This window comes from Scomber scombrus, chromosome 11 (genome assembly GCF_963691925.1).
Source record: "Scomber scombrus chromosome 11, fScoSco1.1, whole genome shotgun sequence".
Taxonomy (NCBI): Eukaryota; Metazoa; Chordata; class Actinopteri; order Scombriformes; family Scombridae; genus Scomber; species Scomber scombrus.
In genome coordinates this window covers 981000-1125178 of record NC_084980.1, presented here as the reverse complement: position 1 = coordinate 1125178, position 144179 = coordinate 981000, and the positions used below count along the sequence as shown (strand labels likewise).

The 144179-nt window shown below is 39.3% G+C and overlaps 2 protein-coding genes across 2 annotated transcripts; both read right to left on the bottom strand.

Moving 5' to 3' along the window:
- Positions 1–23296: 23296 nt before the first annotated feature.
- Positions 23297–24287, bottom strand: ptf1a (pancreas associated transcription factor 1a). Its single transcript, XM_062429531.1, has 2 exons — positions 23666–24287; positions 23297–23499 (listed from the first exon to the last, which is right to left on the bottom strand). Exons 1-2 carry the CDS (start codon positions 24285–24287, stop codon positions 23297–23299), a joined length of 825 nt encoding a protein of 274 aa, XP_062285515.1.
- Positions 24288–43517: 19230 nt separating this feature from the next.
- On the bottom strand, positions 43518–115929 carry LOC133990717 (disks large-associated protein 1-like). The gene is made up of 14 exons (XM_062429117.1): positions 114532–115929; positions 92858–93072; positions 83738–83933; positions 76390–76681; positions 62530–62654; positions 61696–61821; positions 61308–61466; positions 60887–60969; positions 54824–54869; positions 52899–53150; positions 51262–51394; positions 49755–49846; positions 47495–47647; positions 43518–43742 (listed from the first exon to the last, which is right to left on the bottom strand). The coding sequence occupies exons 1-14, from the start codon at positions 115927–115929 to the stop codon at positions 43518–43520; spliced, it is 3495 nt and encodes a 1164-aa protein (XP_062285101.1).
- Positions 115930–144179: the final 28250 nt, after the last annotated feature.

Here is a 144179-nt window from a genome sequence, read left to right as displayed (position 1 = left end):
ATTAAACAACATTTAACAGAGAATCAGAAATACACATAATGATTATTAACATTTTCATGAACATAAACAAGGTTCATGTTTCCACTACTATTTTACAGATGCCAGTTACAAGGACAAAGAACTTTAAAAATGCAATATGTGCACTCACATTGTTTACTGCAATGAACCACCTAAGTGGTTGGAGAGGTTTCTTGGTAACTCCTGTTTAATTTGAGCATGGAGAGAATTTCAATCAACTGTGGTCATACATGTCTGTGTTGTGTCCATAAGTAGAGCTTAAGTGTTCTATAGATGGACCGGCAGTTATTTCTATTTTAAAGAACCTGTTCATGCAAAATACAACAAGATTTTCTTTTTCCACTTACCCTTACATTATTCTGTCCATCCAGATTGTTTTTTGTGTGATTTGACAATGTTTCCACCTTATCTTCCTTAATCTCAATACAATGAGACTGGTACAATTGTGACAGCTTGAGCACAAATCCCCAAAAGTCCCCTATCCAGCTTCACCTGTCAAGGGAGACAGACCTGAAACCTTGCCAAGTCACACATTTTTGGGTTAACTGTTCCTTTAAGTTCTTGCTCTTCAGGGTACCTGCAGGTCTTTAAAAAGTCTTAAAATGTCATAAATAGAATTTTACAAATATTATGCCTTAAAAGTCATTAAATGATATGACATTACAAGGTCTTAATTGCAACATAAACATTTTACCTAATTTAATATATTCATCTTCTTCCTTTAAAAAAAATAAATCAGTCAAGTTCTTCTATATCAAAGTCATCATTTATATTGTCAAAAGTCTACAAGCACTGAACCTAATACTTGCCTTTATACTCACCTGCTACCCACCTGCACCCGTTGGAAAAAAAATAGATTCACCAAACTCCCTTACTTACCTGTTGTACTTTAATAAACTCTTCCTAGAGATTTAACCCAAGCCACAAATATGGTAGGTGACATCTAAAGACCTTTGCAACCTTGATTCACTGCCACACTGTCATAGCTTACACTTGAGTAGAACATGTGGCTTCCCTACAATGGGAAGTCAACATGTCTGCTGGGAAAAGCTGGTGGTTTCACAAGAGTGCTTCAGCCTTGCATCATGTGGTATTTTTCTAAATTTTAACTTCCACAGACCACTTGTATTCTTTCTTTCCAATATTGTAGCTGTAGAAGCAACTTAGTGGTTAGTATTTTTGGCAATTTACTGGTGAGAGGCCTAGTATCATATGAAAGGATAAAAACAGTGCATACACACTAGAGTCTGAGATGGTTTTGAAGCCAATCTAGGATCAATGACAAATTTATTTTATTTTCCTGTTTTGAGATTTCCATGAAGGTTACAGAGCAATTCGGTCTATTTTGGACACCAATGACTATGATCATTATTATTATATTGGTAAAATGCACTACAATATAAACTAACATTTTTTAGATTATACAATTATTTTTTTGATGATAGAAAATAGCCACTAGATTTTAAATGATAGGATATTGTTCTAATAGATTCTTTCTTCAGGAGTCAGATATGATTATCTGAACTCAGAATGTATTCAGAATCATTTTTCCTAGACACAGCATTATTCTGTGTTCATCTAAACATCACCTACATTGATGATGACATCACAGGGTTGGGGAAGCCGCAGTATCCACTTTTTTTTTCCCAGTAGCAACAATGTGGTCCTATGTGGCACATAGCTTCCTAGATGTTTGGTGAGGGACTGACCTTTTTCTTTACATTTGGATCACAGATAGCACCTCTTAGGTTTACTAACAGTACAGTAAATGCAGGGAGTCCTATTTTTCACCAATTTTTCAGTTACCTAAAGTAAAACTCTGTGGCAGCTGTAGCCTGTAACTGAGCAGGGAGATGATGTTGTTTGCAACCTTTGTCAGTGACAAACACCTACACATTTACTGTCTTGTCTCAGTGCACAAAGCAAATCAGGGACTGGATGAGCAGGAGGTCTGGCTCACTTTCTTCATGCACTTTCACTGTGCTCTTTCTTTTCTGTCCTCTCACACTAAGAAAGAGAACTGAGGGTTTCACTCTGACAGGCTCGTCTCAGCCAGACCAAAACACACAGCAACAGAAACAGAACGCCCACACCACTGCCAACCATGGCTAATGTGACAGCCCAGGCTTCTATTCATTCACTCTCTAACACACACACACACACACACACACACACACACACACACACACACACACACACACACACACACACACACACACACACACACACACACACACACACACACACACACACACACACACACACACACACTTCTATGCATACATAAGCATACACAAATGGTGTCACAGTCACCCTTACACACACACAAACACACACACACACACACACACGCACACACACACACACACACACACACACACACACACACACACACACACACACACACACACACACACACACACACACAGTGGACACCCCAGTGGCACTCAAAGTCTTTTTAACACATGCTTTCACTCCAGATGATAATGTGACATGAAGGTGATGGGAACCCTCCCACAACATGGCCTTTCACTGGGATGATTTTCATTGTTGACTGGATATTTGGACACAAGTTAGCCTACAATACAAATGAACTAGCTGTAACTATATTCAGTTACAACCAACCACTCCATTCACATGAAGAGGGTTAAATCATGAGGAAGTCATTGAAAGTTTTATCTACACAGAAACAGATTTTTTCTTTTTTTATCACTACATATAGAGATATATACAGACAGTATCCCTCCCTCCCTCTACAGCAGGGAGGGAGCTTCAGGGAAATTTAAGCCACATGCCCCCTGTGCATTACTTAGTCCGAAACTGTTTCTATTGCACTTTGTCAAATGTTGCTTTTATGGATACATCAACTTTTCCACCTCATCTAACCATTTGCGCTCACATTTTTTATGTGCCAATTGAAAAAGCACACAACTAAGTTAGGAATAAATTGTCTATATATTTTATATTGTATTGTAAAATGTAAAATATGTTTATCATTTCAGGATTTATTTCTTTATTTTTTATTTTTATTTTTCTCTTGTAGAGCAGTAGGATTGAGTGACAGGGTATCTACAGTACATTTACTGTTGGTAACAGCTTTATCAATGACTGATGAAGAGTTGGGCCAGTTTGCTTTGCCCCCAGCAGTTGCAAATGAACCTGCAATTCAGAGCTTCATCCACTGCTAGCCTGTGCTTGTACAATGTTCTACACAGTGTAAAACAACTCAGTGCACCACTGTGAATTCTCAAGCTATAAGACATGGGTATAAAAACCAGATAAAACTCTGCTGTACTGCAGAAGGTCAGATTTGCCTGAGACTGAAAAAGAAAAAAGAAAAGAAGACAAAAACAATGCTTGTACAAAATAGCATGGCTGTCTCTGAAAGCTCCAAATCATGTCTGTGTGACAGTGCACTGGTCGCCCTGGCAGACTGCTTCAGTACTAATGGTCATTACAGCTCTATCAATGTGACTGCAGGCATATTGAAGTTGAGTAAATCAGATGTTCCGGGGTCGACCTCTGCTGCCCTGACCTTCACCTGCTTCTCTGACCACATGCTTTAAATCTGCCTCTGCACCCATTCACTATGCTGGTCGAAAGTCCAAAAGAAAGGCCAGCATGCCCATTCACAATGCAGGACCATGGGCCATGAGAAAGGACAGCGCTCTTTGAAGGGGCTGGAGCTAATGGCACAGCAAGCACTAAAATCACAAATACTGACATTCACTGAGTGCAGCCTGAGAATGTGAGAAAAACACACAATGGATTTAAAGAAACACATAGCAACACCTCCTTAATTAGAATGTAGACTTAACATGTTGTGACTGATGCCTTCCCTCAGTCAGATGTGATCTATTGATTTGTAGTCAACAGGGATCATTATCCTTGTTTATACTGGTTTTTGAGTAAATGCGGAAAAACATGAAAAACATCCCACCTAATAACAATAATCTAACAGGGTCTGCTGATGTCTGCATGTAAATCACAAAACAACAGAAATAATGAACACAGTTTACAACGCAGTGACTATGGGTTCATCTGAAGAGCTGCAAGATGATATTAGCAAAATGATATAAATGTGTTATTCTATTGTTTGCTTTTTTGTGAAATGCAGAATGATGAAGAGTCAGAAAAGGTTGGGAAATATAAGTTTCATTTCTACAGCAATAGTTTTTTTTATCATACTGATGTAGACATAAACTAGCTCAGATAGCTTTGCCCACCAGCAGACTAGATCATTGTCACTTCAGCAGTGCATTAGGAGATGAATGACACACCAGCATCCAGGACTGAGTGTTTCTACTTGGAACTGATTCTTCAACCAGTGCAGCACACCTCAAACCCTGGCTGAATGTTGCAGACATGCATAGATCACAACTGGTTCACATTTGGTCTTCTGATGTCAGAACATTGCTTTCAGACTAAAACCAGCAGTGCCTGAAAAAATACAGTCCTCCCATTTATTTGAATAGGGGCAACACAGTGGTGGGAGGGGGCATAAGGGCATAACAACACAACACAGTGGTGGGAGGGGGCATAAGGGCATAACAACAGTGTCATCCAGCCAGGCGCCACATTGGCCAATCACATACATGCAAGTGCACATTCCTGGTGGATGATTGATATTAAATGCATTAATCTGTACCTCCAACTCCACTTCCTGGATCGTATTTCATCATCTCACCAGAACCTCAACAACAACACATCCCCACCACTGTAGACCCATCCACTGTAGTGTCGCACTGCCAGTTTAGGTCTTAGTGTGCCAATACTCAGCTGCAGTTGACCCAACTTGGCTGACTTTCCCAGCCAAGTCAGACAGTCTGTGTATGAGTCAGTGATTGTGAAGTATATTGAAAACAGCTGAGGTCAATCAGCTGAAACAAATGCAACTTCAGCTCTCTGCCTGAACGTAAACCTGAACGCTCCATAACTTTAAGTATGTGACATGAAAGACACATCTCAGACACAGATGCTCGTCCAAAAATATGTTATTTTCTCTCTCTGTTCATTCTTCCCCATTAGAGATCTGTGGTTGCAGGACACTGCTGGATCCAAGCTGTTTCTCTGAGGCTTTAATTTGTCTTTTCGGACACAAGGAGACAAATGCACTCACTGCACATGCACATACACACACAGACACACATCAAGGTGTCTTCTACACTTAGCAGGATTTTGGTACAACCACCATTTATTTAAACAGTCAAATCACAAATAAACCCATGTTTAAGCTCACTGCTTCTGGTCTCCAGCCATGCAGAAAACTTTGCTTTTCTATGCTGAAGTTTTTATATATCTGCTACAACCAAGATGCAATTTAGATAAGTGGAAACTCAGTTGAGGTGCTCACACTTTCCTTTGGAACAATTCATTTGTTGCTGAAAATGTGACATGTTGGTCTCAGGTCACTTTTATGTAACAGACTGCACAACAGTCAGACTACAGTGGACCACCTATAGTCACATAACTGTAACACTTCAAGCACAATGCCAGTCTGAAACCATCTTTGTTTGCCTCATTAAGAACCCTGATAAATGTGTCCAGTACTAAATATGTCCACTACTATCACTTCATGGCATGTAAGCAAAAATAAATCAAATGTGAGTGGGGCATTGTACACAGGCAGCAGAATTATCTGGTAAATGATGAAATGAATCTGAAAATTCATTACAAGTCCTTCAGGTTCACAAGTCATTATTTAAGTTTCCAGTGGTGCAAAAACCATTAGTGAGAAAATTGTAATTTGACTGATCCCTCTGTAAACCAACCAAATGTAAAGCATTGTGGCTCTTTCTGTGAAGTTCCTGTCATTTCTATGAAAAGCCATAAGGAACATTAACATAAAAGCTGCTTATGTCTGAATGACTAAAGGCCATTACTAATACAGCTACATGAAGACAGCAATGTTAAGCAAACATGTATTCTATGTCTGAAAATGGCTTTTGACCTGTGCTTTTCCTGCTATAACTGAAACAAACCAGTTTATACTGAGAGTCCAAACACATTTAAAGACAAAAGTGTTTCATTGTTCCAAGCAGCCACACTCAAACACACGGCGTCATGAAGAGGGATGAGATGCAGTGAATCGTTTAAATGGCAAAGATAATGAGAGCTTGAGAGAGGAGTCCAAAACCTGCTTTCACACAGCCCGGCCAATCATTGCAGTTGCACATCGCAACATTAAAGTGGACAAACTTGATGGATTTTCTGTTCTGACAGTAACAAACATTTTCTGATGCAACTGCACCCCGTTACCCAATTCTGTTGTCAGAAAAGGGGTTCTCAGAAACTGTTAGATGAGCATCTTGCTTGAAGCATATTGAATGGAATATCACATCATCTGTGTTTTATGAAAGTCAAAAAAGTCTACACAGTGAAAAACTTCATCAATAGAGATGCCTGTTGATGTTGAATGGTGTACATTTATCCAATCCAGACTCAGAGCAGATTATATTTGTGTTAATAAATCAGGCAGATGTATTTTGTAGAACCTGGGTTTAAGAATCAAATATTTAATTTGAAGGATTTTAAAAGATCAATACTGACACTGCAAATCCCTTTCCAAAGCTAGTCTAATTGTCAAAGCGTCAGCATAAAATCAACCTCATCTTTTATTTGTCTAACCTGCCTATCAGCGTAGGCACCTCACAGTGTTTTCCTTGTGATTGTGATGAAGTGAGAGAAGAGCAAACATCACGGCTGGATTTCCTCCTGAAGCTCCTGATGAGGAAGCTGAGACTCACTCTGACCTGGCCAGCTGAGTTAAGACTGCAATAATCTGCAGGCCTGATATTGACTTTGTGATAATTGGTCTGTGGGTTTAATGAGCTTAACCGTCATGACTAGCACAGATAAGTCTTAGGGGAGGGGAGTGTTTAAGCACCCCACCCCCCCCCCCCCTCCCTCTGTCAATATGGAAGCTCACACACCACAGACAGAGTTATCAGATGCACAGAAGCCAGTCTATTCATCCGAGCAGATTATGACGTTGTTGGTGAAAAGCGTCTTCAAAATGTCAACAAGGGTATGTTATTAAGTATGTGCTATCAAGCTATAAGAAAAGCAATTCAATCAATATGCTTTATAAGGCAGCACAGATGTGAAAACAATATCATTTTTTCCCTTACATTTTCATTGGTAAGAAATTACTGAGCAACATATTAAAATTATGCAGATGATGAAGTTATTATTTTGAAATGATGAAAAACGGTTCATTTCAATGAACTAATAATAGTTAAGGAACAAGGAATACACCTGAACATGGAATTATAATTCAGAAACAGACCATTTTTCCATTCTGAGACTCTTCCGCTGACAGCTGCTTTACTTAACCATTACATACTGTTCAGGTCAACTTTTAACTGTTTTGATATGTGACAGCTGTAAAAACACCCCAAATGTCTTTTACACTGAAATTGACTTTTCCTAAAGTGGCCCAAAATGCACAAAAATGAAAATATTTTAAAATCTTATGCTTTTGTAAAGGTGCTAAACATTTTGACCTGTCATATTTGAGCAGTATCTATTGCCATGTGTTTTAGTGAAATGAATAGTTCATAGTTTTAACAAGATAGTAGTTATGAGGATTTCTTTTTATGATGTAGCAGTGAAGACTGATGGCTCTAATGGTTATACAATAAACCCCACACTTCATTTTACCTTTACATAAAATACATTTACATCATTATTGCTATGTTATATTTTCATGTCTTAGGTTAAATAGGACATGATATTGTGTGATAGATGTTTAGTGATGTAAAAGCTATAAAATACACTCTCTCTGCTCTCTGAAACATGAATCAAGGTTTAATCACATTTATTGATCAGTCAGATCAACTATTGATGCTTTCTAAAAACAGCTGTGCTTCAACAATTAGGTCAGGACACTTTTTATGAGGAGATTCTTAGACTGGGTCAAAACTGACCTGGAACATACTGTGAGGGATATGAACAGTATGTGAGGATTAAAAAGTCTTATTGTTGTCCAGTTCAGTCTTGTTTCAGTGTTGTTTCCTTTTCTCCCTCACTTTGAATGTTATGTCTTATGATAAAGTCATATTCTTTTATTCTCTTTCAAACTTGCAAACACATTATGAAAAGTGTTTGCTTACAATGAATTGATGTGGTCCTGTGTTAATCATCAAAGAGCACCTCCCTACTCATCCACACACACTGAAAGAACTATCAATAGCTCAGCATATGTCCAACCATCTATCACTGTGTCCATGCAGCCTGTGAACACAACTGTGCATCTGTGTGCTCTGTCCACTGTGTGTTCAGTCCTGCAGTCAAGTAGAAGTCAACAGGTCTGACAGCGAGCGTGCTGGAGGGCACCCTTGAAAAAAGCTACCGGCCTTCAGGCACTCACACACTGAAAGATAGAATGTGACCCCATGGGCCGGCCGGCCGCCCACAACTTACCCCTCCCCCCCCTCCCCCTCCCTCCTTCACACCACCACCACCAGTTTGGGGTATCCTCATACTGCCCCAGTCCACACAATCACACGCTCATCCACCATGACCCCACAATGAGGTCCCAGGCCACCTCCAGCCAGGCCCCAACCTTTTCTTCCTCCTTCCTCAGCCTCCCTCTCTGACCCCCACCCCTCTCCTCAGCATAGACCAGGAGAGTTGGAGCTCATAGATCACTGCTGACACATCAGTAATTGAGCTGGGATAGATAAGGGCCCGTGGTCCAGGCCCTGAGGTCCTGACACCACTGAAAAGCCAAGAACAAACACTGTGTCACCACACAAGACCTGTGTGGCTGCGTCTGGTCTCCCTGTTACTCTGCTGCTCAGTCACTCTTACAACCCTGACAGGGATTGAACCAAGGTCATCTCCTCAGTGGTGCTTATTCCCCTGAGACAGTATATCTGCTTGTAGTCAACGCAAAATTACAACAACAATGAATGATTTACATTTAGATACATCTGTTGTGATGTCATTGTTTCTGACACCAGTGAAACCCTGTATTGTTCCTTTTTGATGTTTATATGTAACTCTGAGACTCTGGTTTTTTGATGAAATAAATATGTATAAGTCACATTATAGTTGTTTGATTATTGTTGCTTTTAGTCAACAAAAAGTAGACACACAAAGACTTTTGAAATGCTGTTTTGTTGTGCATTTGTCATTTTCATGTCTTCAAGCTTTGATGTATATAATAACCAGTGGGGGGGGGGAGTATTTATATTATTGCTACTTTATACATTATGCTATTGTACAAGCTCTACCTCAAACAGCTACCACAGCAACTTACACATACATGCATTTGTAATGATAATCCAATATGACGTATAATAGTATAATACTTACATGAGGCATTTGACTGCATTATGACTGTTATTACTTTTCAGTAATAACAGTACTTCACTACCATTTTGCATTTGTGTACATAGATTTTTCTTTTTATTATTTTTCTTTTTTCTTCATTTTATATATACTTTCTTTTTTCTGCACCTATATGTATACCGTAAAAGTATTTACTGGCACATCATGTGACTGTCAGGTGACCATGGCCTTTTGTGTATTTAAGATGGTGATGTTCTAGTGGATTTTTAGTCTGAAGAAGAGCATTGTACTTGAAATGTCCCGCTGGTGATATCCTACTAAATACCTACACTGGGAGCTGCAATAAGAGGACTTTTTCCTTGGTTCTTATTTGTTGTTTGGTCCAGCAGCTTCTGGATGTGCGTGTAATTTGAGGACATTTTGCTAATAGTACTTTTGCATTGACATGTAAGCTAAAAGTGACTAACCATTAAAACATAAAGAAACATAAGCTTAATGACATCTAGAGGAAGATTTATACATTCATCCTGTAACATTGCTGTAATCATAATCATGTTACGTTAACTTAGCTTTTCATAGATGTCATGCTGTTGTGGTTTGTCCGAGCTGTTTCATTAGCTGCAGCTGTACTTTTAACATGTTATCACCACTGTTTGAACATGTTTTCCCATCAGTGTTTAAGCTTCAGAAGCCACTGAGCCTAAAAGAGAATCGGGGGTTTAAAAAAAAAAAAAGAACACGTTGTTAGCAGGACATACAAGCGTGATAAATTTCCGTTCGTCTTTTGTCAGTGAATACGTCTGGGCCCATATGCTGGACTACAAAGCTACGTGAAAGCAGCGTTTAAAAAGCCAGGCCTACCACATTAAAGCCTATAACAATCTCTGTTCATGGTAAGTTATCACTCTCAATTAATCACCCCCCACAATGGGATTTCTGATGTGTTCAAGCCCCTTGAAAGCTGCAGGTCAGGCTGAGGGCAGACTGATTCTCAGTTCCCTATTCTCTATCCCCTCGCTCCCCTTTCACTTTATCACATCTCTCAGCCGCTGCCAACTGAAGTGCCTTTACATTTTTCTTATTTCTGACGCTCTCTGAAAGAATGAGAGAGTCAAGCATCACACAGTCCAAAACAAACACAGAGAGATAGATGTAGGTGTGAAGATGTGGGGCTTTATGTGAAGCAAGGGCCTCTGTAGTCTGACTGACTGACTGACTGACTGACTGGCTGGCTGGCTGAGAGCCTTTCTGCCTGATTAAAAACCCTCCCTGGTCATTCCTCTGGGGCTGTGTTAGCCTATGAATGGTATTGTATTGTTAGGGCTCTCCCCATTTCTGCACTGCTGAATGGGTTTAACCACTGGTTTAGATTCAGTTACACGGTTTTGGTTGAAAGTGTCCCCCTCCCACCGCTTTGGACTCCATGGTTCCCTTGGCTGACCTGTTTAGAAGCTGCGGTGGAAATGTCATGTCGCCCCTCCCATGGGCTGGACCCGACATTTACTTTGATAGGTAACAAAAAATGACTTGGGATGGGATTAAACCAATGGCTCTTTTTTACCACAATGAATTGGCGATTTATGGTGGAACGTAACAGTGTGGTGATGGAGGACTTTGAAGTGGAGGATGTGGTGATTCACTTCTTTACAAATATGGGACAAGCGTTACACTGCATTATGGAAGGTTAAATATTCAAGAAAGCTTTTTGTGGTAAAAAATAAACAAATAAATGTTGGAACATTTTAGACATTTTATTAAGAATATATACACTATATATATATATATATATCTTCTCAAAACTTCATTAATCAATCACAATTAACATTTAAATAGGAATAAACAGAGGTTTGTGTCTGAAAACAATACTTTAAAAAGTCATTAGTTTAAGAAGTCATGTTATAAATATCAGTTATGTTATAAAACAAGAGAAAAAATCTTCCAGAGCTTGTTTAAAGCCATTTCAAGAAATAAAAGCCTGCAGCTTTAAATAAGACAGATGAAGTACGTTACTGAAATAGAATTAGAATGAAAAGTTAACCTTGATTTTACAAATGACTACAGTTTGATTTGCGTAAGAAAATTAGAGGACATGAATATTAGGGATTTTTGCAGTGTAAGTTAAACCACAATATGCAGCATTTAGAGTTGCACACTATATACATATTATATCAACAAAGAAAACTACATTTAAATCTGCAAACAAGACATACAAAAAAGTGTTGTTATCTATAACATGGTAATGCACAAATGGCTATGAACCATTCTGAAATAACCAGGAGCTTTTATTCAAGAAGTTTGTTCATATGATTCATTCACAGGGAAAATGAAACAGTACGTTTGTCAGGAGTACAGCACAATGCAGTTTCAGAAATTCATTGCATTAAATGTTTTCAGCGTAACTAGAAGGGGGAAATATTGTTAATTAACCAGAAAGGAAGAGCATTTTAAACTAAATCATTTTGGCCTCAGTGGTAGCCTTGGTCAGGCATAAACTTGACAGCACACACTTACAATACAAGCTGATGCTGAGTTCTCCATCAAACTGCACAAAGATGAATCTGATGATGAATCTGATGATGATGATGATGATGATGATGATGATGATGATGATGATGATGATGATGATGATGATGATGATGATGATGATGATGATGATGATGATGATGGTGGTGGTGGTGGTGGTAGTGGTGGTGGTGGTGGTGATGATGAGTTGCCTGGAGTGCTTTCTTCCCCACTACATGACACAAAATAGATGAAGGTCTATTCATCATGAGGATTTCTGTGCCTAATCATGATCATGTTGTTGAACTGGCTGATCCACCTGTTTAACACTATGGTCCACAGAAGATTCCCATGAAAAATGTCATATTCTTGTTGTAATTCTGATCTTTTGTCTATAAAATAAATGTATAAATGCCCAGCATCCTGACAAAATATATATTTATATTATTAATTCTATTATTTACTATATATTTATATTTATCATCCTAATATAAAAGTTCTTGTCCTGTCACAGTCTAAGAGTTTATGTAACGTTAAGTGTTAGTTGATTATTAATACATTATTTAATTAATTCAATTCTTTGCTATCAACTTGCACAATGCAAAATAAAGACATTGCAGACAAAGACATTTCTCAGTAAAATCTAAATACTATGTACAATAAATAATAAATACAAATAAATAAAAAGGACATTTAAAAAAATTAAACAAAGTATTTACACAGTGCAGCTATAAACATGACTGTGACAGTGCAAAGTAGAACAACATAGTCGCCAGTGTCAGGTTGAAAGTGACAATTCATATAAATATTAAAAAGATAAAAATGATAGAATGATAGAATGATAGAATGATAGAATGATAGAATGATGGCCACAGCACTGATAACAGAAAAAAAGATGTGGTGCTGCTCCCTCTTCACATATTACTCTCAATGTGGAAAATGAATGACTTGTTGCAGTAGTATTCAGGCAATGAGTCTCCTGTTGCATGTCCTTCTAATGAGACCTGCAGCATCCTCCTCTCACACACATGCACCACAGTCTAGTTCCATTCCCAGGACACAACCAGCCTTCTTCATCAGCTGCCTTCACCCTGCTGCACCAGCACACTGACACATCAAAAATGACAGTGGCCAAACAGAGTGGTAGAACATGTACAGCATGGTCCTGCAGATGTTGGAGGACCTGACCCTCCTCAGTAGGAATAGTCCATTCTGACCTGAATGGATCTGTATTCAGTATGTTTCAAGACTCATATATTCAGCTTTTTCCTTCACTATCTGTTTATTCCCTGACAGTGATGAGTCAGCTGCAACAAGTGAGTGCACTAAATGTTTAAAACTGTCTTTCCTTGCCACTGTTGCAGTGTTTGACAGCTAGAGTGAAGACCAACCTTTTGTGGTACACAAAACACAGAGGAATGCCAACAGAGCTCTTTAAAGGAATTGTCTCTGTCAGAGCAGCCCACAGACACACAATGGAGGGCCGGAAGGAGGGGGAGATGTGGACCTTTCTTCACATTTCGCCCAGTTTAAAACAGGAGAAGCTGAAACAAAACGATGAACTCCCTCACTTCTTTAACTGGATGTAGCTTCCATGTGATGGTATTTAAAAGTCTTAGTCCCCTGCTGTGTGGGAGGACATTTATGGAACAAATAGTCAAGACACACAACTTGGTTTATTGTATAGCTCCTTAAAGAACTTAAGACTTCTAAACTTCAAAGAAATAAACACCAGTGTTTCCTAAAAGAACAGAGAGTCAAGTGTACATACTCACTAACAGGGTCCATTTCCATCAGTCCTCCAGTATGTTGCAATAGGACAAGCCTATAATCAATTAGCTGCTCTCTCTTCATGTGGCTGTCAATTAGCCTGGCCAGTGATTGGGATATGACTGCTTTATTAGCTGAGCTGACTGCCCTCCTCCTCTACTCACTATGTTACTCACAACTAGTAACTTAATAACAACACTTTTACTTGACGTTTATTAGACTGGTGACCTGCTCCAACTCTCACTACAACATGATGGAGCCTCAATAAAACCAGAATTGATTTGACTCTTGACTTGTAATGTAGGCCTATAGTAACACTGAAGCCTTTAATGCTATTTTGTCATCACTCAAAACTGTTAGAACAGCTGCAGGATAGCTGATGGCGCTGATGTTAATCCAGGCTGTGTTCTCATGTTAGCAAAGGAAGATACACTATAACATGAGCTTACATTTATACCAAGTGTGAAGTGAATAATTAATCAGAACGAATACCTTGAATTCTATTTAATATGTATATGGCAGTATAATATCAAATCACTGGAATACTCACTGAAGTTGTTGTAGAGAATTAAACAAGCAGAATGAAAGAGGTTTACAAGGCTGAACTTGAAAGCACCAAACGAGTGTTTATTGCAAGTCTGTTTCAATTTGTTGAATCTGTTTTATTTGTTTGTTTGTTTTGTTTTCTGCCTCCAGGCATCTGTTGGTTTATAATCATTTTAGTAGAGCTTTTCTTATAAAAGTTTCTGCTCAGTCATTTTTAATATAAGGAACCAACTGAAAAATAATCCAATCAATGGAGGGAATAACAGAAAAACAGAAACATGAAGTGTATAAATGTGAGGATTGAACAGATCCATCTTGATGAAAACTGATAAAATATCATATGTCTTTAAGTGTGAAGTCAATCACAGCTGGACTGGCTGCAGATCCATCCCGTTGCTGTTAAGTTCTCTCACTTAACACAATGATAAATCTAAATTACAGCATGCTTTGGAAGCAGTTGAGCAGTGTTGTGTGAAAGAGCAAAAACAGTGCTGTGGTCCTTAAACTCAACACAAATACAATAAAACAATTGGATTGAATTGTCTCAGTCAAAAACACTAATGTAAAAAATATGAGTAAAAGTCAAAAGTAACTTGACATGTCTCTAACTGATTTGGATAGCAGTGTACTATATATAGGGATATGTAAAGCAGTGGGTAAATAATAAAAAAAGTGATAATAATAAACTATAGTTCTACAAAAGGCTTTGTGTGGCCTTCAGGCTGCTCTCAGACATCAGCGAGTCTCCATGGAAACTGACTTTAGGTATATTTTACTGCCTGTTGAAGCAGCTCAGGAGGGTTTCCTACTTCACGTCTGCCTCTCCTTTCACAGCCATACTCTATTGGTCTGTAAGAACAACACATATAGTGTCGGCCCCAAGGCTCGCTGTAAAAGTGATAAAAGGAAAGTGGAAAGTGGATAAATAGCTGTGGCTGGTTGTGGAGGGCTTCCTGCCGAGTTTGACCGCTCTTGGGTTAATCACAGTCCTTCTGAGGCTGGAAGTCTTCCCAGTCTGGCCACCAGCCACTGTAAGCTCTGGCTACCAGCACACTGACTGAGAACTCAGCTGCAGGGAGAGGAAGAAGGAAGTGTCTGAATGTCCATCCTAACATTATGCAAACACCAGTGATCACCTCTCTGCAGATATGGGGAGTATATTTTTGGTTTGTATGTTAGAGTTTGAGCTGTCTTCTTTGGATTAAATGAAGTTGGCATTGGCACTCTTACTGGAGTTAATCTACCTTTAATAGTTTACATGAGTTTATCTTTAAAGCATCCTGAGGTATGTGTGTTGAAGCCTTCCAGCATGCACCAGCACAACAGACTCATGTTCTCTGCTCCTATGTTACATTGTATCCTACAATGTTCCCACTGTTTCCACACTTTCATTCTTGTTATACATTTAGTTTCCAGTGGATGAAGTTAGACTGGGTGAAGTTTGGCTGGTCTATTAATCTGAAGGTTTAGCCCATCCTCCAGTCCTCCAGTTCACATGTGCCAGTGTCATTGATTAAGACACTGATGCCCAATTAGTTTTTAATGAGCAGACAGGTGCTGGTAATACAAGACAGAAATATAGTGTACATGTTAAACACTCATTTCAGGCAAAAAAAAAGTTACCTCAACTCAGCTGAGATGGCATTGACTAAAAAAGGATTCAGTGAATTAAATCAATGAATATCAATTAGTTTTTCCATCATTGTTTTATTTCAACGTACTTTTGTTTATTAAAATTAATTTACATCATTTTAATATTGTAATTGTTTCCAAACGTCACACTACTTTAAACATGTTTTTTCTTCAGTTATGGCTTTTACAAGACAACGAGCTGAAGCTGTTCATTCTGAATGAAAAACATCCACAACATGCATTTCTTATAAGTCGTTGAAATGTTTGGATCGTTGTCTCGATCTTTTTGAGCTACGCACTTTTTTTAGTTTGTTTAGCAGTCTCCCCAATTTGCCAGTAAAAAATAAGCTGCCATTTCACCACCATAAACTCAGTATTTTCTGCATGTGGGCTTTTGTTTTTGATTGATTTGACGTCCGCATAATGCTGACTTTCTCCATCCCATCGGCTGACTGAAACGGCCTTTTTGTGCCACTTGACTCCCTCACACACACACAGCTGCATTTGTCTTGCAAATCCATCCCCGCTGCGCTGCGTTCAGGCGAGGAAAAGAGAGCAGTCGGACGTCAGTGAAGTTCAAGCCAGCGAACAAGCGGAGAGGCTGTTCCATAGCAGCCGCTTTTGTCGATATCAAAACGGAGAGCTGGTGAAAAATGATGCATGCTTTTACACCTCTGAATCCTGGCAACTGTCAGAGGACGGGATGGGGGAGGAGATTGGAGGGTATAAAAACTATTTAAAAAAAACGTTCCCTTCCCTGGAGGCTGAAGTCAGTGTTAGGGGAGAACAAAAGAGCCCCGGTCTAAACGGGTTGAGTGTCCTCTAGCGCACGACGGGGATCAGCAACGCAGAATGTAGGAGATGGATGGAGACGCACACGTACAAACGGCCGTGACAGAAATTAGCATATTAGTAATTTATCACTTTTTTTGTTGAGTTATTCAGGAATTTTTTAAAGAGTTAAAAAAGAAAATCGATCATTTGTCAACGCGTGCGGGTTGAGCCTTTAGGTAGAAGTTTCTTACAAAACATTTAGCATTAATCACTGCAAGCCTGAGATCACCTCTGTTTCCCTGAAAAAAGTACAGTTTGAGTGAAAAAAGTGGTCATCCTTCTTATTTATAATATTTATTTATTATATGCTTTTTGTCTTGTGCCTTTAAATCCGATCTGAAATCAGCCCAGTCTGCTTCATTTCCATATCTTTTCAAAGGAGCTTCTCGTGAATAGACTGTAATATTTCATGATGGGGCACGCAAAAGCTGTGCACAATGCCTCTCATATCCACCCTGCTTTCAGTCGCAACAAAGATCATAGCAAGACGTCTTTACGGCTAATTCAGTCAAAGGCGCATCTCTAGTCCTCCGGCGTGGAGGTCAGCCCGCCGTGTTCCGTCCACCAGGGGGGTTTTCAGAGGCCAGAGGCGGCCAGCTGGCTCCATCACACTGACACCACACACATACGTTTATATCCCACTGCATTATTTCTAAGGCCAGAATGTAACAATGAGGATTTATGCTCCAACTTTTGTTTAGAGAGTACACGACTTCCCAAAACGCATAAACCAGTCCCTGTCGAATATGACCAAAGACAAACGTAGGAACACGTCTACTTACAAATGAATGTAATACATATAAAAAATATTTTGGCTGTAATCAGCTGAAGGGGGCGCAGAACAGATCCAATTGGTTGGAACAGCACGTAACATGTCTCTGGTGCTTCCAAAGGTGAGAAAGATGCAGCCAAGTGTACGTGCACTGTCCAGCGCGCACCAGACGCACCATTACGCAATGAGGCGAAAGAGGAAACAAGCACTCAGCTTTTTACGCATGAAGTCACTTGATCAGAAATCAAAATGATTAGAGAGAAGGTTATTTTTACAAAATGTTCTTGGTTAGAAAATGCTATTTAACAAACTCCTTTCTCGAATATCGCCCTTAGTCACTGTGATTCTATTGAATCTCATTTCACACTTTCCAAGTACACATTTATTTGGACAAAACATATCAAAGCATGAAGGGAGTGCAAAAGTGGCATTTCTCAGGCAACTGAGTTTATTATATTCTAATCTTTAAAGAGAATTTAAAAGGACTCCATGCGCACTCACTCCAGTACCAGTCTGTCCATGCGTTGCCATGGATATTCATGCGCAACAGAACTGTCCATTAGAACAAATCCACGGTAATGCATTTCTCTCAGTGTTCAAACATTTAAAATCATTTTCCTAAATTGTACGACAGTGCCTTCCACAAAAAAATGATTGATCCACGAGTTCTTCTGTCTTGTCACCCTGATTCTCTCAATTGGGAAAGCCGCTCGTGCGCCCTGGAGCCACTTGTTGCCGGCGCATAAAGTTGGAGCCATTGAGAAGTTAAATATCCCGGAAAGAACACAAGTTAGTATCTCAAGGGCTTCACGGGGACAAAAGACCAGCGCCTTAGCACCATATGCTTAATGGCTACAGCCGTCCAGCCATTATTTAAGGCAAAAAGTGGTCCTTTAAAAGTTGGAAAGGCTCCTTTATTTGAGTTAGATGAAGCACTTGCGCACAAAACCAGAAGCGCGCATTGCCATTGACTCGCCCCCTTTCTCTTTCTTTCAGGGGTCTGAAGCGGCCACCGTCATCGCCCGTTTCACTCCAGCATAAGCTTTTCATCACCCGGCTTTGTTCTTTGTGAAAGTAATGCTGCGAATCAAAGAGATGACAATATTTTCCATCAGCTTGGAGACCCTGGACAAGAGCCCTCGAGCTTTGGCAAAAATCAGGGCCGGTTATTCATCCTGTCACTCCGCACCTGTGGTCCCGCATTCAAAGTATACAAACCTGTCCCTATTAACATTAATTATTCACAAACAACACAAAGGCTGAAATAGAGCAGGTTGAAGTCTGTTTATGGCTCCTAAATGTTTTATTCCTCTGAAGATGTGCCCAAAGCTTTTTTCTCTCTCCCTAGCTCGCAGAGTGCCTGTCTGTCTTTCAGCCTTGAGTAGCCCTATAGTTTGGATTTTACAATCGCAGCATCTGCTTAATCTTGCGGATCAAAATATGACACAAAACACAGCTAAAAGAGGATTTGTTAAATCCCAGTAATGAGTGATCAACGCGGGAGACAATGCTACAAGATGGGGAGAGCCGTATGGTTCCGGGGGCACCCGGGACAGTTTGCTCTCTTGTCGAGAAAGCGCCAGGTGATGGCAAGAAAAACGCCGTTCCGTGGAGGAGAACACACCAAATCCTCCTCCTTTCTTTTCTTGAAAAAATAGCACACATAAATTTAATTGGTTTATCAAGAAGAGACGAAAAGACCTCCCTGTTAATTGGCTGATGGCGCACAAAACAAACGCTGGGCCATGTTTAGTCTGGCTGGCCTGCGCTGCGCTTTCAGCCTGGTGTCACATCATTGAAAATGTGTTTTATTATTGCAAAACGTCATGCTTTACAGTTGCCATATTGTGTCCAGGACAAAGACTGATGGAACATTAAAGACGTGGAAAACGGTGCCAACCCGTCTCGAAGACATTGCAAGGGCCTCTCTCTTTGCTTGCTTTTAGGCAGCTGCTGTCCAGGGACTCAGGCGCAAAGACATGAAAAGAGACAAAGTTTGAACTACCAGGTGCATCCCGGAGAGCACGGCAGAAACCGATCTGTTCCAGCGGGACAAGGGAGCCCTCATAAAGATGTAATTTAGATTTGGAAGGTCGCGTGTGAAAGTCCTCTACCTCCCCTCTCTGCTACACATCTCCTCCTGCCTCCTCCTCCTCTGTCAGTGCGAGCCCAGCATACACCTGTTGGTTACTAGCTGTTTAACGCACCCAGAGAACACAGCAGATCCCCTGACTGAGCTGAGAGTCTGTGCTGAACGGCCTCACAGCTGGCACTTTGATGCCATTCGGGAGAGGAGTAAAACCTAGGAGTCAGAGGTATTAATAATGATTCCGGATGATGTATTTCCGCAGCGAGATAATCTGCAAATCAAGCCGATTTGTGAATCTTGTTAGGCGTCTCTCCCAGTGCGCTAACATACCGGCTTAAAGAGGATTAAACAGCATTAGAGGCGAAAGCCTCGAACTTTCCTCTGATAGAGGATTTATTTCGCTTAAGTTTCACACATTGACTGATGCGCTGATATTCACCGCAGTAGTATTAGACCTAATGGCCATTTGCCTTTATTACATATTTATTCATTTTTCAGCCATGGATGCAAACCGCAACATTTTATTCACAGCCGGCGGTGCGTAAAAGTGTCAGTCACTGCATCTTCCTGCTATTAAAACATCAAATTACCTTCAACAATATGACTGCATCACCTCAGAGCTCTGCCATGAAAAATTAAAAAGTAACAATTGTCTGCGTCAAAGAAGCTAAATGACTTCAAGATGTGTTCACTGGAACCCAGAGTTCATCAACAGTGAGCCGGAGGGACATTTGGGGATTAGGGGAGATTATTGACTAGACAAGTCTTTTCCTATGTAGAATGGTTGCTGGTTTGAAAAGAGGCGTGTTTATTATTTATATAATTATTATTGAATATTACAGTATAACATCATAGTCCTTGGAACCTCTTCAACCTTTCATATTACATGAAGGTGAAATGTATGTTAAGGGTTCATTCATTTAATTTATGATATATTTAAGTAGCCTTTCAGATCTTTAAGGAATAAAATGATATAAGGTAACAATTGTACTTTTCTATCTATAGAAAGGTCTATATGTTAGAGCACTGGGGATTAGTGGTGAATGAAGTTCGTTAATGCCTTGGTTAATAAACATTATTAAAAAGCACTGATAAATGTTACATATACATTTATGTTAGTGTATTTTCATATGTATGATATTTATCAGTGCATCAGGAGCTTATAACGCACAGACCAACAACAGATACATATCAGATCAATGTTTTCTGAAATATAGAAAGTTGCATAGAATGGGAATACTGCAGAACTCGGATGAATTCAAATGACTTGCATTATCTGTAAACTGTCTTATTACAATATAATAAGTATTCAACCTACAATGATGCACAACACAGTAGTGCATTAAATCCTGAGCAGGTGTATTTTGATGAACTGTGTAACATATCTGAAAGTCACCTCTAAGGAACCATTGTTTCGTAGAATGGTGATTTTAGGAATTCGGTATACACTTTAAGAACCTTAGATTTGACTTTTGTGGCGGAAATAAATCTTTGATGTTATATTTCTGAAATTTCAAATTAGCACATTTCTTTTAGAATCCCGATTTTATTAAGGAAATCGACCTTTGTCCTCTTTTTCTCTACATTAGAAATTGAATCGCGGAAATAAGATATTTTAGGATTAAGATTTAGTCTTACTACCCAGCGCTGTCCTGTACAGCTGTCTGTCTCTAGCTAACTGTAGGTATGAAAGCTCTGAGCGGCCTCTGAGCTCAGCGCCGAGCCTTTCTCAACCAAATTACAGCTTGGCATGACCCTTTAATGTCCAGGCCTGCTGAGAAATAAAGGAAATAAAACCTGTCAGGCAGTAAAATGGTCGTGTCCTTTAAAGCTTTGCCAAGCCCGCAGCCGGGGTGACAAGATAGCCTGGAGTATTTCAGCCTGGCTCTTCCGCTTGGCTGCGACCGCACCAAAGGATGTTAGAGACGCTCTGAGCTGCGCACACTAAAAACCATCAACAGGCACAAAAGCGTTAAGGTGAAGAAACTACAATGCTACCACTGTTTTAACCCCAGCCCTGCTGCCTCACAATCAGAGTGGAACCGGCCCTCCTGCCAAAGAGATGAAGTTGCCCAGCATTGAGTCTCTAACATTTGACTTTCTAATGGCTGTAATGGGATTACATGCTCCTGTCGCGCTCGTAATGAGAAGCGGACGGATTCAGAGAAGACTGCAGAGTCTGCTGAAGAGAGCGTCCTGCAAATAACTGAAGTTAAAAAAGCACAATCATTTTGTTTAAGAAGAAAACTAAATACTTCATTATATCTCAAATTTAAAAAATAAAAATAAATGATGATATGATGTTATTAATCCTGATAGCACTTATGATATATAAAAACGCTAACCCACCTGTTATGCTGGAGCTTTTTAAAATCCAAACTGTCAGCATCCTAACACCCTGCAGCAGAGCTTTAAATGCAGCCTTGCAGCAGTGTGTTCGCTGCTTTTGGACCCACATGGTTCACATAAGCTATGCGGCTGTGTGTTGCAGTAGTGTGGGGGCGGCCGCAGAGGAGGCCGTGGGGACACATGTTGGTGGGATGCCGCTACCACGGGAAAATCTGTCCGTGGAGCACCTGGCAGCACAGAGCCGCATTCAACAGCCTCCCACCATACTGCTGCACGCCCGCGTGCGCTTCAAACACCTTCAGCTGTTGTGGGTATACAGTGTCATGTCATTAGCATCTCATTTGCATATTCATGTCACACAATATTGTGCTGTATTAGTTTGAGTTATTTACCGTCTTACTCTTAGTCATTGAGACTTTTGGTTAACAGTGTTTCCATTGAACAGAGCTCATTAGGCCCATGTGTTTATATTCATTCAGAACAGGTCATTCAAGTGTTCACTGTAATATGTTAATATAACATTATGCCTCATAAATCTACCACCAGGAACAAAGAATCTTATAGACATTCATTATTTTAAGGACACATTTTCACTCAAACAAAATACAACATGTTTAGGCCTGACGTTCTAATGATGAGACTAAAGGACTAGTGACAAAAAAGGGCCAGTGATAAACTGAATCCTAACAAGCGTTGAGCACGTCTTTGTAATCAGAGACAAACAGAATGTTTCATATTGTGTTGTAGTTTCAGTAGAAGACTTGGCTTTCAAATATGTGTTTCTAAGTCAAAGCAAAAACAAAAATCATTAGTTAGTTTGACTAAAGGTTCAAGGTGCACTTTAACTTTAACTTTCAGTCACATATTGTGGCCTTCATCAGTGAATGGACCTTGCTCAGGACTATTGACATTTTTCACTTGTTGGAAAGTTTGCACCGAGTGGGATATGTGCTAAGATTTTTTCTCCAACTATTTCCAAGATGAATGATGAACCTTCAAGCTTAATCTCTGCTGTTAGAATAACACACTAACACTGTACTGGACTAACATGTTGATGTTGAACATCTTATTTCATATTTCATCAGAAAACAACATTAACAATAACATTTAAAAAAGGAAGAAACACATTTTTCTTTATCATTATGTGCTTTTATTTGTAGGTTGAATAGAAATATAAATCAGCAGTAAAAAAATATATTTTCCTCTCATTCATTGCAATTAAATTAAAACATATATTATCACTTGTCAACAAAATTAAATACATGATTGCCAGTTGCCTGAATTACAAAAATAAAATTATCAACATGATAAAAAAAATATTTACAACAACTAATACAATATCAGAAACTGTACAGTCAGCTCACATGGTGCTCACATTTTTACAATGCGCCTTCAACAGCACATTAACAAACATTCACTTAATGTAGTTCTTCACATTTAGAATGTGCGTTTTACAGAAACGGTGAGGAGGACTCAGGTAGTTCTGTTTAGGCCACCAGGCCGAACGGAGGCTCGTTCTCTATGTCTGTGAGGCCCGCTTTGTTGTGCAGTTTACGGGGGTCCTCCGGTGTCCAGACCTTGGCCGTGCGGATGATGTTCTGCTCCCGGAGCTGCTTTTCATCCGACCAGGACAAAGAGTGACCGGCCAGAGGAGGCAGGCCGTAGTCTGGGTCGCTGGGGGAAGGAGACCCTATGAGGAGAAGACGGACAAGAACAACATTAATATCAAGTTCCTTTTTCACCAGACTAGAAAACAAGGCTTATAACGCTAAGCTAATAACTGTAAATTAGTATGCATCATTTTCATCATGCCTTAAAACGCTGTATTTAGAGGAATGATCTTTAAATGAACCTACTTGTTCCTCTGTGGCAGATAATGACTTTCTTGGGCTGCGCGTGCGTCTCGTTACTGGAGTTCCTGATAGGCAGGTCCGACTGCACGAGCTCGGCGAGGAAGTTGATGTAGCCGATGGCCAGCCGCAGAGTGTCCACCTTAGACAGTCTCTTCTCGTAGGGCAGGGTGGGGATGTGGGTGCGCAGACCCTCGAACGCATCATTGATGGACTGCATCCTTCTCCTCTCCCTGACGTTGGCAGCCTGCCTCAGCTGCTGCATCTCCATCTCAGACCTCATCCTCCTCCTCCGTTTCAGCAACGGCCCGCCGTGAAGGCTACCCATCTGAGGGGACATGTCCGGGGTGCTGTCTGCGCAGCTGTACGAGAAAGTGGAGGACGAGGAGGAGAAGGACAGGTTGCCGATGTCGTAGTCACCATCGTGAGGCACAGCTCTGCTGCTGCCGTCTTTGCTGTAATAGTCTTGGAAATGACTGGTGAGGAAATCGACATCATCATCCAAAAAGTCATCCGTGTCCAAGTGTCCGTCTCTAGAAGAGTGGTCAGTGAAAAACTCGTCATCGTCGAAGTAAGGAGGGGAGGAGAAAGAGTCCAGTCCAGAGAAAGGGTCCAGCACACTGTCCATCTTCGTGTGGCTGCTTGTGTCTCCTGTTGTTGCAGTAACAATGACACGTTGTTCCTTCTTTTATTGAGTCGTTGCTCTGTGGTCACTGCTCACGGTCAACAGTTAGTTTTAGTAGAAGATCCGGCACGCGAGGTTTCTTTATAGCGACATCCATAGTCGCGTGCCGTTTGCCAGGAGCGCCAACCAATCACAGCTCGGTCCGCGAAGCGCTCCTCGAGATAATCCCCCAGAACGCCCCGCCTCGTCCTCCAGGCCGGCCTGAACATCTCAACTATGTCCTGACACCGCTGTCCCCCTGTACCACAGTGCACTGCAAAGCCCTCATTTATATTTCATTATTTAACATTGTGTCATTTCTTTGAAATGATCAGATTAGATCATATTCATTACACCGTTATTTGAATGAGACACATTTCACTAAATATTGACACAATGACAGCATAATCACATATGGGCCTGCTTGCAGAAAACTGGCTTTTCCCAAAAATGTTGTTGCGAATGATCGTGGATTTTAGATCAGTCAACGTGACCTCACAGTTTTCTACAATTAAATACTTGCATGGGTTAAGGCGTGTTGTAGACTCTAGTTTATTATTAAAACATACAATAGACTAATTATATACCTTATTATACTTGTAAACTCCCCCGTTTCTCCTCATAATTGCAGGACACTATGCAGCAAGAAGCTTCATACGTGTGTTTTGTACTGCTATTCAAACATTATATGCGATTCAAAGAGGCTAAGGCTAATCTAATGGTATAATATAATGCATCATCTGTTATGTATGTTATATTGCCCTACAACCTTCAAATGAACTTCGGCTGAAGGTGTTCAAAGTGACACAGTGGTCAGAATAAGAGAATAAATTAAATTCTGATTAAAGAAACAGATGCTGTCAGCATAATCAACGTGTGAATGTAAACCCTGAAGTCAATCAACATCTAATTCTATGTATTTCTAATATTAAAGTCAAATGTAATTTATTATGTTGTCACGACTCTTACACAAAAAAACAAACAAAAGGAAATAAGATCGTGTTTAAAAGCAAAATATAAACTGAGTGGAACGACATAAAATAATTGCAATAAGACATTACAAACATTTTACAAAATTTTAATTAATGACACTTTAAAAAAACTATCTATCACATGTAATTAATAATTCATTACGTCCTTTTCCTTTCAAAAGAATAATAAAGGCTGTCGATCATTGGTTGTGTATCTTATGGTAAAATGGAAACTGAAGGTGGATAAACCTGTGAACATGTAGCTGTGAGTGGCTGGTCCTCTTCAGCCTGCTCATGTGTGTAAGAGCACTCAACTCGCTCATTTATTTAGCCTTAAGTGGGCAGCGCTGCCATAAATACATGCACCAGTAGAGTGGTCGATGCGCCACTTGTGCCAGCCAGTGCGGTTTTGATTGGGAGAACTGGTTGACAAATAAAAGCACAGTGGTGGCCCCGGGGCGCGCGCCTCTCTGACACCTCACGCGACAAATTAACGCTCGCCGGTATACCGAAAGGAGACTACCCACGGATCTGGGGTCTGTAAGTACCCATCTATTCAGTCCATTCAGTGGAAGGGCTCACTTTGTTCTGCACAGAAAATGGACCTTTGATGCAGGCTGTGTGTGCGCGCGCACCACGTGTGGATATTGGTGGTGAGACAGAAAGCTGCAACACGGGCCGTGGCCGTGGGAAGAAGGCCACTTGCGCTCCCTTCGCCAGTCAATGCAACATGTCGTGTTATAAATGAGGCTTGTGCTGCTGTCTACATAATGAAGCTGTAGCTTGAGTCCACATGCACAATACACTCACATCCCGGTACCAACCAGGTGCTCTACACAACAACACGCACTGACAGATTGCTGCAGGACTGCTCTTTAAACCCTCAACAGAAAATCCATCTCCCATCGGCATGTGGTCACAATAAAGTGTTCTGTGAATTATTTACACATAGCTCTGATCAGATCACAAAAATGAAAACGAATGTAACATTTTTCCGCTGATGTGCAAAAACGTTAATAATTTCTGTGAGATTGCAGAAACATAAACACTTGAATATATAAAATCTCTGAGTGGACTTCCCATGGTAATTTATATTTGTCTACTTCCAGAAAATGTCTTCCTAAATCGTGTATAAAAATGTCAATAGGACTTTAGGTTCTATAATTTCCTGCTGGTTCATACTTACATCATATTGTGTGCAATAATTAGCCGTTTTCTAAGAGAAACACATTTTCGTCTTAGACAATGAACATGACATTGTCCCCCTGTTTGGAATATACATATTAATTAATATTTTCATGTAATGCTTTTCATGGTTTCACTTAAATGGTCCACAGACTGGTTTGTTTATTTTGTTGTTGTGAAATGAACTACAAATTCATTCCATGTCAAACAGGCGTCATTGACATTCAGACACGATTTCTGTAGAATGATTTCATTTGCTCATCAGTTCATCAGCAGACTTCAGTCATTTCATCTGCGCTCTGCTGCCGTGCAATCCACAATAACATTACAAGGGTTTGGGAAAATATTATTTTACACTTCATAAATGCACAGTTATTATTTATGAAAATGATAACTGGCGATTTGAAATTGAAGTTGCTAGTTTCCACAGGCATGAGTTTTGAATCTTTTTCGGTCAGATCTTCTTGAATGTATATGTGATGACATATTGTTATGCAACAGTTGCAAATATCTTCTTGTGTCTCGATGAATGAAACACAACCTGAACAAAGTCTTTTCTCATTTTTATGTTACAGCAGAATTGTGTTTGGAACTTTGCTCATTTGTGATTCAAGCTCACAAGGCGGCTATAATGAAATCCCATGAATGAGATGTAGGAGTTATTAAGGTGTTAAAACGTAGCATTTGCTGTGGTCAGTTTTGTTTTTGTCTTTATGTGTGTGTGTGTGTGTGTGTGTGTGCGTGTGTGTGTGTGTGTGTGTAAAACAGACATGTTAGTTAAGTGTGCCCCCCCCCTTCTCTTTCCTAAAAAGCAGATAATAATTTGAACCGTGCAGGTTTTTAACGCGCCGTGACCGCGCGCTCCACGTCGTCTCATTGATGAACGTGCTGCCATTCTGAACAGGCCGACCTACGGGAGCAGAGCAAGTGTTTCGGTTCCCATGCAGCCCCTCGGTCTGCAGCGTGCAGCAGGCTGGAGATCAGCCACACCGGTCACGGTGCACGCTAGGGTTGGGGCAGGTGGGGGGTACACACACACACACACACACACACACACACACACACACACACACACAAACACACACACACACACACACACACACACACACACACTAAGGACACACTGAACACGCTGTTGCATGAACCACAAAACAGCCTGTATAAATGAATAACATCAATATAAAGGAGAAGTGACTTAACGTCCTGCCACCATGAATAAATAAAATTGATCATATTTCCTACTTGTCAGTTAACTTAAACTCTGAAATTAAAGCGATACTAATATCTAAAATTATAAAAGTATAGGCTAAGGCATCTTTATTGTGAGGCAGTCTACTGTTCACCCCCATTCAAAGCAAAAATAAAAAGGTTATACATCACTTGTTGATAGTTCCCATTTAGTTCTACTAACAATCATTAGCCATTGTTGATAGTTCCTATTTAGTTATGTATACATTTTATAAATTATAAAAAATATTTGTATATAATGGCTACTAAAACGTTTTGCTAAAAAATGTATAAAAACAATATGACTTTATTTATTACTCTCATCTTTATGGGGTTCTTTCATTCCTGACTTTTCATTATTTTTTGATAATTCAGATGGAAAGATTATTAGTCAACTCTTTAATGTTTTAATTTACAGGTCTGAAATTCCTCATTATTCTCTGTATTTTCCAGGGAATACATGTTATGTGGTATTACATTTAAACAAACGTTAAGTTTAAACCCAAGTTAATATCCACTCATTATTTATTATTGTATATTTGTTTGATGCACCAGTAATTCTTAGAACAAAAATAATTGATTTTAAATGTACCAACTGAGCAACTATAATACTATAACAGAGCATATTTATTGTCAGGAAGCTTTTTGGGAAATTATCAAGAAATTATGGACCTCAACAATAGTATTGCAGATCCTTGGCAAAACATTTAAAAAAATGTAAAAAAGGAAAAAAATAAGATTATTTGTTTTTAATCTACACTACAGTTTCTCTCATTAGTTTAGAATCAGTTAAAAAGCATATACATCCTCCACATATGAGTATCATTTCAAATGTAAGGTGAGACATATCTAATGATCTAATGCTTTGAAATGAGATGTAGTGTTGACTTTTAGTTTCTTCAGTGGTGCTGCTGTAGTACCTTTGAGCATGTTGTCCTGTAGGAACTGGAAAAGGGAATCCAGAAAGTGAACTATAGGAGACAAACGTGTGGAATCAGAGTTGGAGCTAATCCTCCCGCACAGTGATTCAGTGGTAATCCTTGTAATCTGTGGCTACAGGGGATTATCCATCTGGATGACTAAAACAAATTAAAGGGATTTACTCAACAGTAATTTAACAACTTAATTAGATGCATCTTTCAGCCTCCTCTGTAACTTTTGTTTGTTGGCCATTTGAAGGTAAGTGCCCAGTGGATTATTTGCCTAGAAGTTTTGGAGAATTAAAAAAAAAAAAAAAAAAAAAAAAATCAATCACATTTGTTGCAAATATGGAGAGGATTGGGTGTTAGGAACCCTGATTCCAAGTTTATAGGTGTTTAACTGACTTCTATCCCTTTCGTGTAAATATTATATTTTACGTGTCAGTTTCAGTATTATTGACACATTTCACATGTAAACATATATGTGCTCATATATGCTTATATATTCTAGGAAAACACAACAGAAATGAAATGAAAATAAAAGGGTGGCGTATTCTCCCTCAGAATTGGATAGAGTAGAGCATGTGTGGAGGAACAGTTTGTCCATTCATAGTTTAATCTTTGGAATTTTTAAATTCCTTGCAGCATTTGGTTAATGGGTAGTTATTGAGTTGGGTTGTGGGAGAATTTGAACTCAGTATTTCTAGAATTGTGATATCAGATCTGAATGTAGGGGGTATTTGTTCAGGTTCCTATTAGTAGTCAGAAAATAATGTCAGCATGTATTGTTAAGTCAGGTTCATTTCTGATTGTTTCATGGTGCCTACATTCTAATGCACAAATAAACCCATCCTCATCTCTCAGGAAGGTGCCACACTGTCAGATTTTGTGTGAATGCAGAGCTTCATCCTGTCCACTATGGCCTCTCTGCTCTGTGTGTCCTGTGCCCCGCTGAGCAGAGGAGAGAGACAGAGACAGAGACAGAGACAGAGACAGAGACAGAGACAGAGACAGACACAGAGACAGAGACAGAGACAGAGACAGAGACAGAGACAGAGACACAGAGACAGAGACAGAGACAGAGACAGAGACAGAGACAGAGACAGAGACAGAGACACAGAGACAGAGACAGAGACAGAGAGACAGAGACAGAGACAGAGACAGAGACACAGAGACAGAGACAGAGACAGAGACACAGAGACAGAGACAGAGACAGAGACAGAGACAGAGACAGAGAAAGAGACAGAGACAGAGACAGAGACAGAGACAGAGACAGAGACAGAGACAGAGACAGAGACAACCATGTAACCTGGTAACCTGACACCTGTGCACTGTTATTGGCTGGGGGCTACACACACACAGCCCAAAGATTGTTGCAGGCATCCTGAATACAGAAAAATAATCAAATTCAGGCCGAGGTTTTCTCTAGTAGTACCAGTGTATTTATCTGCAGGTCTCTGCATAAATACACAGTTCTAGTGGGTTATAAGTAATGATTGAGAAGGATTAATGTTGCACGAGTCCATACACGGTTTTCTAGGTAAATCCTGCACAATATACCTTTAACCATACCACAACTGTTATAAGCATATCATAGAAAGAAAGAAAGAAAGAAAGAAAGTCATTTTAAAAACATTATCATTAAACATGATCATAGGTTAAACCAGGTTTAAGCGATTGTCTACTTAGAGAATGAGTTAGAGAAGTATTTTTCCGAAATGATCATATTAAGATGGTTACGGTTAAGGAAACATCAACTTCATAGTAAAAGGAAACTGATATTGACTGTTGTTGGAAGACTGGACATGAAGCCCAGTCTCCAGTGTCATTGTTCATCCATTCACTACCCAGACTTCCACAGCCTTAGAATCTGCTGTACCATAGAAGTGTCAGGCTACTTCCTGCTTTGTCTGTCTGTCCCCTGTATGTTGCTGTGTCCTCAGCAGCCTAATGACTGAGATAACAGAGGGCTGCCTCCACTTGAAATGATAACTGATGGACTTTGACTGGAAAAGCTGGAAATGCAGAATAACCAGGAAACAATCTGTCTGAATCAGCCACTATCATCATTTTCACTACCTGTTAACTGACTATACATGCACACTTATAAGCCACCACTCTGTCTCCCTGTTTCCCTGTCCCACACACTCAAACACACACACACACACACACACACACACACACACACACACACACACACACACACACACACACACACACACACACACACACACACACACACACACACACACACATCTCAAATCTGATGAAAGCAGGTCACAGGGTGTTAGAGCATGAGCTGCTGTGCTACCACGGGGGAGGCCTGGGAATCCCGCCACATGCAGACAGGACGCGGACAGACAGACGTCAGGAGGGCAATCGCGCTGCAGAATGACAGACAAATTAAAGATAATGAGACAGCATTCTCACCATTAGTGTTTCTTACTGACTGCATTAAACCTGTTGCACATCACGCATCATGAAGTATGCACACATTTAGTTTATCCCAGATTATGTCATTGGAGGAAAAGATCAACAGTGGATGTACATGTAGATGGCACAAACCACACATACAAACACGCACACACACACACACACACACACACACACACACACACACACACACACACACACACACACACACACACACACACACATACACACACACACACACACAAACCACACACACAAACATGCACACACATGCACACAGACACACATACACACACACACACACACACACACACAAACACACACACACAAACCACACACACAAACATGCACACACAGCACACATGCACAAAAAGATAAGACAAAAAATAATAAATCTATAAAATCTCAAGTTTTTAAGTATTGTGCACTTTCCAAATGGAATAGTAATATTTGCCTTTAGACTGTCATACTTCATAACATGTATAACATGTAGTAGTGCAACTTAAGTTTTTCTAATAGTGACTAGTTTTCTGGTCTGTCTCACAAGAAATGTGCATTTAATTAAACAGTTATTTTCCATAGTGCACAGTAGGTATGTAAAGATGTCAACCTGTATATAACATGTAGCCTTAGCTTAACACAAAGTCTCATAACTAGCTTTTTCTCACGAGCCTTCAAGTGCATCTAAAAGCCTTCATTGGCAAATGTTCATTTCTCAAGCCAGATAGTGGCACAGTTTGTAAAACTGCTAAAAGTCAAGATTGAACCTTCACTTAATCAGTCTAAATAATACAACCATTATCTTCATTATCTATCAAAACTGAACTAAAACAGTAAAACAAGTGGAAACATTATTGTTGTCTGTTCTTTGTTCTGAATGTATGTTTTGGGTTTTTTTTTTGAAATGTTGAAAATAACTGTTTTCACATCAACAAGTTGTCTCTTGGAGTTCTGTTTCAGCATATGTAATCCATAAATAAATAATATCATATCATATAAAAAGGAGCATTTGACTTCTGGGCCAGTTAGTGGTTCAGTGCCTTGCTCATGGACATTTTGATAGTAGCTGCTGGAAGAAGAGGGTCCTCATTCACCACCCAGATAGTCACAGGCCCTGCCTGTTTAACCTCTACACAAACACCACCCTCATGAGGAGAGCTAAACACCCCTCCCATTTCCTTTCCCCTACAATATGACGAGCATAAACACCACACTACTGAACTCTACATGATAATCCTCCAAAGTCCTTGAGGCTTCTAGCCGAGTGGGGGGGGGGTGGTTGGACTCGGCCAGTGTGTGTGTGTGTGTGTGTAGGGGGTGGGGGTGGGAGGCTGGAGGGGGTAATTGACTCATCTACTGCTGGCTCTAATTGATTTGGGCGTTAATCTGGTGGCTCCAGACTAAGAGCCAGGCTAATATGTGAGGAGACTGGAGAGAGTCCAGCTCTGCCCGGGGGCTGTTGACGGCTGCAGGGAGGATTGGAGAAGATTAACAGAGATTTCGGAGCGTCTTGTAGAAACACCAGAGCTGAACTGTCTGTCTGCTTGGCTGTTGAGACAACAAGACAGGGTCAGGGTCTGAGGAAAGTTCTGCATGCAAATGTGAAAACAATTTCATTAAAGACAGTGTTCTACTAAGTGTTTTGTGAAAGCTGTGAGCCTCAACAACTTCCAGGGTCCTTGAAGGGGTCACAGGTGTCAATATGGAGATCCTTCACTAGATCCTATAACAGTCTTTTACAGGGTTCTAGGTGTCTCTGGCTTCTGGGTTCTAGAGGTCCATGTTTAGGTTCTAGGTCACATAATGTACTTTCACGTGATTGTAGCATCTTTCAAATGATATGTTATGGTATGAGATTCAGTTTGTAGAAAAATGAGCCAATCACAGTGAAATGTTTCTTAAAGTCCATTCATATCAGACATACACACACTGCTTCCTGCTGAAGGAGGAGGAAATGTTCCATGGTCCTGTCACAGATTATTTTAAAGATAGTGTCAGAAAGACTCTTTGGAATGAAATGTGACCAAATATATGTGTATTGATTTTAGATGTCATCAGCCCAGTCCTGTCAACATTAAAATGAATGGTCAGAATGTAGAAATTGTGGACAAGTACTTGATAATTGATATTAAGATGATCTTTAATTGTAACTGCAATTTACTGAGATTTTTGTTTTCTTTTTCTGTGTCTTTTGGTGATCTTCACTCTAAAACTGAAACATGCATTAACAAAGGTGATTCAGGTCTGTAGCAGCATCACAGGTCCTCAACAGAAAATTCTGATTTGTATAACAAACAGAAACCATCCTGTCTGACAGCATCTACCACCTGCACCTACAGTCTCACACCTTCACTTCAAAGTTCTACTTGACTTAAACAGTGTTTTTTTAATGTTCATTTTTTTATCCTAAATCTCTCATATTACTTTCAGAATGAATGTAACCTGTCTGTGAGTGGGTTCATGTTCATGACATTTGATCAGTAGTATAATAGACAAGAATTGGACAGCACCGAGTTCCAAGTCCAAATTTAGCTGTGTCAGTAGTCATATTACAGGACCCAAAACAATAACACAAAAGTAAATATTAATACAGATGCCAACATGTCATCACAGCAGCACTGTGACAGAAATAATAAGTGAATACTTTGACATGAAATTGGGAGTTGAAAAGTGTCTTTCTACTGATATGAGAGGCAGTAATGTGACAGTCACACAGATATTAGAGGTGAGAATAAGAAAATATCAGAGTGTACAACACCACAGCACGAAGTACCCCCCACTCCCACTAATGTATTGTATATTTATTGTTCATTGTATATAGTATTTGGTGATTGTTTTATTGTATATAGAATTGTATTTTATTTTTGATCACTTTTAAAGAATACTGAATACAGTTGAATACAATTTCGAATTTCCCCTAAGGGGATCAGTAAACCTACCCTACCCTTCCCTTTATGACTTGTACAACAGTTGAAAATTACTGAATGCCACTAATACTCTTAAATCCATTATCTTCACCAGTTGAGAAGCATGTGTTTGTAGTGATGCTTCTTGGATGTCATTGACTGAAGCAAACACCACAGTGATGACCCCTGTTGACCAAAGATAGATTCCTGCCTCAGTCTAAGCCCACTGTGATAAGATCAGTACTGAAACAGAAACAAATAAATGATTCAGATGTGTCACGTATGATCATCATTAAATGTGTTTGTGGCAACACAGTGTGTGAAAAGGCAATTAATGCAGTAGCATTCTACTTCTGTTAGTTATAAGTCCTAAAGAACAAGGACAAGCAACACATTTAAAGAGTCTAGAAGAGAAGCCAACTCCACAAGTTTGTTTTGTTTTTGTTTGTTTAACATTGAAGAGGCCATTCTATTGATGATTATGTTTCTAACAAGTCTAAGTGCTCATTTAAAACCCTGTGTATTTAAAGTATGCTCAAGATGTTGCATTAGAAACAGTATCTCAGGGTGTTTGATAGCTGAAGTTTGTACCTTCAATGCTCTTTATTTAGATTCATATAGAAAGTCAGTATGTATCTGTGAGCATAACCCTCCAAAACAATAGACTTAGTTTCCTGACTCTAAGCATACCAGTTACTATTACTGGAGTCAGGTGAATAACTCCCCACAATAACAGCACAACAAGGTTTTTGTATAGTGAATTTAAATCATCCTACCAAAAAGAAAATGACTATCAAATCACATCTTCTACTTTTCAGTGTGTTCAGGGGACAAGTTATACTTAAAGTTGAATGTCTGTGTTTGAAGTAGAGATTATATCAGCTCTGTGAGATGTGAGTTCTGTTGAGTGAAATGAAAGAACTTCAAGTAGCCAGGATAGAAATTAATAAAAGAAAAGCCAGACAGCAAACTCATCCAATAGGTGGCTGTGTAAGGCCAGCTTAAGGATAAATAGTTTGTCATAATGTGGCAAATTGTGACTTGATCTAGATTACTACATTACTCCAAATAGATGAACATTGATTTTAAACTTTAAGACAAATATAGCTGTATAATATAATATGAGCTTTAAAAGATAATTACACGTATGTTTTCCAAGTCTTAAAATGTTATTTAGTCATTACTTCATTTTACACGAGACAGCAAGTAGTGGTTTAAAGGTATGAGGCCCTCTTAAGGTGAAACATAAAAACATAATAAATGGCTGCACATACCAGACAAAAATGTGTATTCATATACATGTATATACTGTACTGTACCACTGTATACACTGAAAGTAACTTAATACATTATCCATGCTATTTTCACTATTGTATGCATAGCTTACAGTGACAGCTTGACTGGTATACAGACATAGGCTGTATATGATATAGCTAGGCTATATGTTTATGTGTGCTTATGTTTAGCCTAGCTGTCTTCTGTCTAAGACTTTTGCACAGTACTGTATATCTGCCGACTATAAGCAAAGTGATGAGGGACTTTGAGTGTGTGAGCTGAAAAAGATGATGTGGAAATGTCCCATTTTTAACTGAACTTGACAGATTTTCCTGCTATTAACAGATAATGGGGGCCGAAGACACACAGTCCTCTCTGACACATCTTAGGCCACCATTAGATTTGTTGTTTTAGCAATGCTATAATGACCATATATCATTATTTCTCTGTCTCTTCATTAAAATACAACCAAAAAATACAGGAAATGTGTATGTTTATTAAAAAACAGAAAAGAAACCAGTTTCTAGGTTAAAGTGTGTAAATATTCAGACCTCCCCTTACACTAATAGCAGGAACCTGGCTCTCTAAACCTAAATGGAATAGAACCTCAATTAATAATAATATTTAATAATTAATGTTAACTTTTGTGACAGCGTAAAGAAGTCATGACAATCTTATGTCTCTGTCTTTGACTGTCTCTTTCAGACACAGATACAACCCCCCACACACATCCATACATACACACTCTCCTACACAGTCAGTGTAATGGAGTGCTAAACGTTGGTTCTTTTATAGTCAGTGTGCTACCGCCATCTAGTGGTCAAACAGATGAACACACTCAGTTGCAGGCCTAATCTGTTGCTTAATGAAAAGGACTTCCTTATTCTAGTTATTGGTTTACAATCGAAGCATTACAGTCAAATATTGGCCTGATAGACTGACTGGTATCACACTTTTTAGGTTTAAATAATTCTCACAGTAATTCTTTCAGCTATGTTCATTTCAAAAGAGTCTGCAATATGTCCTCTTGACACAAGACATAAATTAAGTCAGTTTCTCACTATTGAATTTTAAATATAGATCTTCTTTCCCAAATAATTTTCACTGTGCTGCTGTTACGCTGCTTTCACTACATGACCCACGTGGACAAAATGTTATTATTAAAGATTCATGAACGTCATTTGAAGCTTAGAATGTTCAAAGGTATGTTCCAGAGAGGTTGCTGAGATGTTTAGTTCTGGACCAAATGTTGGATAAACAGACTGACTTACAGAGACTGCCATCTTTAGAAAGAAAACAACAACAACAACAACAACAACAACAACAACAACAGCAACAACAACAACTTCTTTGTTGGGTTGGGTTAGGGTTTATGAGGCCAGTGAAAAAGCATGTGTCCACCTAGTATCTCTAACAAAGATTTTTTTTTTTATCAAATTTTGGGCAACTTGATTGTGTTGTGGAGTTGTATTCTTTTTGTCTAATTTCATGTTATAACACTTACTATGATTGTATGATTATTTTAAATGTTGCCCCAATGTTCCTTATATCATAATAATAACTCACTCAAAGTGATTTTACATCTTCCAATTGGTGGACGACCGCTCTTCCTACTGAGCCACAGCCAACCCCTTCTATAAAACACTTTATGTCTATAGTAAATATCTACTCCACCATGTAAAGCATTAGATATGATTCATGTGATATAAAGAGATCAGCCATGAAGAAGAGTTGATAGGTTATTTTATTATGGGTTCTTTAATAGTTATAGACATATAATCATCTCTTTGCAATACAACATAAGATCAGAAGAGCATGACAGACCACTTCAACAAAATCTCATAGTTAAAAAAAAAAAATCAATAAATAAGAGCATAAATAAATCAAATACATGTTTTCAACTTAGATATAGATTCATAAGTACTAATATTGTGTCTGCATGCATCATAAAACACCCTCAACCATTTTCTGTACAAACACAAGGGATCGGTCGCAGGTACGAGTGGAGGGTTAATGTACAGAATGAGTCTATGTGGCTACTAGACCGTATTAAAGAAAGGCCCGACATAGAAAACAAGGAACTCAGGAAGCACTTTATAGAGACCTCACACACATACACTCTCTCTCTCTCTCACACACACACACTGCATCTTCTGCATGGTTTTATATACATATGGAATGCACACAGGCTCTCGCACGCACACAAACACACACACACACACACACACACACACACACACACACACACACACACAGACACAGACCACCATGTCTGGGAGACCCTGATTTTATAGACTACATTTCCCATTACTTCCTGAGGATAGAAAAGCACTCAGGGCAGTTTGGGTTTCAGCAGCAACCATCCGAGATCATCTTCTGTGGAAGTTCACTTTTAAAACATAAAATATCACATCAAATTGCAACCAAATTGAAGTTTTATGTTACATTTGTGTGTTTGTCATGTATGAGTATATTTAAATAAGAAAAAACTATTGAAAAATAATTTTCAAGCTGACATAATAATAATAATAATAATAATAATAATAATAATAATAATAATAATAATAATAATAATAATAATAATAATAATAATAATAATAATAATAATAATAATAATTGGACTTGTCACTTTTGTTTTCAAATTAAAAATGAAACTTAAAATACAATTTCATTAAATTTCAATAAATTCAGATTCAGTTTTAGCTTGATATGTGAGGATACAACTGTAGTTTATCAGATACAGACTTCTGATACTCCTATAATAAAAAATACTGGTAGAGGTGCAGGATAGTTTTAGCTTATATTAAAATGTCACAAATTATTATATTTGCAAGAAAAAGCAAAACACTTTGTTCTTGAAATGAACCTACTATTTAATCTCTTTTTCCACTGCATTGCTCTGCTTGTTTTTTGCATGTATTTTCCTTGATTAATAATTTTATATTATTTAAAAAAGGTAGACCATTTCACATTTCATTTCATTATAACCAAGTTAACCTTTGGGATACATTGACATATATTTGTAAATCTCCATTTAAATATAGGCAGTAATGAGGCATTTTCAATTTCATTTCATTTCATTTCATTTCGATTTGATTTGATTTGATTTGATTTGATTTGATTTGATTTGATTTGATTTGATTTGATTTCAGCATCAGCAGCCCTGATCTTCCACAGTTTAGGATCTACCACCTTTTTGTTTTTATGTTCACATTTGACACCAGAAGTTCCACTGCTGAAGTTCAGCTATTCATTTTGCATTTCCAACTAGGAAGCAAGTGGTTCTATTCTAATGTACTAAAAAGTCATTAAGGTTTTCATTTTTTCAGCTTCCAGAGCTTACAATAGAACACAGCACATCTCCTCTTTCATCCGGTTCACACTCCCTTCATGTTGTTCCTGCTTGACTGCACCTCCCAAACACACACACACAGTAAGCTTGCTACTGGAACAGTAAAGAGTAAAAGTAAGTGGTAAAAAAAACAGCAACATATTCATTCAGCATTTGTATGGCCCTGTCCTTTGATAAGAAGGGTATTTCACATTAAATATGGCTCACCGTCATCGTCATTTTAACACAGAGGTAATCAGATCCAGTACAAAGTTACAACCCCTTGCCTAACACATGCACGCACGCGCACACACACACACACACACACACACACACACACACACACACACACACACACACACACACACACACACACACACACACACACACACACACAAACTTTACAAAAGAAAAATACATACAGAATACTTCCATCAATAACACATCATCATACTCATAGATGAGTGACTAGTATCCTGTGAATTCCACTTTTGATTTCCAGATTTCCGCTCTGGAAAAATGAATGGCAGTTACTGTTTATAAGAAGTCATCATGATAAATGTTGGCATAAGTAGTAGTATAAATGGCATTATTACAGATAAACAACATGGAGTGCCCATTAGAAAATCATCTCAGCTCTAAAGATGTTTCCTTTGTCACTGTTGAAACCAGGTCCTGGTCCAGCTGTGGCGCCTGAAAGCCAGATGGACTGGGAATTTCTCCTTATGACACTTTATAAAAAGTTCCTCAAAGTATCACAGTAAGAGACAGCAGCTTCTTATCCATACTAACTGGGTGTTGGTTCACCTCTGAGACCAAATTCAGTCATGCTCATGGTGTGTTCAGTGTAGGAGATGGTCTCCACAAACAAAAGTCATGTATCCAAACTTAATAAATAAGCTCGGTGTGATTTTTAAGTGTTTTGTTTTGTTTTTTATTCTTTTGCACCAAAGGAGCACTCCAGAGTTTTACTATTTCACTTTATAATTGAAGTAGCAGATATCCTGACTTTATCAGTCATGTTTTTCATAATGAAACTCAATTTGACTGATTCATCTCATTGGACTCTCTGTGCCTTGTAAATACCAACATACAGTACAACAGTAATTCCACAATTCCAATTCGTTCCTCAGACTTTCTGTTACCACTTCAGTACCCCTTATAACATTTACATGACATCATCAGGCTCGTTTTCTCAGTCTTCCCTCAGAGCCATTATACAAGGGTTTTCATGGGCTGAGTAATACTTATGACTATAAGCTGATTCTATAACATCAGTGGAGTGCCCCTTTAATGTGACAGTATGAAATGAGAATAAGGCAGAGGATGTTCATTTTTTACACAAGATGCAGAATCAGTCAAATGTTTTAAACTCTGTTATTTTCTTTTCAGTGTTTTGTCACCAAATGAAAACACTGTATGATTAGATATTTGATTTCCAGTGAGGAGAGGCTAAGGTGGCCAAAGCAGACACATCCTGTAAAGAGCTAAGATAACAACTCAGTAAAATACCTTCAATAATTGTAGCATAAAACACTTCCCACTGAGCTTTTCCATATTTAAAAGACTTTCAGGTAATATATAGAAATTGTATGTGTGTGTATTGCTTGTGCACGCAGATGTATTTAAATCAACAAAATTCCCCCAGTAATTTTACTTTGATAAGCTTAGCATATTTCTCCTTCTGAAAAATCAAACAATCAACTAACCTTTAAATTTTGTGAGCACATATTACACATCAGGATTTTACATTGTGTTCTTGTTTCAGAATCTTGTTGAAGAAAATCACAACCAGCCATATTTTCATTTCAGCTATAGACAGTATGATGGAAAAGACAATTAAACAGTGCAGAGACTTTTGGACTAATGTAGTTTTTCCCACATACGCAGAGCCATACAAACACATGGACGCATTAAACTAAATCTTTAAATACCATGAATTTGTTGATACATAAACTGTTCACATTATATATGGTGAATTATAGCAGGCCTTTCACATCCTCTATCCATATGATATCGTACGAAAAGTTGTGCACTACGAATAGATAATGAGAACAGGTTGATTATAGCGTGCGCTTTTCTTAGAGCAGGCACAGCTTTCAAGTTAAACGTTGAATTCTATATAACTAAAGGGAAAAAGTTGCTGACTTTGCTAGAATTTAACAACCACATATTTTCAAGTTCCAAACATTAACACGCCACATTTTTTAGAATTCAGCTAATAGTTCACATTCAAATAGAATGCAGAGGCAAAGAAGGGCTCTGCGTAAGTGGGAAATGTAGAAATTTCTCTTGACAATTAGTGAAATCTAAATGAGTACAAAGAAACTAGCAATGGTTAATTATCAACATATAAGTCATATAGGTGTTATGTCAATTCAGCAAAGCTATCTAACCAAGAGCCAAGTCACAAAAGCATTTATGGCAGCAAGATTTCCCATTCAATTCAAAATGGGGGTAGCTGTCTTTTTAGCTCATCATAGGTCTATGGCATTTTTCATTGGTGACATTGACAGCACACCTGTACTATTATCTTTAATGACGATGACATATGAAGGAATGTCAACCTGCTAACATTTGATGTAACCAGGCTCTCAGTCAGTAGACTTCCTCTTAACAACATCTGGAGCTGAATATTGTATTCGAAACTCCTCGAAACCTCCTGATGCTTAGCTATCATAATAATGTAGAAACGGTTATATATAGTAGATAATAATACCAGCACACCTCATACATATTGACTGTGAGATTTTGAAACTGGTCAAAGATACAGTATAGATTAAAATGGTCTCATTGGCTGAAAAAAGCAATGAATGAAGGCTTATATGTTGTCTTATTGGGACAATCTGTAGTCTGAAGCATTTACTTCTAACAATGAACTATTTGTTATTTGACTTTTGAAGGTCCAGGACCACTGGAGGCCCGTGGACCACCGTTTGACAGCCACTGAGTTAGTACTAATGACAGATTTATAGCCCTTGGTGTCCTAAATAGTTTCATGGCTGTCTAGAAAAGGAGAATTGTAGCTGACTTTTGTTCATCTTTAAACATCACAAAGAAGATCATATTTGTGTTACTTCCAGTTTCAAATTAGATTTTTAAAAGTGTTTAAATCTTTGCATGGCTTGTTTTAACATCTGGCTTTCTAATGCAGACATTAGAGAGAAGGGAAAATATTTAAACATCTTAAAAATCAGAAAGATCAATTTAATTTCTTAATTGCAAAACTAGAGTAGCTACTTAAGAGAAACCACAAGATGAATACTACACTGCATACTCCATTCAGTCTATTTTTCTTCAGTTTCATCTGAACACTATCTCCACTGAATATTGCTTAAGAGTAAACGTACCCTGTAAAAGCCAAATCACCTTGAAGTCCTAAGAGTAGGGGACATGGAGATTAAACTAAAGTGGTAGGAAACATATGAACTGTGCAAAGGGGGTGATTACACACACACCAACATCAATTCACTCCCTCACATTATTAACCCCCCCTCCCCCAACACTATCCTCTGACAGTATCAGCTCTTTATTACTCAGTTAATGGCTTTCTATGTTACAAAAGCAGGGTTAAAAGAAAATTATTTTTCTTTACAACTTAATTTCTATTTTTGTAGTTTTGATCATCACAAGCTGAATTGCTAAAATACAGACAGGGCAACCACACGAGACATGGTTTTGAAACAAATCCCCCGTTTTGAGTCTGAATAAATGATTTAGAAAACTTGGTTAAAACCAGTCTGATGGCTCTTGTTTGTGATGCCCTGCGGAGTCCCTGTGATATATTCATACAGTTGACTTTAAATGGTCAATAAGAGATGAGAATGAAAACACAACTAAGTTTGTAAAAAAAAGAATTTTCCTTTAAAAATATTTCCCTGTTTTTATGAGGGTTCACCATACAGGAAGAAAATACCAATTGACCGTTACATGAAGTTCCTAAGTTCCATAAAGAACTAATGTAGTGTGGAGACAGAGAGGAAGATGAAAGAGAAACAGTGATCATGGCATTCTCTTCACCAGTGAGAGAGAGGGAGAGAGAGAGAGAGAGAGAGAGAGAGAGAGAGAGAGAGAGAGAGAGAGAGAGAGAGAGAGAGAGAGAGAGAGAGAGAGAGAGAGAGAGAGAGAGAGAGAGAGAGACTGTTTTTATATAACAGTCTGCAGTGTTCATATCTGTGGGTACTGGTGTGTGTTTGTGAATGTGGACAGTGGACAGTGTGCATGTGACATCACAGGGTTATGAATATATGTGGGTACAAAGTCCCACAGATATCCAACACCTTCAACATGTAACTAAGGCCAAACTAAGTCCTTTGTGATCTGTCCAAACATTTAAGACTGCAGTCAGCATCCCACCCTCTGTTTCTTTCAACCCTTTGGTGTTCAGTCTGGCCACATCATCATGTTTCACCAAAGTGGTAAGAATGTATCCTCAAGGGACCTTCAACATATCTGGTACATTTCACAGCAATACATCCACATCTGCTAGCATGGCACTGTTGGATGCAGCAGACCCTCAGAGCTCTCAGGAAAATGGGCCTTTAGGGTGCCTGAAGCAAAATCATTAGTTTTACTTCAGCTTAATTTAGAAGGTGTTTTCTTTTTTCTCTTTTTGACACCTGAGGCACACATGCTACAGAGACCCAGTGAAACATAACTGCTGTAGCTTCATGAAAAGTGACAGCTGAGGTCTCAAAGTTGTAATGTAAAGGCAACATTACACGTATGCTGCATGAGTCTGAGTCATGGGTGTACACTGTAAAGTCTGGTTTTATTCTTAGAGGTTTGGACAGATCTTACAGGTCATGTTCTGCTGCCTGCACATTTCTGTAGGATCTTGTGGGTCTTGGAATTCAATGCTAGGTGTGGACAACCATGCACTTTTGTGTATGATGTTGGTTTATGTATACTGCATGGCGACCCTGTGTATGTCCCTGTTAATATCCTCATAGCCTTGTCTGAGCCTCGGGGATGTAGATCTCGATGCTGTCGGCGCTCTCTGTAGCTGAGTTTTGTCGTACAGATGCAGCCCTCTTGGCGGCCATCAGGCGTTTCCTGGCCTCCTGCCGCTGCTTCTCTGAACTCTCCAGTGAGCGGTCTCTAGCCAGAGGGGGGTGGTGGTGAGGGCCCTTGGATGGCTTTTTTGGCACTGGAGGTGGGAGCCGCCTCTCCTGGTGGGAGAGGACGGTGGGAGAGGGGGAGGGGACATTTCAGGAAGAAGACAAACATGTATTTGTGTGTGTGTGTGTGTGTGTGTGTGTGTGTGTGTGTGTGTGTGTGTGTGTGTGTGTGTGTGTGTGTGTGTGTGTGTGTGTGTGTGTGTGAGTGTGTGTGTGTAACCTCCACCATTAATGCTGTAGAGTTTTTCTTTATGTGTAATACATACAGAAAAGGTATAATTCTTAATAACATAATTGCTCCTAATTCCTTCTTCTTTTGGTGATTTATAGTTTTATTTCATGCAAGTCTTTCTCATGTAGTCCTTGTGAAACTGCTGTGTAAACAGTGTGCTCCATACTTTAAAATGTATTTGTGGTGAAGGAATATTATCCACACTCTCTCCTGTCCATCAATCTTGACACTACAACACATAAAACAAAAAGCCACACATGGAAAAGCGACTGCAGGCAGAAGAAGGAAGGAAGGGCAGAAGGAAGCATGGACAGATGAATGGAAAAGACAGACATGATGGATCTACGGAGGCCCAGAGTGGTCAAGGCCTTGTGGTGTTGTTGGCATTGCAGTTATGCTGACTGATGCGTGGCTGTTTGCAAGCGCCTTCACTGTTAACACAAAGAAGCACAAGAAAGAAAAAAAGAAAACAATGAGAGCAAATGAGGAAATCATCACAGTCAACATTCAAAATGATGCAAAGCCACAACAGATACTGCTGAGAGGGAGCAACCGACCAGGCTCAAGAGATCTGACAAAGATTTACACATACAGAAAGGTCTGGATCCATTTCATATAGATACTGTGCAGAGGAAGACCACATCAGAAAACTGAGTGGCACACTAACCACCACAGCCAGTGACAGCTAAGATTTAAAACAATGTTTTCCATGCTCCTGTTAAAAGCTATAGTGACTGAAATCATTCCAATTGAAGATTTCAGGTCAACTGTATATAGTACCTAGGCATAGCCACAGTCATATATGTGCAGTTTGAATCTAAATGTAATTTGCCCAGCATACCAGTTTATATGCCATGCAAACCATCACTATGCCCTGTTCATTTTGCAACATTGACTATGTTTACAGGCAAGAAATATTCTGGTTTTCTCTTATTCTGAAAAAGACAGTATTCTTACTAAGCTGTTTGCATGTCAGATGGAAATGAATAATCCATTAATATTGCAGTTGTCAGGGTTTCCCTCTGCTGCAGTGGGAACAGGAATCACAAGAATCTCTGCAGGCAGTGAAGTAAACCAGCCAGATGAAAAACATTAGTGAGCTGCTGCCTGATATTTCTAAGTGATATTGATATGACTGATATTCTACATTTATAGTTATAGGCACATCCAGTACTGAGGTTGTCCCATGATGTTTACTATACTGCTGAGTGTCAGGATAATCCCCTTCGTCCCCAGCTCTCCACTCTTCTCTCATTCCTCTCCTCTGTATGACTTCCTGTTTCAGTATATGTCATTTGACCTGTGCAGGGGTGTGTTACACAACCAGCCCGTCATGCATCTCTACCCCAGACTTGCAAACTGTTGGCTAGTTGATTTGTTTACAACCGTATGTCACAAACTGCAGAAAAACCCCCAGTTGAGACTTATGTTCCAAATGTTCTGTATAAATGTCCAAAGAATCCTAAAACCTGAATAATATCAGCATGTCTCACATATCTTAATAAGGAATATCCAAATAGAATATGCTGTTTACATGATTGTGATTTAATTGTTGGGGTCTGCACCTGGAATTTTACAAGAAATACATTAAATACAATATAGAATATCACCAGACTTATCCGTTAGGGGTGGCACTGTCACTATCATTCGGAATGACCATTTTCATCACTCTGAGTCTGAGCATCGTCACCCGCATTCCAAACAACCAAGGAGAAGACTTATCATCCTACAGTCTCAAGTGTGACAGCGCTTAAATTATGAAGGGGCTTCAAGGTGCAAGGGATGACTTGAAGTTGACATGATGTGACCTTGTGGTGTGCTCTCTTAGGTCCCGAGCAAATGGTAACGACACTGGAGAAACAGTGGTGGTCAATCATAAAGCTACTGCAATCAGAGCGCTTCCATGACAGCAGTAGTGACTAAACATGGCATCTGTGGAGGATTGTGTACTGATGTTCTTGCTGCATGGAAGACATTTAAAAAGAAAGAAAGAAAACACAGAAGATGCAATGTGTGACCTTTGAAATGTGCACAGAGGCAGGATGGAGACTTCCTGTCTGAATGAAGAGGTGAAAAGGTTCATCTAGAGCTTCATCAAACTGCTTAGCATGATTGTTTTGAGCAGAAGTGAACCCAAATGAAAGGGGGTCAAGCTTTTTCTGTTCATGTTTTGAAGCAAATCTAGATGCAACACTAGGACTGTAGCTCTAGCTTGCATTGTGTGAAGAATGTTCAGGTGACAAACTCCAGAACGCAGCAGCATGATCAATCTTGCATAGCTTGAAGTGTGAACCTTTGCATACTTGCATGGAGCATGTTTGGGGCCTTAAAGAACAGTTTTTACATGACTTCATGAGTCAGAAGAATGCAATGCTGTAACAGTAGCTCAATAAAGGACAACCAGGGGAATTGCCTTTACTTTGTAATCTTAGTGAATCTGAAACCAGAGCATCCAAAAACGACCAGATTCCTCTAATTGTATGCTAAAGACTGCATATTCAATTTCAAATCTCCAATTTCATTTACATCGATTCTAATGCATGCATGACCATCTTTGAAATATTCAAACAACTGTACTGGACCCAGATTTACATCACCACGCAGACTGACATCCTCACAACCAGAGGCCTCAATTAGTACTGAGTCCATATGAAAAATGTAGTCCTGCACATATAATGAAGTGCCCACTTTAAGCCTGTCAGTGTGTTGCTTCAAATATATGAATTCAGCAGTGATCATGACATCAACAATGATATGACACTAAAAATGATAATTAACTCATTTCTGCACAAAGCATGACAAAAAAGGTTTGAAGTCTGGCAAGACCAGCTGAACATTCAGAGGTATGTAGGTCTCCAGACAGCTGTGTTACAGTTTGAAAATCATAGTTTTACAAACAATAACAAAAAAAAAACAACTCAAGGTCCACTTACTAATTTAAGATAGTGGTAGTTCTGGCTTAAAGCACAACAATAAACCAACTTTTAAATGTCAGTATAACCCGGGTGCAGAGCTTCATTAGCTACAGGTTAAATCCAAGATCATTTTTTCCACAAATTGTCTCTAGTCATAAAGTAACAAATACATCTGGTTCCACAAGATGACTGACAACATGATGCTTTTGTGCAGAGCTTATGATTTTCTACATTCATGAGGGATATTTCACATGTTGTTATGGTCACAGGAATTACACTTTGTTTTCTACATTCTATTCATAGGGAACTTTATATAAGTAATTATCTGATAATTAGTGCTGACTCATTTTAGTTTAAGTTCTCTGAAGGTCACAGTTGTGGTACAATTTTGTGATTTCTGTGGGGGTTGGGGGAAAGACAAGACTGTTACAATACTTCCAACAATAACTTCAAACTACAGGTTCAGATATCTCATCTGACATATTATGTCAGATGAACAGTGAAATATCCCTTAGTACCATAGATAAAAGTCCTTTGTTGCAAATGGGACATTCATGTCATTCATCATGCCACAAAGCTAAAAAGCAAAAGAAGTAGCACAATGTTAAACAACAGCAGCTAGCCTGGTGGCATAACAGAAGCTTATATGTGCATACCTTTCTCTCAGGGGGGTCCAGGGGTCTCCAGTTGTTGGCTCTGATCTGGTGAAGCTCATCAAACTTGAGGCTTATATTCTCAATTGAAAGCTGAAGCATATCCCAAAAACCAGCCAGATCTGAGGCCGCAGGACGAGGGTGGGCGTTGGGGTTCTATGACAGGTGGAGATGGTTGGCGACAGATTTTTATTAAAGATGAAAGAGAAGAAATAGGGAAATAACAAAAGATTTAAACATTTGGTCATGGTCAAATGTCTTTGCTGACCAGCTCAAAATGCTTCACAATCATGATTCAAATATCTACGATAAAAGATATGAGTCTTCTGATATCAGATGGATTCAGAAATTTAGTTTTGATTTTGAAGGGTTTGGTTAATATTCTTGGGCAACAGTTTTTATTATTTTCAGTGAAAGGAAATCACATAAAGTCCTGCCAAAATGTTTAAAATATGTAACAAATTACAGAATTAAATCAGTTACTTCTTGAGTTATAAGACAGTCCGAGAGGACCATTACATGCAGTTTGAGCTGTGTTCAGGCATTACTAACCATTATTGATCTAAACCATGCTTTAGCACCATTTATCATGTTATTCTGATCATTTATTACATTCACTTGGTCAAAATATGTGCTATGCATATAGTAGCGTATTCAGAATTAGAAATACCGCCTTGCAGTTGTTTGCCTCTGCCAACCAGTCAAGTAGCAATTTACAGACAATGTCTGTCCAGATGCATATAATATTCCACTTTGAAGGAATTGAATAAAAGTTATTAAGTGTATTTTCTTGTAGATGTTCACATGCTTGATTCTGATAAAACACAAAGATGTTGCCATGACAGTAGATGATGCTTCAGATATGGATGTTGCTGCAAAGAAGCTACAAATGTCAAATAGTGGATGTTTCACAAACATCTTCAACTGGCAGCAAAGAAGATTTTTTACAATCACCAAGATTAGTGTCACTGATTCAGTCTGTGACCAAATGTGAAATATGGTCACAATCTCCTCTTCTGTTCTCCAGTTATGGTGAATCATTGAATAAGGCCCAGAGAAGGGCTCTGCAGAACACTAGAATGTCATAGTGGTGTGACCTTTGACCTTTTGGATAGAAAATGTCTTCACTTCATCATTTTATCCTACTAGACATTTGTGTGAATCTATGAACATTCTTAAGTTATGGCCATGTTTTCACAATGACCTTGTTCTATGATCAGTAAACTCTAATCACTTCTTCCTTGAGTCCAAGTGGACATTTGTGCCAGACATAATGAAATCCCCTCCAGGCTTTCCTGAGATATCATGTTAACGACATTGGGACAGACGTGAGGTCAAAGTGACCTTGACCAGTTCATCCTTAAGTCCAAGTGGATGTTTGAGTCAATTTTGAATAAATTCCCTCAAGGCTGAGATATTGTATTTACAAGAACAGACAACTGGACAACCCGAAAAAATAATGCCTCTGGTCTCAGCTGTCCCCAGCACAGAGGCATAGACACTGTTCATTGATTTGGTTATGCTCCTCACAGTGAACGATTTAAAACATTTAAGAAATATAGAGGGTCACAATGCTATTATTATATTTGTTCTATTTAATATATTGTTTTAAATATTAACTACACTATATTACTGGCTTTCTACCATGTGAGTGCTAAAGCATGGTTTTATTCAGGGTTAATATTCTCTTTCTGAAAAAAACAATGTGTTGTCTCTCAGATGTCGTGTATTCCTAACAAACACCATCATTCTGCACACTATAGAATTTATTACCAAGCATCATGGAAAACCCATCTCTCTCCCTTGCTGGTTGGGTGGAAATATGTATAACCTGGCAGCTAGATCAAATTATGACATCTAAGTTAGTGAGAGAAGGACGGTGGCTGCTACACCTTCTGATTTAAGTTAATAAAATGATTTTGGTGAGGCATTAATAATAGTGGTGATACAAAGGTGCATTTAGTATGGCATTTGTAGAACAAACAAGCTAAACACTAACTTAACAGAAACTTATGTAGCTACAAATCCATTAAGAAAGGAAAGAAGACACATAAAGCTGAGGAGAAAGGAACTAAATAAAATTGATATCTTGAAAAGTGCATAAAGGATATCAGGAGTCATTAGAGTACAGGCATATGTCTGGAAATCAAATTCTAGAGCATGCAGAATGTGAAATATGTAACCAGTCTTTAAAATGAAGAAGTTAGTGCCATGTTCTAAATGTGTTCAGTGTGAAGTGTGAATAAAGTGTTTTCATACTCACCAGGTTCTCCTCACACAATTCCCTGAATTGTTGAAACTTTTGGGACATCAGAAGCTGAGCACTGCCTACCGCACTCCTCATCTTCCCAAGAACTACAAACACAGACACATAGGTTAGAAAGAGACAGAGGACATATACCATACTAGCTTTTATAGGAGCCCAGGAACATTTTGCTGTACTCAGATCATTTATTTGTATAATTTAGGCTTTAATTCCTGTCCCATAAAATGTCCCTGCTCCTGAAGTTGAGTTTTCTGATGGTTGAGATCATATGGGTGAACTTGTAGTAGAAGAAGAAGCCACTGTCTGGCAACAAAGGTCAAGGCAGCATCATTTCATTTCAAAACTAACCTTTCCTCTTTAATATCTTATAAGCTGTTAATAATATATTTTGCTTAATGGTTCATGTTAGTGTTCCCAACTTGGGATAGGTGGTCCCTATCAACAAGAGTTCAAGTTTATATCATATAATCACTAACATATCTCTGATCTTTCTCTTATTGGAAAACATATTGAGAAAGTTCTGATTCAACTCAACAACATTTTAAATGAAAATGACCTTTTGGACAGATTTCATAGCACTGAGACAGCACTGATTAAGGTTCTTAATAACATTTGTTGAACACTAGCTCAGTTTAAAAACTGCTGCTTGACCTCATTGCAGCATTTGATGCTGTTGGCCATGAAATCTTTATTGACAGTGCCTTGACATAACTTTTGTTGTGATTTGGCGCTATATAAATAAAGATTGATTGATTGATTGACAGATTGGAAAAGTTTGTGGGATTATCTGGTGCAGTTCTCAGTTGAGTTCAGATCATATCTTGAGGGCAAGATGTTGCCATTGGTGATCAAAATCACCAAGACATGTGGAGTCCCCCATGGTTCAATTCTGTCTATGCTCCCTGCTGGCCAAATCATACAAGACAATATTACTTATCACTGTTACGCAGACAAGTGACAGTGGTCCTATAGAGTCATTTTATCAATGCTTAGAGCAAGTAAATAGCTGGATGTAATTACATTTCCTTCGATTAAATAAAGACAAGACAGAAACCATTGTATTTGGCAACAAAGAGGAAAAAATGAAAGTTATTGCTCAGCTTGGTTTCAGGTTTATAAAGACAAGGACCAAGTTAGAAATATTGGTGTTTTAATTGGCTCAGGTCAAAGTTTCACCAGCCACATTAAAATGATTACTAAATCAGCCTTTTATCATCTCAAGCAAACAGCGATAATTATATGTCTCATGTCAAAACAAGATTTAGAGAAAGTCATCCATGTTTCCATGTTTTTTTGGACTTTTCTCTTAATATTAGCTTTGTTCCTGTGAAATACTGTATAGTTTAAAAGTGTTTAAACCTCACAGACATACACCCTAAGACAATATATACTAATATAACTACTACTATAAGATATCAAGTTTGAATGTGAATAAAATTACACTTTTCCTACATAGTAATATATAAAAGTGAAAATTAAACCACAACCATACTTAAAGACATACTGTCTTCAGGCAGGTCATTCTCCCGCTGGTCCATCTCCATCTGTCGACACCAGCCCTCCATGCGGTCTGTCTCAGCCTGCAGCAGTTTCAGAAACCAGCGTCCATCTCTCTGACACACTGACCTCTGCACCACCTGCCATTCAAACAAAGTAATTCATATGGTATTCTGTACATTAACTTCCCCTAATGTACCAAATCCAACAATGTGGAAACAAGACTATGATTCTATAGCCATGCTAGGCTCTGTGAGGCTACTTGTGCACAGCGGTGCTTCAAGGTTAATGCTAACATCAGCATACTAACATGCTCACAGTGACAATGCCAACATGCTGATGTTTAGCTGGTGTAAGGTCACCATCTTAATTAAGCATGTTAGCATGCTAACATTTACTACTTTGTTGTAAACACAAAGTAGAGCTGGGGGTGATGGATGTGTCCACAATTTCACACACTTTCTCATTCAAGGGAATGGGAAGATGTGTCCAAACTTTCGACTGCTACTGTACATGAAATGTAACAGCCCTCAAACGTTCATGGAATCCAATGTATGGAGTGGTTGGATTAACAAGAGAGTGCACAGCAACATGTGTGTTTGGGCTAAAACTCTGTGGTGCTTAATTGAGCAATATTTGGTCACTTTGCAGCAGAAAGAGAACATAATTAACACAGATACATGTAATGGAATATATGGAGATAATAATTAACTTTAGCCTCTATTTACCTCTACAGAAGAGGGAACCAGACCTTTATCTGAGACAAGCAATTATGAGAGACAGACAGGGGCGGAGTGGGGCACTAAAAGCCACCGGGAGAATTCTGACCGGCCGAGCCCACCACGTTTCTCCCACTCTCACTTTCTCTGTCTGTCTGATGTATCTTTAGGGTGATGCCATTAGACGTGGGGCCGCTCATTATATCCCCCTACATTTCCGAAAATAGACTTGACCTGCAATCCCAGGAGTCTTTGCTCCATTCTACGTTAATTCAAGAACAAGCAAAGAAATGAAACTGCAGTTTGGTTTTTTTTATTATTTATGACCATGAAAGCTTTGTAACGCTGCAGATTGATGGGAGAGATCAGAGTGTGCAGGGTAACCATGAATGAGATACAGAGAGTAAGCAAGTGGTATAAATGTTGGTTGGACGTTTCCTTTATTAAATAGTATAGCCTTGGAGATTTTCCAAAGGGTAGAGCCTTGAAGTAGAATAATGATGTATAACGCATAGGGCCGGCTTACACACGTCTCGCGGCCGCTCACATTAAATGTGGGCTGGTCCACCTGACCTTGGTGGCCGACCGGCCGACCGGGAAAACTCCCGATGGTCCCGACGGCCACTCCGCCACTGGAGACAGACCTCTATTTCTGATTCCAATTCCTCCTCTTTCCTGTTTGCTGCGTGTTGTAAAACGTTTCCCATATGTTTTATGATAAAAAACTAGCAGTTCTTCCTCAAAAACCTTTATAGTGAAAGATCTAGTGTTTAGGTTAAATAACAATGGATTAATATCAGGAAAATGAATTATTGAGTGAGAGCAATCATTCTGGCATGACTGCAGTTGTTATCTTGTCTTATCTCTGTACACCACAGATTTAGCTCCCACATACCTCCAGAATAGCCGAGCTGTTGAAGTTAACATCAAGTGAGTCATCAGTGACGCTGTCTATCCAAGGGTCTGGAGGGGGGAGGATGGAAGGGTCAAAGCCCACATCCTCATATTCATCAGAGGCACAGGCGTGGTAGTGGTTCCCTGAGCCCTGGATGCTGACAGTGGAGGTAGCGGCATCGCGGGAGTATTGTCGAGAGAGGGCACCAGATGACAGGACTTCAATGTCAGTGTCTGGAGAGTTCAGAGGAGTGTCCAGCATGTCCGGTATGTCCAGATCTGCCTGGATGGGACAATTAAAACATTTTAATCAGTGACTGAATGAATGGATGGTTTTTGAGCGGTGATGATGAATTAAGGTGATCTGGCCACTAATGTTATTCACAGGTTCCTTTCCAAATTATCGTATTCTACTAAGTGTAATCGGATCAAGGAAAGTTAGATTGTATTGTCTTGGTTCTCTGGTCCATGTAACAATGGAATGAATACCCAGGTATTCCAAGTGGACTCTGATCAAGTTTCTGGGTGTGAATATACTTAGTGTGACAAAGTATATTCTGACCAAGAAGACCCAAGGTGCATCTCACAGCTCTGTTCCCGGATTCATTTCCACTGTTGCACTGATGATACTCAGCTGTATTTTGCCTGACTGCTGTGGAAAATCGGATGTCACTTAACTTCCTGCTTCTAAGTTCTGAAAAGACGCAGATGCTGGTAATTGGCCCAGCAACATGGATATCTATTCTATCAAGTAACAATAACTCCCAATGACTGCATGACTTTTCAATGTTTAAAAGCCAATAATCTTGGTGCTAGCTTTGACATATTATAGAAATCCCCAATAAATTTTTTTCCCTAATCTACTTTCCTTTGACTTCCTTTTGAATCAAGTCTTCTTTTTCTGTATTTATGTATATCAGGTTTGGGCAGGTTTATCACCGGTCCATTTTGAATCAATATTGTAAATTTTGGACCTCTACTGACCGCAACCCCAAAAAAACAGTCTAATAGCTTTTCCAGGAAACTGTGTCTCTGGGTTCAGTGGAGAGATAAATGCTATTTAAATGAATTTTATAAGAAAATCGTTCATGAGGGAAACATGAAATGTCTGTTTAGAAAACAAAAATTCATCTCTGAGCATGTCAAGGACTTTCATTTACCCATCAAACACCTTCATCCAACCAAAACATAAATAATATGAAATGACCTGCACAATGGTTAAGAATATTTATAGAAAGAGATATATAGAGAGAAAGTTCACAGTCCTGTCAAGGCTGCAAAACCCCAATATAAAATATTAAAGAATGTTAAGAAATGTTATGTAATGCAATGTAACAACAAATTGAAAGAGAAATGCACAATATGCACCAAAAACTAACCACATGTTCCTTCTCCTGAATTAAAAATCAGTTTTAAGGTTTTGAGATATTTCGTTCACAGTGGACAGACAGACAGATTTGAGCTGAGTATTCTCTTCATATTAGATTATGTATTCTTCTTCCTCATTCGGTTATTACAGCTAGAGAACATTTCTTTAGTTGGGATTAGAGAATAAGAAGGCCCACTTTTTTAAAGGATCATTATTATTTTATTATAATAATAATACTTGTTATTGTTTATTTTTCATCCTGGTAATTATTTGAAGGAATGATTTGAAGTTTATTCTATTTGAATGTATGTGTACTTGTATATATCTGTATAAATGTGTGTATATAAGAGTAGGTATGGGTGTACATATGTGTATTTATTGTATTTATATTAGTACTTATATGGTTAATTGGGAGTATTTTTGGGAATACTTATTTCTAAATTATGTGGATACACTCAACTCTTTAAAAAAAAAAATCTTTATTGCTTATCTATTATGGGGGGATGTTATATGTTGTGTTTGTTTTCAATTTTAAAAATCAATAAACAAAACACTGAAAAAGAAAATGAGAAGTAGTGAAAGCTTACCTGTACAGCTGCTGTCACACTGTTGGAGCGCTGGAACCGACGATACCTGACCACCAGAGGGAGACAAACCATAAATATGACACATCAAGATATCTCTATCTCTGCTCCCAAGCAACACTTCTCATCAGTGATTATGGTGATAACAACTGATTACCACAACACTGATATTATCACTTGCACAAGATTGTTTCATACAATTTCCACTGTGAAAAAATTATACTTATACTGCTCAGTGAAAAAAATAAACAGTTTCCTGTACAACTGAGCCAAACTCTGTTGAAGATAGTGAAAATGTGATTGAAATTGCCACGAAAAAGCTAGTAGGTGGACCAAGGTGGAGTTTAGATTATTTTGTCAATTTACTGTAGGATGCATTTCATATAATCAAGCCGTAGAATCAACCCATGATGGAGTTAGTCCCTTTAACTCCTTAGGCCTCTTCATACAGGAACAAATACTGTGTGTGTGTGTGTGTGTGTGTGTGTGTGTGTGTGTGTGTGTGTGTGTGTGTGTGTGTGTGTGTGTGTGTGTGTGTGTGTGTGTGTGTGTGTGTGTGTGTGTGTGTGTGTGTGTGTGTGTGTGTGTGTGTGTGTGCGTGCAGCAGCATCTCACCAGCAGTTCACACGTCTCTTCTCCCTGCTCTGTTATCTTTATGGGTTTATTACTTTTTACCAGAGCATCATCTCTGAACCATTAAAATTCACTTGTGAAAGCATATCAATTATTATATTTAAAGACATAAAATTATTTTAATGATACATTTCATTTGTTTCCTTCTGTCACTACACACTGCAAAGATAAAGAGAAAGAAGAATAGACTGTTAAACTCCCCTCGATCTCCTCCTACACTGTGATCTAATGCGTTTTAATGAAGCCAAATTCACAGTTTTTCTGATTAACATTTTTCATTTGTCTCAAAATGAAATCAGAATGAAAATTTGACATGACTGATAAATACTATATAACAATATAAACATGATATAATTGCATATTATATGTAAAATCATAACTTTTTTTTAAACGAAAGAAACTAGAATACAGTCTAATAAGAGCAGCTCGGCTATACTGACAATTTGAATGAGTTGAAGCAATAAAAAGGTCATATTAAGCCTCATCATCTGTTCTCAAATCTAAATACAAGCTGGGTATTCATATTGTAAAACACAAAGAATGTCTAATGGATATTATCAGTGACTTTGCTGTAGACAGACACTCTGCTGTGTTTCCAGTAACATTTTCAGTAGACATTGAAACTGCAACAGAGCTGTCAGTGAGCTGGAGCACAGCTGAACCCTGTGTTCATCTGTCAGTCAGATAGACAACACTGTATAAACTCTCTATTCCTCTGGCCATATACAAATAAAGGAAATTACCTTTACCTTAATCTTAATCGTCCTTGTTTCAATCTGTTGCTAAGTTTTGTCTTTTGTGAAGCATTGTGTGACACGCTCAGGGTTATGACTTTGTATCAATAACCCTGTCTACAGTGCTCATGCAGCAATATCTCTCATATTCCCAATTATTAATCTACAACTTCAAGTAAAGTAAAATACTAAATACATTGCTGTTTCTGTATGATTGTATGCTCTTCTGTGCTTAAATGAATGTGGACATGGGTTTAAAATAAGATGTACCAATTTTGTTCAAATCACTTCCTTTGGTCATGAGTCATATTATATTGTTATATATCATATCCGCTGTATCGTATTCCTGCAGGTTTGTCACATCTCAAGTGTTCACTGGTGGTGATTCACAAGTTTAGTGTCTATTCTTCAGCAGACACCTTTCTAATATTGTTAGTTATTTACAACAGTACAACTTTTTTTTTTTTTTTTTTTTTTAAAGTAGACTGAAAACATATTTTCAAGACATTTTCTTATATGATTGGTGTGGTAACAGATACTTTGTAGCTGTGCTTTACAGGTTTTAAAAGACTGCACACACCATGTAGTCCAAGACACCATGTGCTTGAGCTGCTGCCCTCTGGCAGGAGATTCAGGGCTTTAAAATCACACACAAACAGACTGAGAGACAGTTTTTTAACAGGGCAATAATAATACTAAATGCAAACATCTGACATGACTCATCTCTATTGCACTTTTATGCTCTGCTACTTTTGTATTTATTTTAATTTATATATGATTGATTGAACTTGTGCTTGTTTGCACCGGAGGGGACAGTAGTCCAATTTCGTTGTACTATTGTACTTGGTATAATTGTGCAATGACAATAAAGACTTATCTCTCTCTATCTCCATTTTGAAAAGGTATTTCCTGAATAGTGTATATTAGCAGAAGGAAAAGCTTCACAGACAATAGTGACAGAAACTAACAAGAAAATGTAGTTATGTAAGCTGAAGCCAACAGAAAATGACTGATGATGAATAATATTATTTTTGTCATTTTCAATAAATATAGTCAATATGTATATATATATATATTCACAAATTAATTTTACATGTCACAGACATGAGCTACTTTGGCAAAAATAGACTGGGAGTGTAAAAAGTGTAAGAACCATGCATCACACTTGACTGAGAGGCTCCACTCCAGCCCATCCTCCCAAGAAGAACAACAGCAAAACAAACTATAGTTATGTTTACACCATCTAGCAGCTGTAATTAGGTCATTATTAGTAATTATGACTCAGGGAAGTAATGCAGGTCAGATGACGTCAGGATAGGTAACTTGATGAAATGATTTTGCCTAATTAGGAGGAGGCGGGCCACGGGTTGGATGGATTGCTAGTTGGATGGAAAAAGTGGACTATGCTGCAGGAGACTATTGTTTGCCTCAACCTTTTAATTGTGAGTGTCATGTCATTCATGTCAGGAGAGAGTTACAGTAGTCCAGACGGGATGTGATCAGGGTGTTTACCAGGATAGCGGTGCAGGTTGGTGAAAGTGAGGGACGGAGACGGTTGATGTTACGTAGATGGAAGTATGCAGTCCGAGTAATGTTATTGATGTGGGTTTCGAAAGATAATGTGCTGTCCAGGATAACACCCAGGCTCTTTACCTGAGGGGATGTAGGAACAGTGGAATTTTCGATGGACATGGAGAAAGTGTTGAGTGTTGCTAAGGTTGATCTGGTACCAATGAGGAGAACCTCAGTTTTTTTGCCGTTGAGTTTAAGAAAGTTGAGTGAGAGCCATGAATTAATTTCCAGTAAGCAATCCGATAGGGCGATGGGTGGCAGACTGGAAGAAGGCTTAGTGGAAAGATAGAGTTGGGTATCATCTGCGTAACAGTGGAATTGAATGTCAAATTTCCTGAGAATATGACCAAGAGGCAGAAGATAAATAATGAACAGGAGGGGGCCAAGGACAGAGCCCTGGGGAACACCACTAGAGACTGGGGAGGGGCCGGATCTCAGGTTCTTGAATTGAACAAACTGTGTGCAGCCAGAGAGATATGATCAGAACCAAGCCAGAGGGATGTCAGTGATTCCAATGGAGGATAACCTTTCCAGCAGGATTTCATGAGAAACAGTGTCGAAAGCTGCGATCAGGTCGAGGAGAACCAGAATGGAGAGAAGTCCAGAGTCAGATGCCATCAGGAGGTCATTGGTGATTTTCACTAGTGCTGTCTCGGTGCTGTGAAGGGGACGGAAGCCAGACTGAAATTGTTCATAGAGATTATTGTCAGACAGGTGGGTGTGGAGCTGGGCTGCAACAGTTCTTTCTAGTATTTTGGAGAGAAATGGCAGGTTTGAGATGGGTCGGAAGTTGTTCAAATCATTCGGATCAGTGCCAGGTTTCTTTAGTGTTGGTGTTATTGCAGCAGTCTTTAGTGATGATGGGACAACACCAGAAGTCAGTGAGGAATGAATGATGTCAGTTATTAACGCGGACAGGGCAAGTAGGCAGATTTTTACCAGGTGGGTAGGTAGGGGGTCTAACTGGCAGGTTGATGGCTTGGATTTATGAATGAGACCAGTTATTTCAGAGACAGTTGGCAGTATGAAGCTGGTGAGCAGAGAGCTGAAGGACGATGTAGGCCAAGAGTGCGGAGAGGATGCAGAGTTATTTGAAGCAGTCAGTGTCTGGTGGATGGATGAATGAATGATTTTACGTATTTTGTGTTATGAAAAGGATAAGAAGATTTATCTACAGAATCATGGTTTCAGAAATGATGGCAGAGTTTTAGGTAAATATTACTATATATGTTTGTACTTTTTATAATAATCTGTTTCATTACATTCCTAAAATGATTTGTAGAGAATCTTGAACTGAGAGGGATCTGAAGGCAAAATTGCACTGAGACTAGACGTCAGTGAAACAGTTATTAGACTTTCTAGCAGAGGATAACCTTGACAGATGAGTGTGTGGGTGTTTGTTTGTGACCAGAGAAAGAAATAATTACACGACAGCAGGAAGTGACTCAGCTAGACTCCAGCTCTGCTTAAATCAAAGTCTGAAGGAGAACACCGCATGTAAAATGACTTCAATGACAACTGACTAATAAGTTACAATTACAAAACAAATGCTAAAAAAGCTTATAAATGTGCTATGCAATGACATTTCATAGAATTGGGAACAGAACAAAATATGTTAAATTTAACTGTTAAATTTAACGTGATTAACAGCACTGATTTGACTAATCATAAGGCTTACAGTTTCACAGTTGAAGTTAGAGTGAATCATTAAGATTGCTCAAAACTGAATTGTGTTACTGATCGTCTGTTCAGGCAGCATTTACTGCTAATCTCAGGCTGTGTACAAATCCTGTTTCTTCCCCTTTACCTGGAAGACTCAAACTCAACCATTCTTACCCTAAACACTTTATGTATGACTGGTGGAGCTTGTGGTGCTTGTGCACTGCCTGCAACACCTACACCTACTGTAGCTCTCCTTTGACTAAATGTTTGTGTGTTCATGGAATGTTAAAGCTGTCAGTTGACTCATGGTGGCAGAGAGGGTCAGCCAGTCATCACAGGGGCTGGTGTTTTGTTCCCCAGCTCCTCCTATCCACATGTTGTGAATAAAAGTGTCTTTAAATGAATGTAATGTAGGGTCTTGAAGATTTCAGTTAAATATTATCAGTAATTATAAAACGTCTCTGTGTATGATGTAGGATTTTGATGTGAGAATTGATAGCTAGTGAGTGCTACAAAGTATACATTTCATCGTTTTTGCAAAATACACATTATCTCTCATTAGGTATGTGGAGTACACATAGGGCCTGATTTACTAAAGGTTTGCGTGTGTAGAAACGTGTGCAAACTTGACATCACCCGCAAAAAATGTGCAAGCTGATCTACTAACACAGCGCACTGAGGTTTGAATCTTTCAACTGTGCAAGATAATACACTCTGTCCATTTAGTACGTTTGTCATAATGAATATGTAATATGAGACGTTTTAACCCCAGTGTGTAAAATACAGGGAGGAGAAAATGTAAATATGTTATTTAGCACGCGCATTGTGATTCACCAAACCTGAAGGTATTATTTCTGATGCTAACTGTGTCTATAAATAATACCTTTGAAGGACAGGTATTAACCAGCTGTTACTGTAGAGAGGAGGAGACGGAGGCACAATGACAGAATACACACAGGACAGAGTTTTTACACCTGTGTTAATATCTTTGAGTGGAATATTTGTGGTTTTAATAACAGCATTGACTTCATCACTAATACTCTCCCATATGTGGGTTTTTCTGGTAATATGTGTTTTTGTTATAACTCAATATATTAGTTAACCTCTTCCACTAGAACCTGATCACATTTCATTTTGTTCTTGCAGCTTTCTGCTCGTTCAAACTCTCCATAAAGACACAAAACCCTCATTTAAATACTGCTGTCTGCACCTGTTGCACCTGTTTTCATTTACACAGTTATTCTAGTAGATCACCCGCAAAACGCACGCAAACGGCACGCACAATCTATTGCACCGTGCACGCAATTTAGTACCCACTATTTGGGATCTTAGTAAATCAGGCCCTTTATGTCTATATTCATGGACAAATGTGCTTCCCTTGATTCTGAAGCCATATGTGCACCTGTATACCAGATGGTAATTTATATACTGATTGAATAAAGAATAGATCATGTGAGTGCCTTACCCTCTGTCATCCTCCACTTGCACCCCTACAGAAGTGAACTTAGATGGGTCCTCTGGATCCGGAACCTCTTCTGGTCCATCCACCTGCAGGACAACCCCAAATGCAACACACACAGGGGTTATCATGACAAGTCAAACAGATCAAAACATAACATTTGATATTTAACTATTTTGAAAGCTAGTATTATAAATGTCAAGAATAAATCTTCAAGTGCCAATCTTTTTGTATACCAAGGTGTTGGAATAACTTTCATTATTCAAACATTGCAGGTACATATGGTAAGAAGAACTACACCAATTATTACTCTTTTCATTAAATTCTGCAGAGATCCAAGTGATTCTTGACTTTAGAGTGTATTAGCAATCTGGAAATAAAAATGATACAAATATACAGTATCGACCTAGTGTAGCCTGATAAATACCTGGATGCCTATGGAGAGACATTTGCCCTTCCTGAGTGCTTCTTTCCTGTATTCGTCCCGGTGGTCATCAACAACCAGACCCCTGCTCAGGATTGAGGGGATGGGGACACTGACTGTCATGGTGCTGTTACTGACATGCTGACTGGCTGGTCCATGGACCTGCAGAGGAAATAGTGCAGCAAACAGGTAATGTATAGTGTAGTGGAATGCACAGTCTGTGTGAATGTGTGTATGTATTAGTGAACATAGTATTTGGCAAAACACAAATGGTTGCATTCCATCTTTGCATAATGATTGATAAATTACATATAAAACATTGACATTTTTGGATGAAATCACAAACTTACAAAACACTGAATGTTTACTGCACAAATTCAAATGGACTAACCTGTGCATTGGCAGCCTCTATGGCTGCTGTCAACGCCTTCATGCTGTCTATGCTTTCTGTTGAGTTACTGAGCCCTGATTGGATGGTCATGTCACCTCTGGGTCCCTCCTCTTCCATGTATGCATCCTGATTGGTTTCAGGAAAAAAAAAATGCTGTAACAACTGGTGTTAATATGAGCATTAATATCTCAAAGTGTCATTGATAAGTAATCAAATGATGTAAAGACAATTGATAACTTTTTTCAGTAGCTGATATGACCATGTTGTTGTGTTGACATGCATCATAGCTGGGATAAAACAAACACAGTTGAGATGATATAAGAAGTAGAAGGAAGGTCATTTTGTGTGCAAATTGTATTTATTCATTCATTCATTCATCCATGTATTAATTTGTTTTGTCTGTTAGTATCTGCTTCGCTGTCATCTTTTAGCATTTGCCTCCCCACCTATCACAACATGCTCACAGTGTAAATAAAGTAAATAAAACAGTTGGGACGTGAAAGTTCAATACCAGTGGAAAACGTGTTAATTTATTCACAAAAAGAAAATGGACTTGAGCATTTAACTATGCTTCAGGTTGCAGTTACACATGTATAACATAAGGGCAATGGAGCAATTACATGGCCTTTGTAGACAGCTGTATTGATTAAGTGGTGTTCTTCATATTTGTCCAAACAATGTGGAATAAGAAGGCTAACTCCACAACCACTATACTGCATGTGCTGTGAGTGAACAAGCCATCAGTGTAGTTTAACCCTGACCCATAAATTATTCTCCACATTGATCTTATGTTCTGTAACTGCATGAGGAGCATCTTCTTTCTCTGTGCAGTACCTGTGCAGACTCTGTACTGCTCTGTGCTGTGATGGAGATGTAGGGCTTTGAGGCTGTTGAGCAGGTGGAGGTTCTGGGCGGCACTGGTGGAGGAGTTTTCTTATATGTGGTGATACAAGATGAAACTATAAAAAGGACAAAGAGGGAGGGACAATAAGAAGGACAGAACATATGATTTATTCTAGACACTGATAGTGGAGACACTGCACACAGCTGCTCCAGACACAGCCCTAATGTTAACTGCTGCTATAACCACAAGATTTAGTTTTTAATAGCACGTGTGTTGATACACAAGATCAACATTTTTAAAGAGTTTAATTTTACAAGATACATGTAACAAACTGCAAGAACTGCAGTGTTAGTTGGAGCCATGTATGATGAACACTTGGATCTGACTCCAGCCACAGTGGAGTCTTTGTTTCTTGGTTTATTCTCAAAGTTTCCGGGTTTAGAGTTACACTCTGTGTCAGTCAGACATTGTTTGAATTAGAAAGAGAAATTTACTCTGACTTGTATTTCTTTTCTTTTCATTTGTCTCTATATTATTTAATAAAAGAGGGAAGGATCATATCAAATAGGATACATAGCTGTCTAGCAACACAATAGTGAGCTTGATTAAAACTCCATCAGTATTGTTTTACTCTGTTATAAACAGAAGTTCTTCATTGATTGTATCAGAAGGCCAACCAAATGAATCATCACAGTGTGCTTTACTCAACTCATATTCATCGTATTGGTCATATTCCAGACCACAAGTCCATACGCAAGAGGTACAAATAACAGAATGTTAAAGTCACACAGATACATGTCATACCTAAAACATGGTGAAAAAAACAGATACACACAGACACAATAAAAACATCACAGCTTTTAGTTTGAATCATTCTCAGAATGCACAAATAATCCAAATGATGACTGTGTTCAGCAGATTGGAAATTAAGCTGAATTTATCTTCTCTATGTATATAAAGAAATGGGAATTCAGAATACAGTATATACATAACATGGGATACTAGAAGTTACATTATTCAAATCTAATGCCAGAGAACCATTGCTGGTGATAATACACAAACACAATGTATTTCAGCCCTCACCAAAAAATTAGATTTAGATTTAATTGAATTCAATGCTTGAGTTGAATTTACTGCTAATTTGTGTAAAGACAGTTTTTACTGACTCTCAAAATATGCATTTTGGCTCAACAATACAGGTGGAAGGGATCTGTCAAATAATAAATATGATCAGGATAACATGCTGACATCCCTCCTTCACACTTTCTTTTTTTCTGCAAAGCTGAAAGTCTGAAATTGATACATGCATGGAATTCAGTTTACTATAATTGATTTTCAATCTCTGTAACATAGCGGAGGAGATTATGGAGGAATGAAAAGTTACATTTATGATAATTACTCTCACTCAGTTGAAATGAAATCCATTTTGTGAAGTGGATAAGTGAAAGCCTTGTTGGATTACTGCTGCTTAGAAACTGAAGCAAACCACCAGAGTCCTCTGCAGACCCAGGGGTGGAGCTACTTCTGTCACTACATGTGCATCGCATGTGCACCACATACAGTACAACACATCCGCTTTCACATTCAGTCCATGTTGGCCTGGAAAAGAGCAATTTCTTCTTATCCATATCATTGTTTAACAATGTGTAGCCATGCTTCTTATTTAGCCAGTGGCTCCAGAAAATCCAAATATAGACGTGAAATGACATTTATTTATGCTTGTGTGTTTATAAATAAAATGCAGCCTGAGGGGGGAATAAACCAGCTTGTTCGTTATGCAGCTAGCTGCTGATATATCTAAATATCAATGCCCTGCTGGGAGGAAAACAGCTAGCAAAACAATAAATGGCCACATATAGCAACACAACACTGTCTCTATCTCTATTTCTCGTGCACATACATGCACACACACACACACACACACACACACACACACACACACACACACACACACACACACACACACACACACACACACACACTACTGAAAAGAACCAAGACATGTCATCACTCCAGCTATTTCACTAAATTCACTATACATAATAAACACCAATACCTGTCCAATATTCTAAATACTGTTGCTCAAATACTTTGTTGACTTTTCCCCCATGGGTTAATTGAGCTGATGATTTATTAGAAGTATGTACTGGGACTATTCTTTCTTTTATTAAAATCTTTATTTAAACAGGGTAACCTATTGAGGTTTAAAGTGTCTTTTGCAAGTGACACATGGAGTGACTGTGCAAAGCTTCTTGGAGATTACAGAATGTGCTCTAACTGCCTCTCTGACGCTTATTCTTAATTAATTAGTCAACATGCACCTTTTGTATTACAGATAAATGGTTACAGGATGGGCAAAGCAGCCTGTTGGAAATGATAAATGTGGAATTGTTGATATATTTGTGCTTTTAATAAAGATGTCAGCAGATAGAGGTTTGTAGTAACATGAGAAAACAAGGAGTAGAGGAATAAATATAAAGTTAATAGTGATAACTCGGTGTGTGTGTGTGTGTGTGTGTGTGTGTGTGTGTGTGTGTGTGTGGGGTGAAATCCTCTACTGTTACAGAAAAATTAAAGTAATCATTGCCTACATCAGTCTTCAGCCTCCCCCTGATCCTTAGAGTAAGAAGCAAACTGCGTTGGCTGTGAAAGTGCCTCAAGGCTAAACATGGTATATGAGGATGATCCTCATATAAGGACTTTTTTTTTTTACAGCCCCCCCCCCTCACTCAATCCCTTGTCTCTGTTGAATCAGTCCTGAACCAGTCACCTCTCCTTGTCTTCCTCTCCAGACAGAGCTGGCTTGTCACAATTCGAGTGTCAGCAGAATATTTAGGTTGTTTTTAGACAGGGTCAGGGTAGCTCATCATTCAGTTTCTGATGTATCAGCACAATGCCAATGGTTCACTGGGGCTTATTTTGAAAGATGGGTCTTTAGCCCCTTGGCTGTGGAAGTCAGTCTCTGACTGACTTGTGATGTGCTGAGACGTTGGTTGGCTGAGGCAATAACCAGGAATGTATGTTAACCTTTTTAGGCGGTGGCACTATTTCTAAGGAGGTTCCAGGTTGAATAGCATGAAAAAAGATATTGAGATAAGAAACAAAAAAAAAACAACAAAACAGATTCATGTTAAAGAATATTTTTCAGCTTACTACAACTCTGTCCCATTCAATTCAAAATGGGGGTAGCTGTCTTTTTAGCTCATCTATTTTTCATAGTATTGATCATCATTTCTATCATTTTTATCAGTTATTTTAACATTTGTTCACCAAAGTAACAGCTGAGATCTGTTAATTAGATGTGTGAACACAACTACAATGTGAAGCAGGAAGTGGGTCTATAAACTATAATGTAATTGTTCTATAACTGTTGTAAACATATCTGTTTATAGTTAACATTTTAACATCATGAACACATGCTAAGCTATTTACAGCCTCACATGTTACCAGACCAACATGCAAAGTGATACACAGGAGATCCCTGTGCAGTTAGCAATGATGGCTGTCAGCATGTCCAAATGTATGTAGTTTTGTGTGAGTCCCTGTTTCCCTGAACCTCTATGACAGAGCTGCTCAATGCTAACTTACGTCTTAGAACTACTGTTGACACATTTATGGGAAATAAAACAGAATTTCCTTTTAAGCTTGAATACTTCAAATTCCCTTCTTCTGTTTAGCCTTTAGCAGTCTGTGAGAAAACTTTTGCCTGAAGTCACCAAGTTGATCCTCTATGTCAAGCTAGACAAAAACATTTATGAGTCTCACATTCAGGAGCATGACCTTGTGCAGTGGACATCTGTAACAGCTTTACTTCCTGCCCTTCACCTGCTCACATACATTTATCTCCATCTTGGCCAAGTGCCTCCAGCTCTACAGGCCTGCATGCACCAGAATCAATGTCAGGTCAATGTCAGCTCCTTTGCTTGGCTGCATTTTATACAGTGCCTTTCCAGTCTTCCGATGATGGTAGAGGGTGCCATGCGAAGTGCCAACCTGCTCATCAGGAGCTACTCTTCACACGCTCATATACCAATGTGTGCTTATACCCCAAGTGACTGACTACCCTATGACTATGATTAGTTTCCTCTTGATGAGCAGGTTGGCACCCTGCGTGGTAACCCCTGAATTTTAATCGCAGTGCAGCAAATATGATGAGGTGCTCCAATCAGAAGACCAAACATCTAGAAAATGAATGGTCCATATAAGTTTGAGTCACAGTATAGTGAGAAGGAAACTATGCTGAGGCGAATAGAGTGAAACTGGAAAAGGTAAAGAGGAGGGAACACTGTTGCTATATCATCAGATTAACCATAATCCTGGACTCTGTAAAGAACAGTCTGTATTAGAGACGTGTTAAGTCACTGCTGATGAAAACCCAACATTTCTTGCTACTGTTACCTCATATTAAAAGCTTTCCACTGACAAATTTATACTTAAGTTGAAAACATTAAAACTCTTTTTCTTTTTTTTCTTTTTTTAAATCTCACCATATATTTGTTGTTAACAAACTATAGTTTTGGCAAGTCGGTTAAGACATCTACTTTGGCATGAAACAAGTCATTTTTCTAACAATTGTTTACAGACAGATTATTTCACTCATAAATTACTATATCACAATTCCAGTGGGTCAGAAGTTTACCTACACTAAGTTAACTGTGCCTTTAAACTGCTTTGAAAATTCCAGACAAAATGCCATCATGTCTTGGCATCATATAAGTCAACTGAGGATGTATTTTGAGGCCTCAATGCAGTGGCTCTATGGGGAAATTTGAAAAAATCAGACAATACCTTAGAAAATAAATTATGGTTCATTCTTGGGAACAATTTCCAAATACTTGAGGGTACCACGTTTATCTGTACGAACGATATTACGAAAGTATAATCATCATGGAACCACACAGCCATTATAGAGAGAACAACAGCAAAGGATATTGTGAAGATGCTGGAGGAAACAGGTAGAAAACGCATCTATATGCACAGTAAAACAAATTCCATATTAATGTAACCTGAAAGGCCACTGCTATAAAACTGCCATTAAGAAAGCCAGACTACAGTTTGCAACTGCATATGGGGACATAGATCTTACTTTCTGTAGAAATTGTAGAACAAAAATTGAACTGTTTGGGTCTGATTTACTAAAGGTCTGCGTGTGTAGAAACATGTGAAAACTTGACATCATCCACAATAAGCTGATCTACTAACGCAGCGCAATGAGGTTTGCATCTTTCAACTGTGCAAGATAGTACGCGCTGTCCATTTAGTACGTTTGTCATAATGAATAATATGTAATATGAGACGTTTCAACCCCAGTGTGTAAAATACAGAGAGGAGAAAATGTAAATATGTTATATAGCACACGCATTGTGATTTACCAAACCTGAAGGTATTATTTCTGACGCTAACTGTGTCTATAAATAATACCTTTGAAGGACAGGTATTAACCAGCTGTTACTGTAGAGAGGAGGAGACGGAGACACAATGACAGACAGGACAGGTTTTTTCCACCCGTGTTAATATTTTACTAACAGCATTGACTTTGTCACAAATACTCTCCCATATGTTGGGTTTTCTGGTAATATTTTTTTTGCTAAAACTCAATATGGTTGTTAACCTCTTCCACTAAAACCACTAATTCCATGGGATCAAATTTCATTTTGTTCTTGCAGCTTTCTGCTCGTCCAAACTCTCCATTAAGACACAAAACCCTCATTTAAATCATTGCCGTCTGCACCTGTTGCACCTGTTTTCATTTACACAGTTATTCTTAGTAGATCACCCACAAAACGCACGCTGACTAAACGTGCAATCTGTTGCACTGCACACGCAATTTAGTATTCTTTATTCGGTATCTTAGTAAATCAGGCCCTTTGACCATAATGACTATTGTGACGTTTAGAGGTAAAAGAGGGGGGCTTGCAAGCCGAAGAGCACCATCCCCACTGTGAAGCACAACAGCATCATGTGGTGGGGGTGCTTTGCTGCAGGAGGGACTGGTGCATGTCACAAAATAGACAGTATCATCAGGAATATGTGGATATATTGAAGCAACAGCTCAAGATATCAGCCAGGAACTTGAAGCTTGGTCACAAAGGGGTCATCCAAATGGACTTAGATTCATGCATACTTCCAAAGTTGTGGCAAAATGGCTTAAGGTCAACAAAGTCAAGGTATTGGTGTTGCCATCACCCTGACCTCAATCCAACAGAACATTTGTGAAACTTAAAGAAAAAAAGCCTGAGCAATGAGGCCTACAAACCTGACTCAGTTACACCAGTATGTCAGGAGGAATGGACCAGAATTCCAGCACCTTATTGTGGCAGTCTTGTGAAAGGGGACCTTAAAACGTTAGTTAAACTATTTAAAGGCAGTGTTATCAAATGCTAACTAAGTGTATGTACACTTCTGACCCACTGGGAATGTGATGACAGAAATAAAAGCTGAAATAAATAATTATTTTTACCATTATTCTGACATTTCACATTCTAAAATCAAATAAAGTAGTGATCCTAACAGACCTGAGACAGGAAAATACTAGGATTTAAATGTCAGGAATTGTGAAAAGCTGAGTTTCAATGTACTTGGCTTATGTGTATTTAATCTTCCGACTTCACCTGTAAATAGACACTCTACACAGTATGCACTGTATGAGAGACAGCCTTTTGATGAAAAGCTTTTTAGAACGTATTACATGAAAGTTAATCTCTCACACTTTTCCCTTTATGTGAATATGAAGACAGTTATACAGCTGCTGTCAAATCCTCAGCAGCTGAATGAAAATCACAGAGATGGCTGGTGGGAAAGTTGGATCTGTGAGGAAGCACAATGAGAGAAGGTGATTAACTGGGCTTACACAACTCATCAGCCTGCCGCTTTTTAACTCAGCCTGACCTCATTTAAGTTACATTTTACTGTCGCAAAATCTGATTCTGTCTTTCTTACTCACTAAGTCATATTGGTCTTCTGTTTTGCTATCTTATTTCTCTGTAGTGAACTCACCTTTGTTCTTTCCCTCTTATTAACCACAGGTCATTATGCTTCAGCTTTCACACTGCTTTGTTGCATCATCTATAAACCACAGCAGGAAGCTGACACTAAAATGCATGATGGAACAGGCTCTACTGATTCAGCTCTAATGGACTGCTCTGTGATCACCTAAGTCGAATCATTTAAAATGACAACAAAAATAAACTGTGTGGGATTATTTGTTTATAGGATGTGTCCATACAAAAGAGAAATGTACATACAGTGCAGACATGCACAGAAGGCCAAATATGGTAACTTCCCTTTGAAAGTCCTAGTAGCCTTAATGCAGAGGTACCTGTTGTGGACAACAGAAGCAAAGAACTAAGACAAAGAAGAAAAAAGATACTGTTAATACCCAGGAACAGAATCAGTTCATGTGTTTTCCTACAATGTTGTTGGTGTTACTTTATGTTATATCATGTTCTACATCGTTTCCACTGTTTACACAATTCATTTCTTGTCATAAAATGAAGGGTTAAGGGTTAGGACTAACTACTGATGTGGTGTACAAAATGTGTAAATATCCTCCCTCCTAGCTCCTTGGTCAGACGTGACAGGACAATGCTCATGTGGTATTTGGCAACCATTGCATGAGGAGGAGGGTTGAAGGGTTCAAAATATGACAGCCAGGAAGGAGACTTGTTCTTTCACAGTCTGCTTCACTGATGAATTTCACTCATGAATTTTTCAATGCATCACTGATGAATTGAAAGTTTTTAGTCTTTAATGACCATCATGAGTGCTGGTGACGCTCGCCCCCACTTCTCTCTGTGAATCAACTGTCAATTTCATCATCTAAAATGACTAGAAAGTGGATTCTGCTGCATATTTGATAAAGTCTCATGTGCACAAACACTGAATGACAGGATGTTAAGTTGCTATACTCAAAGTACTCGTATTCTGTATGTAAAGCTGGATATCCATGTATTCAACAGTTGGCATTCGTGAAAATAGTAGAGAGGAAGTGGACTTTGTAAATGTATGGAGAAATACTCCCTCTCATGGAGGGTACCTCAAAGGACAGCTATGAAGACAATGGACCCCCCAAACCCAATCTACTAGCCCAGATCCTTCATGTTATCTGTTTTAAATTACATGTAGCATTTCACATTGCAGTAGATGACCCTGTCTGTTTTTATACAATATATCGCTAAAACAATAAAAACAACGTTATTTTTTCACCTTCTCTGCTGCAAGGAGAAACTAGTTCATATAGACTGACCTGACATGAGAAGATTGATCTCCTCAGTCTCTTTCAGGGTGTGTCCTAGTTTATTCAACTGTTCAGACTTGTGCAATGTTGAAAGTCATATAGGAGTGTTACTAATATTAAGTAAGACTGCAGTCGTAACTTTTACATGAATGTAACCAGGGTGATTATTCAGACGTGAGACCAACATGTTAAATTGCTATCAGGTAAACATACAGAGGTTCATGGTTTTGTAGCAGGCTAAATGCAGCTTGGTCAGTTTCCACTGGGTAACATCAATGACATGTTCAAACAACTACAAAAGTGTCAAAGTAATAAAATATTATCTGCATCTATAAATATTCTGTACAAGGAGACAACATGTTTTCTCTTGTCTTTTCTGGCCTTTTGGGTCAGAACTCATGTTTGATCTTGTATACCATGCTGCAAATGAGTCAACAATTAAAAATGTCAAATGAAGCCGTTAAGGTCCTGTGGTGATAATTGAGTTGTACAATAGGCCTGAGTGAATAGTTCAGTTCAGTAGACATTGGAGCACCATTTATCAACACAATCTGCAGTCATCTGGAAACAGAGCTGAGCATCTACTGTACTGTATGACTGCAGAAGAATGTGCAAGTGTTCATGAGTGAATAATGCATACATATGTGGGCTTTTGTGTGTGTGTGTGTGTGTGTGTGTGTGTGTGTGTGTGTGTGTGTGTGCATGCATGCGTGCGTGCGTGCGTGTGTGCGTGCGTGTGTGTGTGTGTGTGTGTGTGTGTCCGTCCGTGTGTGTCCATGTTTGCTCTTGGTTAATATAAGAATCCCCAGAGGAGCAGCAAATGTAGGTCATCTCTAGTTGAGCACTTTGAAAATAAAAGACAATCCTAATACCAAACAGTCGACACTAAGTCCCTTGTGGCATCCACTCTGGCGTGTTCTCATCTGAATACCACAGATGAAGACGGCCTTTCTTTTTTAGTTTTTACAAGATTATCTTTCTGGTTCATTGTTACTGTGCACAGCAGAGTGCAGATATGCACTAAACTGCAACCCGGAGCATTTTCTAATGCTTTATGTGTGCAATTGCATGATGTTCAATTGGACTGCAAACTCTGTCAAACCTTTCAGACACACTTTTAAATCAGCATGATGTTTACACTCTCATGTTATGGCATGATGCAATTCAGAGATTTAAAGAGGTAAGCAGAAAGCTGTGTCATTTAAAATCTAAAACGATTTTCATGAAATATCTGCCTGACTCAGGCAAGCTAAAGAAGAACAGTCTGACTGGCTCACCACCCAAAGGGATCACTCCAGTAAGCACAGTTATCTGCTTGTGTAATCTACGAAAACTGCAGTCCAGATTAAAATAAAGGCAGAATAATGAGATTTGAACTGCTCCCTGTTAAATCAATGGCCTACATTGTTTCAAGAGGAATCCTGGTTGTCCATTTCAAGCTACATGGTAAAAAAGTATAAAGGTCTCATTTGAACGCACACACACACACACACACACACACACACACACACACACACACACACACACACACACACACACACACACACACACACACACACACACACACATCACAGCAAACCTACAGACATTATGTGTGAAATAATTGTTTGCTGTAAACGCTACCACCGACTGCAGGGTCACCTACAAATGTTTTTGATAGCTGTCAATGTCAATTTGTCCAGTGTTTTTGTAGTCTCACATGTGAACGCCTGTGAAACAGCAGCCAGAATACTATTGTTATGTTGTGGCTGTGTCCCCCGAAGATGTGTTTCCTTTCATTTTCTCTTCCCAGTGTTCCCAGTGCTCCCCTTCCCAATCTCTCTCTGGCCCAATCCCAAACCAGCCTCTACACTTCACCATCAAGTGTCATTCCAAATTAAGTTACACTCCCTGCTGTGGAGGACACTTCTTATGAAGGTGGAGGCTATTAATGGATAGCCACATTATGGGATGCCCTTGCCACTCTACCACAACAAGGAAACAGTCGTCACCATAGAAACAGATTTATCTTATACTCTTTCACAGGTTATAAGAAAAAAGGGTAGCTGCTTGCAGAAGACGAAAGCTTGTACAAAGTGTCGCAGCATTTCTGTGTTTGATGTAAAGTACTTGACAAAGTAGAAAGACAGAACTCTTACAATTGTATGTCGCATAAACATTTCATATTAGGATGATCCTAAGACTGCACCGATGTAGACTCGCTATTTAAGGGTTTCTCCGAACCTCTAAGTTACACCTACATGCTACACTGCCCCTCACTCTCTACTACTCAACATCATTACCATCACTCACCCCTGCTGTCACCGGACCATTCCCTGCCATCAGTCCTTCATCCAGATCCTCCTCCACAATTAAAACTCTTTTCTTACCACACCAACCTGTCCTTGTCCTGTGTTTGTGTATCTCATGTGTAACAACAGTACAGGATACCAGCATTCTCCTTTAAGAGGCAAACAAAGAGTGATTTCCCACCAGCTGATGGTTTTACCTGTTTGTACTATTTACACTAGATGTAAAAAAAATAAATGAAAATCCACTAGAAGTACTGTATCTCATGAGACTCCACAGAGGGACATCTTGAAATGGAAACTGGTGGCAAGTTAATTGTCAGCGTTCCTGAGAGAACTGGGGAGCTGATATTTTTCATCCTCACAGATCTGAACACTATTCCAAAACTCAAAACCAATGGCAACAGCCCATCAATTATCATACAAGCAAAGGACCAGAGGAAAATCTGAAAAACAATGAGAAATGATTAAACATGAGTTACAGCAGAGACAACAATTATGAACTGATATTGTCCCTGATTCAGAACTTCCACACTACACATCACAGGTCTGTGACCTTACTGGTATTTAATCGCCATTCAATTCCACATTGCCTTAATCATCAAAATATGGAAGCCTATCATGACTCATGGTTTGCTTCTGTTTTGTGTGTGTACTGAAGCCTGCCTAACTAACTTGCAATTTTTTTTATCTCAGGATCAAAAGTTAATTAATTTGTATCTCAAAAAAACAGGCTTTGTTATCTTGAGACAATACCAGTTAGAATAGAATAGAATAGAATAGAATAGAATAGAATAGAATAGAATCGATACTTTATTGCCATTGCACTGATAAAACAATATAATAACGAAACTTAGTTCAGGAGCATTCCATATAGCAGCATCTTAATTGTCTTAAATTAATAAATAATGTCTAAAAATAAATGTGTCATAATAAAAAATTATGAGTATTTCTTCACAAGAAAACACAAGTAATTTCCCCTTATCACTTATAATGATCATCAGAGATCAGAGGGGTATTCCAACATGCTGGATAAAGGATAAGCCTTGCTGATTTCAGGTATACTATTACTTTCAACTGTTCAACTAACTTTCAACGTTCAACTGTGTAATATTCTTTTTTAACTTTAAAATCCATGCAATTACAATATCAAATTTTTATTGACTATATTTTTTACTACTATTGTTTTTATTGCCTATGTACTCACTTATTATTTAATGATCTTTATTCTTTTTATTGACGCTCTTTCTATTTTTGCTCTCCACTTGCTGCTACAATACTGTACATTTCTAGCCTGGCTAACACCAGTCCGCATCACAATCTCATGAGATTGAGGTAGGGTCAGGGGAGGAGCCGTTCATTTCCTCGTATTTAAGGCAGGATCAACGAATGTCGATCAAATGCTTCTGTACGCTACAAACTTACAGCCAATTATATCAACGATAGACGATGATGTATTCAGAGCCTGTAGGGAGCAGGGTGAACACTTCCTGTTTATGAAGGAAATCATGTAGCGCAGGTTTTTGTTCTATTTTCAAAGTGAACTTGCCTTCCAATTTTTTTAGCACACAATCTACTGCTGCTTCGAACGGTTGCTGCACCTCCATGGCCGCCATGCTGGATGTAAACAGAGTCGCTCTACGGTCGTCATCGTCTTGAGCCCGCCTCCCCGTTCTGTGATTGGTTCCCTATCTCAGGCGAAAATTTCGTCTTGGTGGCCATGCTAACTTTCTGAGTGAAGTAGAATCTCGCTCGAATGAGAGCATGGGTATACCCAGGCTTCCCCACCGTGGGACTAATAAACGTATGCTGCAGACAAAGCCTGCTCTGTGGCAGGCTAACTGTCTAGCTTAATTTGGCTGTGTTCCAAAGAATATCCAACAGATGGAAACAGACTCCAAAAAGACGGTTCTGCCAAGTGTCTTTTCACGCTTGCATCATTCTTGTCATGTCCGTGTTCAGAAATATTAGACAGAAGAACTGTGAAGGACCTTTACAAAAAATACCTGTTTCAGTTAATCCCCATTTTTTTCATGGTCACTTTTGTTTTAGAGTGAACCCTTTTATGTGTTTATTTAAAGTGTGTCAACATTCTTTTTTAGTTATTTATTTATTCACTCACTCACTCATTTTGTTCAAGGTGTGAAGACAAAAAGAATACTAAGGTCCAAACCATGACCTTCTGTTGGGTTTGACCAAACAAATCTCGCCTAGGGCACCAAAATGGCTAGAGCTGGCCCTGCTCACAGTAACCCATCAGCTTCTGGCTGGTTGCATGCACAATGAAATCATGATGGGAAGCAGAAAGTAATTTTCTCTCATTTTTTCACTTTCCCCAGCCAGGTTTATTCCTTCAGTCCAGAGAACTGAACAACCAACAAAAAAGATACTTCCGATTCAAATACATTTGTTTGAAAGTTGTGCTAAATGTCACAAAAAATGAAAATGTGTGGCCATGTACACAAATCTAAAGACTAAATATCACAGCTATTTAACAAACTGCTAAAAAGAAACTGTATCTATGGAGTCCCAATTTAGTCATAATTCAGTTATGAAATAGAATTGCAATTGGTTCATGCACAAGTTAAGCGTTGTATAAATTCTGCCACCAGGTGGTGCTGTAGAATCATTAAGAAACTAACTAGTTTATTTAGCAGCTGAGGAAATATACCGGTGGACTATGTATATTGGCATAGTAAAGTAGTTTGTCACAGTGGAGTTGCCATATGTAGCTGTGTGCTGGTTGTTCACCGAAAGTTAACACAGGCATTCTGGGAAAATAGTGATATCAGAGCCAAAGGCAGAAGGACCGGCCAATCACTGTGCAGGTTCAACCCACTGTCTCTGATTGGCAGACAGAGTCATTCTGCTGAAACACACCATTATGAAATAAAAAGGCCATTAAGAAAAACGCCATTTGGAAATAAACTATGTTATTGTAAAAATGTGCAAGATTAAATTATGATCAAATTATATTCATAAAAAAGGAAAATATTGCATAATAATCGAGAATATTTCATAATAACGTAAAACATTTCATAATAATAGACTGAATTTTAAAAAACTGTTTTATTTTTTCACAATATCATATTTCATAATTGAAATATGACTGAATTGAGACTCCATATTATATATACAGATATTTATTCTTATCATATCTTTGTCACTTGTCTGTATGTGCACTCTTTCTAGTGGATGCATACTTTCAAAATTCTTCCTATACAGAGCATTGTGACATCTGGGTCTGCAGCCGGACTACACTGTGGTAAGGAAAAAGAAAAAAATCACATCCAGAGTTCACATCTATCCCTAACCTTATATCCTACCTGTGCTGCTCTGGATGGTCCTGACGGTGGTGGCAGATGTGCGTGGTGGGGAGGACGGTAGCAGGAGCAGCGGTCTCCCTCCTTCTCCTTCTTCCTCCCCCTCGCAGCCCTGGTCAATCGCCCTCACATAGCTGTGACTCCTCATTCTGAAGCATCCTGGCATGGGCAGAGTGTCCATGGTGTCCATGGTATCCATGCTGTCCATGGCAGCCTCCATGGCCTGGGATTGCATCTCACTGTAGACCTGCTCACATACCTGCTCAATCTGTCCGTTCACCTCCACCTCACTCAGCTGGATGAGAGGAGGGCAGGGCACCAGAGCAGGAGCAGAGGGAGAGGAGGGGAGGGACAGAGGGAACAATGAGGAGGGTTGACATTGGGGAAAACACAAATTATTTTACAAAACATCACACAGTTCTGCTAGAGGTACTTTCGGCATGCAGGTGAAATGAAAAAAACAACACTTATGAGGGGCTTTTTTAATGACAACTGCTTGACTCCTTGGTGGGACATCTACTCGCACTTTTTGACCACAGGAACATTTTATGTAACTAAAAGTGTAATATCGGGAAGTATCGGTATTGGTTTTTATAACAGAGACCATTTTATCCCCTATGCTCTCACAGACTTGACGTGATGATGGTGAACCCAGACATCCCAACTCCCCAGGAAGTTTCGGGAGTCTCCCGCATATTGATAGCGTCTCTATGACGCTCGCAAATGAGACATAATCTCGCGGAATCCAAGAGCGCGCACTAGAGAGTGACTCACTGCGCGCTTGTGTGTGTGTGTGTGTGTTTGTGTGATTATAAATGCAGCGCGTGTGAGAGCAAAGCGTCCTTATAACTCTGTGTTGTCGCTGATTAGACCGATCTCACCCCCGCCCCGCACAGACACCTAGTGTAAGCCCCCCCCCCCCTACCCTCGGAATGGACCTCCCTGAAATTACTTTCTGCAGCTTGGGATGTCTGTGAACCCATCACAGTATATACGACTGAAGTCTGCAAGGGACATTTTAATTTAGCTATACTGTCACAAGGGAAGGGGTTGGGACTTCCTACCCAGGGGGCAGGGTTTGGTGTTGTCACAGGGGCAGCTACTGTACCGTACCTCCACAGGTGTTAGGACCACGTTGCCACAGTGCGCCACATCAGGCCAGGTAGGCATCTAAAACAATACCTGACCTTAAAGCAAAAGCTCACTTACTTATCTCTTACTATCACTTCAACTTACAGAAGAGGTACCCTATTGTGGGATTTGAACCTTTGCCTCCCAGTCCCCAGAAAACAGTCTTAAACTCTATTATAGAACTACTGCTTCAGTCACCTTGCAAACTGACCACTGGCATGTATGTCTGTGGGAAGACATTAATTGCACGTATTGTTCTATAACCATCAACCAACGTTCTATTGCATTTCTAATTCAGTGTTGTTGCTACTGTGTATGCCTGTCAAATCAGTTTTCTTTTAATTCTGTGTTAAGTAAATACATTCTCATTAACACATAACGTAGCAGGCCAACTGTAACATCTTATTTGCACCATACCTGTATCCTATCTGTAGGCTTTTATCTTGCTATCATTTTTTCCAAATCATTGGAATTAATTCTCACATTGACTTTAACCAAAACAAATTGTGATTGAATAGATCTCAAACGCAAGAGTCACTTGCCTGTTGTTCAAGTGAGGAAGATTGAGTGTATAGTAAATTTCCTTATAGGGTGGAATAGGGAGGAACCATACACAGCTGCTGCAGTGGTGTTAAGTAACATTTATTTGAATAATGGTGCCAATATATAGTATGAGGCAAATCATCACAAATATGAACTAAATACTTTTATACAGCTTTTTATAGTAAAAGTAAGTGTTGTGCTGTTTCTCCTACATAAGTGACATTACGTTAGTAGAAAAATATGCTAAGAGGAATAAATGGTCACAGGAGTTTTTAATGATCTCCAAAATTCTTTATATGTGTAGAACAGTCCCCCACTTTATCATCTGCAGTTAGTACAAAATGCAGCTGCTCGTTTTCTAACTGGTAAGAGAAACTTTTATTGCTTATTTTTACATTTTAAATGGGCTGGCACCACCTTATCTAGCAGAATTCCTGCATATTCATACTCCAGTTAGAGCACTGAGGTTGACCAACCAGATGCTCTTGGATGTTCCAAGATCCAGGCACAAAAATGTAGGCAATCGAGCCTTTGCAATGGCTGCATCAAATCTATACTGCAATTCATCTATTGTTATAATGTTTACAGTTTTCTTTTATTCATATTTGTCATTTATTTTTAGATTCATTCATTCATTTGGGTATTTTTAAGCCTTTTCAGCACTTTGGTCAACTGTGGTTGTTTTAAATGTGCTATCAAAATAAAGTTTGACTAGACTCAACAAGGTACTGCAGTTTTATAATTTCTGTTAAATTAAGCAAATATAGAATATAATCAGCCTTATCCTTCCAGGAACAAATTTGTATGGATGGAGTTTGTTGAAAACATGACTCTTTTCCTAAGTAGAGTTTTAGTGTTGGTAATGCACTGTGTACAGCTCTCTGTTCAGATTGTATTTTACATTATTTTCAAACTAGGATTGAGGCACTGTTTTTTAACCTCAGTTATACTGTCTTCTATTATTTAATTCTTTATAATCCCTGGTGGTGTACAGATGTCCTGGTGGGTGGGTATAGTGTCGCTTTCACTAACTACTACAGTTTTAAATAGTGTATATTCATCCATTGGAAGGGATGGGAAGGGAATGTTGTTCCTCAAATGCATTCAAGACAGAGCTTCTCCTCCAGCTTGCTGCCATTTCATCAGTACTACATGAAAAAACGTCCGAATTCAGTTGCCTGACAAAACATTTTCTCTACAGTCAGGTGTTGCATTTTCAGCTTCTTTATCCATATATAGCAAGGATCATACAGAATATACCATCTGGTTCAGTACATTTCTTCTGTTCTTCACAGCACTGTAAACACATCAGTTTAGCTATGACATGAGCGCCATGGCATGTGTTCAACTCAAATGCGAAATAATGTAAAGTGCGCTGTATACAAAGAAGAAATAAAATCATGACAGTCACATAGAAAATCACATCACAGAAAAAAGGACATATGACTTACAATACAAGTGCACACCAAAATAAAATAAACTGTAAACCATATATTATGGGACCATATCATATCAAGACCATATCAAGAACAAATGAGATAATACAACTTGATATATATATATATATATATATATATATATAAATAATATTGCAGATGAGAACATACAACCTAATAACCCTGATTGTTCTCATCATCTTAAAACAAATTCTATCACCATACAATTAATTTCCAAGGAACCACCTTTTGATTTTTACAATCTTTGCTACAGGTTTTTTCAATATGTCTGCGATCATGTCTTCTGATGGGCAGTAGTAGTTTACCCTCACTGAGTACTTCATGAATGAAGTGGTATTTTACATTAATGTGTTTGGACCTGTCTGTTCACTGGATTCTTAGTGCAATGGTACCCTCATTTACTCCATGAACAACTTTTCCATGCCAACAGTTGGGTTAGATAAAGGCTTTCCTGAGTAGTGGTTGCTTTAGATTGATGTATTCAGCCTCAAAGGTCCACATCAGACTGCCCATAATCTCATGATACTCTTTCAAGTTGACAACCTCATTTTTCGTCACCCTCCTCATTTGTGACACATTCCAATTTTTACTCACATGGTGGATCTGGGTTTGCAATCTGACATTCCAAACCTTTCAAGCACTTTAGGAGATACCTTTTCTGATTTATTTAGATTTTCTTTCCCTTTTGTTCAAACTGTATGCCCAAGAAGTACAATATTTTCCACAGATCGTTCATGTTGAACTTGGATTTCATGGTTTCTTTGAATCTGTTGAGTACATCATTATTGTCGGTGTCAATGATTAGATCGTCCATTCAGATTATTACAAGGATTGTATCATTTGGGGGACTCTCAATACTTGTGTTGGTTGCGTCATTATCATTAAAGTCTGGTAGATAATCCTCCAAGTATTTTTGAGCTCTTTTTTCTTTTCTTGGGTAGCGGTGGTTTTGGCTGTGCATAGGTTTTGTATCTGTACTGTTTTCATTCTCATCTACGACTACATTTTCCGTAGTCTCTTCATGTTGTGATACATCTGTATCATCTATGTTTGCATTTTTTGCTCTTTGTTCCCACATAGGACCTGATTGTCTGTACTATCCTCACTCTGTGGTACATCAGAACTATTCTCACTACTAGGCCTTTGTATCCCTGGATTTCTGAATCACATTAATCAGTTTGTGTGTGTTGTTTTTAATGAATTTTACCAGTCTATGTTTCCACAGTTTTTCTGTACGACCAGGTATGCTGGGCTGTTCTTACTGTACCCCACAAACATTCCTTTCTCACATCTGCAGTCCGGTTTCTTATGATCATGACTGTATGTGTAACAATCTGATCCAAACACCCACATTTTTGAGAAAACTGGCTTCCTTCCTGTTAATATGAAGTAGGGGTAATTTTTAATCCTGTCACTGTTACAAATATGAGCAGCATTTTGAACAGCGCAAGGCCACAATCCTTTTTGGTAATCCCATCTCTAATAATAGACACCTTCCCATTTGAAAAAGGGTCCTCCACTGTCTCTCATCTGTACCATTTTGATGGGGAGAGTATGCCGTCTTGTGCCTATATCCCTAAAAAGTGACTGAAAAGCATCACCTGTGTATTCTGTGCAGTTATCTGATGCGCTACATTTGACACTCCCATACTGTGTGCTGTCTGCAAGAAACTTTTCGGTTGCTAATGTTGTTTCACTCTTGTTTATAAGGAGAAACAGACACTGTCCCTGAAAAATCATCTGTGAATGAAATGGCATACTTATAACCATCTAGACTGGTTGGCTTAACGGGACCTGCCAGTACAGTATATACCAGCTCCAGGGGCTCAGTAGCTTTTACATCAGTTTCCTGTTTCTGCTGTTGGTGAATTTCCCCTATGTGCAGATACTACAGTCTATCTTGGTCTATGTTCATGCCCTGTACCACATCTGGTCATTTTGATACATCATCTACATTATAATGTCCCAAAATCTCATGCTATTTTTTACATCACAAGTTAGACTCACTTTGTCACCGGACACCAGACATCGTATCAGTAACACATCAACACATTATTGGTGGTTATTTTCTGATTTCAAGTGGTACAGGCTGTCACGATCCTCTATGTGGAAGACGTTCAATTTTTGTTTATGAGCTCATTCTGTCCTGCTTTGAAGATCACTTTGGCCCCATCCGCCTGGTTGCTTTTACAGAGGATATGCTCTGAGGATACATTGGTATGAAAAAGGCCTTCCTCAGTGTGACGGTGACACATCTTCCTTCTGAGTCCTGCAAAGACACCTCTGAGTCACCACGTTTCAATGCCACACTGTTCCTCCTACTTCTGTCAGCTAGCAGCTCCATGTAGTGTGTCTTTGGGTCAAAAGACTCACCAAATCTTGGTTTCCACGTCCGTATAGCAGATCACTGATGATATGTCCACTTTCATCACATTGTGCGATTCTGGTTTACTGTTGAACTTTTCTGTCTCTTCATAGCTTTGTAGTTTAGTTTAACTGAGTAAACTTTAATTCCTCACTTCTCTATGTCATATTTATGGAAAAATGTTTGTGCAATTCCAGAAGCCCTTTAGAATCGTAATTATCACCCCATCACCAATTACCTCTTTGGCATTTCTTAAGGAAGCTACTGCCTTTTCAGCTTGGATAATATGGTCTGTAATAGTTTCGTTAGGCTCCTTCTTTAGGGAAGTTAGTTGTGTATACAGGGCAATAATTCTGGGCTTACCCTGACTGGCTCAGTGATGCCGTATTTGTAGAACTTTGCTATCATCATCTGCTGCTTTTCTCATCACCAACGAGAGACTTTTTGTCATTTAGAAACTGAATTAGCTCCGCGTAGCATTCTGCATTCATTTCAGGGTATAACCGGCTAGTATTTTGTCCTTTAGGCCTATCATAGGTGGCACAGAAACTACACTTACCTGAGTTTGTAGTTGTTTTCATCTCCATTGAAAACTAACTTTTGCCATCTTTCTCCTGTCCTGCACCTGGGCCCATAACCTGTTGTGTTTTCAGCTTCATTATCCATAATGAGGAAGGATCACACAGAATATACCATCTGGTTCATTGCATTTATTCTGTTCTTCACAGCACTATAAACAGTAGCCCTGGCATGAGCACTTACTGCTCTGCTGAACTCTCACGTAAGAAGTGCAGTAACATAAAGTGTGCTATATACAAAAAATAAAAGCACGACAGTCACATAGGAAATAACGTCACAGACAACAGGATGTATGACTTACAAGTGCACACCAAATTAAAATAAACTGTAAACCATATAACATGGGAGCACATGAAGAACAAATGATAATACAACTTAATATCAAAATACGTAATATCACAGATGAGAATACATCATTTAACATCAAGGAACAGAACGTCTTTCAGATTACATGAATTACTGCAACATGATTGGCTGTACCCTGCTTTGCACACTGAACACTGCTTTGTACTAGGCTATTTTATGTAGGTGTATTAAATTCCCCTTCCCAGAGGTGGGTATATGTTCTATACATGTGTGCACACACCACTATATCTCTGGGGGGGGGGGGGGGACAGAGCCTCCCTGATAGGTTTAGGTTTTAGAAGTTAACCCTCTGAAGCAGCTTCTATCAGTCCTTCAGACCTATAAATCTCAATTTGAAAAAAATGGATGCCACAGTACAAACCATTATTTTCATTAGGGAAAGCATCTACCTATCCATGGCAACTGTACAAATACAGCTTTGCTGCTGATGGGGACCATGAGATATGGTCAAAAGGTCCAAAACAAACGCAGTCAACAAAAGAAGACATTGACTGCCATGATTTTAAAGGCAATAAAACAAACCACTGGACTGTGTTTAGGCCCAATGAGAAACAGTATGTGTTAATGCCAAGTTTTGCAAAGTATGGTGAAAATGTCTTATATAGTGTAAATATAACTGATGGCACAGATTTTAGTAAAGTCGGTGAAAAACAATGAACCTGTCCTTTAAGACAGGAAAAGAGAAAGAAATCTCCAAGATGAACAATGAGACTAAAACTGCCACATATATGGGCATGAAGTGAAAGAGAAAATTTGTTAAGACCACTACCCACAAATTCCAGTTCAAAGTAGAGTGCATGAAAATGATTTCAAACACTTTAACATCTGTTGAAACCTGTGCCTTAATGTATCTAAGATGAAATGACTGGGTAGGGCATACTGTATTCAGGCAGCATTGTTGGCAACCAACCTGACTGATGGTGCTCATGGCCCTCATGTAGCTTTCATTGCGTGAGCGGTATTGGGGTGAGGACAGCAGCGATTTGGGGTCGAGGAGGGTTTTGGGGTCCAGGGTGTCCAGGCTTCTATTGATTGAAACCTCACTCACCGCACGCAGGTAACTGTGGCTCCTGATCTGCAGCTTTGGGGAGTGCTCCGTTGAAATCCTGTCAAGAGGAATGAAAGGGATGTAGAGTTATAAACAAGGTCCTCTTTGAGATCACAATCACAGTTTTTTCTTTCTTTCTTTCTACAAAATCCAAAAGTGCCAAGCAAACATATGGTTTAGATGTGGCCGTGTTAAAAATGACAAAATAAGGAGACCATAAATCTATAAAAACTACACATATTCAAATATAAAGCGCCTCAAACCTTTTTAAAATCAAATGTTTTGCCCCAAATATGAAGTAATCTGATCTGATATACAGATGGCACTAATGCTAACACGGCTAGCCACTGTAATTTAATGTTGATAATAGCAATGTCTGTGATCACTTTGTCTTGTTTCTCACTATCACACCACACAACGTTTGTATTTCTATGTACACTACTGACCCCAGTCATTTTATAAATGACCATGATCAGGCATAAGCAAAGCAATATACAAGTAAAAAAGTGTGTGGGATTTAATCACTGATTGTGTGTCTGTGCAGCATATGATAAATAATAATGTTTGTATCCATATGTTTAGAACTCTTCCACACACATTTTGATAAGAAGGACACTTGATTCTGCTGTACAAGGGGTCAGTTATTTTGTGGTCATTTTTCAATAAGATTATGCATGTAGTTTCTGTCATTGCAGTCTCTCTAAGCATCAACAACTTGATATGGTACAAAAAAGATTAGATTAGATTAGATTAGATACAATTAGATTAGATTACATTAGATTAACAAAAAGGGAAAAAAAAGAAAAAGAAACAGTGATCAAGTATAGAACATTTCAAATTAAAATAGTGCTGTATAATCAGTAGAGCATGTGTAAAAATGATAAAATGGCCAGGTACACTTCAGGCGGGTCATAATGATGTCATCAAGATTTGGGAAAAACCAGGGCAAGTTTCATCATGCATTTTGTCCCCATGTGCTCCCTGATGTTTTGAATCTGTGTTCTGTTTTTTTTTCTTTCTTTTTTTCTAGTGTGCTGTGTGCAGGGTGTTTAATGAAAGAATAAAAACCAAACCATAATATTATTGGGACTCCATGCCATTTTTTTCTTTTTAAAGTGAATTTCTGAATAATGTATGAATGCAAAACGTTTAACACCTTCAGAAAGTGAATTCCATAAATACAATAAAGGTTAATAAAACTGTAAATAACCTCTACATTTCCAACCAATAAACTGCCTCAATGTCAAACCATAACCAAAAAGCAACAGGCTACAATTTTACATTAAATAGGCAATAAACAAACATACCAAATTAAAACTAAAATTGTATCCCAGCCAATATCCCACAAAAGTGATATTGTTATATTTCAACATCCTGAACTGTTCTTATTATAATCAGTATACTCAATATAAATATGATTGTTTTAATTATTTCTGTTCTCCTTAGTGTCCCTCTCCATCCTGTTTGTGTTGTTCAAAATCTCCCAAACCCACAAGATAGCACACACTGTCAAACTGTATTACTGATAAGCTGTAACTCACCAGCTACCCGATGAGATAACCTCCATCATACATGATTCTCAGGTCTGTCAGTCTCACTTTCTCTAGTCACATCTTCACACATGTAGTTAGTCTATAATTGTCTGTTCAGTTTAATTTAGTCTCTATAAGTTGTCTATTATCAGCACCTCCTCCAAACAGTAATTAACAGCAATCACTGACAAACCCTGTCTTCCTGTTCTTGTTTGTGAAGCACTTTGTAACAGGTGGTTTGAAAAGTGCTTTATAAATAAAGTTTATTATGATGAGTAAAGGGACAAATGACACAATTGAGTCCACTTTGTCACATAAATCAATGGGGATACATGCCTAGTATTTATATGTATTTAATATGGTATATAATGTATAGTACAAAAAGAATAATGGACAGAGTAACTTCATCATCACTGTCACTTTGTGCATAAAATCCCTATACATGTTTAATTGCTATAGTGCAACTTTCAGCTGAAATGATCATTGTTTACTATGTAAGAAGACAAATGAACAAAACAGGACCAAACTGAATTAGGGGTATTTTAATGATCTTTAGTCTGATGGGCGTGTCCAGATCCACTTTGCCATTTTAATGGCGGAAAAATGGTCGATGCTCCGGGAACAGGGTTCAAAGAGGTTGTACTTAAGTCTCTTAATTAATCATGGGTGTGTTTTGGGCGTAACATGCAGTAAACCAATCAGTGTCATCTCCCTTTAAATCCAGAGGTGCGGTTACACTTTGGTGGATTGATATTGCAATGTGTTTCAAGAATAAAAAATGATTTACTTTTGCTGAAAAGAAAGTTGTCTGAGCTGCTAACCCGACATTTAATTCATAAAGAGGCTGCACATCTATCAACATATCAGTCCTGCTGAAGGAGAAACTTTTCATACAGTATAACCAGCTGTGGATAACAGACACTGTAAGATTCAGTACAGATGTTTTAACCACAGATGTTCAGATGCTTTTCTTGTTGATAAAATCACTAAGTGGCAGCAGAGCAGCTTTCCTCCATAAAAAGACATAGTTCTGAAAACCATTTTCCACAAAAACACCAACAACTTGCTTTTTGCTGAATATTTTCTCCTCCCTCCCATCAGGTCACTGTGCATGCATCTGCACCACAACACCATTTCCTTTCCTTTTAAAAGAGTTTAAAAAACAACAACTTTAAAACCAACTATGATAAATCCAGACACAAAGTAAAAACTAAGTCTAAAATATGGCCACCAGAGCCAAACACATGTTGAGTGATATTAGAAGATTCCATCATGTTTAAAACTTCAGTAGCAAAGCCATCAGATATATCATCAGTGTTGATGTTAAATTCACCAGCAATTAAACAGGGTATTGCTGGATTTTGGAGAATAATAGATAACACTGAAGAAGACAAGGTCTGTGCAAGGTCTGAGTTTTAAGGACAAGGGCCTCAAAGCTAAAGAGATAATTGGAAGGTAACAGGCTACATTATAAAATACTTTTTAAATACAATATCTCGGACATCACACCATCACACCGGCCACAAGTCGGGAGCAAGAGAAGACAAAGAAACAGACTGGAGATGTAGATCTTGAGGATCCTAAACCCTAAACTATCCACACAGGTTAAGTGGTAACCCCACAGTTTCCAAAAAGCATCAGAAATGCCTGAAACTTTTCTGGCAGCTCAACGCACGTCAAAAGCCTTTTCCTAGTCCCATACGCCACACAATAGGCAAGCAGGGGGTAATGGGCTGAAATGAGACAGAAAGAAACCCAGCAGCTCCAATAACAGTCAAAAGTAAAGAGCTCAGGGAGGAAGGGTCTTGGGGCTGTGCTGCATTGACATCTGGTCATCACCAGACGCATACATCAGCTGCAAGCTTTTCCTGAGACAAGTAGGTATACTCTATTGTTGAGAGGGAAGCCTTAGCATTGAAGTGGGCTTTAAAATATCTTGTGTACCTGTTCATTCTCTAGCCATTTCATTACCATACGTTTTGATTCATTATGTTATGTTAACCATGAATTCCACCTGAAATACACATTAGTATCACGGGTCTGTTTGTGTTATATTGAGTTGAGATTTCCATCGTCCGTGAACTTAGATAAACACAGTAATGACAGACTTTGTTGTTATTTCAGTTACTTTTATCACTATTTTCATTATACAGCCTTACTAAGTTACTGAGTTGAGAAAATGTTTTTTGTCTATGACTGTCTTAGCAATTGCAGGAAATTGCTGTGTGGGAGGGGGCTGCCTGCAATTCCCGGCCTGTAGGCGATGCTATCTAGGGTGCTTCTATATCTGAGGGGAAGCTGCTGACATTATTAATATGTATTTCACTTGTGTTTTGTGAATGGCTAAGAATAGTGCATTAGGTGATGCATTTATTCACAGTGGGACATTTAGGCTCCTGTAAGAGATTATGTGTGTTTGTTATTAGCTGGGTTTGAGATATTTAGGGTGCCCACCTCTGTAGTGAGGATGGTGAGGAGCCTTCAGAATTCAGCATACTGAGAGTTTTGTCAGGATGTATTCATTTCTCTTGGGGGTGCCAATAGTTTTTTCCCTGTTTTCTTGTTTAGCATGTTTCCTAGTAGCGCCTGTCAATAAATGTCCACCTATGGGACCTTCAACGAAGTGTCATGTTTAAGGCAATACAGTGAGAAATTTGCATTGATTTGCATTAACACATCAAAATTTTAATCAAGCCAGTCATAAATAAGAATGATTGTCTGGGTTTTAAAATGGTATACATAGCTTTGGTAAACATTTCAATAATAGAAAATGTAAATGTTTAATTATGTGTTCCAGTTTCTGAACAACAAAGCATATAGGACTTCATAATTCCCACTAGTCTGCAGTGTAGACTTGTAGAAATGATTATTACATGTCAATCTGCTTACACAGGTTGGTCCACATAAACCGTCACTGCCTGAATGTCCATAGTAGAACAGCACCACTTGTACCTTTAGGCTAATAAAGGCTTAGAAAGACATTTTGTTGAGTAAAATAAGGACTGCGTCAGACAACAGTCCATCTTTATCCATGCTGATTTTAAAACAATGAAAGCAAGTAAATACACGGTCAGATATAAAGAGAGGATGTGTGCATGAGAGATATTCAGAGGGCACGACAGGAGAAGAGTCGGCCCGAATCCCTCGACTCCACTCTGTAATTACTCTACTATTTAGAGAGCTGTGAAAGCTTAATTAGACAAAGGTGATATTTCTGGCTTCCTGCTGTAAATCAGACTGAAGATCAACTAGATGTGAATTACACCTCTCTCGGGGATACATGCACCAAGCAGCCTCATCAGGGCTACAAGATTTTATGTTTATGTTAAATTTATTGGGGCTGTTTACTGCAACTGATCATGTAGGCGCACAACTGTCCATCTATATCCATTAACATTCATGTACTATTAATGCATTCAATAAGCTAAACTTCTTCCCCAGAGTTGTCTGTGCTTTCTCATCTCACAGGTAATCTGGGCCTGTAGACGTCCGGATGACAGATTCCAGTCCCGGACCTTCTAGCTTCAGTGTTGATTTTCTATGTGCTTCTCTCTCTCTCCTATTCTTCCTCTCTCTCCTCTCTACCCCAACCGGTCGAGGCAGATGTTCTCCCACTTTGAGCCTGGTTCTGAGGTTTCTTTCTGTTAAAAGGGAGTTTTTTCTTGCCATTGTCACTAAGTGCTGCTCATGTGGGAATGTTGGGTCTCTTTAAAATTAAAACCTGAAGAGTTCGGTTTAGAACCTGCTCTATGTGTAAAGTGCCTTGAGATGAATTTGTGATTTGGCGCTATATAAATAAAGATTGATTGATTGATTGATTGATTGAACTGCATATGAAAGTAACAAAAATAAGACAAATGTTATAAAACATATTTCAGCCAATGAAAATGTATTGTTTTAAAATGTGACTAAATTAAAAACTACACTAAATGTCAGTTTTGGCATGTGAGTTACCAGCTGACTGAATGAGGCATCATATAAGAACAGTATGGCAAAAACACAACAATTGGACTTGACATTTTTGCACAAATCAAGTGTATTTGTGTTTTTATAGAATAACCCTCAAATTCTGCTACAACCCTTCCTTCTAGCATATTGGCAGCAGGGGTTTGTGTCAGGGGCAAATGACTGTATGCAGGGGCTGTGGGGACCTGAGCAACGCATCCATGAAACATGGATAGCGATGTGCATTCTTGCAGTATTGGTAGTCACAGCTACTCTTTGTGTCTCCACTGGAGGAAGTCCAGCGGTTCTTTGATAGTCACAGGATGCGACCCAGTGGTGCGGCACATATCGTCAAGTGTGTGCCCAGTGCACTTTTGGTATTTTGTAGCCAGTTCACTAGTACTTTGATACAATGTGCAATCAGAGAGAATACATTATCATATAGGCTGCGTGTTAGAAGCTGTGAAAATCACATTCATTACTTTCATCCACTTGAAACATAGACAGGCTCTCTCCGTCATGATGCACTGCACAGTTTGAATCCTGTGGAGAGGAATGTATCGTTGTCCGGGACGTAAAAGGTTTCAAATATGAATACAACAGCTCAGATTTATTGTCAACAGCAGATTGTGTCTGACTGTTGTGGATGACATACGTTGGTAAAAATCCCTCATTAACCTTTCCGTCTAGTGGACATGAATGCCATAATCAGCGTAAAACAAAGTGGAAAGATGAGTAAAACACAGAAAAAGCAGTTAGTGGTTTTATAGGGAGGTTTATATAGATGTGCCTTAAACAAATAAAGTGACAAAGTATTACAGAACATGAGATGTGAGTTATGAGTTTGGATCTGCTCTGAGCAGGTAGTAGCGGACCGTACAAGGCACACTCATTCTTGCCATCAAGTCTGCTGTGTGATCAAATGATCAACTGATTCACCACACCCTCAACTAGTCTTCTCCTTCCACTGTGGTGGTTATCAACATACCAAACCAGCCAATTTGGAGGATATACCAGTTCGCCTGTGCAACGCTGCACTTCGAGAGGATTAGAATGATTGTGTGGGCACCTGTGTTGTAGCTGGGCTAGCACCTCTTCTATGAGAGCCTTTCACAGTGGGAAGTGTCAGTACATAGCTGTAGCCATGCTGCTTACTGTTTGTCAGCCATGAATATTTCATCAATTATGGAAACATACCTCTTGGCTACTATGCCACAGTTACTGAGGGGGACTTAATGTCTCTGAGCAGACACATTCTAGATTTCAGCAAAAAAAACAGCAACATACTAATCTGTATTTTTGGAAAAACCCTGCGTATTAAAACAATATACTAACAAGAATCTATATCATTATGTATATATTAACACATTATTGTGGACTGGTTCATTTTTAAAGAAACGTGTCCTTAGAGTAGTGGGATGAGAAAAAAAAAGAACTTAGTTAATTTTCCAGATTTAAGTATATGAAGTCAGGAAAGATATACTAAAACATTTCTTCAGTGACTCTCTTCAGTGAAGACAGAGACAGTGGAGAGATTCCTTAGTTGGTAGAAGAGCTGGAGGAGCAGCTGAGGTTACATTAACAGATGATGACATGCAGTCAGAAGAGATGGAGGAACATGAGGCGCATTAGTGCGAGAATAAGTGGTGTCATAGGCCATATACACTGAAATCAATCAACCTTTACACCAATATGAGCAGCAACTGAGGTACTTGACCCGATGGCAGACATGACCAACTGTACTGTATTGAGGTCTTCTGTGACATCACTGTCTAAAAACGAGCAGCATATTGGAAGACGCTGAATAGCTGTAAACAGCAACAGTTTCATTATTTTACCTTTTTACGTCAGTCGGTTTTTAAAAGGGGCTGATTTTACCGTCTGACCACCTGTCTCCCACACAGAGGTAACATGAAGGAGGTGACACTCATAATGTCCCTGCTCATGTCTAAAAATAGTAGCACACATCCATGTACAACTTCAAACCAACTCTTGGGACAGCTGGATATGATGTTTGTGAGCTAGAGAACAAGGTTCAGACTTCAGAGTTCATGTTCATCCCACACAATGACACTCTTATCTGTTTCTTTAATAACTAATGAGACTACAGGAGACACCACATTCTGCAGCAGGCTTCATATGAACAACACAAGATTTCAGTGACAAAGACAAGACTCAAATGCAGCATGATCGCATTTGAATGTAAAATAAACCTTACTGATTCTATTTAATCAACATGTGAACAAAAGTTAAAATACTAACTTTTTCATCAGTCGCCTTCATGTCCTGACTTATTATATTGGTGTATTATAGTTTCTTTAATAAACCAAATGTCATACCCCAAACAATGTTTACAGTTAACTTTTATAAATACAAAAGTAATCATTTATAACATGATTACAGCAAAGCCTTGACAAATCTGTGGATTTCAGTTTAAACCACACCAGTGTCCTTCTCTTCTGAAGCTTTCACAGGGATTTCATTACAGATGTTCCAGCCTTTCCTCACAAGATAAACAACAATATAGGTCTAAAATTCGGCTTGCAAAAACTACCTAAAGTTATGTTTATGCCTTCTGGTAGACGCAGTAATTATGACCCAAGGAAGTGACACACTTCAGAAGACATCAATATAGGTGACTTCCCTATTAGGAGGAGCCAGTGTTCGCTTCCTATTTATAACTGTGACTTTTATGTTTCCAACCATGAGTTGGGACATTTTTTTTACAAACTGTAACAACGTGTTTACTGTTGCTATTATTACTGGCAGGCTGAGTAACTTTAAGGAAGTACTTTGTTTCACATGATCATTTTAACCCAAACCTGATCTTTCTCTAACTATAACCAAGTGGTTTATGTGCCTAAACATAAGCAGACCTCAACCACAGTGTTGTCACATCATCAAAACATCATTATTTTTAACAGTGATTTGTAACAGTTTTGTAAAGCGGTATTTTACACTCCTGTGGTTGGTTAATTATGAGGATGCGTTGAGATATTCATACTTCTACTGTATTTCTGCAGATTTTAAAATATGTCTATGTATGTATGTCTCACATTACACTAGCTACCTCACTAGTACCTCAGTTCATGCTAGCATGACCAATAGTAGATAACAGAACCCTAACAGGCCTTGAATTGGCCATAAAATTAAATGCAAATTGAGGGGTGAATCTGATCAAATTATAGAATACTCAAACATCATAGGAATGCCCATGTCTGCTCTATGTGTAAAGTGCCTTGAGATAACTTTTGATGTGATTTGGCACTATTTAAATAAAGATTGATTGATTTATGTCTATCATTAACATATCCACATTTAAATCAACCAACAAAGGGAATATTTAACATACAATTTTCATGAAATTTAACATTGACTGAATCATGATGTTTCAGCCTCATCTATACATGGGGGAAGGGCAAGATAAACTGTTAGAGAGACGAATGGATTCCAGTCTAAGATTCATGATGAACACAAAAAGTAAGAGGAGACAATGGATTCTTACTGTAGAGTGGTCATCTCAGTCAGTGATGGCTGGGTGGCTTTCAGGTAGCTGGCCCGACGTGCCTGGATCTTGGGGGAGGGTTTGGGACTCCCATCAGAGTCTCCACTGTCGTCCTCAGCCATGGCTTTGACATAGCTGCCGCTCCTCATCCTCCGACAAGGGATGTCATCCTCCTTCCCCAGGGGAGAAAAACCACTCCACTCATCCTGAGGTACCTGGTGATCGGGCGGAGACGACAGGGAAACGCAGTCAGGGGGATCCATTCCACTGCTGCCTTAGTCCCAGCCACCAAACTGGCTAACTAAACTGTCCTGCTGGTACATAGAACCTTTAACTACTGAACTCACATACAGTACAACCATAAACACACAGGGCAAGATGTAGCACCCAAATACACAGACTGTACTAAACTAATGACTGATATTGTTCTTAATCCATCACCCTCTCTCACGCACATGCATACATACACAGCTCCCACACTGCTGTGCTACTGTCTAATTAGCATAGAACAGTATGTGTGAGTCTGCCTGGGCAGGTCTGAAATTTCTCTCTGGCTAATTCATACATCTGCTTTCCAGAAGTCAGCTCAGTTCACAAATGCAGGAACTGTGGTCATACATGAACACCAGAGAGTATGTGTGTGCATCCATGTGTGTGTTTACAAGTGTGTGTGATCTGCTTGTTAATAGAGAAAAGGCTAGTTAATACACCACACCAAGAAAATGTGATGTTTTTTTCTGACAAAGAATGCACTGAGAAAAAAAAGTCCAATAACAAAGAAAAAGCGATGCTGAGAGTAGATCAATATTTACAAAGTTTACATGAAATAAAATGTATGTTGTATATTTCTGTATGAACATGCTGTTCTGCACTACTTGAAGGGGAAAAAATCTGTTTATTAAAAACAAAAACAAAGACGAGACAGACAAATCTCATCAGTCATTTCTGCAGAACTAGAAGAAATAGTCCAGAGTAACATGAGAAGATTAAGACACATTTCTGAAGTAAAGCCTCCATTGTACTGGGGTGGCTAATCAACGTTCACATATGGTTATCTAAAAACTTCAGTGCATGGCAATGAAACTATCTTCATGGCTAGATAGCACCAGAGAGAATGTATGACTCTTAAAATAATAAGCCAAATGAGCTTTATGACAACAATGTTTCATATGGGGATCTCAGGTGGTTCATAAGTATTTAAAAGGTCTCTAATATGCAAGAGCCAGGTTCATGTTGCCAATAGATTTACAGGCTTTAATGAGCTAGGCTGAAATGGTGTGGGGGAAAAAAAGAAGAAAAAAAAGAAACTGATTACATCAGTGATTAAATACAGGATAATGTACCACATTGGCTAGTAACTACACTGACTATTTCTCACATTTCTCCCCTCTTAAAGGGGACAATAGATAGATAATAACAATACAGAGAACACAATAAAAACAATCTGCAATAAAACTGGAATAACTCAAAAGCCTGTTGTTACTGTTGCAACTATCTAATAATACAATGCAAGTGAATGAACATTACATTACAGTAATAAAAGCACATCTCTCATGTCACTAAATGTTACCATATGCAGTACTTTGGAAGTCCCCATGAGATTATTATAGGTATGTAGAGGAGTTTAAATGATACAATTCTGAAATAACAGTCTGATTTTGAAATAACAATGTTTTCTCCTAACACACCGAGTGAACAAGCAGCTATATAAAAAAAAATGTTAAGATGAGCTTTCTTTGTTTTGTTTCATACTTCCAAAATAATTGATGATAATGATATCCAAATAACAAAGAGTTGCCTATAATTCGACTGGTTGCACCTTCTTCATGTAGGCCTACTTTGTCATAACCCTCTCTCACAGTGGATATGTTGACTCATCATAGGAGCAGAAGCACAGCTGGAACTAATAACTGTAATGAGGATGCGCTCCATTAAGCTGTGCCAGTAAGCTAGGACAGAGAGCCAGGAGGCACAACATCAGAACCCTGGAACTGGCACACCTGAATGGAATACAGCCATTATCTTTATTATTTATTATTATTTGGTACACCTGTGTGCATGAGAGAAAGGTGTATAACCCATACCACTTTCCAAAGACATATATATATATATTCATCTGTAACAAATGTCATACTTAAGACTTCATACTTAATCTACTGTTTTGAGCAAGTCAATTGTATAAACTTTATTATACGATCAGCTGATTGTGGCCCCAGGCTAAAGTGTTAATTGCAGCAGCCAATCTTTGACATCTTTCTACAGACGATCGAGCAATGCTGCCTTCTAGACCTCCCAGAAATCTGTGATGCTGTCTTGTACCCCTGAAACCTGTGAGGATGTAAATGCATTTTTTGGAATATATGAACGGGGTATGTCCAAGCTAAAATGGAAATATCTAAATTTGTATTATGAGAAAACTAAACCAAACCCTGATCAGATTGGCATAGAGACATGTGATCTGTTTTGACCATTGAACTTAAAACATCACTGACAATAACAGTAGCTGTGATGAAGCTCCATGATATTAGTACATGTACCTGTAGGCAGTTTAAAAAAGCACACAGATGACAAATGTCACCTTGTGTGTCAGAGCACACTTTCTTGCAGTTTTAAATGAAGTCACATTATAGTCTATGGTTGGTGTATGTACAACACGCCACACCTCATTACGTTTAATTAGCCACACCTTTTTTTTGGTTAGTGTCAATGCCAGCTGGAGCAATGTCAGCACTTTGTGTCAAAGTGTTAAGTGCCTTCATACTGGAAGCTGGAGAGTGAGAATTTGACAGACAATAACAGAGACAGACAGCAGGAGAATTGCACCGCTTCTCTGACTAATTATATATGAATCACCGAGGGAAAGAGGCTGAACAGATCTGCTGGGCTAAATGTGTGCATATGTGTGTGTGCGTGTGTATGTGTGTGTGACGTCAAAGAGACACAAATGAGCAGTTTGGCTATAAAAAGAGAATGCGGGGAAAGGACCAGCTGCAGTAGCATCAGCAGCGCCTCTCACCCACGCACAAGCCTCACTTCCACTGCAGCTCCTGCACTTATTCTACTTTAATGGCTGAGGAACAGTGGATTACTGGTTTCCACAGCTGACACGGTCATTAGTGCTGTTTGATGGAGATTTTATATCCAAGCTTTAAGTCTGTTAATGTTTTCACAAATACATAATTGTGCATGTGACATTCTGTCACTTACACATACACTTACATGTATGCAGTAAATCCAAAGCATCTAAAGTATATTTTATATTTGAACCTGTCTCCTTGGCAACGTTGGCTGCAGCAGCTTTAGAAATAACAGGTAACAGTACGGCCGGCAGCCATTCTGCTGAGATGCTGCAGATGATGATTTTCAGATTGAACTTCTGCCAAAGGGAATGTGGACAGCTTTAATGCAGCTCTTGACACGACTAAAACAGCAGATCTGATGCTTCTTGAAGTTAATGTTTGCTGCAGTCAGAGAAGATTACACTGTTTGAAAGGTTTGCTTTTTTTTGCTTTTTCCCCCTCAGTCCTCTTTTTTACACTGGGTTTTTGAATTTTGTTGTGTTTTTACTCATCTTTGTGCTTTGTAAAAAAAAAAAGCACGCAAAGTACTCTTGCTATCTACCTCATATTCTCCTGAATGTACGTAAGGGCTGTTTACTAAAATGAAATGAACTGTTGTTCAAACAACAGTCCCTACAAGATAGTCATGTGTAATGATGACAATTACATATACCATGGTTAGAAGGTACAATGTGTTTATTACTATTAATACTGTTGATGTGCTGTTTGTGAAAGACAATGCAAGACCATCCAAATCTAAAACAAAATCTGTGTGCTCTCACTTTCCATCAAACTTCTGACATGATTGCAGTATTTTCAAATAAATGTCCATATCACAGTTAATACATGAGTCACACCACTGCGTGTTTAGACTGACAGAAGACAGACAGAGACAAAGAGAGACAGACAGAGACAGAGACAAAGAGAGAGAGAGAGAGAGAGAGAGAGAGAGAGAGAGAGAGAGAGAGACACACACACACACACAGAGACAGAGACAGAAACAGAGAGAGAGAGAACAGAAAGTGAGAAGAGAGCAGAAAGTGGCTGTGAAACAACAATTCTGAGCTATAAAATGATCTCTGTGTATTGCCCACTCAGGTCTACTGGATCTTGAAATAAACAGCATTTCCAGTGATCCATCCTATCAGCTCGGATCAGAAATTACATACTGATACACTGTAGAGCATTGCACCAAATATATGCTTTATAATTACATGTTGTGTGAAGAGAATACCAATACACTAATGAGGGTTTTTTCAGTTACTTACTACTGATGACTCATAATGATGACTGCTACACTCACTGTTGAGGTTTTTCACCTTCAACAATAACTTCACACTGACTTCAAAACTTCAAAAATTGAAAAATGAGAGCAACAGAGTGGTGAGTGCTACGTGACTTGGTGAACCGATTAGTGCAGTAAAAATGTACATAATAATCAACTGAATGACATTCACAGACAAGAATCCCTGACTACACACACGCACGCACAAACACAAACACACACACACACACACACACCTTCAAACACAATGATATCTCACCTATAGTGGAGCAGATCAAATCAAAATTTGAGTGGAATTGTGCAAATTATGATACAAATTTGGTATATTTGTTCTCCAGAGGCTTCTGATCTAATCTATGTAATCTAAATCTATCTGTTGAAAAACCAAGATGGCAGCCATTTTTCAAGATGGCTGGCAAATTAGCCTCCAAAATTGCCTTTTTTTATATTAATGTGTGTATTTTTTCGATTTGATTAATCTCGGTGTCCATTCCTATGTTTTCAAGTCTGTTGAGTTGGATTTTGTGATTTTATATAGGGTAGCGCCCAACAAATTAATTTTGTAAAAAATGTATGCATTTTATGCGAGGATTTTTTTGCCCAATAAATAAATACATTCAACTCAAGATGTCCATCCAATGTTTAAATAAAAACTTAAATTAGGCTACATAGAAACAAATTTAGCAAACAATTATTCAAATTAGTTATTTTTTTAAGCATTTCATGAAGTAATTCTTGATATATTTCTAGACTAATGTTGGCCTTTCAGGGCTATAATAAAGACATCAGTGCAGCAGCCCGATCCCATGACAGTCAGCAGAGAAGGAATCATTTTAAAGCCACAGACAAACAGGTTACAGCTCTGGAAAGCATAATTTAGTTTTAGTGGTCTCCACATGTTGCTGGGATGAATAATTTCTGAGTAGACCAAGGAGATGGACTATTTTTATATCAACCAATCTGCGGATCACGTGCGTGCCACACCGTTGCAGCTCTAACTAGTAGCTAACTAGTAGTAATGCATTGCTGGTAAGTTAATAAACAATGACCCAATAATTTTCCCTTAACTCTAATATAACTTTGTCCCTGACAATCCTCATGTCATTCATGCTTACCGCATCTGTTTGCCATCTTAGCAAGGTAGTTAACAGTAACTTATATAAAGAATATTGGCAGATATATTGAAGTAAAAAAACAAGTTCTCTTCTTTCTAACATTCGTATCAGCATCGGCCGCAAAAATTTATCAGGCTATATTTTTATAGGCTATATTTTCTCAGTTCCAGGGTCGTAACAGGATCAAACTTTGAAATTAAATGTCAGACCAGCCATGGATGTTAGCTCTACTAATAAATCAGTGTTGCATATGTCAACAAGATAAAAAGGAAGATCTAAAGTCTCCCCAGACCAATCCGGTCCAAAAAGGAGATGATGGGTATGTGACCATGGCAAAGAATGTTCCATGGTTTCAGTCACTTCATCAACTACCAATCAATATAGACCCTGCAAGACTTGACGAAGGTGGAGGGATAGAGGAAACCTTGAGACGAAACAAGGCACACTATCATGAGACGTGCAGACTCCTGCACACAAATTTACAAAGAGCTGAAAAAAGAGCTGAAAAAAGATCAACCCCAGCAGCTACTAGCAATGAGGGCGGTAGAAGCAATATCCCAAGAAAGGCCCAATAGAAGAAAACAAATTGAGTGTCTTCTATGTGAGACTCAAGGAGGTGAGCTAATAGAGGCAATGACAATGAAAGTGAATATGAGAATAAATGAATGTGCAAGAACACTCAATAATGGGAAACTACTGGCCAAACTGAGTGACGGAGATGTCATAGCACAAGAACTGAAGTATCATCCTGCCTGCTTGGTGGCTCTGTATAACAAAGAGTGACACTACCTAAGGGTTCAAGAGCAAGAGAGAGCACAGGAGGACTGGAAGGAAGCATATCCAATTGCCTTCTCTGAACTGGTCACTCAGATCAGTGAAATAAAAGCTGCCAGTGATGGCACAGATCCACCCATTTTCAGGCTTGCTGATCTGACCACGCTTTACAAGCAGAGACTGGAGCAGATGGGTGTTGAATCACCTCAGGTTCATGCTACTCGACTAAAGGACCAGCTGCTTTGTCACATCCCTGAGCTGCAAGCTCATCACCAGGGACGGGATGTCTTGCTGGCTTTTGAGAAAGATGTGGACTCAATGCTTGCACAAACATCCAAGTATGGTGAAGCAATCCATCTGGCGAAAGCTGCTGGGATGATTAGACGAGACATGCTTAATCATAAGTCACATTTCAGCAGCAGTTTTAACAATGCAGACCTAGAACAGGCTGTACCACCATCACTTATGCAATTTGTATGCATGATCAAACATGGTACAGACATCAATTCCCAACTCCAACATGGACCATCTAAGTCAGACCTTGTTATATCGCAGCTCTTGCAGTTCAACTGCTCTGCCGAGTACAAAGAAGGAACAGAAGTCCACAGGCATTCCAAGGACCGTGAGACACCTTTTGCTGTCTGTGTTGGCATGTCCGTGGTTGCCAAAACCAGAAAGAGGCAACTCATTGATATGCTCCATGGGAATGGGCTCAGCATATCATATGACGGAGTCCTTGAAATCTCAGCTCAGCTGGGAGAAGCAGTTGTAGCCCAGTACGTGGAAGATGGACTCGTCTGTCCACCAGTCTTGAGAAAGCAGTTGTTCACTACTGCAGCTGTAGACAACATTGACCATAATCCGTCTGCAACCACAGCTCAAACATCCTTCCATGGTACAAGTTTGTCCATTTTTCAACATCCAAGCCCTGAAAATGCTGGTGAAGAACGTGCAGTACTCAAACTGAATTCAGACATGAAGATGAAAACAGTCCCAGAGCTTCCAGAAGCTTACACAAATGTCCGCCCAGCTTACATTACAAAGAATCCCTCCTCCAGTAGTATGCCATTCCTTCACAGCATCTCACTCAATGCAGTCACACTTGAAGGACGAATATTGCTTGTTGGAAGAGGTGTTCCTCACTGAGGATGTGGCAGATGCAGTCTGCATCACATGGTCATCCCACCATGCAACACAGAAGAGGAACAAGCCATTTGATGTGAGCATTTCAGCACTAATGCCCCTGATGCGAGACCAGGCTCACTCTGTTGCAACCATCAAGCATGTCCTGAAGAAGATTTGTGATACAGTGGCTTTTCTGAACCCAGGGCAGACCCCTGTTGTTGCTGCTGACCAACCTTTGTATGCTGTAGCAAAGCAAATCCAGTGGACGTGGCCTGAATATGGAGAGGACAAATGTTTGATCATGTTTGGTGGCCTCCATATAGAAATGGCTCCACAGTTTCAGTTCTGGAGTCTGGTGCTGGACATGGAGCTCACCATTTTCACCCTGATCCGCTCATTCAGAGAAGGAGACTTCAACTTGTATCGTGAAGCACTCTCAGAACTGGCCCGTTACTTCTTTGCAAACAACAATGTCAATTAAAACTGCAAGCAGTGTCGAAGGGCCCTCGCACCCCACCGGTTTCCCCCCAACTGTAACACCGTACATGCACGTCGGTGCGTGCGGCAGTCGCAGGGCTGTCAATACTGGCATGTAGATGTCTTTGCTCCTGTGCCTTTAAGTGAACATTGTGTGATGGGGTTAATGTCTCCACTAGATGGCAAACTAAGACCACAAATGAGTCTGGGTGACTTCTAAGCACAAAGGAATGTGGGTGAAGGGTCAAAAAAGCATCAAGATTGAGCATTTTGCCTGGATGGCCGACTTCCTGTTGGACTTAGGCTATGGGTCCAAGAGTCTTTTTTGTGCGTCTTTACACGATACATGTGTTTCCTGAATTTGGTTTGTCTACGTCAATCTGAGTGGAGGGGCTTGATTTTTAAAATTTTCTAGGGGGCGCTATTAATCAATTTTTGCGTCGGCCATTTCCCCGCTCCTTAAAATATCAAAGTTTTCTCCGGATCGGACATGATTGCAAGTTTTGGTGAGTTTTGGGGCATGTTTAGGCTGTCAAAAAGGCGTACAACTATAATAATAATAAAAATTATCCAGATTGAACATTTTAGCCTGGATGGCCGACTTCCTGTTGGACTTAGGGTATGGGTCCAAGAGGCTTTTTTGTGCGTCTGGACATAATACATAGGCCTTGTCGATTTCATTTTTCTATGTCAATGTGGAAGGCGGGGCTTAAACTTTGAAATCTTCCAGGGGGCGCTGTGGAGTCATCTTCTCACTTAAAAATCCCAAACTTTGTCAGTAGTCAATATGTGTGACTGTTGACGTATGTGTACAATTTGGTGAGTGTAGGAGTTTGGAAAAATGTACAAAATGGATAAAGGCATTAGGGGGCGCTATTGAGCTGTTGTGCCACGCCCAGAGGCAGTTATGGTCTCAAATTAAAGTGCGCCTGAGTGTGAACCTATGTGGGCAATTTGGTGATTCTGTGAAGATGGGAAAGTCCTCTAAACGCAGAGGGAAAAACGGAAAATTGACGCAGGAAATGCAAAATAACTCACTTCCTGTTAGAGCGAAAAATTTGAAAAAAATTATTTGAGGGTTTACCCATGAGTGCTATGAGACCTATAAATTTCACGAAGATCAGACAAAGTTTGTGGTCACATGACCTGCTGTTAGGGGGCGCTATGGAGACCCCTTGCCACATCCACCCCCAATGATGTTGAAATTGAAACGGCGTCACCAGGTGTGACATTTTACGCAGTGCATGTATAAACATCCGACAATGTATGGAGGAGTTATAAGGAGTTGTTTGTTTATACAAACAAACGACTGCCACGCCCACCTGGTATAACGTAGGAAAAATCTGTCGTCAAGTTTACATAATCAAGGTCTGAGGATGATATAGTTCCAATCTGAAGTCTGTGGAGTCAAAACTGCAGGAGGAGTTCGTTAAAGTACGAGGCCTGGAAATGGGGAAAATGGCGGAAAAAATGCACCTGTGATCCAAGATGGCCGACTTCCTGTTGGACTTAGGGTATGGGTCCAAGAGGCTTTTGTGTGCGTCTGGTCATGATATATATGAATCCTAAATTTCGTTCATGTACGTGCATGTAGAAGGCGGGGCTTCATTTTTTAATGTTCTAGGGGGCGCTGTAGAGTCATTTTGCCACTTAAAAGGTTGCGGTTATACCAAAAAATAATATTTGTGAGTCTTGATGAGTGTGTCCAATTTGGTGAGTTTTAGAGCTTGTCAGTACATGCTAAGTGGGAAAAGGCATTAGGGGGCGCTACTGAGCTGTTGGGGCAAAATATTGGGCAAATGTGGTATCAGATGAAAGAGCTCATGATTTGAAACCTACGTGGCAGGTTTCATGATTCTGTGAACATCATAAAGTCCTCAAAGCGTTGTTCGAAAAATGAAAATCGGTGCACGCCACGCCGCGTGGGCGACTTCCTGTTTGGTAAAAAAATTCCACAAAATTAATTTCCCAATGATCCGATGAGAGCTGTAACATATTTAAATTTCATGCCGATCCGAGAGGATTTGTGGTCACATGACCCGACGTTAGGGGGCGCTAGCGAGTCCCCTTACCACGCTTGCGTCCAATCACATTAAATTAAATAAATTTTCACCAACTGCGACGTGTGTGCAGAATTTCATGAGTTTTCATTTATGTTCAAGCCGCCAAAAATGCGATTCATTACACGGCATAAGAACGTGAATAATAATGAATTATAATAATAAGAATCCTGGCAAAAGCAATAGGTCCCTCACTGACTTGTCAGTGCTCGGGCCCTAATTATGCACGATGGATCCCAGTTCACCTCCGAGACATGATGTGCCTTGAGCAACAACATCCAGAATTGACCAGGGAGTTTCACAAGGGAAACTTTGTTGTTCACAAGTCGAGAAGAAAATTCTCAGGCCTGGCAATTGACCAAGCCCATGAGCAAAATAATTCAGTCATCAAAGGGGATGGAGGAGCCATTGGGTTGACAGAAGACCCGGTAGCACTTCGTAGGTGGATGGTAGCCAGACCCGAAGTGAGTCGTCTAGTTGCTGGATACGAGGCTATGTCAGGTATGAAAGATGCAAACAATGACAGGAGACATCATGAGCAAACACTCAGTGCCCAGAGATCTTTCTTTGAGAAGGTGAAAGCTCTCTATGAAGTGTTGCAGGAAATGGGCAACCCATTCCAAGAAGAGTCAGCTGAACAACTAGTGTTAGACACAAAGAATGTTGCAGACCCAGCTCTTGCCGAAATGGTTGGTACACATCACCAGCCGGGCAAAGATCAGTTCCAGTCATTCATGAAGGGGCTAGAGAATAAAGATGAATGTTCATTCTGTCATCCAATCAAGAAGAATACAGTTTCTTTCTTTAAACAAGTCTTAAAGCAACCTGGGGGCAGTTCTAAGGAGAAAGTGCTGAAAGATGACTGTTAGTTGTTCTCACGACTCTTCATCTCATGCCAGAACTGGCAGTGTGACTTGCAGGAATTCTTCAAGCATGAGAACCAGTCATCTCCTGCATCTCTCAGTGACAGTGGCCAGCTTCACACATGCCAGAAGTCAAAGCTGGCTCAAATTCTTCAAGCACAAGTGAACATCCCAGACAGTGAACCAAGGGGAGACACAGTCACCATAGATGGCTCAGCACTAATCAATGCCCTACCTCCACGGACCTCTAAGACATTTGATGGCTACGCTAAAGAAGACATAATCCAGAAAGGGGAATCTTGTGCCCAGTATAAAAGGGTGGACATAGTGTTTGATGTGTACAAGACGTCAAGTCTGAAGTCTGAAACCAGGTCAAAAAGGGAGCAAGGAATGAGAAGAAGAGTGACAGGAACAAGTAATACCCCAAATAACTGGAGAAGCTTTCTTCGAGATAAAAGAAACAAGGCTGAGTTGTTTCACTTCCTTGCAGACAAAATCTGTGAAGTACAGACAACAAGCACACTCATTGTAACAAAAGGAGAAGATGTCATTACCAACACAAGGAAGCCCCTCGATGCTGTGTCTCCATGCTGTCATGAAGAAGCTGACACACGAATATTTGTACATTGCAGGGATGCAACAACAGATGGTAGCAAGTCCCTTATAATCAAGGCTAATGACACAGATAGCAGTGTCTGTACTGCCATCCTTACAAGAACTTGGTCTTGAGAACAGCTGGGGCGGCTGTGGCTCAGGAGGTAGAGTGGTCGTCCTCCAATTGGAAGATTGGCGGTTCGATTCCTGGCTCCTCCAGTCCTTGGGCAAGACACTTAACCCCAACGGTGTATGAATGTGTGTAATGTGCAGGTTGGCACCTGCGTGGTAGCTCCTGCCATCTGTGTGTGAATGGGGTGAATGAGATGTAGTGTGAAGCACTTTGAGTGGTCCATTTAACTGATTGATTGCCTTTGGCCAAGGAGTCAATATTCAATGGATTCCAGTTAATGATGTGGTTTCGGCAATCAGGCCTGAGAAAGCTAGTGGAATACTATGCGTTCACTGGATGTGATGTTGTTTCTGCCTTCCGTGGTAAAGGGAAGAAGACAGCATGGCAGACTTGGGACATCTGTGATGAGGTTTCTGAAACCTTCACCAATCTCAGCCAGCATCCAACATCAGTTAGTGATCTAGATCTGCAACATCTGGAGAGATTTGTTGTCCTAATGTATGATAGATCAAGTGCAGCCACTGGTGTGGATGAAGCAAGACTGGATCTCTTTGCCCGCAAGCAGAGGCCATACAACTCAATTCCACCAACACAAGCAGCACTCAGAGAGCATGCCAAGTGTGCTGCTTATCAGGCTGGTATCATCTGGGGCCAGGCTACCATCTCCAGGCCAGACACCAGCAGTCTTGTTGACTGGGGGTGGACACAGAGAGGAGAGACAAATACAATACAATGTATGTAAAAAATTACACTAATGTCATTCAAAGTAGTCAACAACACACATTTCTATGAAAGAAAAGAACTTCGGGAGGCTAATTTGGCAGCCATCTTGAAAAATGGCCGCCATCTTGGATTTTCAAATGTCCAATCGGACAGATTTCATCAGTAGGGCCTAGAGAACAACCAAATCAAATTTCATGCTTGTATCATAATTTGCACAATTTTCTGTTATCTGCTCCACTACTAGCACTCACAGTACAGATAACACATTTGTAGTTTTTTAAATTTTTACACATTAGAACAAGTTGAACTATATTATTATTTGACTTGTCAGGATTTCCCAATAAATTCTTTACAGCGACAACCAAAAGAGATTTGCTTTGTATGCAGCTCAAAGATTATTTGTGGATTATGTAAAAATAGAACCAGAAAGCTGCATTTAATCCTGTAGATTTGAGATCTTTTCTTATTTAATTCATTCAATCCAGGGTTTGTGGATCAAGAGTGGGTGGGGAAAGTTCAAAAGCAGCACTTGCTCATCCCTCATTACTACCACCGAGCTGGCCTTGAGCAAGGCCTTTTTCCCAACTGCTCCAGTGGAGCTGCTCAGTGGCAGCAGATCAGACTGTGGTTGTACTGAGCAGCTTCCAAGTGTCAATGGGCCAGATGCAAGAATATGTTCGTATTTTTCTTCTTCTTCTGTCGTACTTTTTTCGTGAGGTGGAATTTACGAGTGTGCCACGTCGGATTCACCAAACACTCGTATCACCAGGAAACAGTCGTAAATGACCATTGTAAACATGATGAATCCCACCTGTTCTAAATGAACGCGCGTTCCCGAGAATAGTAAATTAACATGAATGACGCCCCCAAAATACCAAATAAGGTCAGAAGACCGGCAGGTTGTGGAGAAGCTCCATTCATGAAAATGGCATAAAGACTAAGAATAAGAACTTTACGAGCTCTCAGACTGAGGTCCCGCTCTCAGAAACAGATCAACAGAAACACAGATTATTATTTAGTGTTAGTGGAATTAAAGGTCCTGAGAAAGACAAAGAATGAGGAAAAATGACCCGTGCTGTGAACGCTGTCTCAGCTGTTGCACCGTTACAGAAATAAAAACAAAAATGATTTAACATGAATTATACCAGAGGATGTCATCAGCCAGGGAGTTAAACTATTACTTCAATAAGCAATATTTCAATTAAATGAATAACAGTTATTAATAAATAGTCAGTTTATATTGTGGAAAAGTAACTGTGGACAAGTCGCTTTGTAGTTTCGGCCGCTAATATTTATATTGTACGCTTGCATTATATCATAGTTTCAATTGTTAACTCAAATGACTGATATATCTACCTAAATTGTTAAATAGCCTACTTCTTTATACTAAATAGCCTAATAATTTTACAAACAGAGTAATGTCATCATGATTATGGATTCAGAAGAATTTAATGAACGGGACATAGTATACACTTGCTCATTACATCCCCTGTAGTTCACACCCATTACTCAGGGGTCTCTAAAATACTGACAATATAATATACACTCAGCCTGCATATCTATATTATTCATTTCTCTGTGAAGTGGTAGTCAGCATACAGTGATGTTAAAAAGAAAATCCAAGTCAGTTGACTCTGAAGCTCAACAGCTGATGTTACACCTGCTGCTGGACTGCTGTCAGCACAGACCTGCTAACACCTGGGATGACAACGCAGGGCAAGCCGGCAGAAGAAGTTGGAGATGAGGGTAACAGTTCAACAGCTCGACCTCGCTGTGTTGTTTGTGCTGATAAACTACAGTAAGTTACATCACTCTGTAGAGTATAGAGTATAGCTACCGTATCGTGCTTGGCTGTATAGTATCATACAGTGTTGTTTGGTCTTGATACCCGTGTGGAGGTGTTATGTGTTTATCATAAGTGATTATCATATCTTGCTTATAGTATATGATGCCAAATGAATCCAGTATTGAACCTGCATATTAAATATGTATAATCTGTATATATATTTCTATTTCTAACTCACTTTTAGTTAAAATAAAATAAAACATATTTTTTTGTTTACCATGAAGGAACACTACAGTTTTGAGGAGAAACCTAATCAATCTTAACAACCGTTAATTGAGATAAGAAATATAACATGAAATGTTGGTTACATCTGATATATTGAATTAAGAGCTGTAACCGACTTACTTTTGAACACCTTTTTTCACAATCTATCAATCCAAATAGAGGCAGTAAAGGACTGTCCACACCAAGGACAGATGTCCAGCTTTTATTGCAAAAAAAAAAAACAGTATAGGAGCACAGATCTGAACCCATAAGGGTCGCCAATTTTGTCTTTTTTTTTTACATTATAATTGAGAACCAAGTTACGGCATCAATGCATAATAAAGAGAGACAAACCTATATAATACCTCTGGATGTCATTCTGCTCCAATTTACAGTGCTGTGGCTGTCAGTGTTTCTACAGTTCATCAAAACGCTCTGAAAGTGATCCCAATGATATCATCGACTGTTGTTGTTATAGTTGTGCTGTGGACTCCACCATCCACTTAAGTTAGGACAATTTTTAAAACAGTATATTTACAGTTATCATTATAGTTATCATTCTTGCCGTGGACAGCTCTTAGGAAGTAATAATAACGTGCTTAAATGATTTTGATCATACTGTATAGATGAGTGTTTAATTGGGAGATTAGGAATAGTCTGTCTGAAGTCTGTCTGTCTTGTTGAACTGCAAAAAAGCAGTTCACTCATGATTGTAGAGGCATGGCAGACAATCACATTTCTTTCTCTAACAAATCATCTTTGGTCCATTATGGACACTGAGTTCCTGATAGCACATTTATTAGACATTTATCAGACTTTTGGCCATTGGACAAGTTACTCAGGGAATCAGTGTTAATTAGTTAAGCTAACTATAATTTGCAGCTTGTGAGGTTTGTCATTTCAACAAGTGACAGGCAGTATTGACTGAAAATGACATGACAGGTATTTTGTATACCTAAAACAAGATGGAAAGTGGAAGTGGTGATCGGAAACCCAACTCTATTGTTTATGATGCCTTTCTTCTTTCCTTACATTCCAGTGATTTTATCTAATTAGTCCAGTAAGCTTAAAACGTAAATCACTGACGACCATTTTTAAATTAACGAGTGGTGGTTGTATATTCTCAATTAGTTTATCCCATTGGTTTAATTTCAGTTTTAGTATGCTATCAAAATAACTTGCACAGAATTGAAACTTGCTCAACATAATGCATCATAATGAAACAGATGTCCACAATGATTTTTGTTAAAGTTACTTAATTTCAGAGTTGAGTGAATATGTTAAAATGGTGCAGTGATCTGTGAATCCTTCCTGGTGATGCATCAAGGTGCTATAAATTGACCTGACCACAGATTGGTATGTCCATACAGCTGCCACACAGCATTGCATTCATAGGCTGTGATGTCTGGAAACTCAACAGGGAATACCTGCATACTAGTTAATGAACAGAAAGTAGTTCACAAAGAAGTAACTCTTCAAAGCAGTGACGTGTTAACAAGAAAATGTCAGGCAGTGAATATGGTGATCTGTAACTCTGATGAGTAGACAAAAACAGTTTCTACAGAAAGTTTGTTCCCTATCAGTTCGAGTCAGAGTATAATGAGGAGGAAAGTGTGCTGAGGCAAGCAGAGCAAGACAAAAAAGGGTCAAAAAGAGGGAACACTGACGTTATATCATTGGATCAACCAGAATGCCAGATTCTGGAATGGACAGACGTCAGTTGCTGGTGGAGTTGGAGCACATGAAAAACTATCAATCCACAGAAGATGTTTTGCTGCCATGGATGGGACATTTTGGAACAGCTGTTAAAGGAGTTGGACAATGTTTTGGTAAGAAATGTGGTTTGCTTCATATAGTCTGTCCAATCAGAACTACTGGTAGGCAGGACATGTGTCTTGCAAACTGATCCAACACAAAGCAACACAGAACAAATTAAATTAGTCCCCGGATAAAAGATTGTTTTACAAGCAAAATCATAGTTACTGTGCTCTAGATGTGTGTTTAAGGAAGGTGTGTCACCTCAACATTGTGTGTCAACCATTTATTATGCAGATTATTACAAAAGTTAAAATATGCATATTGGCACTAATGGAAGTTGTAAGCAGATTGTTGTTATCTCCACTAAATGAAGGAACCTGTCTGTCTGTCTATATACATGTATGTATGTGTGTATGTACGTATGTAGGTATGTATGTATGTGTTTGGCATATCTTGAGAACCATTTATTTGATCTACTTCACACTTGGCAGGTGTATTGCTGGGGGCCCGAGGAAGTGCGCTGTTGAATATGGTGCAGTTCGGATCAACATAAATAAACTTTGAACAGACAAAGAGCCACTCCGCTCTGCAGCTGCAGGGCAGGGCTTCAAGGCTCTGTGACTACATGCCATGATCAGAGCTATACAACCCTGCCATGAGAAACAAAGGGTAGGACACCTCTCTAATATTAAAAGTTAGGCTTTGTTGTCAGCTTCCTGACACAAAAAAAAGATGAGAAAAAGAGAGAGAAAGTGGGCGAGTGACCTGAAAGCAGGAGCAAACAACAGACAGACAGTGCTGCTGAGAAGAGAGAGAGAGAAAGCCCAGGAATCAAATTGTTATTGTGTAATTGTTTCCCAGTGGTTACATTCTAAACACTCTTAATTTGTGTTTCATGTTCCTCCTTTTCATTCATTCTTAACATCCAACAAATGCAAGAGTAAATAAAAAGAACATGACAAGTCTGTTGTTTTTTCCTCATGTGTGAATGCTGTTTCAAACGAGAGAGAGAGAGAGAGAGAGAGAGAGAGAGAGAGAGAGAGAGAGAGAGAGAGAGAGAGAGAGAGAGAGAGAGAGAGAGAGAGAGAGAGAGAGAGAGAGAGAGAGAGACTACTAGACTACTTCCTCCTACAATGTGAAACATTTAATGAAATAAGGAGCATTTATTTTAACAAGTTCAACTATGTGACTTCAGAAGAGCTTTGTTGACCTTTCAAAATTAATAATACTCCTAGGAGAATCTTGCCCAATATGTATTAATATGCCACAACCTGAGGGGCAGTGAATGACCCAGACACACAAAGCACAACATGAGCACGCACACACACACACACGCACACACACACACACACACACACACACACACACACACACACACACACACACACACACACACACACACAGCGAAAACAGAGCTTTTAATCAAGAATGGACAGACTCTTAAGCTACTTCCAACTGGCAGTCCTAAGCAAGCATGTCTCATATAAGCATAAATCTTTTGAACAAATATACCCACTCAAATGATCTAAACTGAAGCAACAGAAAATAAACAATGTAAGAGCCCAATATTTTAGGATGCACATTTTTTCCAAAAGCTCTCTGCTATGTATTTTATTTCTAAATGCAGCCTTCCTTATACTTAAAATGAGAAAAAATTTAGTATTACGGTGCTTAACATTTGTGTACAATAGAATGTTAGTTTATTTTTATGCTGTTGGTGTATATACTCATTCACACCTCACATCAATAGCTATACTGAAGACCAAACATTTTGAACAGACACTGGCTTACCCTTGCCAAACCACTGGTAAGGGTTCTTTAAATTCTATCACTGTTACATACACTCTCAATCTAACTAACTTCAAACTCCTCTACTACCTACAAGTAGTTTAGCAATACCGTAGCTCAACACAGCACTGCAAAGAAAAACACAGTATATCACAGCACAGCATAACAGCAAGACATCAAGACAAAAACAGTGAGGAAAGGTAAGATAACTGGTAGAAAGGTAGGACAAGAAGCGCTACTAAATTAAAAAGAGGTCTACAAACAGGAAAGGATGTGGTTCTTCATGAGTTCATGTCATTACCTAGCATTCAGAGAGTAAGGCTGCTACTGGCTATGCACTTACTTCTCTCTTCAACTCAAAAGTAGGAAAGAGGAGGAAGAGGATAAAGAAGAGGGAGGCTTCCCAAACCAAGAGGAAGTAAAGGAGGTGGAGGTGGGTGGCAGGGGTTTGGGTGAATAAAAAGCGTGGGAGTGAGTTGGATGAGTGGAGGAAAGGCAGGAGGGGAGGAGTGGTGGAGTAGAGGGAGTGAGGAATTTGGGAGTAATAGACTGGTGGTGGGGAGCAATGTTTCCTCTAAAGCTGTGGACACACTACAACACATTTAATACTTTCTGACTGAACACATTTTGCACAGTCAACCCATTAACATTAGAATAATAGTAGCCAAATTTAGCTTACAGTAAGGTAAGGTAGTTTAGTTAAAGAACAATTCCAAGATGCTTTGAAATTTTCTTCAATTCTTCCTCTGCTGCAATATAAACTGTTTTCCACTGTCAGTGTTTCCCATTAATTATATAGACTGTGGCTGCCCGCCAAAGTCTAATTTGTGCCGCCACGTCTCACAGTGAGTGTGTACACTCTCCATAACGTTACGTTGTTATAGGACGAGATGTTATTTTCTTTAATGCAGATTATATTGTTGAATTACTGAATGAAGTTGTTAACATTTTCCACAGTCTATGTGTCTGCTGCATGGAGGGTTCAGCTCCGCCCCGCTGAGACAGAGGAGAGGAGCAGCTAACGTTAGCCTCTGCTATAGTTTGCTGTCACTTCTCGTCGCGTTGCTCTCCTCTACTCTCAGAGAGTCTGTTCAATGCAGGAATACTACTACTTTATTCCTCCTCAGTGTTCTGTATAAAAGGTCCGGACACTGAATGGCGGACAGAGTTGCTCCGTCAGTAAGTGGCTACAGGACGCTGTTGTGTTAGCTGTGGTCGAGCGAGGTAGAGAGTGAGTGAAGCGAGGGAGACAGTAAGAAAGCCGGTGAATCAGATCAATAAAATGTTGTTTTCTGATTGTTTCACAGCGGTTACGTTCAACAGCACAAATAAACTTCCCCACACATCTCCACTAAACCCTGCAGCTCAGCCTCAAACTTCTTAATCTGAAACACTGGTGTGCTGTTTAAAACACAGCAGCAGCTTTAAGCTGCTTTAGTTGATTCAGTTTAGAAAAAGCAAAGTCTTAATGAAAGATCTTCTTTATTTCCATCTGTAAAATAAATCAACTCTGATGCTGATCCACTTCTAAGTCATGTGGAAGTTGAGTCTTTTATTTAGTAAAGACAGTTAGTTTATATTATTAGTTACACAATGTAGAAAAAGATATTTGCTGAAACTGTATTTTATATGTTCATAAGTAATTAACTAATTGAACTTGGATAATCTGCTATCTTTGTTTCAGAGCTGAAATATGGACATTAGTCTTTTTTGATTACCTGCGCACCATGTTTCAATCATTTATTAACTGGTAAAATGTCTTTCCTGTGCTTTGTGGGTGTGACCTTTTTGATATACGATATATGCATTTGACTTAAAAATTTACAAAAATGTTTTCTGGGGGAGCATGCCCCCGGACCCCGCTATAGGGTCGGACTAAAACCCCTCCACCCTAGTCTCTCAAAAGTCTGTGGGAAACACTGACTTAATTTTGTAACAATTGCTATCTAAATATTACGAGGCACTCCAAATAAAGAAAAGGCACTAACTGTGTAAAATATCTTAGTGTCTTGCTTTGATTTATTTCTTGGCTTGATTAATGACTGTGATGAACAAACAGCGTGCCTAACCCTGTATACTCAATATTTTAAAAGCTCAGCAGGGTCCAGTGAAAAATGGTAACAAGCTAACTAGCTTTTAGGCTAACTTAGCAAAGCAAATAGAAGCAAGTTTTACTGACTGTTGCAACACGTGGTAGATGTTGGTACTGTGCATGAATGAAAGAGTCACTGAAATCCAAACCAAAGCCTAACATAATTTTCATCTAAAACATTGTTTGCCTTCTCCATAAGTCATGGCTGTTGGTGAAATGGTGCCATAACCTCAAATTGACCTTTGCCAGGTAATGTCAACATCTGCCGTAGAATATTGCATCTATAAGTGGCTGGCACCAAAGAACAGCCAATTGAAGAGGGCAGTTCGGTATGTGCTTTTCAACAGTAGATTTTAGGCTTCACACAGATTCGTGATAGGGGTGTGGTCACAACACAGTTGATTAGCTATCCATCCAACATGGGAAAGTGAAGGGGGGCATTACAGTATGTCATTTAAATGTCCTCCTTCTGTTTATATGGCTTGTTTTCTTGTATTAACTTACAACATCCAACAATATGCTCATTACAGAAAACAGCTTTAATTTTGATGATCCAAGGATCCATTGGTGATTTCATCAGGAATTGTTTAGGGCCTTGCAAATTGTTTAAATATATTGTTAGTATTATCAGGATGGTTCAAATCAGTGAATTGATAGTTTTGTTGGAGATTGAAATCTCCCCTAAAGCCCTCACACTACCAGCTCTACTGTGTCACCAGCCTTAGCCAGTGATATCCATTCATGGGTTCCAGTCATGTAAATCTGCAGTTGCCTGTTCAATCAAACACTACAGTGAAACCTGGATTGAATCAAAAAAAGATCCTGAGGCTTTTACCAAGAGCAGCCCATCAAACTGGGATACATATCCACTTCCCCTTGTGGGGATGTCATGCAAAGTTGTATTTACTGAAATGCTGATGTAGAAAAGCATCAAATCAGGGAGCAGGCCCACACATTTGGAGCTTTCTTAGTTCACTGACTATTGACTGCAATGATCTGTAAAAGACAATATTGTCTTGGACCAGTCTGAGTCCATACTGCAAACATGCTAAGATGCCCTTTTTAAATTATATTTTTTTAGTTTTTGAAACAAAGTTTTTGCACAAATACAACTTTTTCTTTAAGCTTAACATACATTAACTTTAAATGTGTTGTAGTTTAATTTGCTTACTGCATTTTTGTACTCCAGGGTTCATTACCTTCAACCAAAGGATTTGGTTTGCACCCTCTGCATAACTTGATGGCTGTTATCCCTAGTTTAGGAGGTATTGACTTTTCCAAAACTTAAACATTTTCCAGTGCACTGAATGATTCTCTATTGAACATTCCCAGAATATAAGAACATATTTTCTTACTTTGCTCATTGACTGGTAAAAGTGGCATCACTGCATCTCTAACAGGCCCTTTTTGTGCAGAGTGGAGTTTCAAATGACTCTTCAATTCAGTAGGTAGTAACTTAGAAATAATAAATAAATAAGACAAGACAGAAACTGTGCGTGTCCTAGAACTAGTAGCTGAATTCTCTCTATATATTTATTTCACCATAGTGCTATATTCCATCAATTGGTTTACCCTTCCCTAACCGAAACTGTTTCTGGTGAAGATGGGTGATGTAGTGTTTGGTAGGACAGAAAACCTGCAGTCTCACACAAGACTGAACACCACTGGCTTAGAGGAAACATTGGTGAAGAAAGTAAGTCGTGGAGAAAAGGGAGTCAACAAAGGGGAGAAGGGTGAATCGACCGGTTTTGGATGGGAATCGAGGAGGAATTATTTACCTGTAAGAAATGGCAAGAGCGCTCCTGCTGCTGACTGCCCTTAGATTTGATTAGAGCTCTATCTAGGTTTAGGTTACCGGATCCTGCACTGGCTCGTTGCTGGTTGTGGCTGCTGTTGTTGGTGTAGACCTCTCGGGCCCTGCTCACCGTAAGGCTCGATGACCATGCCCCTTTCTTCACAAGGGGCCCGTCCACAAGACCAAGTGGCATCAAGGGGCCACTTCCTCCACCGATACCGCCACCGCTGTTATTGCTGCTACCACTAACTGGCACACATGCTGATGACGCCGCATACTTCACATCGTTGTTGCTCCGGGAGACTTTGAGTGCAGAGTGGTGGTGTGAGTGGCCATGGTGTGCATGGGTGTGTGTGTGCTCGTTGAGTGTACCATAAGGGTCCATCATGAAGTACTGTTGGGACTGTGAGGAGGAGAGACTGGGGAGGGGAGTCTGGGGGAATTTATCAGGGTTGTTGCCGGGATATCGGCCCATTGTCATGGCAATGGGTGAGGGGGAAATAGAGGGTGAAGGTGAGGGTGGAGGTTGGTGGTGGTGAGGGTGGTAGAGACACAGCTCCCGTTCCAGGTTGTCATCTGAGCTCCAATATCCGGAGCCCGGTGCAGATGCTGAGCCGTGGAGCTGGTGGTGGTGGTGGTGGTGGCTTCGATGCTTGGGCTCCGCTGATCGACAGCGCTCACGGCTCTTGCTGCGCTTCCGGTGGCGCACTCCCACTGGTGGAGTTTCACCTTCTGGGCTGGCCCTTGAACCACCACCACCACCTCCTCCACCACCAACACCACCATTAACGCTCCCATTATTGGCCCCCTTGGAGGACTGTGTGTGTGGCCCCTCCAATGAATGTGACTTGGTGAAAAGTTTCTGGACTGAGTGGACCAGGTGGCGAATCCTCCCTGGGCTGTCGTTGTTGTTGGACCCCATACCCCCACTGAGGGCCAGTACTCCTCGTTTGTACTGCAGTGTATGGTAGCCATCTCTGGCAAATGACGGCTGACGCTCAAACGGGTCCGCAAAGTTTGCTGGTACCCGGGTGGGCGTTTTACCTCCATAGCCTCCTCCTCCTCCCCCTCCCCCTCCTCCTATATATGGTACCATGGCCATACACTCATCCTTTACCTCAGGATGGTGAGATGAGGAGGTGGAATGGCACCTCCTTGGGAAGGTTCCGTATGGGACGATGCTGTTGCTGTCAGAGGGGTACGAGGTACGCTGAGCATTGTAGTAGGACAGCTCAGCTGGATGTGGCATTGCAATGGGCACTGGCATGTCCATCTGACTAATCAAGTATGGCTTGCGGTCACCATGATGACCCAGTGGATCATACGATGGTTCATAGGAGACCACGTGATGGTGGCTCCGACTACCAGAAAGGCCTTTCATGATAGGGGGAAGGATGGGTGGATGGAAAGAGGAATGTTATGGATAAGAAATGCCAGGCAGGCCCGTGGTCACAGAAGGGCTGCAGAAGACTTTCCCTGAGAGGAGAGCTGCACACTCTGGAAGACAGGAAGGGAGAGAAGCAATACAACACAGTTAATGCAAGGCAACAAATCCAACAACAAACAATAAATCATTGGATTGATATAGGTCTCAGTTAAATGTATCAAGACAATCCCTACAGATTTAAATAAGTTACACTTAATCCAAGCTCTACATTTAGCCTTTTCTTCATCAATTCAGACATTGATGGCAGTGAGTTACCACGCAAGGTGCAGGCATAACAATTCAGTGTTCAGTGTCTTGCTCAAGGACATTTCAACACGTGAAAAGGTCAGAAGGTCGGGGACCGGGATGTAACCTCTAACCCCGCAATTAATGAACAACCCACCCTACCTCCTGTGCCACAGCTACCCCAGACCTTTTAACTTTTCAACTTTTTTACCTTTAATTATAGCATCCCCATATAGTATGCCACACCTAACCCTAACCCTAACCCTAACCCGCATTGGACCCTTTCATGAGACAGCTGACAGCCTGCTTCTCACAGTCTGCTGTGTAGTTCATACACTGAAAGGATTCACAGGCCAGACTGCATGTTTCTCACTCTAAGGAACAAAGAGTCCTTGGGGGACTGTCCAGCTCACAATAGGTCACTATGACCTGTGGCTTATGACCACTTATCACCTTATCAATGTAAGGGGTGATCCCATATCCTTTCTCTCTGTGCAATGTCATCACTGTTAAGTAACACCCTCTATGTGCTGCACTCTGCACAGCTGATAGTGATACCCTTCTGATCAGACAATGAACAAAAACTGAGAGACCAGGTTCGTCCTTATCTCACTATTTGGCCATGGTAGCAACTTAAGCTTTGTTTGTTGAACAGGTTAACTACTGCAAGCCACACAGTGTTTTTTGAGGAGTGAGGCAATCAAATCTCCTACATTGAGGAGATCCTTACTTTATGCTCCACTGCTACACACAGGATCATACAGAGATATGACCCAGAACCTAGCTGATGAGCCAGGACAAGGGGATCGCATGTTCTGCCACAGACACACAGAGTGGGCACCCAGTTTGTGCTTGCCAATATTTTCAAATCCTCCTGCCTGTGTCACTGGCTCCTTTGTGTGTCCTCTGTGTTCTGTGGTGAGGTACTCCTGGTTCTGTCTACATCACCAACCTCACATGTTTGAGTCAGCCATATTTGTAGCTTCCCCTTTTGTTTTTCACACCACACACCAACTTGAATAGTATCAGCTGTAATTGTTATTGTTGAAGTAGAATAAACCATATTATATTATATCAAGAAGTCGCACTGGTGGTTTTTGCTTGACTATTGTTGAAGTCAACCTCTGCTGTACAAAGTACTGCAGAAGTGCTTGGGTGACACTTAATGGTAATGTCAGGGTTTCTAGTCTTTTCAAGAAATCATTTTCCAGGACATTTCCAGCAAATGAGGCTGTTATGTCAAATTGAATGACAATCTGTGAAGTTTGTCTGTGGGGAAGTCTCCTTTAAAACATATGTGTTTTAATCTAAGGCTACACACACACACACACACACACACACACACACACACACACACACACACACACACACACACACACACACACACACACTTGCAGATTTCAGGGATTTCAAGTTGTGAATATTAGCATGCTATAATAAGTCTTCATTTACACCTGTAATCTGTATCTGGATACATCTGGATAATGACATCCAATCCATGAGAATTTACAGTTTAACCTGTTATTAAAATGCATTCTTGATTTCTCAGTTGTGTCATATCATGATAGCTGTTCCAAAACATGACCAAAAGCAGCCCATATATTATCACCTTTACTATTTTGAATTTATATGATCCATGAGAATTTCAGATGCGGTGAATGTTTTACTACTTCTCTCATTTTATGTGTATTTTCCAGGACTGGAGTAATGCCAGGCAGTAACCAATACTAGAATAATGGCTTCTGCAGTTTTTAAACAGTGCTTTCAGTGTTTGTTTGGAAAAAACATGCTTGGACCTGTCCATTGTTTGATCCTCAGTTATGTGCTGTACCTTTAATATCATCAGCTTCACCCACAAAGGCTCTGATTGGCTATGTTGGTACTACATTTGGAACAAGTTGTTCCTTGTGACAACACTGGACCACATTTAAAAAGTGGGCAAATGATTCAGGGACTGCAATAATGAAGGAATTCTATCCAGTCTCCAATCCAATAAATCTGAACTCAAACACATTCATCCAGTTCAATGCCTGTCTTTTTCATTTCTACTAAGTGTGCTTAGAAAACGCATCCATTCAGCCTGCACTTATTAATGCAGGTAACAGTACTGTAAGAAGTCCCCTCTCTCTCCCACCTTATATAACACTGAGTTTATATCTTAGGCGACTATGTGAAAAGGCTCCAGGGATTAGACTGCTCATAAGGCAGTTTTATTACAGATGAACAACCATGCAGGGTCACAGTGTTGGTGTGCATGCATGCCTGTGTATGTACTTGCACTCTTACATTTGTGGCGGGGTTATGGGATAGGTTGGTGTGTGTGTGTGTGTGTGTGTGTGTGTGTGTGTGTGTGTGTGTGTGTGTGTGTGTGTGTGTGTGTGTGTGTGTGTGGGAGGGGGGTTAGGACACAGAGAGAGTTTCCTCTGTCCTACTTGGCCCATGACACAACTGCTTAACACAACCTGACAGCTCCACTGGTAGAAAGGCTGCTAACAAGCCACAGCAACTCCCAGTGAGCTGGGATAAGCCACACACTCACACACAGTGAGATCAGAAGAACCCCTACTCTCCTCTGCATTTTTATCAGAATAAATCTTATACATGTCATTCTCCATCTTTCCTCCTCATACTGTATAATAGCTACCCAATATAGATGGCAATGCCAAAAAGAACAAAGAATAATAAAGAGAAAGAAATAATTTGCAGTCAGTAAATGGGCCATGCTAGTGGTGTCTAGTAATGTCGGTCTGTACGCTTCAGTCTGGACTGAAATATAACTGTTGGATCTATTGCCATTAAGCTCTGGCAAAAGTTCAATAAAGATCTCTGCCTTTATTCGGCTATGGGTGAATGTTTTTTTTTCTCTGCCTCACTTCTGCTTTCCTCCGCTGTCATCTTTCTCTAAGGATGAATGGTAAGAACTTTGGTAATCACCTGATTATTGCCATAATCAGGTCAAAATGAATGTGTCCAATACTTTGGTTCATAACTGAATAACCACAAAACTAAGTGCATTCCCAACTTGGGAAACCTCCTAATAGCAGCCTTAGAAATTTCCACAATGGAATGAAAAATGCAGCCTCTGTAGCATGAAGACAACTCTATATATTTAAATTACTGTTATGCAACACTGGATCTGTAGGCACAAAATGATATTTCTGTCCACAATCTAAAATAACTACCTGCTAAAGATTACCCCGCTAAAGGTTTATTACATCTGTTGAGCTCAGAGGACTTTAAAGGTTTTATCAGCTTGGCAATCTCCTTACTTGGTGTTTCTTTGACAGGCCTTTGCAACTGTGAATCTTTCGTGAATAAATAAAAGGTTAAAAAGAAAAGTGTAGATAAACGTGATAGAGTCCCCACAACTCTAGATGCAACTCACTGTGGTTCAAATGATCCAGGGTCTCATTCACAAAACACTGTGTAGGATCCGTACTAAAAGTGTGCGTGCACACAAAAAAAACAAAATTGACATGCGAAAAAATAATCAGATTTACGAAACCAGGTGCACACACAAATGCATGTAAATGTCCCTTTATAAATCACAGTCCTCCAGGAAATGTGCACACATGGATCAGCTATCCAGCCTTTTACATTCCCACATTCAACCATAAATAGTCAATTCAGAAGCCTCATGAATATTGATGTAAATGTGTTTCTTTCACTGTACTAATCAGTCTCTCTGTCTTTAGATGCCTGATCAGTGTTGAGAGTCTGTTTATTGGGCCTCTCACTCATCACTTTCACTCTGGCATCTACAGAGGAAGGACCGCAACCAACTTTTACTGTTTTAATTCCCTAAAAAACAACAACCTAAAATAACCCTTATACAACGGAAATAAATGTTTCTAAACATCTTAGAGTCAGACATCTCTGGTTAAGTTCTTACCAGACACCCTGTAGCAGGCCACTTCAGTTCATTATGATCTACACACACAAACTTGACGGGAGAATGTGCGCACCTGTACGTAAACTCTGACCCATACATACAGACATTGTGGAGACTGGCAAACCAGGTTATATTAATCCTTCCACACATTCACCTCATATCAACGTTAATTATAGATCCACATTAGCAGTAACATTTAAACCAGCAGTGTTATCCATATTTGTGCTTGTAATGAGCCATACCTATTTCATAACCATCTTTCCATTTGAAAAGATATTAGCCAGCTCAGATTTTAAATCAAAGTCAATATTTCATCCAAGGGCGATTGTAGGATTTAGGGGAGCTCAGCTCCTAATGAGGATTTGACATTCATCGCCCTGCAAGTGTTTAAAAAAAACCCCAATAATAGTTCAGTTTCCCACAGAATTTTGAGAGAGTATGGTGGGTGGACCTCAATCCGTCCCTTTGGGGGTGTCTGGGGCATGTTCAGCTGGAAAAAATGTCTTGTGCATTGTGCAAGTCAAATGCATCATTCTAGTGCACTCTGAGGGCAAAATTAAGAGATTATAAATATAAAAAATGATGTCCTTTAAGCACATATTGGACTATTAAAACCAAACATATCTATCTTTTTCTACATTGTGTTTCTTCAAATTACTAAACTGTCTTTGCTTATCAATAAAAGACTTCCAGATAACTTAAAGTGGATCAGGATCAGAGTTGATTTATTCTACAAATGGAAATAAAAAGAATTCTCATTAAGACTCTTTTTTTAAAAACTGAACTTATCAAAGCAGCATAAAGCTGCTGCTGTGTTTTAAACAGCACACCAGTGTTTCAGATTCAGAGGTTTGAGGCTGAGCTGCAGGGTTTAGTGGAGGTGTGTGGGGAAGTTTATTTGTGCTGTTGAACGTAACCGCTGTGAAAATAACGTTTTATTGATCTGATTCACCGGCTTTCTTACTGTCAGCGCTCCCTCTCTTCACTCACTCTCTCGCTCAACCGCAGCGTCAGATACGTTACGAGAGGTGAATGAGTCTTCTGAACACAACTGAACTTTAGCTTAACTTAGATAGTAAACACAGATGAGTATGTTTTTAAAAAGGAATAAACTAATAAAGGCTTTTAAGAGAACACCTCCGTTAAAGTCACCATTTAACACGGTCACCAATGAAACTGAAACACCGGCTCTTTGGCTACGTCTGTAGCCGCTTACTGACGGAGCAACTCTGTCCCCCAGTTCAGTGTCTGTACCTTTTACACAGAACAGTTAGGAGGAATAAAGTAGCAGCAGAACAGACTCTATGAGAGCAGAAGAGAGCGACGCGACGAGAACTGACAGAAAACAGCAGCAGAGGCTAACGTTAGCCTCTCTTCTCAGCGGGAGCATTATATAGACACACCTGTAATGTATTTAGGGGTGCTAGAGCATCCCTAAAAAGGCTCTAAAATCGTCCCTGATTTCACCAGCACTGTCTCACTGAAGCACAGAGGAGAGGGTCAGCTGTGGAGCAACACAGAAGCAGCTGAAATGAAGGATGTTAGGATGTGGCAGGTGACAGAAATCAGGAAAGTCTGACTTGCCTTTCCCCCATTATTTATCATGAATATACTGATTCCTTTTTTTATCTCGATCACGTTAACTGACTGATGGAATCATCATCAATGGTTGTAGAAATCAAAGATGACATCAAAAACTTAACAAATAGAAAAGTGTTGCAGAACAGAATGCTAATAGATTTTTAATAATATCTTCTAATACTGTGCATATATCATTAGGTTAGGTTTCATAAAGTTTTTGTGTGTAAAAATCGCTGCAGTGACCACATGACTGTGCTGACAGGGACACAGAGCGAACAGGAGACCACACAGGGTCTGCTATACACACTCTGCCTTCTCCAGTCACCTCACCAGCACATCTGCACAACCTGCATTCATATATGGTCTGTGTAAAATAGAAAAACACCTGTATGCTGGATTGCGGATTTAATATAAATGCATGCAGTGTTCATTGTATTGTAGACATTGGGCCAGATGCAAGAACCACTCGTACGCACAGATTCGTTCTTAAACCATGCGTACGAGTGATTTACGAGGATTTGCCGCATTCACCAATTTTCTCGTATTTTGGATTTTCTCTTAGGTACGAACAAAATTTACGAGTGATGCAGACCTGTCGTACCTGTCACTCACAACCAACCTGCAGTCCTCCAAAGCAATAAAACATGACTGTTACTGTCTAATTGTCTAATGGCAGTGTGCCAACGATATCATGTCTTTGGGGGGAGGACACAGCTGTTGAACTGTTACCCTCATCTCCAACTTCTTCTGCCGGCTTGCCCTGCGTTGTCATCCCGGGTGTTAGCAGGTCTGTGCTGACAGCAGTCCAGCAGCATGTGTAACATCAGCAGTTGAGCTTCAGAGTCAACTGACTTGGATTTTCTTTTTAATATCACTGTAGGCTGACTACCACATAAAAGAGAAATTAATAATGTCGATTCGCAGGCTGAGCGATATATTATTAGTATTTTAGAGACCCCTCTGCAAAGAAATTCACAAATCAGGGGAGCTCATATCTTATTGAGGAGAGCCAAGCTCTCCCTGGCTCCCCTGTAGTTCACACCCTGAGTAATGGATTATGTCACGTTCATTAAATTGCACTTCTGAGTCCATAACCATGATGACATTACTGTGTTTGCAAAAGTATTAGGTTAGTTTAGTATAAAGTAGTAGGCTATTTAACAATTTAGGTAGATATATCAGTCATTTAAATTAACAGTTGAAACTATGATATAATGCAAGCTTACAGTATAAATATTAGCGGCTGAAACTACAAAGAGACTTACTGATTGAAGTTATAGTTTAGCTCCCTGGCTGATGACTCCACTCTGAGATGCTTACGGCATTGAATTATGTTAAATCATTTTTGTTTTTATTTCTGTGACGGCGCGCGCAACAGCTGAGACAGCGTTCGCAGCACGGGTCATTTTTCCTCATTCTTTTGGTGCTTTTCCACTACACAGTTCCAGCACAACTCGCCTCGACTCGCCTCGGTTATTTTTGCGTTTCCACTAGGGATAGTACCTGGTACCTGGTACTTTTTTAGTACCTGCTCTGGTGAGGTTCCAAGCGAGCCAAGCCGGTACTAAATGTGACGTCAACACACAATAATTAAACCCGGCATTTTTAAATACCGGCAGCAGCGTTACAACCATAGTTACAGCCATACGGCTCAATTTTCTTGCTTTGTGTGTGACAGAAAGCCTCATACAGCAGCAAGTACACCACTGCCTCAATGTCCTCCATTGTTTATGTGTTTTTGTGTCGCGTATAAAACAAAGTCACGGCAGTTTCGCGGAGCCGTGCTATGACGACCCCGCCCACGTTGAGTAGGTACTTTTTTGTAATGGAAAAGGTCTGTTCTGGAACCGTACCGAGTCGAGGCGAGTCGTGCTGGAACTGTGTAGTGGAAAAGCGCCATTTGTTTCCTGGTTACAAGTGTTTGGTAAATCTGACGTGGCACAACAAAAGTACCACGAATTTAAGAAAAAAAAATATGAACATGTTCTTGCATATGGCCCATTGAGTGTGTGGTGTTAAAAAAACTTTGTAAAACTGATCAAAGCTATCAAGTGAGATTTGAGAGAAGTTGGAGCGGGCCCCCAATCTTTTTAGGGCCCCTTCATGGTCGCCACCATACGTCAGACATTTTATTCAATTTGTACTTTAAGTAACATGACTATTTGTAGCATGGGTAGGGCTGGGCGATAAAGCGATAGCGATATATATTGCGATAGACACGTAATCAATATCAATGAAAAATGAAAAGTTCGATAATTTCACTGAACTTCAATGGAAGAAACCACCGAAGAGAAAAAAAGTCGAAGCAAGGTTGGTTGCATGAACGAACTCACTCGATAGTTCACCTGGGAACAGTATGATATTAAGTTATCAAATTCTCAAATAAATGATGCTCTCCTGACTGTATTGGTCATACAGGACACCTTGACTGAAATGTTTAACATTCAATAATCCCATTGACAAATGAAGCTTAGCGAAAGTTCAGACAGGAAGACCACCTTTTCGTATGCTCACATAATCATCCTGATCCTTCTTACAGCTCATACTGATCTCTGTCAAAGCTCTTATTTTCCTTGCTGTTATTTCTGGAGCATCAATTGACACATCAGCTGTTCACATCACCTGGTCAAGTCTAACCAATAACACAGTGACACACTTTCATTGTCAGCCTATCATATTGCAGCTGTCTATTTAAATGTTCTCCCTCTCTGCTCAGGTGCTCTCTTGATGCTGTTTTGCGCAACGCACCACCTCCCCATCACCACCCAGTCTTCAGATTCCTCAATGCAACACTTCAACCTCATCAGCCCGATCAGTTTAAGCATTAAGATGACTTGTCGTGATCTGGCCTGAGATTGATTGATCGAAGTCATCAGCACCACCACCAGTGTCTGGACTCCATGGGGGGGGGGGATCTATCATGCTGATGCTCAGGACTTACGTCATTCGTTTCAAAAATTCTCCCTGCAGAGTCCAAGCGCCAAAGACTATGACCATACCTAATCATTAATATCATCTGCATAATAAACATATTTTACTTTATCTCTGGTCTCTCCTGATTGAAATTATTCTAAACTGTTAAATCCCTTTCATCACTCACCACAGCAAAGGATCTCTGCACTGTCCCTGCATCCTGCACCTGTATCTGACTCACTCTCATGCACCTAGATGTCAGGAGAGGTGGTGGAGTGATCATTGTTTAGTGAGCAGTAGCTATTCTTTCACATTTATAATCAGAACAAATTATACTGAATATAAATACTGCAACTGACTGTTAAGTATCAGTCTGTGAAACTGGAAATTTACCCAAAGTCTTCAGCAGCAGGCCAAAGATTACTCCTCACAAAGTAGAATATTTGTCAGTTTTATGAGCCAGTTTATAAATGAGGCAGCCAGGCTTTTATTAGTCAGCTCCTGTCCATAAGAGACTCAGGTGTAGTTAGCTGAAGTTAACTGATTACTACCAGTGATAACTTACTTTATTCTTCTTTGAAAAAAACTTTATTTCCATGTTGTCTAGGGGAGCAAACATCAAACCAAGAGACTGTCAGCCAAAAACAGACCAGTCCTCTCTACAGTAACAACCAAAAACAGATCAGTCCTCTACAGTAACAACCAAAAACAGACCGGTCCTCTACAGTAACAACCAAAAACAGACCGGTCCTCTACAGTAACAACCAAAAACAGACCAGTCCTCTACAGTAACAACCAAAAACAGATCAGTCCTCTACAGTAACAACCAAAAACAGACCAGTCCTCTACAGTAACAACCAAAAACAGACCAGTCCTCTCTACAGTAACAACCAAAAACAGACCAGTCCTCTACAGTAACAACCAAAAACAGATCAGTCCTCTACAGTAACAACCAAAAACAGACCAGTCCTCTACAGTAACAACCAATAACAGACCAGTCCTCTACAGTAACAACCAAAAACAGATCAGTCCTCTACAGTAACAACCAAAAACAGACCAGTCCTCTACAGTAACAACCAATAACAGACCAGTCCTCTACAGTAACAACCAAAAACAGACCGGTCCTCTACAGTAACAACCAAAAACAGACCAGTCCTCTACAGTAACAACCAAAAACAGATCAGTCCTCTACAGTAACAACCAAAAACACAACAGTCCTCTCAACAGTAACAACCAAAAACAGATCAGTCCTCTACAGTAACAACCAAAAACAGACCAGTCCTCTACAGTAACAACCAAAAACAGACCAGTCCTCTCTACAGTAACAACCAAAAACAGACCAGTCCTCTACAGTAACAACCAAAAACAGATCAGTCCTGTATAGTAACAACCAAAAACAGATCAGTCCTCTACAGTAACAACCAAAAACAGATCAGTCCTCTACAGTAACAACCAAAAACAGACCAGTCCTGTACAGTAACAACCAAAAACAGATCAGTCCTCTACAGTAACAACCAAAAACAGATCAGTCCTCTACAGTAACAACCAAAAACAGACCAGTCCTCTACAGTAACAACCAAAAACAGATCAGTCCTCTACAGTAACAACCAAAAACAGATCAGTCCTCTACAGTAACAACCAAAAACAGACCAGTCCTCTACAGTAACAACCAAAAACAGATCAGTCCTCTACAGTAACAACCAAAAACAGACCAGTCCTCTCTACAGTAACAACCAAAAACAGACCAGTCCTCTACATTAACAACCAAAAACAGATCAGTCCTCTACAGTAACAACCAAAAACAGACCAGTCCTCTACAGTAACAACCAAAAACAGATCAGTCCTCTACAGTAACAACCAAAAACAGATCAGTCCTCTACAGTAACAACCAAAAACAGACCAGTCCTCTACAGTAACAACCAAAAACAGACCAGTCCTCTACAGTAACAACCAAAAACAGATCAGTCCTCTACAGTAACAACCAAAAACAGACCAGTCCTCTAAAGTAACAACCAAAAACAGACCAGTCCTCTACAGTAACAACCAAAAACAGACCAGTCCTCTCTACAGTAACAAGCAAAAACAGATCAGTCCTCTACAGTAACAACCAAAAACAGATCAGTCCTCTACAGTAACAACCAAAAACAGACCAGTCCTCTACAGTAACAAGCAAAAACAGATCAGTCCTCTACAGTAACAACCAAAAACAGACCAGTCCTCTCTACAGTAACAACCAAAAACAGACCAGTCCTCTACAGTAACAAGCAAAAACAGACCAGTCCTCTACAGTAACAACCAAAAACAGACCAGTCCTCTACAGTAACAACCAAAAACAGATCAGTCCTGTATAGTAACAACCAAAAACAGATCAGTCCTCTACAGTAACAACCAAAAAACAGATCAGTCCTCTACAGTAACAACCAAAAAAAGACCAGTCCTGTACAGTAACAACCAAAAACAGACCAGTCCTCTCTACAGTAACAACCAAAAACAGACCAGTCCTCTACATTAACAACCAAAAACAGATCAGTCCTCTACAGTAACAACCAAAAACAGACCAGTCCTCTACAGTAACAAGCAAAAACAGACCAGTCCTCTCTACAGTAACAAGCAAAAACAGATCAGTCCTCTACAGTAACAACCAAAAACAGATCAGTCCTCTACAGTAACAACCAAAAACAGACCAGTCCTCTACAGTAACAAGCAAAAACAGATCAGTCCTCTCTACAGTAACAACCAAAAACAGACCAGTCCTCTACAGTAACAAGCAAAAACAGACCAGTCCTCTACAGTAACAACCAAAAACAGACCGGTCCTCTACAGTAACAACCAAAAACAGACCGGTCCTCTACAGTAACAACCAAAAACAGATCAGTCCTCTACAGTAACAACCAAAAACAGACCAGTCCTCTCTACAGTAACAACCAAAAACAGATCAGTCCTCTACAGTAACAACCAAAAACAGACCAGTCCTCTACAGTAACAACCAAAAACAGACCAGTCCTCTCTACAGTAACAACCAAAAACAGACCAGTCCTCTACAGTAACAACCAAAAACAGATCAGTCCTGTATAGTAACAACCAAAAACAGATCAGTCCTCTACAGTAACAACCAAAAAACAGATCAGTCCTCTACAGTAACAACCAAAAACAGACCAGTCCTGTACAGTAACAACCAAAAACAGATCAGTCCTCTACAGTAACAACCAAAAACAGACCAGTCCTCTACAGTAACAACCAAAAACAGATCAGTCCTCTACAGTAACAACCAAAAACAGACCAGTCCTCTACAGTAACAACCAAAAACAGACCAGTCCTCTACAGTAACAACCAAAAACAGATCAGTCCTCTACAGTAACAACCAAAAACAGACCAGTCCTCTACATTAACAACCAAAAACAGATCAGTCCTCTACAGTAACAACCAAAAACAGACCAGTCCTCTACAGTAACAACCAAAAACAGATCAGTCCTCTACAGTAACAACCAAAAACAGACCAGTCCTCTACAGTAACAACCAAAAACAGACCAGTCCTCTACAGTAACAACCAAAAACAGATCAGTCCTCTACAGTAACAACCAAAAACAGACCAGTCCTCTAAAGTAACAACCAAAAACAGACCAGTCCTCTACAGTAACAACCAAAAACAGACCAGTCCTCTACAGTAACAAGCAAAAACAGACCAGTCCTCTCTACAGTAACAAGCAAAAACAGATCAGTCCTCTACAGTAACAACCAAAAACAGATCAGTCCTCTACAGTAACAACCAAAAACAGATCAGTCCTCTACAGTAACAACCAAAAACAGATCAGTCCTCTACAGTAACAACCAAAAACAGACCAGTCCTCTCTACAGTAACAAGCAAAAACAGATCAGTCCTCTCTACAGTAACAACCAAAAACAGACCAGTCCTCTACAGTAACAACCAAAAACAGACCAGTCCTCTACAGTAACAAGCAAAAACAGACCAGTCCTCTCTACAGTAACAAGCAAAAACAGATCAGTCCTCTACAGTAACAACCAAAAACAGATCAGTCCTCTACAGTAACAACCAAAAACAGATCAGTCCTCTACAGTAACAACCAAAAACAGACCAGTCCTCTACAGTAACAACCAAAAACAGACCAGTCCTGTACAGTAACAACCAAAAACAGATCAGTCCTCTACAGTAACAACCAAAAACAGACCAGTCCTCTACAGTAACAACCAAAAACAGATCAGTCCTCTACAGTAACAACCAAAAACAGACCAGTCCTCTACAGTAACAACCAAAAACAGACCAGTCCTCTACAGTAACAACCAAAAACAGATCAGTCCTCTACAGTAACAACCAAAAACAGACCAGTCCTCTACATTAACAACCAAAAACAGATCAGTCCTCTACAGTAACAACCAAAAACAGACCAGTCCTCTACAGTAACAACCAAAAACAGATCAGTCCTCTACAGTAACAACCAAAAACAGACCAGTCCTCTACAGTAACAACCAAAAACAGACCAGTCCTCTACAGTAACAACCAAAAACAGATCAGTCCTCTACAGTAACAACCAAAAACAGACCAGTCCTCTAAAGTAACAACCAAAAACAGACCAGTCCTCTACAGTAACAACCAAAAACAGACCAGTCCTCTACAGTAACAAGCAAAAACAGACCAGTCCTCTCTACAGTAACAAGCAAAAACAGATCAGTCCTCTACAGTAACAAGCAAAAACAGATCAGTCCTCTACAGTAACAACCAAAAACAGATCAGTCCTCTACAGTAACAACCAAAAACAGATCAGTCCTCTACAGTAACAACCAAAAACAGACCAGTCCTCTCTACAGTAACAAGCAAAAACAGATCAGTCCTCTCTACAGTAACAACCAAAAACAGACCAGTCCTCTACAGTAACAACCAAAAACAGACCAGTCCTCTACAGTAACAAGCAAAAACAGACCAGTCCTCTCTACAGTAACAAGCAAAAACAGATCAGTCCTCTACAGTAACAACCAAAAACAGATCAGTCCTCTACAGTAACAACCAAAAACAGATCAGTCCTCTACAGTAACAACCAAAAACAGACCAGTCCTCTCTACAGTAACAAGCAAAAACAGATCAGTCATCTACAGTAACAACCAAAAACAGACCAGTCCTCTACAGTAACAACCAAAAACAGACCAGTCCTCTACAGTAACAACCAAAAACAGACCAGTCCTCTACATTAACAACCAAAAACAGACCAGTTCTCTACAGTAACAACCAAAAACAGACCAGTCCTCTACAGTAACAACCAAAAACAGATCAGTCCTCTACAGTAACAACCAAAAACAGATCAGTCCTCTACAGTAACAACCAAAAACAGACCAGTCCTCTACAGTAACAACCAAAAACAGACCAGTCCTCTACAGTAACAACCAAAAACAGACCAGTCCTCTACATTAACAACCAAAAACAGACCAGTCCTCTACAGTAACAACCAAAAACAGACCAGTCCTCTACAGTAACAACCAAAAACAGACCAGTCCTCTACATTAACAACCAAAAACAGACCAGTCCTCTACAGTAACAACCAAAAACAGACCAGTCCTCTACAGTAACAACCAAAAACAGACCAGTCCTCTACATTAACAACCAAAAACAGATCAGTCCTCTACAGTAACAACCAAAAACAGATCAGTCCTCTACAGTAACAACCAAAAACAGACCAGTCCTCTACAGTAACAACCAAAAACAGATCAGTCCTCTACAGTAACAACCAAGAACAGACCAGTCCTCTACAGTAACAACCAAAAACAGACCAGTCCTCTACATTAACAACCAAAAACAGATCAGTCCTCTAAAGTAACAACCAAAAACAGACCAGTCCTCTACAGTAACAACCAAAAACAGATCAGTCCTCTACAGTAACAACCAAATAAAAACTAACCCTCTCCTCATCTTTTCACTTTTTTAATAATGTAGCATTAGCGCTTCTTCACAGTTATCTAACTGAACAGTCTGTGTAGAGACTTTGTCAAAGAAACATAAAGGCGACAAAATACCAACATTTAGTTTCAGTGAGTTAACAATGTCCTGAACATTTAGTTGTGACAGTGTTTGATCACCTTAAGCTTCCCGGTGTGCATCAACCGAGCATCAGCAGTGCAGTGTGTGTGTTTGTGTGTGTGTGTGTGTGTGTGTGTGTGTGTGTGTGTGTGTGTGTGTGTGTGTGTGTGTGTGTGTGTGTGTGTGTGTGTCGGTATCAGTGAAAACATGGAGCAGATTTTCATCTATTTGGGTTTTCTCTCAATAAGCAAGCGGAACGGATTCAATATTAAAGCTCTGACAGCACAAAGTGGATAGACTGATGTACTGATAATAGACATGGTAATAGTGGGGGGGGGGGGGGGGGGGCAAACTAATAGTTTAAAGAAGATAGTTTAGTATAATTTATGACAGCGTGAGAAATAACAGCAAAACCTAACACTGTGTCTATAAATAAAACGTAACTGGATCAAGAGAGAGAAAGTGATTCACTTCAAATGACGTGTTAGTGCAGCCAGATATTACTGTACAAGGACTCAAATAACAGTGGCTTAAATAAACAGTTCTTTGTTCTGCTAGAAGGTACAGTACATGCAGTTACATCAAAGATAACTTTAGAAAATGACCTGAATAAATACTAGATTCTGACTGGCTGGAGGGCAGTCTTTCTCAATGAATGTATTCCCACTATTTGAGTACATGTTCCCTCCAGTTGAAAACCCAGTCTCACATCAAATGTATAATATCTACATTGGTCCAGCGTAAACCATATTAGTTTCCCAGTAACAGCTCTAAAATTGTGAGATGCCTACATTTTTGTTTGTATATTCTTTTCTGTTGGCCTATGTCTACATCACATGACTGTCACGTTTCTGTCTGTAAACAAACAAAGCTGACGTTCCTTTTAGTCTCAGTAAAAAATGCAAGGTTTCAGCATCCTTTATTCAGCATCATCAATATGCAGTGTAATTATTGGTTCGCCTGTACTAGATAATTGATATATTCAGTAGAGTACAACTGTGGTGCTGATTTATATTAAGCCACATTATAAATACTGAATTGAGAGTACACTGATACATTTAATTGTTAAATAGGTGAACATAAAAAAAAATGTAACCATATTTTACCCAAATTTGACAGCACCTCCAGGTGTTGACTGTACTAATATGATAACTGAGGTCAAGAACTCTGTAACAGTTGTCATATAATCGTCATACTGCCCCTGCAGTTACAAGCAGATCCAGTGGTTCATGTTGCTTTTATAAATTAACATGAAAAATAAAATAAAGATGCCAATCAAATGAATTTACATTACTTATATTACCCATAAGGAAAAGTGTTCTCAGCAGCAGTGTTCCAAGAAACACAATTGACAGTGTCGGCGAGTGGGAAGCTGGTTAGGGATCATGTCATCTGGGAAAAAATTTAACAAAAAGAGCTGAAGAAAGAAGTCGACCAAAGCCACTAATTAGAACTGAACCAGAGTATCAGATGGTGCCACGGAAACCTGATTATCATAATCATTTTGTTTTGTTTTCTGACTGACTGAATGAAATCTCCCAAGAGGGTTTTTTTTATAATCAGAATACATCAAGAATAGCAAGAACACGTCATTCCTGCACTGGAGATTAGCTTTTTACACAACTGACATTTGAATGTAAATTTCTAGGAGAGGAGACAAAAGATGTGAGAAGAGGAGCTGAGGTACAGGAGCGGACCGAAACAAACTCTGAGAGATTATATAGACCGGATGAAAAAGAAAAGAAAAAAAACAGATGAGAGATTGACAGCTCCCCCATTCCAAACATTCAACTCAGCTTTTACCACCACCTCCTGATGCATTTTTCAAAGAGCCATATGTGCCAGGCAGGCTGGGTTGATGCTGTGTGTGTAGGCGGGAGGAGAAATGAAAATAGGGCTGAGATCAAGTTATTTTCAGCTAAATGGAAACTGGCGAACAAAAAGCCATTGAGTCACCCTCTGAGGGTGGATACCAGCACTGGAGGCAGACAGGATACTCATTTAATGTATCCTCCATTGGCATAAACTTCCATACCAGGGCACACACACACACACACACACACACACACACACACACACACACACACACACACACACACACACACACACACACACACACACACACACAAAAACACAAACTAGGGATATTCCTTAATATCAAACTCAGTAAACACTTAATTTGTATTTCACAAGAATGTGTTTATCCCTTAATTGGTTGACTATTATTTGTGCTTGGATGTCTACAATGCTTTTCTTACAGCTTTATTTTTACCAGCATTCTCTAGCTTAAAAACGAATCAATTGATTATGTGTAATAGTTGCTATTGGGGGCTGCTCAGTGTTATGATGATATATCATGACAAGTTAGAAGTTTGTTAGCTTCAGATGTTTTGTCATAATTATATATGGGGGTTGCGGTTCCTTTAATTTCCTTTAAACAACTCATTGTCCTGCCTCAGCAGCTTTGGATAAAAACATCTGCCAGATGACAGAATGTAATTTTTTTTCAGTAAATGAATCAATCAATTTATCAATCAGTTTGTATGGTTATTTTACAAACAAAACAACTGATTGACAATGTTGCTCTATGTCTACTGGATGTGTTTTTCTCTTTACATCACTGTCTTACATAATCCACAGCCTACTATAGAGTGTACATTTGTTTCCATTCATTTCTACTGAAAACTGGATTGAGCTAGGTTGTCCCTCACAGCAAATTGCATTATTTATCCATTGTGTGTATGGTTATTAGTGTGTTCATAAATTTAAAAGTGAACTGACAGACATTTAAAAGTCTACTATTGCAACCCAGTCTCACAGCAAAACGTATCACAGCTACGTTGGTCCACAGTGTAAAACGTAGTCATCTCACAATTTGGGCTCATAAATTGTGAGATGGCTAAGTTTTTTCTGCCCTATTCTTTTCTATAGGACTGCGTTCACGTCATGTGACATTCCAGTTTTTGTCTGCAAAAACAAATTAAATGGCTGCCATTACATTTTTTGAACGGAAGTTTTGGGTCCTAAAGTAGGGTTGTAAAATAGGGTTATGAAATGATATTTCTACTGAATATATCAAATATCTGGTACAGCCGAACTAGTAATTAAACTGTATCTAGATGATGTTAAGAAAAAGTGTAGATGTTGCTTTATTTCGGATATTTTTGGTAATATTCTAGAAATGGCCTTTTTGGGACTGTAGTTTGGTTGCATGATGTAGTTTACTGTAGACACTCGTGGGGTCGCTCTTGTGTCTGGCGCTTGGAGTCATGTGTCTGTTTTTTTTTTAAAAAGAAAGGAAGGAGACAAAGGCAAGTGACGTACTTTCAGTATCCAAAACTCTTGTTTTTTGTCAATGAAATGTTAAAAAAATAAAAGGTGTGTGAGTGGGAGGGGGCAGCGGGGTGGAGGGGTTTCCTTATGGGAGCGCATGATGTCACTCGGATTCCCCCTGTCGTCCCGTTTTTGTCTTTATTTCTCTCAACAATGACAGCTGATCAAAAAGCGGTTATGATGCACAAAGCATGAGATATCAGTGAAGTTATAAGATACACAGGATTTATAAATGAATCTATTCATTAAAATGAGCACGTCCAGTGGAAAAACACACACATCATGTATTGTTATAACGATCATTGTACTGTTCTCCCTGCGCGTTATGTACTTTGTGTACGTTATCACAGTTAAACGGTCAGCCAAACTCAGATATAACACTTGAGCCAGGATCAGAGCTTCTTTTAGGTAAAATATCACGAGTGAAACTGCAAATAAAAGACAATACAAAACCTTAGTTTCTTTTACAGCGTGTCACTTATAAACAATATAACTAAACAGTAATGCTATTTAAAGAATAGCTAAATAACTACACGGCACAAAATAAGCCGTTTACATTAACGGTAGGCTGATACACATCGTTGCTACGCAACGCACACTTTACATTAGCTCTCAAATTACTTTTAGCACAACTTCTTGTATGACTTCCCAGTCAATAAACATCACACGTTACAGTACTAAACTTAACATTACATATTTATGGAGTTTATTCCCTATCTTAATTCAAGAGCATATTAAATGGATTTGAGAGCATATTTATTGATTTCATGCTCAGATTTTGTGATATTTACTCTCAAAACTCTGCTCTCGCGCTCAAATTAGCTGTGCGCATGCTCGCACTGTGTCCTCGCACTCGGTTACAACGCTGCTCGCGCAGATTTCCATGCGCTCACACTCGAGTTCTTCCTCTCGAAGAGCAGCAAACGCACCCGTTTACAGCATCCGAGAGCAGGGCAGAGATCCGTGAGCACAAACTCCCTGAGCGCGAGAGGAAGAACTCGAGTGTGAGCGCAGGAAATCTGCGCGAGCAGCGTTGTAACCGAGTGCGAGGACACAGTGCGAGCATGCGCACAGCAAATTTGAGCGCGAGAGCAGAGTTTTGAGAGTAAATATCACAAAATCTGAGCATGAAATCAATAAATACTGCTCTCAAATCCATTTAATATGCTCTTGAATTAAGATAGGGAATAAACTCCATACATATTCATCTTCATTCGTATCAAATATCAAACTTACAGCCATTGCTTTCGTGAGCATGAGAAAAGAAGATTCATTGAGTGACCGGTCTTTCTTACTGCTGGTTGCTACGTTACGTTGTTTAAGTATAATCAGTTATGTATAGCCTTCAAAATAAAATTCCAGATCGCTGTACAACTATAACTGAGTGTGTGTGTGTGTGTGTGTGTTTCTTATGCAGAATTTTTACCATAAATTTAATCTAATATATTAACTAAATCATTTCAAGTACCTTAACTCATAACAATTATTCTGAGAGCAAAAAAATGATGACTTGTTAAATGTAACCTCATGTCACCAATATTACTGCTCTTCTAAATCTCTTCTCATCTCAGAATATTCACAGAAAAATAATAAAGACAAGAAGGTTGTTGAATTAATATTACAGCGCATGGCCGAGCTTATTGTAGGAAAACTAAATGATGTTGAATGGAAACGTACTTAGAAAACGTTACCAACAAACATAATCCACGGCAAATGACAAAACGTTGTATTCCTACAATTTTGTGGCGACACTTGAAAACTACTTGGTAATAAGTGATAAACTAGACATCATATACATTCACTGAACAGAGACTGTGAAAACAAAATGCATATTTCTCACTAGAAATGTCATCAAAACACATTTTAATGCAGAAACTATCTTAAAATATTACATTTTACACTGAGAATTAAATGAATGGCAGCCAATTGTTTTCTTTTGGCAGACAAAAACTTGAATGTCACGTGACGTGAACGCGGTCCTATAGAAAAGAATAGGGCAGAGAAACGTAGCCATCTCAGTTTTACACTGTGGACCAACGTAACTGTGATACGTTTTGCTGTGAGACTGGGTTGCACTGACACACATATATTTTAAAGGTGAAATGACACAGGTGATATTTTATTGATAGTGATGTCATGATTATGACACTTTGACATCATGATTTGAATCCACTTTTTGTCTCCTGGGTTGCAACATGAATCAAATGTATTCCCCTGAGATGGAGAAGAACACTGTGTGTGTGTGTGTGTGTGTGTGTGTGTGTGTGTGTGTGTGTGTGTGTGTGTGTGTGTGTGTGTGTGTGTGTGTGTGTGTGTGTGTGTGAGTGATATATTTTCTCTCCCCTCCACTTCTCTCTCCTTCCGTCTCTCCTTGCATCATACATTACCAAAAAGAGATATGATGTGTCACCATGGTAACCACAATAGTATGTGAAACAGACAGTAGTGAACAAATATTTTAAATGGACAATACTCACTACACATCTGCATTCCACACAATTTAGCACCAGTGTCCCACCAGTTAGACACAACGACCATCCACCCACACACACACACACACACATATTAAATGCATTATCCATTGGATGCTAAAAAATATATTCAGTCAGTACCATAGAAACCGCTATCTATAAACAGCAAAGGCAGGAGACTTTTCTTTATGCAACCTGATTATGTCTGAATATGAGCCATGATACTGATGCAGCTTCTTTCTTATATGTCATACAGCTATCAGATATTGTAGATAGATAATATATTTAGATAGATACTGTACTGTATATACTGTAGATACTGTATTTTCTTCATTCACATTCTTGCTGTAACTGTGTCCCAAATCCAATTATATATACTAAAATGTGAGTCTTTTCTAAAAATGCTGTCTTGTCTAAAAATGCTGAAATTACAAAAACTGTAATGGATATATGGAGGTTGATTGGAACAGTGTGAGCATGACTCTGTTTGCTGCTCCAACACACAGTCGGCTAAACTACTTTTTGAAGCACACACGCTTTCTCCACTGCTGTCCAGTGACAACACTTCAGTTGACAGCCTGTCAGCAGCCAGGCAAGAGAGGTGCTCATTGGAACACTTGGATGTTATATCTGAGCCATGACCAGAACAAACTCTCTTTATTTCTTTGAGTGTATTAATAAAACAAAACACTCATGGACCATGACTGGCCTGGTTCCAGACCTCTGAATCATCATATGCTTTACATTTTTACTGTGGGAGAAGCAATTGACCAATCTGAGTTTTGTAGGCTGGATAAAAAATGTGGATGTCGTATGTAGCTCGCTATCTGACTGGCAAAGTCCAAAAACACAAAAAGCACTAACTGCACCAAGCAACCATAACCATAGTTTCAGTTTGAGCTGAAAATAATTGTATATAATAACCCCTCCTCTAAAATGCTCTTCTAAAATAGAATAGAATTTCAGTCATGTCACAAGTCACTAGTCTTTTAGTGGCATATGGGCCATAGTAGAGATATAAATGTGGACAGTACAGAGAAGGGAAGGGACTGCTTGCATGAGTCCGGGTTGTTGTATTACATTGTTTATAAAAGCATGTATGTGGCCTGCTAAGCTTCTACAGTATATCCTCTATCTATATTATATTGCAGGAAATTTGAGACTCAAGTTACTGTACGATGATATTCTGATAACAAGAAAGGCAACACTCATTTGTGAAACATGATGTCACATGCAGGCAGCACTTTTGTTAAAGAGTAGTAAATCACATGTGTACTGTAGTAAATTAGTGGAGGTATTGATGAACCTTAACTTCACAGCCAAGACCATTCCCATAAACCTACTCACAGTGTAGCCAGTCATAGTGGGCTGACAACCGCCAGTTGAATTCCACCAGTTGTAAATTAAACATCTTCTTATAAAGTATATAACTGTCATGAACCCTTTGTGAGCCAATCAGCAACTCTTCTTCTTTGTTGCTTTCATCGTTTCACTTTGCTGTTATAATCAAACGAGTCCCAAACTCTCTGAAACTGGCTTAGAAAAACCCTTTGTAAAGTGAATGAGACAGGGTCAGCAGTGAGCATCTTTCCATGTACTCACTGAAATAAATGGGAGTGCATGTTCAGTTTGAGTACATGCCTGCATTAACCACAGCAACTACTGTACACTTGTCTACCCTCCAGCAGCAGTCCAATTTGACTCTACTTGCCTTAAATTTCTGTTTTTTCTTGACATTAGGATGTTTGCATCCATGAAAATCCTACAGTTTGCAATGGAAACCTTAACAGACTCACCTAACCTTCAGCTGAGATAGGCTTCATGTGACTGACTGTTGAAAGCCAGATCCAGGTAAACCTTTGCGCCTTTACCTTTTCCTGTAAATTCTCTTTAAAAGTGCTTCAGATGAAGATCAGCTGGAACTTGATTACGATTGCTTGAAGAACAAATACTAAATTGAATGAAGGACAGAATGTATGCCTTTACAGTGGTTGTAACCTGCTGTGGCTGATGACCGTTGTTGCTGAGTGAATCCACTTCAGCTGCTCTCAGATATTTATATCACTGCATATCACACAAGGTCTGAACATACAGTGTGCACAACATTATGAATGCTGGTATCCAAGGACAGTCCAAGGTGAATTCAGGGAGAAGCCATTATTGCTTAGTGCTTTCACTTGTTCGATTCAGCTCACACGAAGGGGAGGAGATGGGCTGCAACAGCATTATATAACATTTCTATTAAAAATAGAGTAAGTCTAAAATCAGTGGATCTCACTCGGTCATCAGGTCCCAGTAACCTATTAGTTGTCCCCCAAGGCTCTTATCTTCAGGAATATCAAACCAGGACTAAAATCACTAATTGGGGCATCACAAACATAAACCCTACTAGCTGGGATCATCCAGTTTCTCTGGTTGCCTAAAATGTAATCTCATTATTAGAAAGTAAGTGGGACATTTTAATCTAAGAACTGACTAGTTGAAAATGAAGCAGCGAGCCAGCACTCCAGAAAAAGTTCTTTTTTTTTTTTTTTTTTTATCATTATGTGTCAAATAGAAATTCATCTTTTGCTTTTTTAAATCCTTTTTGGTGTAGATAACAAGGTTCACACTATACAACCATAGTTCAGCAGGTATGTTTCCCATCTTTACCATCTAAGCGTGTTAACATTTGCTTATTAGCACTAAATACAAACTACAGCTGACCCTGATGGTAATGTATTTGGTCATGAACTTAAGTTTTAGAAACACTGAATTTGTGACCTCATTATCGCACTAGATGAAAAGTCAGAGGATCACCAGGAGAGCTATGAAGGGAGAATGAATGTCCCATTTTGTTCCATTTTCCAGATTCTGGATTTGTTAAGCTCTGATGCTAACTCATTTCTTACAAACCATTATGGAGCCAGGGACTAGGGTTAAGCTAACACTATCAATGACTCTGTTTTTTTTCTTTTTTAGGGGAGCAGGTGGGAGAGATGCAATTGTTTGGTACTGACAAACAATGAAAAACAGATTATCATAATCATTAAAAAATTATCATACACCCTCAAAAGTTGCTACAATATGTAACTACACTGAATCGTTTTAAACTAATGAACATGATTAGTGCAGCACTCACTGTCACTTTTGTTTCCCATTCACAGAATTATTTTTCTGCTGGATAAGTAATGTCATATCTATACTGTTTCTAGATATGTTGTCAAAGTCAACAGTTAGTCAAAAATGATCAAACCTAGACCAATAAAAAAAAAAGTTTATTTGAATGGAGAGAGAGAGAGAACGGTTTCTTATTTTCTCTTTGTGAAGAAAGGTGAACTGATCTTTGTAATTGACTAGTAGTAAAGAGGCCCACTGTACAGGAAGCTGCATCTGCTAAATTCAGGTTGTACGTAAGTAATGGTTGTAAACATTAATTAGGCTGCCACTAAAAACTGAAGGGCTTCCCACACAACAAAAGCTTATTAGACATATGCAAATACCTAATATCATTCAATTATGGATTTAAAAGGAATCTGATTTGATAAGTGGATTCAATAATGGATTTGAATTGGATAAACATGCTATCAACCTCTATGACATTCATAAGACTCATTTTGAAATAGCTCTCTTGGATAAAAGAGACAGATTAGGCAGTTAAAGAGGAACTTGTAGGTCGGATTTTTAACTCAGTCCATTCTTTGACAGATAGTTAGCACCTTTGGATATGTGAACTTGGGTGTGATATGCACGAAGCACAACTTCACTAAAAGCAAAATGTAATTGTGATCGTACTCTAACCTGTAATGTCAATGATTCTGCTATAAACCACTGTTCTCAGCTCCCTGTCTATTCAAAGTGCCAATCAAAGGTACAAACAGGGACCACACTTTGATCCATGGTAAGATGAGGGCACAGAAGATTAATAATAAAAAAAATGGGTTAATAATGTTAGAATATATCTACAATACTGCTGGCTCACTCGTTTCTTTTTTGACATTCAATTACAACAATTAATATAAAACTAAATGTGATTGAAGCTTTACCATTTTTAAAGAAAAAATGAAAAGTGCCCACATATCTGAGGATTTTCTAAACAGAATGTAAATTTACACTTTATTAGGTGCAATAAATGATTTGGCACACTCTTTAGTTAAGTTATTTTATAATTTTATTTGTATTCCTCTAGCAAGTGGTGGAAGGCAAAAGAGGTGTAGCTATTATAAAAACAAACATTATTCAGGTTAACCATTTAATTTAGTCATGTAATGAATATATGTTTATTATTCAGTTTATATCAGTGCTCTACATTTCTCTGAACAGTGATGAATAAATATGATCATTATATAAATTGATGTGAGTCAACCAGGCTGTGGATGAGCCAAGAATAGTAGCAGCCACACATTATGGTATTTATCACATCAGTATATGATTTACACTACATGTTTGTGGTATTGAGAATCACATGTCAAGCCAGAAATGTCTTCTTTGCACTAGTCAAAGGATCACCCTATCAACAGACAGAAAGCTTTTTGATCAACATTTTAAGCACACTTATTGTGAACCCGAGGCTAACATTATGTGAAAGTAATGGTCTTATGAATATTTATTGTTAGCCTGCTGTATCAACTTCTTTGGTTAAATTGAATGAAGCATAAAGCAATAATAATCTGCAAAGCAATGGAAATCCCTGTACTATAGGCCTAAACTTCCCCCTGAATTAATAACTGATTGACAGCTTGTTCAGGTGGCATATTTGCTGAAATGAGTGTTTCACTGACAAAGGATTGTAAGCCTATTATTGGCCAACTTAAAAAAATGATTGACAGTTACCACACCCATTCAAAGTAGATTCTCAGAGAGTTCTTCGGAGTCTTGGATAAGTTAGTTTACTGCTAAATGCTGTGGAGTGATGTTTAATAAATGATAACATCAGAGTTACAACACTAGGTACTAATGATTCTAAGCGGTCCTCATTTAATGATTTTATTTGTTTTGGCTTATTAAGTTTTGTTTCATCATTTTTCATCATTGTGAATAACTGTGTAGTGCTGCCTCTATAATAGAAGAACTTCATTATGTGCGGGTTCATTTTAGGGGATAAGGTTGTAGGGTTATGTTCTTCGTGATATAATGAAGTTCAGAATGGGGTTTTAAAGCCAGGACAGTGTGAGGCTGGTGTGGTTTCTATGTTAAACACAGCTTCCTCATCAGCTCTGTACAGACCACACATCATCAGAGATTCAGCTACTGTTTAACTGTTCTGTTAAGTCATGTTTCTAATGTTTCTAATGTTCTTAACTTACAAATCAGTAAGCATGTTGGCTTCAATTGAAAAGCAACATCTGATGAGTGTTCATTGTTGTTAGACAGTGTAGTTATCTAGTAGAACTCACCAACTTATGAGGGATAATGCTAAGGTTAGTTAGCTAACACTGTCAGCATCCTATTTTGTAAATATGGTTACCGTTTGACACTGCATGAAGTTAATTATTAACTTGTTATCTTACACAGGATCGTGGTGACTGGTTACCATGGTGACTTCCTGTTGCTCAGCTAAAACATTTATCATTTTTATTCTCAGGTGGTGTTAAAACTGTGATATGAGATTTTAGGAGATACTACAAGTAATGTGGTGATGTCTTTGGTACTACTAATGCATTTGCTCTATATCACACAATTATTAATGATTGACCTTCACCTTATTCTCTGAAACGAGAATGTATATTATGTTGCACTGTTGTAAAATAAGAAAAAAGGTCAGACGCATATTTTCAGTTTCAAGATTTCTGTGTTAGTGTGACACCATCTTCAGGAGCAGGAGGAGGTGTCACGAAACAGCCAATAAATACCAGCTGTATCAGCTGATTGCTCAGCAATCTCAACATCATGTAAATACCTTCAGTTCTTTTGTTATCCCATATCTTCTTATAATGTGTCTAGAAGGAAAAAATACCTTTTCTTTCATTCCTGGCATGTTTGTAAAGATTGTATCTTGATGTTTGTAGTTTACATTAAATTGCCTTTTTTATATCTAAAATTAGATTTTTCAACATATTATTTCTGTCCTGAGAAAGGTCCACAGAGGCTTTAATTGCAGGCATGAAGGAGAGGGAGTGCGAGAAAAATGAAGCTGTGGAGGCCAGCCATCAACATCCACCTGATTACAGCTTTCTAACCCAAAGGAGATCCATCTGTGATGGAAGCTGTGTGGCAAAGCAAGGTGCACCATGTTCAGGACACCCATAAACATGACACACCTGCATTCCCTACTGTGCACATCCACCTCAGGAAGGAAAAGCAGATAAAAGAATCAAAATTTAATAAATCGTATTAAATATTTGTTTATGCCAAACTAGTATCATGACAGTTTGTGAAATAGTCGCAAAATGTAACTCTATATTTGTGTACATGGACACAAATCTTGTTTTTTTTCCTACCAGTTATGAGGCGAGAGACTGATTGGATAAGAAGGTTTGATAGCTGAAAAATGTCTGATGACTTCATTAGTTACACCCACTACTGCAGCAGTATAATGCACTCCTTCCAACTTAAACCATTAGTCACAGTCATCACTTAAGATGTGATCATACTCACCACTGTGATAACACGTGCTCAACATGTCTGCATTATCATGTATGAGGTTTTTAGATGTCAGGATATAGATCACTGTTCAACTCTGAACTGGGGAGGACTGGTTTCCAGAGCTCACTACTGGAAATAAACCATCTGCTCTTGTCAGTAGTAGTAAAAAAGCAAAGAGGCTCTACATGGAGCTTTCCACAAACCCCCAAAAGAGTTTTCTAAGGAAGTACAGTGGTAGCAAGGCTTTTCGTAGAGTTTCATAGCGCTATCATTAAATGTCAACTGACTGCTCCGACTTTATATTCGTGTACAGTGTGTTTACAGTTATCATTCTATAAGAGCTCTCTGACAGAGAGGAGCCTTTCTCTTGCACACCTAGCTGTACAGCTATTTGCTACAAACAGTTCATTCCTTGACGCAAATGTCTGTCAGTGAACTCCACTTGTGTTCTAAAGAAAGTCGTGAGGATTTCATCCAGCTGGATAGATTTTATGAGGAGACAAAACAGCCATTAAAATCCCATAGAGAGAGGGAGAGGGCAAGACTAAGCACTGCCGGAGGCTATGCACAACTCCCTCGCTTCCCTTTTCTTCCATCATCCCATCCTTACGACCCCCAATCGACTAGAGATGTACGTCAGAATCTGCGTGGAAAGGATTTTTTTTTTCTTGTCGCCCACTGACTGTTATGATTCAGCTCAGCCTTTACTGCAGGGTTGAGAAGAGAAGAGCGTGGGCTTAACCTGCTTCTCCCTGTCTCTCCTCTCTCTCGCTCTCTCTCTCTCCATCTCAGTACCTGCTTCGCTTCTGCAGAGTTTCAAAGCGGCTTTCTTACACTCTCAAATTAAATCCTGTGTTTGTGCATGCCTATGAAGCCTACAATAGACAGACAGATAGAAGGGAACAGCTCAGTGGTGGGATGTGTGAAGGAGGTGGGGACTGAAACAACCAGTTGACTGTGAAAGAAGCGTGAATCATATCTTTCACACCTATCTTCTCCTGTCATATTCCTCACTGAGGATGGGAGACTGATGCTTTAGACTGCTTAGTCTTAAGATTATTTTTACAGCATCTCTACATAAATAGACTAAGTGTCTCACATGAATTAAAGAGTTAACCTATTACTAAAGTCTTGATTTCAAACTGGACTTACAGTAGATAGCTAGTCATGGTAGAGTGTA

Excerpts from the sequence above, each read along its gene's own strand:
- ptf1a (XM_062429531.1), bottom strand. The coding sequence starts at position 24,287 with ATGGACAGTGTGCTGGACCCTTTCTCTGGACTGGACTCTTTCTCCTCC. Across the intron at positions 23,500-23,665 it reads TATCTGCCACAGAGGAACAA|GGTCTCCTTCCCCCAGCGAC; the intron begins GTAGGTTCATTT and ends TTCTCCTCATAG.
- LOC133990717 (XM_062429117.1), bottom strand. The coding sequence starts at position 115,929 with ATGAAAGGCCTTTCTGGTAGTCGGAGCCACCATCACGTGGTCTCCTAT. Across the intron at positions 76,682-83,737 it reads CCATGAGCACCATCAGTCAG|CTGAGTGAGGTGGAGGTGAA; the intron begins GTTGGTTGCCAA and ends CCTCTCATCCAG. Across the intron at positions 49,847-51,261 it reads GAATGACCTGCCTGAAGACA|TTCTTGGGAAGATGAGGAGT; the intron begins GTATGTCTTTAA and ends CTGTGTTTGTAG.